Source organism: Oncorhynchus mykiss, chromosome 14 (genome assembly GCF_013265735.2).
Source record: "Oncorhynchus mykiss isolate Arlee chromosome 14, USDA_OmykA_1.1, whole genome shotgun sequence".
NCBI lineage: Eukaryota > Metazoa > Chordata > Actinopteri > Salmoniformes > Salmonidae > Oncorhynchus > Oncorhynchus mykiss.
In genome coordinates, this window is record NC_048578.1 from 10,171,333 (window position 1) to 10,273,833 (window position 102,501).

The following is a 102,501-nucleotide window of genomic DNA, read 5'->3' on the forward strand; positions in this document are numbered from 1 at the left end:
TATGTTTGGCAGCATGAGTGAAGGAGGCTTTGCGAAATAGGAAGCCGATTCTAGATTTAATTTTGGATTGGAGATGCTTAATAAGAGTCTGGAAGGAGAGTTTACAGTCTAACCAGACACCTAGGTATTTATAGTTGTCCACATATTCTAAGTCAGAACCGTCCAGAGTAGTGATGCTAGTCTGGCGGGCAGGTGCTGGCAGCGATCGGTTGAAGAGCATGCATTTAATTTTACTAGCATTTAAGAGCAGTTGGAGGCCACGGAAGGAGTGTTGTATGGCATTGAAGCTCGTTTGGAGGTTTGTTAACACGGTGTCTAAGGAAGGGCCAGATGTATACAGAATTGTGTCGACAGCGTAGAGGTGAATCAAAGAATCACCAGCAGCAAGAGTGACATCATTGATATATACAGAGAAAAGTGTCGGCCCGAGATTTGAACCATGTGGCACCCCCATAGACTGCCAGAGGTCCGGACAACAGGCCCTCCGATTTGACACACTGAACTCTTTCTGAGAAGTAGTTAGTGAACCAGGCGAGGCAGTCATTAGAGAAACCAAGGCTGTTGAGTGTGCCGATAAGAATGCAGTGATTGACCGAGTCGAAAGCCTTGGCCAGGTCGATGAAGACGGCTGCACAGTACTGTCTTTTAATCGATGGCGGTTATGATATCGTTTAGGACCTTGAGCGTGGCTGAGGTGCAGGAAACCAGATTGCATAGGGGAGAAGGTATGGTGGGATTCGAAATGGTCGGTAATCTGTTTGTTCACTTGACTTTCGAAGACTTTAAAAAGGCAGGGCAGGATGGATATAGGTCTGTAACAGTTTGGGTCTGGAGTGTCTCCCCCTTTGAAGAGGGGGATGACCGCGGCCTCTTCCAATCTTTAGGAATCTCAGATGATATGAAAGAGAGGTTGAACAGATTAGTAATAGGGGTTGCAACAATGGCGGCGGATCATTTTCGGAAGAGAGGGTCCAGATTGTCTGGCCCAGCTGATTTGTAGGGGATCCAGATTTTGCAGCTCTATGAGAACATCAGCTGTCTGGATTTGGGTGAAGGAGAAGCGACGGGGGGGCTTGGGCCAGTTGCTGCAGGGGGTGCAGAGATGTTGGCCGGGTTGGGGTAGCCAGGTGGAAAGCATGGCCAGCCGTAGAGAAATGCTTAACCGGTCTCTTAGCCAGTCTCCAATTTCTTATCTTTGCAAGCTTCTTAGCCTCAGTCTGAATCTGTGCCTAGTTTTGGGCTATTCATCTTGAATTTCAAAGTCACCAACAGTTAGTCTAAAAGTTCATATCTGAAGTAGTTTCTTCAAGGAGTAGAAGATTCTGACAGGGTCTGTCTGTATTTAGAGGGTTAAGGCTTGATTATAATGTTGATGCCATCATGTTAGTTTATGACACCACAATCAGTGATACATAGAATCCTCTTACTGATACAAATTCCACTGTTACCCTGCCAATAAGGTCACAATATGACAGAGCCATATAGTTAGACAATAGTATTCTAATTAAGCAATAAGGCCCGAGAGGGTGTGGTATATGGCCAAAATACCACGGCTAAGGGCTGTTCTTATGCACGACGCAATGCCGAGTGCCTGGATACAGCCCTTAGCCGTGGTATTTTGGTCATATACCACAAACCCCTGAGGTGCCTTATTGCTATTATAAACTGGCTGCCAAAGTAATTAGACCAGTAAAAATACATGTTTTTTCATACCCATGGTATACGGGTATGTCAGCCAATCAGCATTCAGGGCTTGAACCACCCAGTTTATAATTCTAGACATAGGCTACAGTTACAAGGCAATATTTAAATATCCCCCATGTAATGTTAAATGGCCGCTAACATGGCTACCATAGAATGTTGTAGTGTCATGTACTGTAAATGCATCATAATCCGGAAACCGAATCGGCGCAACTATCTAAATACACTGAACAGAATTGTCAACACATTCCTGTGAACTGCAGGAATGTCCACCAGAACTGTTGGCAAAGAATTTAATGTTAATGTCTTTACCGTAAGCTGCCTCCAACGCTGTTTTAGAGAATTCCTCCAACTGGCCTCACAACCACAGACCACGTACATGGTGTTGTGTGGGCGAGCGGTTTGCTGATGTTAACGTTGTGAAGAGAGTTTCCCATGGTGGTGGTGGGGTTATGGTTTGGGCAGGCATAAGATACAGAGAACAAAGAACACAATTGCATTTTATTGAGGCAATTTGAATGAACAGAGATCCCTTGACGAGACCCTGAGGCCCATTTTTGTGCCATTAATCCGCCGCCATCACCTCATGTCTCAGCATGATAATGCACAGCCCCATGTCGCAAGGATCTGGACACAATTCCTGGAAGCTGAAAATTGCCCAGTTCTTCCATGGCCTGCGTACTCACCAGACATATCAACCATTAAGCTTGGTTGGGATGTTTTGAATCGAAGTGCCTGTTCCAGTTCCCGCCAATATCCAGCAACTTCACACAGCCATTGAAGAGGAGATATCTGTATTCCCAGTCATGTGAAATCCATAGATTAGGGCCTAATGAATTTATTTCAATTGACTGATTTCCTTATATGAACTGTAACAGTAAAATCTTTGATATTGGTGCATGTTGCGTTTATAATTTTGTTCAGTATCAACTGCATCAATTGTTGAGAAGTCCGAATATTTTTTTTTTTACAGGAACACTTCATTTAACAATGGCTGTAATGAATTCATGAGTATATTCTGTTATCTAACCCAGGAGTTAATTATTACAGAACACTGAGAGCAGGCCTACTGCTGCCCCTGCTGCTGCTTATGTGTCACCAAATCGAATTATGTCAGATCTGACATCTTCTCTTCTTCTGAGGCACAGATGTCAATTTGTGGTGTGCACATTATATAAATAAATATGACATTGTCACACCATTGGAAATATAATTTCTGGTCACAAAACCGTGGGCTGTTCATAATGGTGAGATCCGTCTGCTTGACTATATCGCCCCCGTGTGGATCTGCACTCATCGTCTAATCTCGGTCTATAACCTTGGTTGTGAGTAGGCTAAAATGTTCATTCATGTGTTTGCAAAGGAACATTTCTGTAAAATGACCGAAACTCATCAATAAAGTGTATTGTCAATTAATCAATTGAATAATATGTATGTATTTGCAAAAAATAATTAATTAAATTAACCGTTGTGCCAAATATGTCAATATGTGTCAAATGAATTCAACAATTTCTATATTTTTTGATAAATGTGTCCAATATTGGTCATATTAATCCAAAGGGTCTTGCAATCTCATATTTCCTGCATCTTTGGAGGAAGAAAAATTGGAGAAAAAATACATATATACACTGCTCAAAAAAATAAAGGGAACACTTAAACAACACAATGTAACTCCAAGTCAATCACACTTTTGTGAAATCAAACTGTCCACTTAGGAAGCAACACTGATTGACAATAAATTTCACATGCTGTTGTGCAAATGGAATAGACAACAGGTGGAAATTATAGGCAATTAGCAAGACACCCCCAATAAAGGAGTGGTTCTGCAGGTGGGGACCACAGACCACTTCTCAGTTCCTAGGCTTCCTGGCTGATGTTTTGGTCACTTTTGAATGCTGGCGGTGCTTTCACTCTAGTGGTAGCATGAGACGGAGTCTACAACCCACACAAGTGGCTCAGGTAGTGCAGCTCATCCAGGATGGAACATCAATGCGAGCTGTGGCAAGAAGGTTTGCTGTGTCTGTCAGCGTAGTGTCCAGAGCATGGAGGCGCTACCAGGAGACAGGCCAGTACATCAGGAGACGTGGAGAAGGCCGTAGGAGGGCAACAACCCAGCAGCAGGACCGCTACCTCCGCCTTTGTGCAAGGAGTAGCAGGAGGAGCACTGCCAGAGCACTGCAAAATGACCTCCAGCAGGCCACAAATGTGCATGTGTCTGCTCAAACGGTCAGAAACAGACTCCATGAGGGTGGTATGAGGGCCCGACGTCCACAGGTGGGGGTTGTGCTTACAGCCCAACACCGTGCAGGACGTTTTTCATTTGCCAGAGAACACCAAGATTGGCAAATTCGCCACTGGCGCCCTGTGCTCTTCACAGATGAAAGCAGGTTCACACTAAGCATGTGACAGACGTGACAGAGTCTGGAGACGCCGTGGAGAACATTCTGCTGCCTGCAACATCCTCCAGCATGACCGGTTTGGCGGAGGGTCAGTTATAGTGTGGGGTGGCATTTCTTTGGGGGGCCGCACAGCCCTCCAGGTGCTCGCCAGAGGTAGCCTGACTGCCATTAGGTACCGAGATGAGACCCTCAGACCCCTTGTGAGACCATATGCTGGTGCGGTTGGCCCTGGGTTCCTCCTAATGCAAGACAATGCTAGACCTCATGTGGCTGGAGTGTGTCAGCAGTTCCTGCAAGAGGAAGGCATTGCTGCTATGGACTGGCCCGCCCGTTCCCCAGACCTGAATCCAATTGAGCACATCTGGGACATCATGTCTCGCTCCATCCACAGACTGTCCAGGAGTTGGCGGATGCTTTAGTGCAGGTCTGGGAGGAGATCCCTCAGGAGACCATCCGCCACCTCATGAGGAGCATGCCCAGGCGTTGTAGGGAGGTCATACAGGCACGTGGAGGCCACACACACTACTGAGCCTCATTTTGACTTGTTTTAAGGACATGACATCAAAGTTGGATCAGCCTGTAGTGTGGTTTTCCACTTTAATTTTGAGTATGACTCCAAATCCAGACCTCCATGGGTTGATAAATTTGATTTCCATTGATCATTTTTGTGTGATTTTGTTGTCAGCACATTCAACTATGTAAAGAAAAAAGTATTTAATAAGAATATTTCATTCATTCAGATCTAGGATGTGTTTTTTTTGTGTTCCTTTTATTTTTTTGAGCAGTGTATATTTCTTTGTGGTATCGATGAAGGTATTTGATTGGGGAATGGGGATACATGTTTATGATGGGAAATTATAATACACACCATAATACACACTCCCACACAAACACTTACAAAAATATACACACACTCACTTTGTTTGTACTGTTATAGCCAACTCGACTTGACATTGTATGATTTTTTTTGGGTTTAAATATTTGTGTCTAGTTGTCATGTATTCATTATCTTTAACTAGTTAAGTGTTTGTAGTTTGGATGTTTCAGTAAGGATTAACATGGTTAAATCTCTGCTTGAATCTCTGTTTGATTTAGCTTTTGGTATATTTGCCATTTTCATACACATTCTGTATTTCCACTGAAGAAAGCAATAATTAATCAACACACTACTTTAAATAAATGGACAGTACCTGTTCTAAAATGGAAATTGCACTAGGTAAATAAATGGTGAGAAATGCTCAGTCTGAAGCAATTCGGGTATGGGTTTCACAACCCTATAATAATGATGCAAGTTATAGAACCTTAAAAAATGTGTTTATTTACAACATCTGGGGTATAATATGTTGGGCAAAGTGGTATAGGAGAGTCCGACATATAACCCCTAACTTGAGTTCAGTCTTTGCCAATGAAAACCAACAGGGGCCTCAATTCTAGCCAGTAGAAAATTCTACATCCATGTCATTAGATCAAAACAGGATGGATCAACAGATATTCATGTTACTGGTTTGCATCCTAAAAAAAACGATAGTTGTGTTCTGCTGCATAACACACTTACATGATTTGTCTGCCCATATGATGTGGATCATTGTCAGGTTATTAGACATATGAGCTTCAGTAACAACAGAACACCATGGTTGTAATAAAACAGAAACAGGTAGTTTATAAATGTGTCGAATGTGTTTGTTTTGGTTCCACGCTGGTAAATTAGACAGCCACAGGGGATTTTCTTCTGAAGAACTGGTCAGGGCATGGCACTTTCCATTCAGCTTCAGGCAACTTTGATGTAAGGCTTGATCACACCTGTAGTGACTACTTCTATCTGTCACACCCATTGTTGCGTAACCATTGTTCAATGGATATATCAATGTATTTATACCCAACACAATGTTGAAAAACAGAATGCTTGGCACCACTAGATCACGTGAGCTGGATGTGATCCCAATGCTGCCACCAACGTAGCGGAAGAAAGTGAAAGCTGCAACAGGGACTCTAACTAGGGCTTATATAACCTGTTTAACTGCATTGATATTACTTAATTGGTCATTGTCCAAATACCATGCATTTGCACCAGGGGAATTTACACCTCTTCTGTTTCCCGCATTATTCATTAATTTCCCATCATGAAAATGTAGCATCAGTATCCCAAACTATTAAGCAAAAGCAAGCATAGAAAACAGCATTGGCATTAATACAAATAAATGTATAAAAACAACAACATCGTAAGGCTAGTATTATATATTTCGTTGACAACCTGGTTGATTGTTAACACGATTATTTTACAAAAAAGTCAGCGTACAACATCATTGCCCAAAATGCATTGCTCCAATAACTTTCAAAAGATTTTTCCGAAGTTTGCCTCCAAAAAATGTATTTTCCTGTGATTTTTTTGTTGTCTTTTCCTACGAATTAAGTCGCACAAAAAATACGTGTATTTTCACACGAATTAAGCCATACTTTTTGTACGAATTGAGTATGAGATTGTGTTTCAACACTAGACCAAACACTACAAAATTAGGTACATCTAATGGAGCCATAAACCCAACCGTTTGAGAGCACACCAATCACAATGTTTGGACTGTGTCGACATCATTTTATAATATGCTTGGCGGATATTCGAGGAGCCTGAAAAATGAACGAACTAAAATTGAGTTTCTGTCGTTCAAAAGATTTCCACACGATGGCAGGCCAATGAAGGCAATGGAACGGCTATTGGGTGGAGTAACACTTTTTTTTAAAACCGTAATAGCAATTTTAAAGCAACGTCTGTTTCTCTGCTACCATTTTATCATAACCTGTAGGCTATTTGGTATACGTTGTATGGATCCAAATAACCCTTTTTGTAATGTTGATTAACATTTTGGGAAAGAATCGTATGGGGATGATTTTGCAGTAAGGATATTAGTTATAAAATAGGAGTGTCTGTTATATTTAAAGCACTGCTATACTCCTCATATGTAATCCTGAGAGGGAAGTGTTTACAGTAGTGATTAAAGTGCCCCCCTTCCCTCCACAGTTTAGAGGGCATTCCTCCACTGGCTCGTCCACTGTGTGTGTCAGTCCTACTTGTGAATCCTAACTGACAGTCCCCATGGAGGAGCCTTGGCTTGGTGGAGTTGGGAAACTTCCCCAGCCATCTGTCCTAGAGAAGCCCCCCCCCCCCCCCTCCTTCCACGCATCCCTCATTCCCACACTGGGCCTTTGTCAGCATTTCCTGTCCCTGGACTAGGCGTGGTGTGCACGGAGGCTGGGGTGACCGTGGGTGCTTTCACACGCACCTGCAGATGGGACAAAGGGCCAAGGGTGCTGGGCCTGAAGACAGATTGATGCTTTGTGCGTTGAGGCAAGAGTGGGTGTGTGTTAGTGTGCGTGTGTGTGTGTCTGTGCCTGTGTGTGTGTGTGTGCGTGGTGGTGGGGGGAAGTAGTTTAGTTAGCTAGCTGAGAAGTTTGGGGGAGAGGGTTAGGGGAAGCAGGAGGGGGGGGGGGGGGGGAGGTCTGTCACTCCAGTCTGTGTGAGTCCAAGCTTTGGTGGACCCCGCGAGATTGACAGCTTTTGTGGGCTGCGTCTCCACACAATGGTGGTGCTTTAATGGGCAGTAAAGCTATATTAGAGATTTGGGGAAGGGTTGAGGAGAGGTGGTGGTTGTTTCGGGGTGGTGGTCGTGGTGCGGTGGATTGATGGATGGATGGCGGGGGGTGGTGGGGGGCAGGGTGACTGCTTTGCTTAAAGGGGACCAATTCATAGGCATTCAGTTCAGGCCTCGTTATTCACTGAATGCATCCAGTGCAGGAATGCAGCAGCATCAATTAGAATGTGTTAGCAGATAGCGTAGAAGGAAAACCCTTTCTCTCCCTTTTGGTCCCAGGACAACACAGTCCCACTATAGGAGGTGTCAGAGCCACAAAGCCTTTTTTGTGGCTCTCTCTCCATTACATTACCAGTGCAATATGTAAGGTGGGGACTCTTTTGATTTAAATTAAGTGGAAAAAAACACTCAATCCTATTTTTATTCAGCAGGGATAATGGTGTTATAGTCTATAAAGGTCTTTAACTACTAATCTGTGGCTTAAAATCTCCCCCTGGCTCCCCTTTCTCTCCTCTATGTGTCTTACTCTCACTCTAAGCATTATATTTATTCAGTGGTGAAGGGTCAAAGACAGACTGTTCAACAGAGCTGCTTGTAGCCTTAACTGCCGCATCACTTCTAATTGTGTATCAGTGGGTCAACGGTGTGTTGTGTTGTCCCCCTTTAAGAAAGGGAGAACATATATGAATTAAAACAGTATCTTGTAAGCCATTGTTTGTTGTGGGCACAGGCCGCCACTTCAGACACTGAGGGGATGGTCGATAATGAGTTGTTCTAGAACTTTCCAGGGTAAAGGAAATAAAAGAAAGGAACGAGTGGGAAATAGTTTGACCATGATCAGATGTCAGGGGGATACACCACTTTGTTTTGTTTTACATACAAAGATAATGGGGCCATATTTGAACTAATTAGGCTGCATTTAATTGAATGCTTTTCAAGGTTTAACAACACTAATTGTCCACAAAATTAAATATTTAAAATAGAAGATTTTTTTTATTCATCTTTGAAATAGTTATCTACTAATGTACTATTCAAACGATGTATTCAAAAATATGATTTAAAGCATGAAGTCTTGGTAACTGTAAAGCTATAGGCCTACAGTATAGGGAAAGCAAGTTACGGTGTGTATGGCCCCCAAATAACAGTGTTATCCTACAGTGCCATTACCCAGAATTGAGTGGTTGTTATACAGTCACAGTGTTCAGCATCCATTTCATCATCCATTTCCTTGCTTTTACCACCCAAATGATACAGCTGCCACGTGCGCAAATGGAATTGGAGATTTTTGTTCTCCTAAGATTTAATGTGCGCTAACTGGCAGGAACCTCTTATAGAAAGGTGTGCGCTTCGCTATGAGCAATTATGCTTCATTTGGAGCTGAGTGAGGCAAATTTGCATCGTATGAAAAGGAAACTAGAGGTAAACTGCAGGAACAGTGCAGTAAATTGGGACAAACAGAGTAACATGCAGAAATGCATCTTGGCTGTAATTGTATAATTGTAAAATAGCTGTCTAAATGCATCTCCCAATTAAACTTGCTTCTTCTGAAAGGCAAAGAATTGGCAGGGAATTATGGCAAGAAGTATTGCCATGATTTAAATGCTGCCTCCTTCAGAGTTAAGGGGTAACGGGTGGGGGTGGGATCATTTGCACCAAAATGGAAAATGTGATATAAATATGGACAGATGTCTTCATACAGTACATGTGATGCAGGGGGTTATGGAGAGGGTGTGATGGAGATGGAAGGATAGAGCCCTTCTCTAGGAGATGGTGCTTCCTGAGTGGTGAGAGGGCACAGGAAGGAGATGGTGAGAGAGGAGAGTTGAGAAGAGAAAAGAGGAGAAGAGAAGAAGAGAGGTGGAAGGTTTAGACTGTTAGTGAAGGGACAGCAAAGCAAAACATTTTAGTGGCCCCCCTCTTGATGGGAGAGAGAAACATTAGCGCTTTAAAGATAATTTCCTACAATTCTTCCCATTTTGCCATGGAGTGTAGAGAAATTGGTTCAGTTTTAAAGCAAATTACCTGCAATTCTACACATTTTGCCAAGACTTTTGCCGAGCCGTGTTAATTATATCTGAGTGAGAGTGATCAATGGGGGCCCCCTGAAGGTCAGGGTCCCTGGGCACATGCCCTGCATGCCTGGTCGATATTCAACCATGATGACTATTTTAGATAGCTGGCTAGACTAACTTACCAATCTAAAAAGTGTTATCTTAATTTAGTGACTGTCAGTGACTGACATAGCAAGAGAAAAACTGCTGATGCACAAACCAAATTTCGAAATTGCACCTTGTGTATTCTACTATTCTAACTCGTAACAGTAAGGTTTCCTAAAAACAGGTTTTTTGGGGGGGGGTCGGGGGACACCTAGCGAATGGGGGCCCCAAGCGACCGCTTATGTCACTTATGCCTGGAGCCGGCCATCTCTCTCCCACAGTGGGTGGAGTGGCGCTGTCTGCAGAGCTGCAGAACAGCCTGGTCTCTGTCTGGATTAGACCCTGCCTGGCTGCAGTGCACAAAGGAGAGCTCAAGTAAACGGTTTATGAATGCTGATTAATTGATGCCATTTCTCTGCAGTGTGCCATGGAGATTTAGAGGGATGGGGTGCATGGGGACTGGGGAGGGTGTGTGGGAGGGAGAGAGTTCGGACTTTGGTTCAGGGTGTTTGGTTGTTGTTGTTGTTGTTGTGTTAACAACGGTAAACGTTGAATGCACATGGTTTAAGTAGGACTATCCAAATGTAGTACTACATCTGTGCTAAAAACAACATCAACTTCAAAAATCACATTGCCATACACAACCCATCTCCAAACCCTCTGTGCTTAACTTAATTAACATTTAGCATTGCCACATTTAACCAGTACTGTCTTCCCTTGTATGCTCAGGTGTAACAGGCTGAGAGGGAGGTTCCCATGAGGTGGTTGAGGTGTACAGGTGTTCTGGGAGAACTCGGGCGGCCCGGGACACGGATGGGCAAACCACTGTCCCATAGCCCGCCTCAATGGAGGGATCCCAGGGGCCAACTCAATAGGCCGGGTTCCACTTGATGGAGAGAGAAAGGGCCGTTTCAGCCGCTGCCCAGCAGGAAAGATCTGGTCGTGGAAGACCTCTTTCAGGACTCTCTGTTTGTCTGAAGGCTGTCACAGCAGATGAGTACTCAGCAAACAGCGTGAACAAGGATTTGAACCAGAAAACCAACAGAGCCTTGACAATATTGTGATTGGGCCTTGTCTCTTTAGTGGGGGCTGAAAGGCGAATTGAGAGCAGGAACAAGTGCGCATTCAGAGCTGGACGTTGAAGCCCTTGGGTTGTTTTTATGGATTCTGGCGGATAAATCACAGCCTGTATGTGTTGGATAAAGGTAAATCATGTTCATCTCCTCTATCTTTTAAGGGTAAAATGGGTATAAACCTGATCCACCTCCAATGTCCTCTTCCAAGGTCTCTCAAAGTCATAGGGTAATAATCTTATGTCCACTTTGTTCAGTTGTGAATTAGAGCTGTCCTGTCTGGAAACATTTAGTTTTCCTTGTCAAGTCGTCATGTTGGCACTGACCACTATCCCTCTGAAAATGTATTGAAATAGACATCACTCACTGGATGATTCGATATATAACACAGATGTATTTAAATTATTCTGGTACAGTTCAACATTATTTCAGTTTCTGGGTTTCCTAGATAAGACAGAATATTGTGTGTTCTCACAGTTTGTCCCTGTCCCTGTCTCAGCCCTCCTGGCAGGATAATGCTGCATGGCAACACACAGAGCTGCCACTGTGTGGAGCTCAGAGGAACCTTGGAGTGTGATTAAACCACAGTTTCCTGTGATACATTTAATCTTCTCCCAACACTAACTCCACTGTGTCAGGGTCTGTCTGGGGTTAGGATTCACCTTTCCCTGTTGATTTAGGCGCCATACGCACACATACGTGAGGATGTAAACACACACACAGGCATGCACATACACACACACACACACACACACACACACACACACACAGACATGCACATACATACACATACTCACACAAATATGCTCATGTCCATACACTTACACTCACTCACACACCATGCACACCTGTGTGTTCTCACCTAGGCACTGTACAGAGGGATTAGAGTTTATTACACTGAAGGTGAAGAATGGGCCTAGATTAACCTCCATCCCACACAGGGAGTCTGTCTGACAGCAGCTCAAATGAGACATTACATTTTCAGGTCCAATAGTGTTTTTTATAAAGTTAACCTCATTTGAAGCTATTGCATTGCTTTTAATTAACATCAATGTAATCTGAATACATTTTCCAGGTTAAGTGTGAGAATAACACTTTCCACTCTACCTTGCTCTTGAAAGCCGACAGAAAGAGCAGGCTGAAGCGTTGAGAGTGGATTACACATAAAAACAAAACCGATTTTATGCTTCTATTTTGTTTCCTTTCTGACTTTGTGTACATTAATCAACCTATTTATTCATTTGATGGTGGGGGTAAAGAGGCTAAGAAAGAGCATGAGTAGTGCTAAATTTGACGGTTTGTGAAGAAAGAAGGCTTGTGATGGAATGGGCCGGGAAGGACTGTGACTTCTCCATTGAGAGTGAAGGGGCACGCTGAATTAGCTTGATTTGCCTGTGAATGGGAGCTTTCCATTATTCCTGTTAGGGAGCTGTCAGATCCAATAGAGAAAGTGAAAACTGCCTTTTATCAACCTTTTCCAAGTGAAACTGAACAGGCAATCAATAACTGAATTCAGGCCATGAGGGAAAGTCAAGCAGAATGATTTGGGGGTGTTATAAAAGGGGTATTTGTCAAATTGCTAATGGCAAAAAAAGAGGATGACATTTTGGCACAGTTTGGTGGTGAGAATAACAGCAAATTAAAAATAACACAACAATGAAGTCTTCCCAGCAAATGTAATTAATAGGTCTGGGCTGGAATGACCAAATACTAATGGCAAATATAAAATTATAAACTTACTTCATAAACATTTTAGGTTATTGTGGTGTTATGTTGGTGTTATTAGCTATGTAAACATATTTTCTCACATGATTTATTTTAAATCTGCAAACATTAATTTGCAAACTTCAGGGTACATGTTTTTGAATAAAAATGTGCTGTACACATTACATTAAATTCTTTACTTTTTAAAATCAAACTTGATGAGATTCAATTTAATCTGTTCTAACAAATATGTAGATTAATTGGCAAATACTCTTAATGAATAAAGATGAACAATTCTGCAAACATCGCCTTCACTAATAGCATGTTAGCAAGAGTTACTGTTAATAATTACTTTTTGAAAGACACTCCATATATCACCGCCTCTGAAATAAGACAAGAGAATTGGGAGTGTCTCACTGTTTTATGAAAGGAATGACACCATATTGTTTTTAAGTTTCATTATATTGACCTTATTGTGCTATTGTCCCGTCCCTGACACCATGATAATGCCTGAATACAGATGGAATTATGCTGAGGATAAAAAGATCCTATAGTGGCAGGCCGGTTCAATTATCCCTCTACACACTAACAACATGGAGTGAATAAAACACAAGCCTTAGTCCAAGCTGCTGCTCAAGACTTCTTTTCTACATTGTTCAGAAAATTGTTACAGAACTGAGTAACATGAATGCAGATGAAAATTTGAGCTGCTACTTTTTCAGTTAAATTACAGGCGTGACTATAGTAGGCTAAGGTTGAAGCTCAATGTTAAATTACAATCTTCCTAACATCACATCTAAGTTAATGTAACGGATGTGAAACGGCTAGCTTAGTTAGCGGTGCGCGCTAAATAGCGTTTCAATCGGTGACGTCATTTGCTCTGAGACCTTGAAGCAGTAGTTCCCCTTGCTCTGCAAGGGCCGTGGCTTTTGTGGAGTGATGGGTAACGATGCTTCGTGGGTGACTGTTGTTGATGTGTGCAGAGGGTCCCTGGTTCGCGCCCGGGTATGGGCGAGGGGACGGTCTAAACTTATACTGTTACACTAATATGACGCCAATGTCGATGCAAATCAAATTGATTGTAAGTAACCCCCACGACGAAAGAAACAACGATGTGTAGCATTTCTGATAATGCTAACATATTTTTCAGCCGAATCTCAGGGCAGGGTTCTATCTAAAACCGGGCCCAGCAACTTGGTTGCTCAGCAACTCAATAACACAGCTGGCCACCTGCACCAAGCATAAGAAGTGGTTGAGAACAAACCTAGGCTACTGGAGTCAAACTGAGGTGAATCAATAAATGCATACAGATAATTGTCTTGACATGATAAAAATGGGTTGATTGTTATTAGTGAGCTGTTTCCGATTTGATAAACCAGTGAATGTGTTTTTTTTTTTCATTAGCTAGGTAACCTAGACACTTGTGTGTAACCAGAGAACAAACAAATAAGCGAGCAAACACCCTTGGCTGCTACGATAGCCAGTAAACGTTAGCTAGCTAGGTAAAGTTAGCCAACGTAAGACTGCAAAGTTAGCTTAGGTTAGATAGCTAATGTTAGCTTGCATATTCGAAGGACATCAGCTAGTCTCTATGGCTAGGTAACACCAGTCAGCTGAAAGCTAGCTAGCTAACTGGCAAAGAAAGGTAGCTACATATATTTGGTCATGGAAGGTTTTTACACAAATGACTTCAGCCATTAGGTAGCTAGAGCCAGACAACACCGGCTGACCTTGACACAGAAGATGTGTAAACAACGCCTCGGTTGTGCACTGACTGCAGTGTGCAAATCCATGCTTGCTAGAGTGGGTGGAGGGGGATACTTCCCCCCCAAAATGGTATTATATAAATGTATAGGATGCATAACTCTGCAATGCTTTAGACAAGTAACAAGCTGTAAAAGGCACAAGAAAGACGCAGCTCTACTGTACATGGGGGTATCTTTGTTTAGTCTATACGACCTTCAAAATTGATGTCTTTTTTGTTTTACATTGCTTTCAATGGGAATTTAGTCATATTTGACAATGTAAGACTGTTGCAATCAATTGAGCTATTCACCTTTTGAAAACTACAGACAATGCCTTTTGACTATCCATGATAAATTATTTACATACTTTAAAAGTTAGTTCAAAACTGATTTGAGCTATTAGAGGGCAACAGCCAGCAGACCAGAGTTTAAACCAGCAACCCTTGCAGTTATGCAAGCATACCACCATGTGGTAAGGCCCAGACCTTTTGGTAGAGGCCGAATTAATGGTTACAAAAACACTGCCAATGACAGACTTTTGGTTGCTCCAAAAAAATCTGTCTTTGTATGTGAAAATACTGTATAATGCGCCTTCAACAGATAATCACCTTCCGGTGTAAAAACCATGGAAATTAGAAGCAAAAAAAAATGTTTTAAGTGAGAAGTAGGCATTGGTTTAAAGCCAAAAAAGAAAGGAAATTCACATGAGCATCACAATGCCTACTCCACCCATGCTCTACCAAGGTTTTCCAGCACACAGCTTTGACCTACTACAGTAGCTATGTTGGTCTATTGTACTTCAAACAATGTGTATGCAGGTTGCTTAGGATTCAAACCTTCTCAAACAGCTGTGTGTAGGAACACTTTTGTATAATCTAATGAAGAATAGTTTTTAAAAAATCATAGTGTAATTCAACAAATACCACCTAAAAATGCAACACTTATGGAACTGACTGTGTGTGAGAGCTAGAAAATTATTTGTGAGTTGTTTTTATCAAGAACTAATTTCCTACAGAACTGTGAGCTGAGAAAATCAAAGGAGAGAGAGAGAGCAGTATACATTACCATTCGCTGGGCTCAAAAGATTTCCATATACTTAAATACATTCATCAACTAATTTCCCCATATTGGTGCTTCCAATTTTTACGCTGGATGGATAAAATGAATCGGATCATTTGGCCTCATCAATCAATTTAGTAATTGATGTCTTAATTGATGGCAGTGTTCTACAGTTAATTGAGCACATCTATTGTAGCCTTTCATTGTTCCTGGTGCTCAGATACACTGCCCAGCAACCGGCCCAAGTCTTTGGGTGGGTTTGGACAAAAGATGTGAGTTGTGTTTCCCATTCCCATAAATAACCAAACAAATGTATATTTCTTTGCCAAACATATTAGTCATACTATTGACAATGTCAACAAGGCCATTTTAACTTTTGGAAATAGATTTAGAAATGTGGCTACATGTATAACTCCAAATGATTTTTCCTCAATAATAGCAAATTCAGAAACTCAATCTATATTTGGGTGTTTGAAATTGTTGATGCAATTTTACACTGCGAAACTGTTCTTTTCCTTCCAATGATGAGGGCATATGAGGTTTTCACCAAAGTAATAGTCAGCCATCCATCTTCTGTGCACTGTGAGGCGATAGCACTCTGTGACAAATAAATCATAGGTCTAATGAGTGTCTCCGTCACCTCAGAATAGAAGCCTGGTTCACAGCCCTGCACCAAAGAGCATCCATTCCCATTTATTCCACTTCACTGTCCTCCTCTCCCTCTCTCTCCACCTCAAACCCCTTACACCTTCACATTCAATCCCCAAATTCTCCCTTTCTCAGTCTAACCAGTCCAGTTAAACACTTTAGTCCCTGGTCTAAGAGAGTTCCTGGGAAACTAGAGGTGACAGAGAGGGTTAAAAGCTCTCCCAGGATCGAGTCACTAATGCTGGGGCTAGGTAGGACTGTGACTGGGGTTGAGACTGTGGTGCTGAAGGGCAGGGCCCTTAATTGGGTTACAGAATACTTTAATTACGGCAGTTTCCAACATTCCTGCTCGTGAGCAAGGACGCCTCCAAACACAATACGAGCCTGAGCCTGTGTGAAAAAACCCAGCCGACTCCAGGCCCGGAGTGCAGCTGCGAGGCAATTATCATCAAGCATCCCCGCATCTGTGTACAAACAATCCCACAGCTGCTGGCATTGATACTGTAGATGCAGTGCAGGAGATTGAAAGCCCAGGTCGCCCTCCAGGGCCCCAGTATCGCCTGTGAGATGGGTGCCATGCCTCTATTCATCACAGTGAGGTATCTGTGACACCTCGGAACACTGAAGCTGTTTACAATTTCAAATGAACTGTCATATACTGGCAACAGAGTGTGCTCATTGTTGACATAGAGTGTTGGGTAAAGGTCTGTTTCATTATGCAAAAAGCCCAGGAGACTTTATTACATGGCTAGGTGCCGAGGGCATACAGACCTTTTTTTAGCTGTAGCGGCAGTGTAAGCTCCCACTTGCCCCAAATCTGCTATTCAATGTTGTAACGGGACACTTCCTTAAGAGATGATAGGCCCTGGAGAAGGAAATCTCACATTAACAACAGCAGCATCAGGTAGAGGAGAGGTCCTCTAACAGGAGAGGCCTGGAGGTTTGTTCCCCCAAGATTATAGTATATTGTATTCAGACTATCTCCACTTTTAGGGGTAGCCTTAATAGATGTGAGGTTGGGTATTGTACTGAGTGATTGTTTAATTATTATGTGACTGGCACACTATGAGAATGGGGGAGTGTGAAGCTGTGAGAAAAAAAATCTGTATATGTTTGGGTAGTGGTGTAGCATTGTAGTAGTAATGTGTTTGCGAGGGGGTGATAGATTTTGGGAATGGGCGTATGTGCGTGAAGGGGCTGTGAGTGTCAGTGGGTGGGGTAATGTGAGTGAGTGGGGCTGTTTGTGAGAAAGACTCATCACTACCGTGACAGAGGGGCTAGTGTGGGAGAGGAGAGGGTGGATGTGTGGGGCTCTTTATGACACAGAGGGGTAGAGGGGGGGTAGAGGAGCTGGCATGGTGTGGGAGAGGGGCTGCCCTGACCTGTCAGAGCTGAAGGCTGCTGGAAGACTCAGCGGGAGCCCCGCTTGGCCCCTAGGATGCCCTGTTGCCACGGCAGGGCCCTGGAATGCGACCAGCACACAATGGACTCCCAGGGCTCAGAGGGCACTCTGATTTGATAACCACATTAAAATCCCAGCAACATCTGTTGGGGTGCAGGAGAAAGGGCCTATCACCAGTCTCTAACCCCCCGGAACAACAATCATTAACCCCAAGCCCTGAGAGAGAAGGGGGACAACGGCCCTCTATTTGTCAGCCGCCCCACACCGGGACTGAGGGGGCTAATATTTTACCACCAAACAGCGTGAGAAGTGGAGTTGGCCGGGACTCCATGGAGAGGAGGGATGACGGAGAAGAGGAGAGTAGGGATTTACAATAATTTACTCACATCATTTGCAGGATGGAATCATTGTTAATGGGACCCACACACAAACAGCACCACACCTCCACAAAGACATCCATCTGGAGAAAAGCAGTCTTAAAATGTTAAAAAAGACTCCATTCATAGGCCACTTTTATTTATTTATATAGCTGTACACAATGAGGTAAATGAAACTCTGGAACGTTGATATCACCAACAGTGGTCCACACAAATAAAATGTGATATATTTCCTGTTGGTAATAAGATTTGATCAAGACAACAGGGTAGAGATGGTAAAAGAACAGGTGTCCCATCACAAAAGGGCTTCTCAGGCTCTAGGATGCTTCTGTGTGATTCGTGGGTCAGCAACGAGCCTCATCATCCGCCTCCACAGGTTTCAAACGAAGGCCGTCTCTCTAGGTGAATAATTAGGAAACAAAGGCTCAGGGGGGAGGAGAGGAGAGGCAGACCAAGGCAAACAGGCCAGATGCATAGGAGGAGGTAAGCTTTTAGCCCTGTGATCTATCCATCTACACACACACACACACACACACACACACACACACACACACACACACACACACACACACACACACACACACACACACACACACACACACACACACACACACACACACACACACACACACACACACACACACACACACACACACACACACACACACAGCATCTTCCTCCTCAATGTATACCCTGGAGATTAAGGGCCTGCAGGAGGTGCCCCAATGCACAGGCTCCTCAAGTGCTTCCACACAAGTAATCCCATTCACTGCAGCTCATTACATGGGCAATTAAGTGCTGGGTGGGGGCGGTGGGGTGGTAGAGAGGCGGTGGTGCATTACGTACATTACGGAGACCCTGTGTGGGGGGGATGGAGTGGTATGGGGGACAGCCTGGTGGTCTAAGGACCCCCCCCATCCACGTACACACACACCCCCCACCCACGCCTCCCTCCTCCACAGCCCTCCTTGCTCCTTCACCTGGGCCCGCTTCATGTGGACACCTGCCTCTCCTAATGAAGATCCATGGCTTCATTTCCATTTCTGGAGTCATATCAGAGACAGCGAAGCAGCAAAACGGGCCTGTTTCCTACCCGCCCGACCCTGAAGGGCCGCATAGAATGACATGGCTAACTGGTCTAGGGGAACAGGGGCAGCTGTGGAGCCTGAAAATGGGATTTGGTCCGGGGGCTGAGCTGAAGTGGGGGGCCTGGAGGATGGAGAGGGATTGGATAGGGCCCCGTGTTTGGGTTGGCTACAATGGCAGCCGTGTGCTACCTCAGCAGCTCCTTAAGAGTAATGAGGCTTTCTGCAGCGCAGGAGGATGAGAGGAGGAGTGGAGGGGAGAGGAGTGGGGGGTGCCACTACACACCTACCTCATACACTACTTTCATCTCCTTAGCAGAAAACAGTCACGCTACTCTGACACACACAGTAACACACAGGCACACCAGCGTATAAACCCACACGATGCCTCCAAAATCCAGAAAGAACGTTTTTTTTTTTTTTTTTACCAAACATTTCACATTGCATGAGTGTGGGCCTACTTTAATTTCCTTCTCAATATCGTAACATTTGAAATCTAAGTTGAAAACATATTGCTTTGGACGATGTATTATAATGATGGTGCATAGCAAAGTCAATGGTGTACATTCAACTCTGAAAGTGTAAAATGTACACTATTTTCAGTGAATATATGAGTCCCACTGTACGGGTGTAAAATTAACACTTTTGAAAGTGTTTTAGATGTAACTTTGTTGCAGCGTTCCCCATTTTACTCTTAAAGTGTTCAAAGGAACTTGATTGTGGTGTTTGCATAGCTCTATTGTAGCGTAATACAGTGTAAAACATAACACTTGATTTAGAGTAAACTGGACTCACTTCACTTAGTGCTGATGCTGTTACACTTTCTTAGTGTAAGAAATTAACACCTGTAATGTTACAGTAAATCATTTTTGGTTGTTGTTTTAAAACTGTATGGTATAAAGCCTCATTTGCATATTTCTCAGGGGGCCTTCTTTCTTTTTGAGTAATTTATAGACAGAGATGTGGTTGTTGAATTGTTTCCTTTTAAATACCTGTGGCATTCACCAAATTAGTTCCTGGGTAAAGGTTATCATTAAAATTAAACGCTATTACAATACATTACATATATAATAAGGTCTTACTTATTGACCTAGTTGATGGCGTAGTTTAACCCTAACCCAGTGGTGTTAGGAAACTCTTGGTTTACAGGCCACATCGGGCCTGCAAATAACATTATGCTGGCTTGCAAAGTGATGTGTAATTCCTATTGGAATCCAGTCAGAGTTAGGATATCCAAAAGTTGGATTGTTTTATTTACCCACAACCTGCATTCAGAATGACTGTCAGGGTTGGGAGATGTCATAAAATCCACGACCTAAACCATTTAAACCAGAACAACCATTTCAGTAACGGGTGCAATAAATGTAACTAACTGATTGGATTCGTTGAATTCTTTTTTAAATGTTATTTATCTTTGTGTATTGTGAGATTAATTAATAAATCAATGTACACGCACAGATATTGAAAAACAACCTAAAACAATCTACCTGCAGCTGCGTGCTGTGAAATATGCTAATAATGGGTGTGGTTTTGATGGGACGGTGTAAAACGATAACTCTGTTATTAACACCAAACCGGTGGGTTCTTATACACCACTAAGTGTTAATTGAAATATTACAGAGTGAATGTAACTCCAGAATCAACACAGGAAATTTTACACTGAAAAATATCAACATTGGCCAATTTGCTGTATGTAGTATGTGAAGTACTATGAACAATTCTTTTTTTAAATGTAATAAATAAAGACAGTCGCACACTCCAAATATAAACTCCTTAAGAAGGCACAGTGATGCCGAAACGTTGGTGATTTACCCAATAAATTACTGGGAGTTTATACTGTATATGGAGTGTGCGACTCTGTTTATATTTATAGTTCAGAGTTTATTCGCCGTTAGTCAGCACCTCCACAAAAAAAAATTCTGGGTGTGCGCCAGCTCATGTTCTCTATTCTAGTAAATGAGGTACAACAAGGAAATTAAATGTAGTCAAGTTTAGTCATAGTCAGGTAGAATGGTTTATTATGGGAACCTGAGCTTCCAGTCCTGTCACCAAGCTCTGCAAAAACAAACACCAGGGCGCCACCACTGTGTGGTTTCCATCAACAACAAAGGACAGGTACACAACATTTAATGGACCATTTGATTACCATTCAACTTCTAAAAGGGCAGCCCTATCATTTCTTGCATAATTTCTTGCACCATGCTTTGTCATAGTGGCCCTTTCCTCCTCCCTGCCCTTTCTGTATGACTGTCAGTACATTGGTCTAGGCTTCCCTTGTTAACATGTTCTAGCTCATTGACTCCTCTCAGCACCCTGGGGGGAGGGCCTCAGAGCTGGGCCAGGTGAGGAAGGGGAAGACAGAATCATAACAAACAAACTAAGAGGGACTCCGTACCACAGCTGCCTAATCCTATGACACTCCTGCAGGGTGGAAGAATTCATCATTTATGTCTACGTATTTTATTCAATCGACAGGTCAGACTGTGAATTGTTGAAGCTTTCTCGTGCAGTTTAAAAAGACCAATCCACAATTGAAACAATAACAAAGTGTCCACCCCACCACTGTTTTGGTAAAAGCTGAGGGGCGGGGCTGGAGAAATGTAACCACTCTCAAATTCATAGACAAAGTTATTGATACAAGGACTGACCATCTGTGGTATCAAAATTATAGTTTTAACCATGTTTTAAGACCATACAGTGTTTGTTTACATTTTCTTTGTTTACAAACATTGGAGTAAAACAAGCTTCTATTTTGGGTTCTGATGGGGTACAACAGATGAACTAGCTCATTGGGCCTTAATAAGTTATATTCTTCAAGAATCAATGGGTATACAGTATATAATTCCTTTATGAGTCCAAAATGAATGTAGCAACGGTAGATTTGATCTATAAGCTATCCTACCTTTATTATGCGATACTGTGAATTGTATGGGATATCTTATAAAGATGCAATCCCATTACATTGCCTTTTTACCATTGCTACAGTATGACAAGAGTATAACATGGCTGACTAAACATGAGTGGCCTATGTGTCCGTGAGGGTGTGAATGACTGCGAGAAACCATGCCCGGCATGTGTGTTTAATGTGTCTTGGTGAGTGAGCGAACGTGCCAGAGCGTGAGGTGTGTGTCAGAATGTCGAGGAGTGGCGGGATCTGTGTGTGGGTGTGTGTAGGGGTGGAGTCTGAGAGGTAGGTATAGGTATGGGTTGGGGGTCGATGGTGTTTGGTGTCGTTTTGCAGGACCCTCTGCACTCACCTGGAACGCAGAACTTCCCCTCCGTCGGTCTTATCAGCTCCCAGAGGAAATACCTACCACAGGTAAACACAACCCCGCGACCCCTTGGCCATCCGCCCAGCCCCGGCCCCAACCCCAACCTTACCCTAGCCTGGATGTTGTTCTTCATGCATCACTGAGTGGCCACATCCCCCCATTCTTACCCACCTCCTACACCTCCACCACTCATCCCTCTGTCTTAAATGTAATCTTATCTACATATCGGCAGGTGTAACCGTATATCCTGCTTATCAAGCCGTGGTGTCTTCGGCTCTGTTTGGCACTGTCACCCCAATGAGTTATGGGAGTGGGGTTTCAATACACATCATACGTCTTATGTGACAGAAATGTTCAAAAATTGGAAGTATTTTTAAAAGAAAACTATTCCTACACTTAAGTAATGGAAACAAAATCAATTAAAATGTGAATTTTGTTTTAAAGGATGATGATCATTAAAATGCATAACTGTTCTGTCTATGTTTAATGGCTTTAGAATGTAATTAATTATTCCATCTATCCTGATGTGGATAATACATGTGGGAGCGGTAGGTGATTCATATGTGAAATATTTCCTACAGAGAAGTAAGACAGGAGTTCTCTCTCTCTCTGAAATGAGACACAGTTGATGATCACAGCACATCATTACACAGCCTGATCAGCTTACAAACCTCTTACCCCACCATGTATGCAGACACACACACATGTGAACACACACACACACACACTCAGAAAAACTACCACTCTGCTCCTTTACATAAGACCTGTTGTCCAGCCCGAGGGGGAACTGAGTGATGCCATGTCCGTCTCTCGTCTCTGTGAGGGGAAATCGACACCAGTGGCACAAGAGTGAGACTTCCCCTTTAGAGGAGGAGATGAGTTGGGGTTTCTCACAACAACAATAACAAAATGCATTACGTTCATTGTCTCATCTTTTTGAGTTTCTCATTGGTGGGAACCAGAGATATTTGATCTGAAACAAGAACAAAAACACTCCTGATGAATTTATTGTCATCAACCACAACAGTACTATAGTGAGTGTGTGTATGTGTGTGTACACATGAACACATAAGTTACAAGTCATACCAGCAGACAAATACCTGTAACCCTATCCCATCCTTGTGCTGTAGGGGTCATTCTTTACTTACATTTGTGTCCCTCACCATTGAGACCATGAAAAACACTTTAAAATGACAAATAGTTGTCGTTTAGTTTATACTGAACTGTTTATCAAGTCCTTCTTAATGCAAAACTGTATGTGTATGCATTGTTTAAAGTACTTGATGAGTTGTAATGACATGTTTTGGAGATTTAAAGTTAGCTATCTATTATTTGTATTGCTAGAAAGTAAACAGAGTATATATTAATATATTGTATAGATCAATAAAAACAAAGGCTATTAAAATACCTTTTTTTTAAACATTTTTTACAAATATAATATGTTCTGTATCACTACGTTTTATGTCATTGGTGTTACCACCTTGAAAATCAGTCATTATAAATATATACAAGGACCTTGAGCATTCCCTGCAGTGGCGAACTGTTATCGGGTCTTTAAAGAAAATTATTCGCTTTTTACATGTATGTATGTCATACATTTGAGGAGTCCATTGATAATTTGCTGTCTCTAGGTAAAAAGTGTAATTGGTGTAACCCAATTTAAATGAAGGGAAATTAAATTGTGAGCAAAATGATTAATCACAACTTTTGTAAATTACCTTTAAAGGGTTAATGACCTTAGATTTGAGCATATTTGGCCTCCATTTAAGAAAATCCTCAATTACCAATTTATCATTGGTGTTACTGTCATTGGTGTTACTACACCTACTGGTGGCACTGATATTATCATAATGATAAAGACTATTTAAAGTAATTAAGCTGTCATTAGTTCATTTGGAATGGGAAGAAGTAACCAAATATATATATATGTTTTATTCTAGAAAGATTAAATGCCTCCTCAATTCAAGAATGACCTGTAGTCAATGGTGATTGTGATCTTGATGGTGATTGAACTTGTTCTTCCAGCCCCGTGATTCTGTGTTGAGGTGAGGAGGGTGGGAGAGCTGCTGCTGTCGCTCCTGGAAGGGGAACTGCTCCCCTGGGACCAGCTGGCCCTGTTAGAGAGGAAACATTCCCACAGTCTCAGTCTGCCTCCAGGACAGAGGGACCAGGCGGGGGCCAGGCCATGGGGCCGAGGCCTCCCTCCTCCTCCCTCCGCTGGGCTGGCTAACTCTCTGGTTCCCCCACCACACCACTGCAGGGTCAGGGTTACTCTGGCACCCTTGGGCTTCCACCCCACTACCCCCAACCCCTCTCAGTCCCCTCCCCCACCGTCACCTGAGCCACACAGGCAAATAATTAACTTTATTTGATAGATGTGGAATCCCACAGCGACAGTGATGTATCGCAGGGGTGCAGGCCCCTCTTCCCAACCCACGCACCAGAGTCTGGAGTGGGGTGGGGATTGCAGGCTGATAACCCCCATGGATCACTTCTCTCCTGACCGCCAGGACGGGGCCAGAGAAACACAAGACAAGACATCCTGTGTTATACACCTGAGTTTACGCCTCATCAGCCTGAGACAGGGAGCTCGATCACTACAATCCATTTAAGAGCTCCTGCACACAACAAAATAACACACGCTTACTGCTTGACATAGATGACACTGACAGGAATCATATTTAGTTTGGTTTTCAGATGGATAAATCCTGTGTTTCATTGAAATCTCAGGTTCTCTGCCAAGGCTGGGATATTTGCCAAGTCATGGCTCCATGTTGTTTTTGATGTGTAAAGTAGTGGAACATCTAACGACTGACTGACTCAGCACAATCCTAGCTTAGCTGACCACTGACCCATACCACCGTGTTCACTACTGGCTGCTGCAGTGTATGTCTGTGTGTGTGTGTGTGTCCACACTAAACACAAAAGTGGTGTTTCTTCATTATCAGTGGCCATGCTCCAAAATCTCCCCGCCCCCCCCCCCTCATTCCATCCCCTCCCCAGATAGCAGTAGATGAGATAAGGGGAACAATGGACTAGAGGTGAAGACCTGGATCATGCCTGTGTCTGTCCCCTCCTCACTGTCAGAGGATGTTGTTAAACCAACTCAAACACAACCAACTCAAACATCCTGCAGCCGCCCGGTGTCATGCGCTCCTGCTACAGGGACCCCCCTCCACCTCTCTTTATGTCCCTTCACACTCAGGGACTAGTCTATAAGGCCAGGCTGCTATAGACTCGTCTCAGGCCTAGGGCCCAGGGATGTTTGCTTAGGTGAGGTGGGGAGTATGGAGGTTTCATGCACATTGTTGATGAACATTGTTGAGGAGAGAGAGAGAGAGAGAGAGAGAGAGAGAGAGAGAGAGAGAGAGCAATGTCAACAAACTGACTAAAACATTAACTTCACTATCAAAATCATGGCAAAATCCTTTATTTTATTCAGTATGTATCTTCAGTCCTTGTGACTGTAGATAATCTTTAGTGTGACTTCTGGTGTCCAGCCATACACACACGTTCACGTACATACACACAAAACCTTTCCACAGAGAGACATACACGTCTCCTGCAGCAGGAAGATGATTAATATCAGTAGCACATGACAACAATAGTGTGTTATGCAAAGATTGGGTTGTAATACAGTCTTTGTTGGGACTTTAAAGCCACAGCCACATCACATCACTACTCATCCTGCTAGCCAATTTGCCTGTCGGCATGGCAACCGGCCCAGGCTGAAGCCAGAAGCAAGACCGGAATCTCAATGCCAGCCTGATCGGAGAGAGAGGGAACACACACAGACAGAATGTTCTAGCGGAGAGAAAAGTTCACAAGTGGCCAAAGTGACCCGGCACTGTCCAAGCCAAGATCTCAGAAATAGGGGTTGGAGTTGGTAAAGTCTGATATTTTCCTCAGTCTAAATGAGTCAGTCAGTCATTCATGACAAGAACAAAAACATAAATTCCATATGTTTCGAACATTCAGCAAATTCAAACATTTCCTCACAAGACACCATCTGGATGTGGCCAACCAGTTGCTGCCTGGTGTGACTGAGTATATGTATGCACTGTAGTGGTGGTAGGCAGGCATGCAGGCTGTGACAGTGGAGGTATGCAGTGGTGGTGTGTGCTGGCTGGGAGGGAGTGTGTGTGGAGTTATCCTGCAGGTCGCGGAGTGTGTTGGGTCAGTGCGTAGCGGTCAGCAGCTGCTGCCTAGCCTGCGTTCCACGATTCCCAGGCTAGAGGAGGTACTGGAGGGAGGGATGGATAGAGGGAGGAGGGGATGACAGGGCCCGTAATAAAATCAGGCGCCGTGGTTGGACTGTGTGCGGCCCATTGTTCCTTGGACGGAGCCCGAGGCTGCTGTTTACTTTCTCCCATATGCATTATTCAACAGCACAGGAGCTCCCAGAGAAAGGGGCCCCATTCAGGGATCCTCTTGCCCTTGTTTTGTTTTGCTAATTTTCAATTTAAATAAACCATCTCTCGCCAGGGCCAGGCTGAGCGGGAGAGAGGGACAGGGGATGGGGGACGGCGAGTCCAGACCCTTTAACATTGAGGCGTCTGAGAAGATTAGACTGATGAGGATAAAATGCTACTTACCATCTACTATGGCCGAGGCAGTATATGTTTTTTACAGTGGGGTTTAAGGCAGACAATGAGACAGGACGTTGTGTTCGGTTGAGAGCATACGCTGACCTCTTCTTTTCTGTTGTTGTTGTCCCACAAACATGACCCACTTATCATTGTCCAAATGTTTGTTTATCTGCTTGATCCATGTCAACATATTCAAATATGCTCATAGTTCTGCACTGTAGATCAACATGCACATTTTTGCATTGATCCGCTAGGCTACAGATGTTCTGTTTAAATTGTCCTACTGTGTGAGACACAGGGTTCCCATGTGCCCAGTGAAATTTTGAACAAATCACAAAGACAAAGCCTTGTCAATAATGAGTCCCAGAGGTCATTAAATGAAGCTAGCCAGTGCAGGCTGGACTAATCAATAAGTCCACTGAACTCATTTTTGTTGCCCTGCATTTACACAGCAGGGGGCTGAGCCAAGGGGGACTGAGGAGGGGACAGATGCGGTGACACTGGGGAGTGAGGAGCTGTGAGGAGAGCTAAAGATTCACCACACATCTGTCACTCCAACAGGGAAGGCAGAAGCTACCCAGGGTGGGTTTGCCCTCGCCGACAGCTTGCCTCCCTGACTGCCTGGCTCCATGACTCCATGCCTACCTGTCTCTATCTGTCGCTTAGCCCATCTGCCACCTTGCCTGCCTCCTGTCTCCAATCCTGACCCTCTGTCAGTTAGTCTGTCTGTAGGTCCCTTTCCCTGTCAGACTCCTGATCAACCTGTTACCTAACCATGTTCTCCCTCCAACAAGTGCCTCTTAAAAATACATTCAGAATTGGCACTTTTCACAAGGATCCCACCACTCTCACTCTCCCAGTAACTAGAGTCTCCAGATCATACTGTAATTACAGCTTTTAGCAGCAACCTGTTGCAGCCTGCTCTGCCCTGCACTGTCAACATCCGTGTTAACTGCACTGAACTCTTCACCAGTATAGCTGTGTTCTAGCACTAACAGCTAATAAGGATCCCAGTCCATCCAAAACAAGTAAGGATTCTCCTCTTATTTGACAGTGCCCCTGTTCCCTATTAGTGGTGTTAGTGAGAGGAGGCTGAATGTAGAGGCCCTCTTGGGTTGGCTGGATAGAGGCTGTTCCCTGCTGGGTGCAGGTGAGCTCTCAATGCTTCCCCTCACACCTGCCCTCTTTTATCCCCGACTGGTGGCTTTATGGCGCAAGGTGAAGGGATCCATCCGTCTGTCTCTCGTAAAGCTAGCAGCTCAGCGCTGCTCTGTAGAGGCCCAGTAAAGCCCACACTGCTGCCAGGGCATTGTGTGGGGTCCGGGGGCCCCGAGTGACCCAGTCAACCAGAGAGAGAGAGAAAGAGAGAGAGACCCTGTCAGCATCCACCTCCCCATACACACACACGCATTCACACACACACTCATTCACACACACACGGCATGCATGAAGGCACACACGCTGACACACACACACACACACACACACACACACACACACACACACACACACACACACTATACCCATGATCCTTAGCCACCCAATGGATCTGATACCTCCCGGTGTCTGGTTTCAAAGTGCTAGTCTCTCACCACACTTCTGAAAAACACTGTCACGTAGAACTTTACATTTCAGATTAGAGTCAATGGAATTTAAGAGATATACTTTGTACATGTATCAAATCAACAACTGACACAAACAAATATGGATTTCCATGTAACGTCATGGTAAATAGTAACACTAACTCCATAAGCAGAGAGGGCTGTGTCTGTCGGCTAAAACCTGCACCCTGAGGGGGCTGACTGAGAAACAGCCAGCCCCCTGCCCAATAGAACAGCTCAATGGCCACGGGAGGTCAATGATTGCACAGAAATAAGCAGCACATTAAAGTTCAATTGATAGGATTTTCCTGGATATGAAATGTTACTGATAAGCTCAATCAAATGATGTGTCTGAAAGGAGGTCCACGCAGCTTGCTGTTTGAGATTTACTAAGGCTTTGACTGGGGGCATCTTCAAAACCAATTATCAGACAAGAAATAGATCATTTTTTCTCTGAGGATTGGGTTGGGGAGGTGGGGGGCAAAAGACTGTTGGTAAAAGGAAGGAGGGTTTTTCTCAGATTGGGGGGCACAATAAAGACATAATCATCTCCCCTCAACTTTTCCTATCCAACTTTCAGATTTTAATTTGCCGTCTGTGAAGTGGTACCTAATTTACTTTCGCCTCGTCCCTTCAATGCGCCATTGTTGCTGCCGCTGAGACTCGGAGCTTCCTCTCGTAGCTCACCTCGGCGTGAAATTGGTTTAATGAAGCTGAAAGGTATGGGCTCTCACAACACTGTGGATTCCAGCCGTACTGCTTTATCCTCCCCTCTCTCCCTCCCCTCTCTCCCCACTCACTCACATTACGGTGACAATTTATAACGCTGTGCACAAAAGATCCCTATCTCACTCATTACATCAGTGGATATTACTGTCCCCTTTGAGAGGAGCCAACTCTTAGGCAAACACGATGGGAGGTGGGGGGGGGGGGGGAGAAAAACACCACAAATTAACAGCAGATACGAATATTCAAATGGGTCAGATATGTTGCAGCAGCCCTAACTTTAGAGAGAAAGTGAGAAAGAAAAGGTGGAATAGAGAGAGAGAGAGACACACAGAAGGAGGATAGCAGGTGTGGATAGGTGAAACTAATCTGTGTGCACCTTTCTTCCTTCCTGTTTTTCCCACCTCTTCCAATCTGACCCTGTGAAAGGTGTTCTCCTGTTACCACTACTCCTGGGTGTGGCTTGGAATGGAAGTCCTGTGGGATTACTGTGTGTGTTACATAAATATCATCCCCCGTAGTCATACCGCTTACTTCTTCGAGTCCCCTTTTGGGACAATCAAATGGAAATGCATCGGTAACCGAATCCACTTCTGGTTGGAGGCCCAGGTGGAGTTTGGTATTTGGTGAAGAAAGTAAAAAAAGAGGAAGAGTGGAGTGCAGGGACGCTGCAGCATATAACTCTGTGGGTTTGCTGTAATGGTGCTGTAATGGTGCTGTAATGGTGCTGTAATGGTGCTGTAATGGCTTCCCATGCCAGAGGTATGACTGAGCCTGATCTGTTTGGTAAATGTGTGTGTGTGTGTGTGTGTGTGTGTGTGTGTGTGTGTGTGTATAGCCCTTCAACTGAGAGCCTAACGAAAGCAGGAAGGGGAGTAGAGTGACTTACAAAAGTCTCTTTACTCCGTAATGACATGCACATTATGTTGAACTACTTTCACAACCTCAATGGCCACTGTAACTAAAAAAGAATGACCACTTTCTCTGTCTGTGGCCAAGAGCACGCATTGTTGTTTGTCTTTGGAATACCAACGCGGGTGAGGCTGCTAGCTATATGAAGTGTGCCCCACAACTTTCCTTTCAGGGTGCGATTTTGAAACTCACAAAAGAAATGTCAAATTATCGTCTAACTTTTTTTTTTCAATTGTGAAGCCAAACAATCATCTTTTCTCAGGGGAAAATGAGTTGTAAACACTTTCTTGTTGCTGATTGCCTCATCTCTGAGGCCTGTTTAGTGAATAGCATAAGGACAGTTAAGCATTTTTAAAGCCGCTAACACACACACACACACACACACACACACACACACACGCACACAGACACACACACACACACACATTTAGGGAAGTGTTGAGGTGCTGCTGCTAAACTGCAGTGTTTAACTTCATGAGGTGATGAAACCTGATCTGCAGTGGAACCCGGGCTGGTAAGATTAGCTGTACTGAGCCATGGGAGTGCTATCTTTTACACCTAATTACTCAATTATCAGTAAACACTGTCGTAGAAGACACAATGCCAGAGGAGAAATCACACATATTGCAAACGGACTCAATTCAACACCACTAGTTCATGCCTATAGTTGCTTACACAGCGTGGCTGGCTGTCAGACTACAGAATATCATTAGAAAGGCTTTACAGGGAAAACTTTATGGCTCTTGTTACATGGAATGTTAATGATATGAATGAACTAAAAGAAGATAACAGAACATTTATTTTGGTCGTAGTATCGTGGTATGCACTAATGAATACAATTTTGATGTTCGGGAAGACTATTTTTTGGATAATATTAGCTATTGATAACATTGGCTATTGATAACATTGGCTATTGATAACATTGGCTATTGATAACATTGGCTATTGATAACATTGGCTATTGATAACATTGGCTATTGTAATGCAGTTCAAAGCTGAACTTGAACATGTAGTTCGTCCCCTCCAAAGATGGGAATCAGCCTGCGAGATTGAATAACAAGCAAACATTTGATAATAACAAAAACATCAACGATTGTAAAACAACTACACACATGAAAATGTAGATCCTCTCTCTCCTTCAAAATATCATAACATCCATCCTGCAGTACTTATTCCTTCCACTGATGGGGGCTGGTGAACATGGCTGACAGATTTCCCTCAGGTCCCCTCTGTCTTTTCCTAGGCCTTGTTTGAACAGTGTTGGGAGCAAACTGTGATTTTATGAGTTTGTTTAAAGACAAGGGTTGACTAAGGTGAAGACACAGACAGTCAGGTAGACAAGTAGAGAGGGTAGATTGACGAGGCTGGGCGTTCAGTTACGCTGAGAAAAGCTGAAAGGATGAGCAAAACCCCCGAGTCCCCAGACAAATGCACTAATATCAGATCAACAATCAACAGAGCACACAAGTGTGTCTCCGACTCGCACCTCTTTTGGTCCTCTCTAAACGTTTAACAAAGATTGTTAGTGTGGATAAGATCTGAGACTAACTCATCTGTATCGAACACTGTCATAGGGCTTGATTGGTGAGTAGACTTAAGTCAGTGAGTTTTTTTCTGGATGGAGTCTTTCTATATAGAACAGGACAGAGACACAGTGGACCTACATAAGCCAGTGTAACGAACGGGCTGTGAAAGCACACACAGAGAGACACACACACACACACACACATATTCAGAAGACCCCAGAGAGTGTGTCACCTGCAATGTGCTCAACAGTCACACACCTGGCTGCAGGGCTAGCTGCTTCCCGCAGTGAACCTCTGTGGTCCAACACACTCACCGCATGGGTTAACACACACTCATTAAAACATAGCCAAACACACCACAGCCTTGGGGGCGTTCTAAATCTCCCCTGAGACAGCCTACTGTGAGGTAATGAGGAATTAGATGGGAGGAAGGAGGACTAAGACATATTTACTGGGGTTTACCTCACGTTACTGTCACACAGGAAGGCCCAGAGGCCGTGGAAAAACAACAACCACCTCACAACCACCTCACAACCGCCTTAGCTAGCTCATAACCATTACATAACAACCTCACAAACACAGCTGACAACATAACCTCAGATACTGCACTCGCAACCACGCTCAGAGAGACCCATTCATAGAAATACTATCATAAACATTGTTTGAGTAGTATCAAAACAAGCCGTGTCACTACACCCAGTCCGCTATACCAACACAAACAGACATAGACACACCATAGCTTAGAAGGCTTACCACTTTACGTCTCCTAAAAGCATCCAGCTTAATCAAATCAAATTGTATTGGTCGCATACACAGTTTAGTTGGTGTTATAGCGGGTGCAGCGAAATGCTGATGTTACTAGTCGATCATATTCGTCCGCTGTTGATAAAGTCCCAAAATGTTTTGCATGTCAGCAGTCAGGTTTTCAAGATATTGGACTTTCAAGAACCACAGTGTCCCCGGCCACATCAACATGATGATGCAGCATTTTGGGACCATATCAACAGTGGACTAACGAAAAAAACGACCAAGTGTTGACATTTTTAGGTAGGTTCATTTCCTTAGGAATTGATCATGCAAACACGTGTATTTCCTATTGTGACACAGCATCAGTGAGATTTGAACCTTTGATCTTCTGTTCTCTATCCATGGAATTAGTCCACCGCGCCACCAGGATGGCGCTACCATGCCAAACAGACCCCATTTCAAAGGAAACAAGCACTCATTAAGATCAAGTGTGGTCGATAAGTGGGTGCGGCCACTACATCTTAACACACTTAACCAGATAGAGGATAGAGAGAGTTTTGTTGATGCTGAGAATTAAAGGTATATGTTTTCAATTCTCTAGAGTGTAAAAAATTTTTTTTGGGGGGGGTTATAATCTGACATATGTAATTGTTTTCAGATGTACATACAATGGATCATTTAGCTATTTGATGTTGACTTTTAGGACCCCTTTAGGTATAAAAATAATAATACATAAAAAAATATATATTTGCTAAAATTTTGAATTTGGCCTTTAGTACCAAATCCCATAGAAACGCATTGAATAACACATTCATCAATGGCACAAAAAAAAAACTGCCGAAAATGTATCATTAGAAGGCCCGGGTGGCGCTGTGGTCTAGGGCTAGCTGTGCCACCAGAGACTCTGGGTTCGCGCCCAGGCTCTGTTGCAGCGGGGCGGCGCACAATTGGCCTAGCGTCGTCCGGGTTAGGGAGGGTTTGGCCGGTAGGGATATCCTTGTCTCATCACGCACTAGCGACTCCTGTGGTGGGCCGGGCACAGTGTGTGCCAGCTAGGTGCATGGTGTTTCCTCTGACACATTGGTGTGGCTGGCTTCCGGGTTGGATGCTCGCTGTGTTAAGAAGCAGTGCGGCTTGGTTGGGTTGTGTTTCGGAGGACGCATGGCTTTCGACCTTCGTCTCTCCAGAGCCTGTACGGGAGTTGTAGCGATGAGACAAGATAGTAACTACTAACAATTGGGGCGAAAAGGGAGTAAAATAAAAAAAAAAGAAAAATGTATCATAAGGAATAAGGTTTTGAAGTGTCTTTCCTATATCCAGAAGATATAAGAAAGCTCAGGAAACATACACTACCAGTCAAAAGTTTGGACACACTTTCAATAGTTTTTCTTTATTTTTTACTTTTTTTCTAAATTGTAGAATAATAGTGAAGGTATCAAAACTATGAAATAACACATATGGAATCATGTAGTAACCAAAAAAGTGTTAAACAAATTCTTGGTCACCTCCCTGACCAAGGTCCTACTACCTGATTGCTCAGTTTGGCCAGGTGGCCAGCTTTAGAAAGAGTCTTGGTGGTTCCAAACTTCTTCCATTTAAGAATGATGGAGGCCACTGTGTTCTTGGGGACCTTCAATGCTGCAGAAATATTTTGGTACTCTTCCCCAGCTCTGTGCCTCGACACAATCCTGTCTTGGAGCTCCACTTCCTTCGACCTCATGGCTTGGTTTTTGCTCTGACATGCACTGTCAACTGTGGGACTATATAGACAGGTGTGTGCCTTTCCAAATCATGTCCAGTCAATTGAATTTACCACAGGTGGACTCTGATCAAGTTGTAGAACATCAAGAATGATCCATGGAAACAGGATGCACCTGAGCTCAATTTCGAGTGTCATAGCAATTGTCTGAATACTTATGTAAATAAGGTATTTCTGTTCCTTGTTTTTTTATAAATTGGCCCAAAATTCCCAAAACCTGTTTCGCTTTGTCATTATTGGGTAGGAGAGTCTACGACTAAGGCAGGGCCCCTGTGGGTGTGTTGGAGCATGGAAGAATGTGTGTATAGTGTGTTGGTGTTCAAATATAGGGCCAAGCTATGTGTGAGAGGCTGAGTGCATGCTTAGTGTTTATGTTTGGGTGTGTGGGGGACCGTGTGAATGCAGAAAAATGCAGCATGTCTGTATGTTTGGGCCTGAAAGATGTGGCATGTAACTGTGGGAGATTGACTGTTAAGGAGTGACAGTGTGTTTACATGGGTGTGAATGGGAATTAGTGTCCATGTCTCTCTTGAACGAGAATAACCTGGTTAATTAAAGGGGAATGATGTTGAAAGAGTGTGTGTGTGTGTGTGTGTGTGTGTGTGTGTGTGTGTGTGTTTGCATGCATGCGTACATGGGTGTGATTGTGAAACTGTGTGCGTACGTGTGTCTGTACCCGACCGCTCGGAGGCGTCCGCATGGTCCCAAAGCACACTGTTGCCTTGTTTTATATCACATTCCAATGATAAAACTGGCGGGGACAAAAATGCAATTTCAGAATGTGGGGGGGACATGTCCCCCCCGTCCCCAGCGAACGTTGCGCACCTGGTGTGCGTGTGTGTGGGCTTAATGTGGCCTAGTGGTTCAGAGTGTTGGGCAGTCGACTAGGTGAGAAATCTTTTGATGTGCCATTGAACAAGGCGCTTAACCCTAATTGCTGGCTAAGATCATCTGCTAAATGACAAAAAATGTCAATGTAAAAAATGTGTGTTCTTGCATGTGAACATGGGTGTGATTGTGAAACTGTGTGTGTCTGTACGATGAAGTACGGTGTGTTTGTTGAAAGGTGCGTGTGTGTGTGTGTGTGTGTGTATGATCTGTGTGTTTGAGTTTAGCCATGTCTGCAGGGCGAGGTGGAGGCCAATGTTTGGCAGGTCTGGCACATCTTTCAGGCCCCGACCTGCACACAGACAGAACAGACAGACAGAACAGACAGACAGGACAGACAGACAGAACAGACAGAACAGACAGAACAGACAGACAGACAGGACAGGACAGACAGGACAGACAGGACAGACAGGACAGACAGGCAGGCAGACAGACAGGCAGACAGACAGGCAGACAGGCAGGCAGACAGACAGACAGGCAGACAGGCAGACAGGCAGACAGGCAGACAGGCAGACAGGGAGGGAGGGAGGGAGGGAGGGAGGGAGGGAGGGAGGGAGTTAGGGAGGGGGTGACATTTTGCATTTGAAAAAAGTGACTTTAAATGTATGAACTCTTGAACCTCAAAAAGAAACCCTTTTGAGGGTTCATGGAAGTTTCTCTCCCACTCTCTAATGAGTGTATGGACGGTTCTAGAAATTGAGAGAGAAAACAGAGTGAAAGGTAGAGGAGAGCCCAGGTGAGGTGTTGTGGTAGGAGGTTTGCTTAGCTGTGAAGTATTCTGGGCCCCACCCTGTAACTAAAACTCAGCAGACCTCTTCTTTTCACCCTTTTTCTTTCCATTTCTCTCTCTGTCATTCCCCCTTGTCCTCTCTCTGTCATTCCCCCTTGTTCTCTCTCTGTCATTCCCCCTTGTCCTCTCTCTGTCATTCCCCCTTGTCCTCTCTCTGTCATTCCCCCTTGTCCTCTCTCTGTCATTCCCCCTTGTCCTCTCTCTGTCATTCCCCCTTGTCCTCTCTCTCTCATTCCCCCTTGTCCCCTCTCTCTGTCATTCCCCCTTGTTCTCTCTCTGTCATTCCCCCTTGTCCTCTCTCTGTCATTCCCCCCTGTCCTCTCTCTGTCATTCCCCCTTGTCCCCTCTCTCTGTCATTCCCCCTTGTCCTCTCTCTGTCATTCCCCCTTGTCCTCTCTCTCTCTCATTCCCCCTTGTCCCCTCTCTCTGTCATTCCCCCTTGTTCTCTCTCTCTCACCCCCCCTTGTCCTCTCTCTGTCATTCCCCCTTGTTCTCTCTCTCTAAATTCCCCCTTGTCCCCTCTCTCTGTCATTCCCCATTGTTCTCTCGCTCTCATCCCCCCTTGTCCCCTCTCTGTCATTCCCCCTTGTCCTCTCTCTCATCCCCCCATTCTCTCTCTCTATTTTGTTCAACTTCCACTTTTCTATATATCTCTCTCTCCCTACCTCACTCTGCCTGTCATCCCCCTCTCTTTTCTCTCTCTCTTTCTCTCTCACCCTAACCAGTTCTATTTGCCCAGGTGAGAGGAGACCGGCGCAATATGTATGTGTAAATGTTTGTGGGAGACTTGAAAGTCAGGTTTGCCCGGTGTAGGAGAGTTCACCTGTGGCTTGTGAATGGATGGTGGGGGACACCCTTTGTCTGGAGATCCAGTCAGCCAGATACCTGAGGATCAGTACTGGGAGGGAGGGAAGACCCAGAGACCCAATCAGTCAGACACCTGAGGATCAGTACTGGGAGGGAGGGAAGACCCAGAGACCCAGTCAGTCAGACACCTGAGGATCAGTACTGGGAGGGAGGGAAGACCCAGAGACCCAGTCAGCCAGATACCTGAGGATCAGTACTGGGAGGGAGGGAAGACCCAGAGACCCAGTCAGTCAGACACCTGAGGATCAGTACTGGGAGGGAGGGAAGACCCAGAGACCCAGTCAGTCAGACACCTGAGGATCAGTACTGGGAGGGAGGGAAGACCCAGAGACCCAGTCAGTCAGATACCTGAGGATCAGTAGTGGGAGGGAGGGATGACCCAGAGACCCAGTCAGTCAGATACCTGAGGATCAGTACTGGGAGGAAGGGATGACCCAGAGACCCAGTCAGTCAGATACCTGAGGATCAGTACTGGGAGGGAGAGAAGACCCAGAGACCCAGTCAGCCAGACACCTGAGGATCAGTACTGGGAGGGAGGGATGACCCAGAGACCCAGTCAGCCAGACATCTGAGGATCAGTACTGGGAGGGAGGGATGACCCAGAGACCCAGTCAGCCAGACACCTGAGGATCAGGACTGGGAGGGAAAACCCAGAGACCCAATCAGCCAGACACCTGAGGATCAGTACTGGGAGGGAGGGAAAACCCAGAGACCCAGTCAGCCAGACACCTGAGGATCAGTACTGGGAGGGAGGGATGACCCAGAGACCCAGTCAGCCAGACACCTGAGGATCAGTACTGGGAGGGAGGGATGACCCAGAGACCCAGTCAGCCAGACATCTGAGGATCAGTACTGGGAGGGAGGGATGACCCAGAGACACAGTCAGCCAGACACCTGAGGATCAGTACTGGGAGGAAGAGAAGACCCAGAAACCCAGTCAGCCAGACACCTGAGGATAAGGACTGGGAGGGAGGGAAGACCCAGAGACCCAGTCAGCCAGACACCTGAAAATCAGGACTAGGAGGGAGGGATGACCCAGAGACCCAATCAGCCAGATACCTGAGGATCAGTACTGGGAGGGAGGGATGACCCAGAGACCCAGTCAGCCAGACACCTGAGGATCAGGACTGGAAAACCCAGAGACCCAATCAGCCAGACACCTGAGGATCAGTACTGGGAGGGAGGGAAAACCCAGAGACCCAGTCAGCCAGACACCTGAGGATCAGTACAGGGAGGGAGGGAAGACCCAGAGATCCAGTCAGCCAGACACCTGAGGATCAGTACTGGGAGGGAGGGATGACCCAGAGACCCAGTCAGCCAGACACCTGAGGATCAGTACTGGGAGGGAGGGATGACCCAGAGACCCAGTCAGCCAGACACCTGAGGATAAGTACTGGGAGGGAGGGATGACCCAGAGACCCAGTCAGCCAGACACCTGAGAATCAGTGCTGGGAGGAAGAGAAGATCCAGAGACCCAGTCAGCCAGACACCTGAGGATAAGGACTGGGAGGGAGGGAAGACCCAGAGACCCAGTCAGCCAGACACCTGAGAATCAGGACTGGGAGGGAGGTAAGACCCAGAGACTCAGTCAGCCAGATAAATGCGGATCAGTACTGGAAGGGAGGGATGACCCAGAGACCGAGTCAGCCAGACACCTGAGGATCAGGTCTGGGAGGGAGAGAAGACCCAGAGACCCAGTCAGTCAGACACCTGAGAATCAGGACAGGGAGGGAGGGAAGACCCAGAGACCCAGTCAGCCAGACACCTGAGGATCAGGACTGGGAAGGAGGGAAAACCCAGAGACCCAGTCAGTCAGACATGTGAGGATCAGGACTAGGAGGGAGGGAAGACCCAGAGATCCAGTCAGCCAGACACCTGAGGATCAGGACTGGGAGGGAGGGAAGACCCAGAGACCCAGTCAGTCAGACACCTGAGGATCAGGACTGGGAGGGATGGAAAACCCAGAGACCCAGTCAGTCAGACACCTGCGGATCAGGACTGGGAGGGAGGGAAGACCCATAGACCCAGTCAGCCAGACACCTGAGAATCAGTACTGGGAGGAGGGATGACCCAGAGACCCAGTCAGCCAAACACCTGAGAATCAGTGCTGGGGGGAAGAGAAGACCCAGAGACCCAGTCAGCCAGACACCTGAGGATAAGCACTGGGAGGGAGGGAAGACCCAGAGACCAAGTCAGCCAGACACCTGAGGATCAGTACTGGGAGGAGGGATGACCCAGAGACCCAGTCAGCCAGACAACTGAGAATCAGTGCTGGGGGGAAGAGAAGACCCAGAGAACCAGTCAGCCAGACACCTGAGGATAAGCACTGGGAGGGAGGGAAGACCCAGAGACCCAGTCAGTCAGACACCTGAGGATCAGTACTGGGAGGGAGGGAAGACCCAGAGACCCAGTCAGTCAGACACCTGAGGATCAGTACTGGGAGGGAGGGAAGACCCAGAGACCCAGTCAGCCAGATACCTGAGGATCAGTACTGGGAGGGAGGGAAGACCCAGAGACCCAGTCAGTCAGACACCTGAGGATCAGTACTGGGAGGGAGGGAAGACCCAGAGACCCAGTCAGTCAGACACCTGAGGATCAGTACTGGGAGGGAGGGAAGACCCAGAGACCCAGTCAGTCAGATACCTGAGGATCAGTAGTGGGAGGGAGGGATGACCCAGAGACCCAGTCAGTCAGATACCTGAGGATCAGTACTGGGAGGAAGGGATGACCCAGAGACCCAGTCAGTCAGATACCTGAGGATCAGTACTGGGAGGGAGAGAAGACCCAGAGACCCAGTCAGCCAGACACCTGAGGATCAGTACTGGGAGGGAGGGATGACCCAGAGACCCAGTCAGCCAGACATCTGAGGATCAGTACTGGGAGGGAGGGATGACCCAGAGACCCAGTCAGCCAGACACCTGAGGATCAGGACTGGGAGGGAAAACCCAGAGACCCAATCAGCCAGACACCTGAGGATCAGTACTGGGAGGGAGGGAAAACCCAGAGACCCAGTCAGCCAGACACCTGAGGATCAGTACTGGGAGGGAGGGATGACCCAGAGACCCAGTCAGCCAGACACCTGAGGATCAGTACTGGGAGGGAGGGATGACCCAGAGACCCAGTCAGCCAGACATCTGAGGATCAGTACTGGGAGGGAGGGATGACCCAGAGACACAGTCAGCCAGACACCTGAGGATCAGTACTGGGAGGAAGAGAAGACCCAGAAACCCAGTCAGCCAGACACCTGAGGATAAGGACTGGGAGGGAGGGAAGACCCAGAGACCCAGTCAGCCAGACACCTGAAAATCAGGACTAGGAGGGAGGGATGACCCAGAGACCCAATCAGCCAGATACCTGAGGATCAGTACTGGGAGGGAGGGATGACCCAGAGACCCAGTCAGCCAGACACCTGAGGATCAGGACTGGAAAACCCAGAGACCCAATCAGCCAGACACCTGAGGATCAGTACTGGGAGGGAGGGAAAACCCAGAGACCCAGTCAGCCAGACACCTGAGGATCAGTACAGGGAGGGAGGGAAGACCCAGAGATCCAGTCAGCCAGACACCTGAGGATCAGTACTGGGAGGGAGGGATGACCCAGAGACCCAGTCAGCCAGACACCTGAGGATCAGTACTGGGAGGGAGGGATGACCCAGAGACCCAGTCAGCCAGACACCTGAGGATAAGTACTGGGAGGGAGGGATGACCCAGAGACCCAGTCAGCCAGACACCTGAGAATCAGTGCTGGGAGGAAGAGAAGATCCAGAGACCCAGTCAGCCAGACACCTGAGGATAAGGACTGGGAGGGAGGGAAGACCCAGAGACCCAGTCAGCCAGACACCTGAGAATCAGGACTGGGAGGGAGGTAAGACCCAGAGACTCAGTCAGCCAGATAAATGCGGATCAGTACTGGAAGGGAGGGATGACCCAGAGACCGAGTCAGCCAGACACCTGAGGATCAGGTCTGGGAGGGAGAGAAGACCCAGAGACCCAGTCAGTCAGACACCTGAGAATCAGGACAGGGAGGGAGGGAAGACCCAGAGACCCAGTCAGCCAGACACCTGAGGATCAGGACTGGGAAGGAGGGAAAACCCAGAGACCCAGTCAGTCAGACATGTGAGGATCAGGACTAGGAGGGAGGGAAGACCCAGAGATCCAGTCAGCCAGACACCTGAGGATCAGGACTGGGAGGGAGGGAAGACCCAGAGACCCAGTCAGTCAGACACCTGAGGATCAGGACTGGGAGGGATGGAAAACCCAGAGACCCAGTCAGTCAGACACCTGCGGATCAGGACTGGGAGGGAGGGAAGACCCATAGACCCAGTCAGCCAGACACCTGAGAATCAGTACTGGGAGGAGGGATGACCCAGAGACCCAGTCAGCCAAACACCTGAGAATCAGTGCTGGGGGGAAGAGAAGACCCAGAGACCCAGTCAGCCAGACACCTGAGGATAAGCACTGGGAGGGAGGGAAGACCCAGAGACCAAGTCAGCCAGACACCTGAGGATCAGTACTGGGAGGAGGGATGACCCAGAGACCCAGTCAGCCAGACAACTGAGAATCAGTGCTGGGGGGAAGAGAAGACCCAGAGAACCAGTCAGCCAGACACCTGAGGATAAGCACTGGGAGGGAGGGAAGACCCAGAGACCCAGTCAGCCAGACACCTGAGAATCAGGACTGGGAGGGGGGTAAGACCCAGAGACCCAGTCAGCCAGACACCTGAGGATCAGTACTGGGAGGGAGAGAAGACCCAGAGACCCAGTCAGTCAGACACCTGAGAATAAGGACAGGGAGGGAGGGAAGACCCAGAGACCCAGTCAGCCAGACACCTGAGGATCAGGACTGGGAAGGAGGGAAAACCAAGAGACCCAGTCAGTCAGACACCTGAGGATCAGGACTGGGAGAGAGGGATGACCCAAAGACCCAGTCAGTCAGACACCTGAGGATCAGGACTGGGAGAGAGGGAAGACCAAGTCAGTCAGACACCTGAGGATCAGTACTTGGAGGGAGGGAAGACCCAGAGACCCAGTCAGTCAGATACCTGAGGATCAGTACTGGGAGGGAGGGAAGACCCAGAGACCCAGTGAGTCAGATACCTGAGGATCAGGACTGGGAGGGAAGACCCAGAGTCCCAGTCAGCCAGACACCTGAGGATCAGGACTGGGAGAGAGGGAAAACCCAGAGACCCAGTCAGTCAGACACCTGAGGATCAGTACTGGGAGGGAGGGAAGACCCAGAGATCCAGTCAGCCAGACACTTGAGGATCAGGACTGGGAGGGAGGGAAGACCCAGAGACCAAGTCAGCCAGACACCTGAGGATCAGTACTGGGAGGAGGGATGACCCAGAGACCCAGTCAGCCAGACACCTGAGAATCAGTGCTGGGGGGAAGAGAAGACCCAGAGACCCAGTCAGCCAGACACCTGAGGATAAGCACTGGGAGGGAGGGAAGACCCAGAGACCCAGTCAGCCAGACACCTGCGGATCAGGACTGGGAGGGAGGTAAGACCCAGAGACCCAGTCAGCCAGATACCTGAGGATCAGTACTGGGAGGGAGGGATGACCCAGAGACCGAGTCAGCCAGACACCTGAGGATCAGTACTGGGAGGGAGAGAAGACCCAGAGACCCAGTCAGTCAGACACCTGAGAATCAGGACAGGGAGGGAGGGAAGACCCAGAGACCCAGTCAGCCAGACACCTGAGGATCAGGACTGGGAAGGAGGGAAAACCCAGAGACCCAGTCAGTCAGACACCTGAGGATCAGGACTGGGAGAGAGGGATGACCCAAAGACCCAGTCAGTCAGACACCTGAGGATCAGGACTGGGAGAGAGGGAAGACCCAGTCAGTCAGACACCTGAGGATCAGTACTGGGAGGGAGGGAAGACCCAGAGACCTGAGGATCAGTACTGGGAGGGAGGGAAGACCCAGAGACCCAGTGAGTCAGATACCTGAGGATCAGGACTGGGAGAGAGGGAAAACCCAGAGACCCATTCAGTCAGACACCTGAGGATCAGTACTGGGAGGGAGGGAAGACCCAGAGATCCAGTCAGCCAGACACTTGAGGATCAGGACTGGGAGGGAGGGAAGACCCAGAGACCCAGTCAGCCAGACACCTGAGGATCAGGACTGGGAGGGAGGGAAAACCGAGGGACCCAGTCAGTCAGACACCTGCGGATCAGGACCGGTGAGGGAGGGAAGACCCAGAGTCCCAGTCAGCCAGACATCTGAGAATCAGCACTGGGGGAGAGGGAAGACCCAGAGACCCAGTCAGCCAGACACCTGAGGACCAGGACTGGGAGGGAAGGAAGACCCAGAGACCCAGTCAGCCAGACACGTGAGGATCAATACTGGGAGGGAGGGATGACCCAGAGACCCAGTCAGCCAGACACCTGAGGATAAGGACTGGGAGGGAGGGATGACCCAGAGACCCAGTCAGCCAGACACCTGAGGATAAGGACTGGGAGGGAGGGATGACCCAGAGACCCAGTCAGCCAGACACCTGAGGATAAGGACTGGGGGGAGGGATGACCCAGAGACCCAGTCAGCCAGACACCTGAGGATAAGGACTGGGAGGGAGGGATGACCCAGAGACCCAGTCAGCCAGACACCTGAGGATCAGTACTGGGAGGGAGGGAAGACCCAGAGACCCAGTCAGTCAGATACCTGAGGATCAGTACTGGGAGGGAGGGAAGACCCAGAGACCCAGTCAGTCAGATACCTGAGGATCAGGACTGGGAGGGAAGACCCAGAGTCCCAGTCAGCCAGACACCTGAGGATCAGGACTGGGAGAGAGGGAAAACCCAGAGACCCAGTCAGTCAGACACCTGAGGATCAGTACTGGGAGGGAGGGAAGACCCAGAGATCCAGTCAGCCAGACACTTGAGGATCAGGACTGGGAGGGAGGGAAGACCCAGAGACCCAGTCAGCCAGACACCTGAGGATCAGGACTGGGAGGGAGGGAAAACCGAGGGACCCAGTCAGTCAGACACCTGCGGATCAGGACCGGTGAGGGAGGGAAGACCCAGAGACCCAGTCAGCCAGACATCTGAGAATCAGCACTGGGGGAGAGGGAAGACCCAGAGACCCAGTCAGCCAGACACCTGAGGACCAGGACTGGGAGGGAAGGAAGACCCAGAGACCCAGTCAGCCAGACACGTGAGGATCAGTACTGGGAGGGAGGGATGACCCAGAGACCCAGTCAGCCAGACACCTGAGGATAAGGACTGGGAGGGAGGGATGACCCAGAGACCCAGTCAGCCAGACACCGGAGGATAAGGACTGGGGGGGGAGGGATGACCCAGAGACCCAGTCAGCCAGACACCTGAGGATCAGTATTGGGAGGGAGGGATGATCCAGAGACCAAGTCAGTCAGACAACTGAGGATCAGGACTGGGAGAGAGGGAAGACCCAGAGACCCAGTCAGCCAGACACCTGATGATCAGGACTGGGAGAGAGGGAAGACCCAGAGACCCAGTCAGCCAGATACCAGAGGATTGGGGCTGGGAGAGAGGGAAGACCCAGACACCTAAGGATCAGGACTGGGAGGGAAGACCCAGAGCACAGCACAGTGTATAGGGTGCTGTCAGATCCACTTGCATGGGAGGGAGAGAGAGAGAGAGAGAGAGAGAGAGAGCGAGAGAGAGAGAGAGAGAGAGAGAGAGAGAGAGAGAGAGAGAGAGAGAGAGAGAGAGAGAGAGAGAGAGAGAGAGAGAGAGAGAGAGAGGAAAGAGGAGGGGGAGATATAGGGAAAGAGAGATGACAGGGGAAAGGAAGAGTTGGGGAGATGCGAGGGATGTAATGAAGGAAAGTATGAAAATAGTAAATAAGATAGAGTGGTGCAGCAGGCAGAGTGAGGCTGGACAGGTAGGGAGTACAAGCCACCATGTGCCAGAACCTCACGTTTCTCTCATTGTCTCAGGAGTTGCTGGCTCAGGTTTCTATAGTGCTGAGCTTCCTGGAGCTGGCATCCCACACTTCATGCCCCTTCCATCCCTCCCCTCTCTCCCACCTCTCCCCACCCTCTCTCTCTCTCTCTCTCTCTCTCTTTCATCCCCCTGTCGGCCCCACCCATCTCTCTCTCTCTCTCTCTCTCTCTCTCTCTCACACTCACACACAGCAAAACAGACATACAGATAAATAAGCACACATACAGCAAAACACACACACCCACATTCACACATACAGCAAAACACACACACCCACATTCACACATACAGCAAAACACACACACCCACATTTATACATACAGCAAAACACACACACCCACATTCACACATACAGTACACACACACACACGGTTTCCATGTGTTTGATGCCATTCCACTGGCTCTGTCCGACAATTATTATGAGCCGTCCTTATACAAATATACCAGCAGTCACATAAGCTCACTATAAATTATAACCACACAATTATAAATATTTATAATATATTTCTCAATTTCTTTCTTAGATTTTTGCATTCTTCATCAAACCATTTGTCATTGTTGTTCATTTATTCATTCATCTATCCGTCTCTCTCTATCTGCATCTCTCTCTCTCTTTCACTATCCATCTCTCTCTAGCCGTCTCTCTCTGTAGTTCTCTATCCGTCTCTCTCTAGCCGTCTCTGTTGTTCTCTATCCGTCTCTCTATCCGTCCCTCTCTGTTGTTCTCTATCCGTCTCTCTCTATCCGTCTCTCTCTGTCTTTCACTATCCGTCTCTCTCTAGCCTTCTCTCTCTGTTGTTCTCTATCCGTCTCTCTCTATCCATCTCTCTCTGTCTTTCACTATCCGTCTCTCTCTAGCCGTCTCTCTCTGTTGTTCTCTATCCGTCTATCTCTCTTTCTCTATCCGTCTCTCTCTATCCGTCTCTCTCTCTCTTTCACTATCCGTCTCTCTCTAGCCGTCTCTCTCTGTGGTTCTCTATCCGTCTCTCTCTAGCCGTCTCTGTAGTTCTCTATCCGTCTCTCTCTAGCCATCTCTGTAGTTCTCTATCCGTCTCTCTCTAGCCATCTCTGTTGTTCTCTATCCGTCTCTCTCTATCCGTCTCTCTGTCTTTCACTATCCGTCTCTCTCTAGCCGTCTCTCTATGTTGTTCTCTATCCGTCTCTCTCTATCCGTCTCTCTCTGTTGTTCTCTATCCGTCTCTCTCTAGCCGTCTCTCTCTGTTGTTCTCTATCCGTCTCTCTCTATCCGTCTCTCTCTGTCTTTCACAATCCGTCTCTCTCTAGCCGTCTCTCTCTCTGTTGTTCTCTATCCGTCTCTCTCTGTTGTTCTCTATCCGTCTCTCTCTATCCGTCTCTCTCTGTTGTTCGCTATCCATCTCTCTCTGTTGTTCTCTATCCGTCTCTCTCTAGCCGTCTCTCTCTAGCCGTCTCTCTCTAGCCGTCTCTCTCTGTTGTTCTCTATCCGTCTCTCTCTATCCGTCTCTCTCTGTTGTTCTCTATCCATCTCTCTCTGTTGTTCTCTATCCGTCTCTCTCTGTTGTTCTCTAAACTTCTCTCTCTAGCCGTCTCTCACTATCCGTCTCTCTCTAGCCGTCTCTCACTATCCGTCTCTCTCTAGCCGTCTCGCTCTAGCCGTCTCTCTCTATCCGTCTCTCTTTAGCCGTCTCTCTATCCGTCTCTCTCTAGCCGTCTCTCTCTAGCCGTCTCTCTCTAGCCGTCTCTCTATCCGTCTCTCTCTAGTCGTCTCTCTATCCGTCTCTCTCTAGCCGTCTCTCTCTATCCGTCTCTCTCTAGCCGTCTCTCTTTAGCCGTCTCTCTCTCCGTCTCTCTTTAGCCGTCTCTCTATACGTCTCTCTCTAGCCGTCTCTCTCTATCCGTCTCTCTCTAGCCGTCTCTCTATCCGTCTCTCTTTAGCCATCTCTCTCTATCCGTCTCTCTCTAGCCGTCTCTCTATCCGTCTCTCTCTAGCTGTCTCTGTTGTTCTCTATCCGTCTCTCTCTATCCGTCTCTCTCTGTCTTTCACTATCCGTCTCTCTCTAGCCGTCTCTCTCTGTTGTTCTCTATCCGTCTCTCTCTATGAGTCTCTCTCTGTCTTTCACTATCCGTCTCTCTAGCCGTCTCTATGTTGTTCTCTATCCGTCTCTCTATCCGTCTCTCTCTGTTGTTCTCTATCCGTCTCTCTCTAGCCGTCTCTCTCTGTTGTTCTCTATCCGTCTCTCTCTCTCCGTCTCTCTCTGTCTTTCACTATCCGTCTCTCTCTAGCCGTCTCTCTCTCTGTTGTTCTCTATCCGTCTCTCTCTGTTGTTCTCTATCCGTCTCTCTCTGTTGTTCTCTATCCGTCTCTCTCTAGCCGTCTCTCTCTAGCCGTCTCTCTCTAGCCGTATCTCTCTGTTGTTCTCTATCCATCTCTCTCTGTTGTTCTCTATCCGTCTCTCTCTGTTGTTCTCTAGCCGTCTCTCTCTAGCCGTCTCTCACTATCCGTCTCTCTCTAGCCGTCTCTCACTAGCCGTCTCTCTCTATCCGTCTCTCTCTAGCCGTCTCTCTATCCGTCTCTCTCTAGCCGTCTCTCTATCCGTCTCTCTCTGGCCGTCTCTCTCTATCCGTCTCGCTTTAGCCGTCTCTCTATCCGTCTCTCTCTAGCCGTCTCTCTCTAGCCGTCTCTCTTTAGCCGTCTCTCTATCCGTCTCTCTTTAGCCGTCTCTCTATCCGTCTCTCTCTAGCCGTCTCTCTCTATCCGTCTCTCTCTAGCCGTCTCTCTATCCATCTCTCTTTAGCCATCTCTCTCTATCCGTCTCTCTCTATCCGTCTCTCTATCCGTCTCTCTCTAGCTGTCTCTCTATCCGTCTCTCTCTAGCTGTCTCTCTATCCGTCTCTCTCTAGCCGTCTCTCTCTATCCGTCTCTCTTTAGCCGTCTCTCTATCCGTCTCTCTCTAGCCGTCTCTCTATCCGTCTCTCTCTAGCCGTCTCTCTTTAGCCGTCACTCTATCCGTCTCTCTTTAGCCGTCTCTCTATCCGTCTCTCTCTAGCCGTCTCTCTCTAGCCGTCTCTCTCTATCCGTCTTTCTCTATCCGTCTCTCTTTAGCCGTCTCTCTATCCGTCTCTCTCTAGCTGTCTCTCTCTATCCGTCTCTCGCTATCCGTCTCTCTCTATCCGTCTCTCTTTAGCCGTCTCTCTATCCGTCTCTCTCTATCCGTCTCTCTCTATCCAACTCTCTTTAGCTGTCTCTCTATCCGTCTCTCTCTATCCGTCTCTCTCTGTTGTTCTCTAGCCGTCTCTCTTTAGCTGTCTCTCTCTATCCGTCTCTCTTTAGCCGTCTCTCTCTATCCGTCTCTCTTTAGCCGTCTCTCTATCCGTCTCTCTTTAGCGTCTCTCTATCCGTCTCTCTCTATCCGTCTCTCTTTAACCGTCTCTCTATCCGTCTCTCTCTAGCCGTCTCTCTCTATCCGTCTCTCTCTAGCAGTCTCTCTATCCGTCTCTCTTTAGCCGTCTCTCTATCCGTCTCTCTCTAGCCGTCTCTCTATCCGTCTCTCTCTAGCCGTCTCTCTCTATCCGTCTCGCTTTAGCCGTCTCTCTATCCGTCTCTCTCTAGCCGTCTCTTTTTAGCCGTCTCTCTATCCGTCTCTCTTTAGCCGTCTCTCTCTAGCCGTCTCTCTCTATCCGTCTCTCTCTAGCCGTCTCTCTATCCGTCTCTCTCTAGCCGTCTCTCTATCCGTCTCTCTCTAGCCGTCTCTCTCTATCCGTCTCGCTTTAGCCGTCTCTCTATCCGTCTCTCTCTAGCCGTCTCGCTTTAGCCGTCTCTCTATCCGTCTCTCTCTAGCCGTCTCTTTTTAGCCGTCTCTCTATTCGTCTCTCTCTAGCCGTCTCTCTCTAGCCGTCTCTCTCTATCCGTCTCTCTCTAGCCGTCTCTCTATCCGTCTCTCTCTAGCCGTCTCTCTATCCGTCTCTCTCTAGCCGTCTCTCTCTATCCGTCTCGCTTTAGCCGTCTCTCTATCCGTCTCTCTCTAGCCGTCTCTCTTTAGCCGTCTCTCTATCCGTCTCTCTTTAGCCGTCTCTCTATCCGTCTCTCTCTAGCCGTCTCTCTCTATCCGTCTCTCTCTAGCCTTCTCTCTATCCGTCTCTCTTTAGCCATCTCTCTCTATCCGTCTCTCTCTAGCCGTCTCTCTATCCGTCTCTCTCTAGCTGTCTCTCTCTGTTGTTCTCTATCCGTCTCTCTCTATCCGTCTCTCTCTGTCTTTCACTATCCGTCTCTCTCTAGCCGTCTCTCTCTGTTGTTCTCTATCCGTCTCTCTCTATGAGTCTCTCTCTGTCTTTCACTATCCGTCTCTCTAGCCGTCTCTATGTTGTTCTCTATCCGTCTCTCTATCCGTCTCTGTCTGTTGTTCTCTATCCGTCTCTCTCTAGCCGTCTCTCTCTGTTGTTCTCTATCCGTCTCTCTCTATCCGTCTCTCTCTGTCTTTCACTATCCGTCTCTCTCTAGCCGTCTCTCTCTCTGTTGTTCTCTATCCGTCTCTCTCTGTTGTTCTCTATCCGTCTCTCTCTGTTGTTCTCTATCCATCTCTCTCTGTTGTTCTCTATCCGTCTCTCTCTAGCCGTTTCTCTCTAGCCGTCTCTCTCTAGCCGTCTCTCTCTGTTGTTCTCTATCCATCTCTCTCTGTTGTTCTCTATCCGTCTCTCTCTGTTGTTCTCTAGCCGTCTCTCTCTAGCCGTCTCTCACTATCCGTCTCTCTCTAGCCGTCTCTCACTATCCGTCTCTCTCTATCCGTCTCTCTTTAGCCGTCTCTCTATCCGTCTCTCTCTAGCCGTCTCTCTCTAGCCGTCTCTCTCTATCCGTCTCTCTCTAGCCGTCTCTCTATCTGTCTCTCTCTAGCCGTCTCTCTATCCGTCTCTCTCTGGCCGTCTCTCTCTATCCGTCTCGCTTTAGCCGTCTCTCTATCCGTCTCTCTCTAGCCGTCTCTCTCTAGCCGTCTCTCTTTAGCCGTCTCTCTTTAGCCGTCTCTCTATCCGTCTCTCTTTAGCCGTCTCTCTATCCGTCTCTCTCTAGCCGTCTCTCTCTATCCGTCTCTCTCTAGCCGTCTCTCTATCCGTCTCTCTTTAGCCATCTCTCTCTAGCCGTCTCTCTCTATCCATCTCTCTCTAGCCGTCTCTCTATCCGTCTCTCTCTAGCTGTCTCTCTATCCGTCTCTCTCTAGCTGTCTCTCTATCCGTCTCTCTCTAGCCGTCTCTCTCTATCCGTCTCTCTTTAGCCGTCTCTCTATCCGTCTCTCTCTAGCCGTCTCTCTTTAGCCGTCTCTCTATCCGTCTCTCTCTAGCCGTCTCTCTTTAGCCGTCTCTCTATCCGTCTCTCTTTAGCCGTCTCTCTATCCGTCTCTCTCTAGCCGTCTCTCTCTAGCCGTCTCTCTCTATCCGTCTTTCTCTATCCGTCTCTCTTTAGCCGTCTCTCTATCCGTCTCTCTCTGTTGTTCTCTAGCCGTCTCTCTCTAGCCGTCTCTCTATCCGTCTCTCTCTATCCGTCTCTCGCTATCCGTCTCTCTCTATCCGTCTCTCTTTAGCCGTCTCTCTCAATCCGTCTCTCTCTGTTGTTCTCTAGCCGTCTCTCTCTAGCCGTCTCTCTCTATCCAACTCTCTTTAGCTGTCTCTCTATCCGTCTCTCTCTATCCGTCTCTCTCTGTTGTTCTCTAGCCGTCTCTCTTTAGCTGTCTCTCTCTATCCGTCTCTTTTTAGCCGTCTCTCTATCCGTCTCTCTTTAGCCGTCTCTCTCTAGCCGTCTCTCTCTATCCGTCTCTCTCTAGCCGTCTCTCTATCCGTCTCTCTCTAGCCGTCTCTCTATCCGTCTCTCTCTAGCCGTCTCTCTCTATCCGTCTCGCTTTAGCCGTCTCTCTATCCGTCTCTCTCTAGCCGTCTCGCTTTAGCCGTCTCTCTATCCGTCTCTCTCTAGCCGTCTCTTTTTAGCCGTCTCTCTATTCGTCTCTCTCTAGCCGTCTCTCTCTAGCCGTCTCTCTCTATCCGTCTCTCTCTAGCCGTCTCTCTATCCGTCTCTCTCTAGCCGTCTCTCTATCCGTCTCTCTCTAGCCGTCTCTCTCTATCCGTCTCGCTTTAGCCGTCTCTCTATCCGTCTCTCTCTAGCCGTCTCTCTATCCGTCTCTCTTTAGCCGTCTCTCTATCCGTCTCTCTCTAGCCGTCTCTCTCTATCCGTCTCTCTCTAGCCTTCTCTCTATCCGTCTCTCTTTAGCCATCTCTCTCTATCCGTCTCTCTCTAGCCGTCTCTCTATCCGTCTCTCTCTAGCTGTCTCTCTCTGTTGTTCTCTATCCGTCTCTCTCTATCCGTCTCTCTCTGTCTTTCACTATCCGTCTCTCTCTAGCCGTCTCTCTCTGTTGTTCTCTATCCGTCTCTCTCTATGAGTCTCTCTCTGTCTTTCACTATCCGTCTCTCTAGCCGTCTCTATGTTGTTCTCTATCCGTCTCTCTCTATGAGTCTCTCTCTGTCTTTCACTATCCGTCTCTCTAGCCGTCTCTCTCTGTTGTTCTCTATCCGTCTCTCTCTATCCGTCTCTCTCTGTCTTTCACTATCCGTCTCTCTCTAGCCGTCTCTCTCTCTGTTGTTCTCTATCCGTCTCTCTCTGTTGTTCTCTATCCGTCTCTCTCTGTTGTTCTCTATCCATCTCTCTCTGTTGTTCTCTATCCGTCTCTCTCTAGCCGTTTCTCTCTAGCCGTCTCTCTCTAGCCGTCTCTCTCTGTTGTTCTCTATCCATCTCTCTCTGTTGTTCTCTATCCGTCTCTCTCTGTTGTTCTCTAGCCGTCTCTCTCTAGCCGTCTCTCACTATCCGTCTCTCTCTAGCCGTCTCTCACTATCCGTCTCTCTCTATCCGTCTCTCTTTAGCCGTCTCTCTATCCGTCTCTCTCTAGCCGTCTCTCTCTAGCCGTCTCTCTCTATCCGTCTCTCTCTAGCCGTCTCTCTATCTGTCTCTCTCTAGCCGTCTCTCTATCCGTCTCTCTCTGGCCGTCTCTCTCTATCCGTCTCGCTTTAGCCGTCTCTCTATCCGTCTCTCTCTAGCCGTCTCTCTCTAGCCGTCTCTCTTTAGCCGTCTCTCTTTAGCCGTCTCTCTATCCGTCTCTCTTTAGCCGTCTCTCTATCCGTCTCTCTCTAGCCGTCTCTCTCTATCCGTCTCTCTCTAGCCGTCTCTCTATCCGTCTCTCTTTAGCCATCTCTCTCTAGCCGTCTCTCTCTATCCATCTCTCTCTAGCCGTCTCTCTATCCGTCTCTCTCTAGCTGTCTCTCTATCCGTCTCTCTCTAGCTGTCTCTCTATCCGTCTCTCTCTAGCCGTCTCTCTCTATCCGTCTCTCTTTAGCCGTCTCTCTATCCGTCTCTCTCTAGCCGTCTCTCTTTAGCCGTCTCTCTATCCGTCTCTCTCTAGCCGTCTCTCTTTAGCCGTCTCTCTATCCGTCTCTCTTTAGCCGTCTCTCTATCCGTCTCTCTCTAGCTGTCTCTCTCTAGCCGTCTCTCTCTATCCGTCTTTCTCTATCCGTCTCTCTTTAGCCGTCTCTCTATCCGTCTCTCTCTGTTATTCTCTAGCCGTCTCTCTCTAGCCGTCTCTCTATCCGTCTCTCTCTATCCGTCTCTCGCTATCCGTCTCTCTCTATCCGTCTCTCTTTAGCCGTCTCTCTCTATCCGTCTCTCTCTGTTGTTCTCTAGCCGTCTCTCTCTAGCCGTCTCTCTCTATCCAACTCTCTTTAGCTGTCTCTCTATCCGTCTCTCTCTATCCGTCTCTCTCTGTTGTTCTCTAGCCGTCTCTCTTTAGCTGTCTCTCTCTATCCGTCTCTCTTTAGCCGTCTCTCTCTATCCGTCTCTCTTTAGCCGTCTCTCTATCCGTCTCTCTTTAGCGTCTCACTATCCGTCTCTCTCTATCCGTCTCTCTTTAACCGTCTCTCTATCCGTCTCTCTCTAGCCGTCTCTCTCTATCCGTCTCTCTCTAGCAGTCTCTCTATCCGTCTCTCTTTAGCCGTCTCTCTATCCGTCTCTCTCTAGCCGTCTCTCTATCCGTCTCTCTCTAGCCGTCTCTCTCTATCCGTCTCGCTTTAGCCGTCTCTCTATCCGTCTCTCTCTAGCTGTCTCTCTCTGTTGTTCTCTATCCGTCTCTCTCTATCCGTCTCTCTCTGTCTTTCACTATCCGTCTCTCTCTAGCCGTCTCTCTCTGTTGTTCTCTATCCGTCTCTCTCTATGAGTCTCTCTCTGTCTTTCACTATCCGTCTCTCTAGCCGTCTCTATGTTGTTCTCTATCCGTATCTCTATCCGTCTCTCTCTGTTGTTCTCTATCCGTCTCTCTCTAGCCGTCTCTCTCTGTTGTTCTCTATCCGTCTCTCTCTATCCGTCTCTCTCTGTCTTTCACTATCCGTCTCTCTCTAGCCGTCTCTCTCTCTGTTGTTATCTATCCGTCTCTCTCTGTTGTTCTCTATCCGTCTCTCTCTGTTGTTCTCTATCCATCTCTCTCTTTTGTTCTCTATCCGTCTCTCTCTAGCCGTCTCTCTCTAGCCGTCTCTCTCTAGCCGTCTCTCTCTGTTGTTCTCTATCCGTCTCTCTCTATCCGTCTCTCTCTGTTGTTCTCTATCCATCTCTCTCTGTTGTTCTCTATCCGTCTCTCTCTGTTGTTCTCTAGCCGTCTCTCTCTAGCCGTCTCTCACTATCCGTCTCTCTCTAGCCGTCTCTCACTATCCGTCTCTCTCTATCCGTCTCTCTTTAGCCGTCTCTCTATCCGTCTCTCTCTAGCCGTCTCTCTCTAGCCGTCTCTCTCTATCCGTCTCTCTCTAGCCGTCTCTCTATCCGTCTCTCTCTAGCCGTCTCTCTATCCGTCTCTCTCTGGCCGTCTCTCTCTATCCGTCTCGCTTTAGCCGTCTCTCTATCCGTCTCTCTCTAGCCGTCTCTCTCTAGCCGTCTCTCTTTAGCCGTCTCTCTATCCGACTCTCTTTAGCCATCTCTCTATCCGTCTCTCTCTAGCCGTCTCTCTCTTTCCGTCTCTCTCTAGCCGTCTCTCTATCCGTCTCGCTTTAGCCATCTCTCTCTAGCCGTCTCTCTCTATCCATCTCTCTCTAGCCGTCTCTCTATCCGTCTCTCTCTAGCTGTCTCTCTATCCGTCTCTCTCTAGCTGTCTCTCTATCCGTCTCTCTCTAGCCGTCTCTCTCTATCCGTCTCTCTTTTGCCGTCTCTCTATCCGTCTCTCTCTAGCCGTCTCTCTTTAGCCGTCTCTCTATCCGTCTCTCTCTAGCCGTCTCTCTTTAGCCGTCTCTCTATCCGTCTCTCTTTAGCCGTCTCTCTATCCGTCTCTCTCTAGCCGTCTCTCTCTAGCCGTCTCTCTCTATCCGTCTTTCTCTATCCGTCTCTCTTTAGCCGTCTCTCTATCCGTCTCTCTCTGTTGTTCTCTAGCCGTCTCTCTCTAGCCGTCTCTCTATCCATCTCTCTCTATCCGTCTCTCGCTATCCGTCTCTCTCTATCCGTCTCTCTTTAGCCGTCTCTCTATCCGTCTCTCTCTATCCGTCTCTCTCTGTTGTTCTCTAGCCGTCTCTCTCTAGCCGTCTCTCTCTATCCAACTCTCTTTAGCCATCTCTCTATCCGTCTCTCTCTAGCCGTCTCTCTCTATCCGTCTCTCTCTAGCCGTCTCTCTATCCGTCTCTCTTTAGCCATCTCTCTCTAGCCGTCTCTCTCTATCCATCTCTCTCTAGCCGTCTCTCTATCCGTCTCTCTCTAGCTGTCTCTCTATCCGTCTCTCTCTAGCTGTCTCTCTATCCGTCTCTCTCTAGCCGTCTCTCTCTATCCGTCTCTCTTTTGCCGTCTCTCTATCCGTCTCTCTCTAGCCGTCTCTCTTTAGCCGTCTCTCTATCCGTCTCTCTCTAGCCATCTCTCTCTATCCGTCTCTCGCTATCCGTCTCTCTCTATCCGTCTCTCTTTAGCCGTCTCTCTATCCGTCTCTCTCTATCCGTCTCTCTCTGTTGTTCTCTAGCCGTCTCTCTCTAGCCGTCTCTCTCTATCCAACTCTCTTTAGCTGTCTCTCTATCCGTCTCTCTCTATCCGTCTCTCTCTGTTGTTCTCTAGCCGTCTCTCTTTAGCTGTCTCTCTCTATCCGTCTCTCTTTAGCCGTCTCTCTCTATCCGTCTCTCTTTAGCCGTCTCTCTATCCGTCTCTCTTTAGCGTCTCTCTATCCGTCTCTCTCTATCCGTCTCTCTTTAACCGTCTCTCTATCCGTCTCTCTCTAGCCGTCTCTCTCTATCCGTCTCTCTCTAGCAGTCTCTCTATCCGTCTCTCTTTAGCCGTCTCTCTATCCGTCTCTCTCTAGCCGTCTCTCTATCCGTCTCTCTCTAGCTGTCTCTCTCTATCCGTCTCGCTTTAGCCGTCTCTCTATCCGTCTCTCTCTAGCCGTCTCTTTTTAGCCGTCTCTCTATCCGTCTCTCTTTAGCCGTCTCTCTATCCGTCTCTCTCTAGCCGTCTCTCTCTATCGGTCTCTCTCTAGCCGTCTCTCTATCCGTCTCTCTTTAGCCATCTCTCTCTATCCGTCTCTCTCTAGCCGTCTCTCTCTATCCGTCTCTCTCTAGCCGTCTCTCTATCCGTCTCTCTCTAGCCGTCTCTCTTTAGCCGTCTCTCTATCCGTCTCTCTTTAGCCGTCTCTCTATCCGTCTCTCTCTAGCCGTCTCTCTCTAGCCGTCTTTCTCTATCCGTCTCTCTTTAGCCGTCTCTCTATCCGTCTCTCTCTAGCTGTCTCTCTCTATCCGTCTCTCGCTATCCGTCTCTCTCTATCCGTCTCTCTTTAGCCGTCTCTCTATCCGTCTCTCTCTATCCGTCTCTCTCTGTTGTTCTCTAGCCGTCTCTCTCTAGCCGTCTCTCTCTATCCATCTCTCTTTAGCTGTCTCTCTATCCGTCTCTCTCTATCCGTCTCTCTCTGTTGTTCTCTAGCCGTCTCTCTTTAGCTGTCTCTCTCTATCCGTCTCTCTTTAGCCGTCTCTCTCTATCCGTCTCTCTTTAGCCGTCTCTCTCTATCCGTCTCTCTTTAGCCGTCTCTCTATCCGTCTCTCTCTAACCGTCTCTCTCTATCCGTCTCTCTTTAACCGTCTCTCTATCTGTCTCTCTCTAGCCGTCTCTCTCTATCCGTCTCTCTCTAGCCGTCTCTCTATCCGTCTCTTTTTAGCCGTCTCTCTATCCGTCTCTCTCTAGCCGTCTCTTTTTAGCCGTCTCTCTTTAGCCGTCTCTCTATCTGTGTCTCTCTAGCCGTCTCTCTATCCGTCTCTCTCTAGCCGTCTCTCTCTATCCGTCTCTCTCTGTTGTTCTCTAGCCGTCTCTCTCTGTTGTTCTCTAGCCGTCTCTCTCTGTTGTTCTCTAGCCTTCTCTCTCTGTTGTTCTCTATCCATCTCTCTCTAGCCGTCTCTCTCTAGCTGTCTCTCTCTAGCCGTCTCTCTATCTGTCTCTCTTTAGCCGTCTCTCTATCCGTCTCTCTCTATCCGTCTCTCTCTGTTGTTCTCTATCCGTCTCTCTCTAGCCGTCTCTCTCTAGCCGTCTCTCTCTAGCCGTCTCTCTCTGTTGTTCTCTATCCGTCTCTCTCTAGCCGTCTCTCTCTAGCCGTCTCTCTCTGTTGTTCTCTATCCGTCTCTCTCTAGCCGTCTCTCTCTAGACGTCTCTCTCTGTTGTTCTCTATCCGTCTCTCTCTATCCGTCTCTCTCTGTTGTTCTCTATCCGTCTCTCTCTATCCGTCTCTCTCTAGCCGTCTCTGACTATCCGTCTCTCTCTAGCCGTCTCTCACTATCCGTCTCTCTCTAGCCGTCTCTCTCTAGCCGTCTCTCTCTATCCGTCTCTCTTTAGCCGTCTCTCTATCCGTCTCTCTCTAGCCGTCTCTCTCTAGCTGTCTCTCTCTAGCCGTCTCTCTATCTGTCTCTCTTTAGCCGTCTCTCTAGCCGTCTCTCTCTAGCCGTCTCTCTCTGTTGTTCTCTATCCGTCTCTCTCTAGCCGTCTCTCTCTAGCCGTCTCTCTCTGTTGTTCTCTATCCGTCTCTCTCTATCCGTCTCTCTCTGTTGTTCTCTATCCATCTCTCTCTGTTGTTCTCTATCCGTCTCTCTCTATCCGTCTCTCTCTGGGCCGTCTCTCTAGCCGTCTCTCTCTGTTGTTCTCTATCCATCTCTCTCTGTTGTTCTCTAGCCGTCTCTCTCTAGCCGTCTCTCACTATCCGTCTCTCTCTAGCCGTCTCTCACTATCCGTCTCTCTCTAGCCGTCTCTCTCTAGCCGTCTCTCTCTATCCGTCTCTCTTTAGCCGTCTCTCTATCCGTCTCTCTCTAGCCGTCTCTCTATCCGTCTCTCTCTAGCCGTCTCTCTCTATCCGTCTCTCTTTAGCCGTCTCTCTATCCGTCTCTCTCTAGCCGTCTCTCTTTAGCCGTCTCTCTATCCGTCTCTCTCTAGCCGTCTCTCTTTAGCCGTCTATCTATCCGTCTCTCTTTAGCCGTCTCTCTATCCGTCTTTCTCTAGCCGTCTCTCTCTAGCCGTCTCTCTCTATCCGTCTTTCTCTATCCGTCTCTCTTTAGCCGTCTCTCTATCCGTCTCTCTCTAGCTGTCTCTCTCTATCCGTCTCTCTCTATCCGTCTCTCTCTATCCGTCTCTCTTTAGCCGTCTCTATCCGTCTCTCTCTGTTGTTCTCTAGCCGTCTCTCTCTAGCCGTCTCTCTCTATCCATCTCTCTTTAGCCGTCTCTCTATCCGTCTCTCTCTATCCGTCTCTCTCTGTTGTTCTCTAGCCGTCTCTCTCTAGCTGTTTCTCTCTATCCGTCTCTCTTTAGCCGTCTCTCTCTATTCGTCTCTCTTTAGCCGTCTCTCTATCCGTCTCTCTTTAGCCGTCTCTCTATCCGTCTCTCTCTAGCCGTCTCTCTCTGTTGTTCTCTAGCCGTCTCTCTCTATCCGTCTCTCTCTATCCGTCTCTCTCTGTTGTTCTCTATCCGTCTCTCTCTGTTGTTCTCTAGCCGTGTCTCTCTAGCTGTCTCTCTCTATCCGTCTCTCTCTGTTGTTATCTAGCCGTCTCGCTATAGCCGTCTCTCTCTGTCCGTCTCTCTCTAGTCGTCTCTCTCTAGCCGTCTCTCTCTGTCCGTCTCTCTCTGTCCGTCTCTCTCTGTCCGTCTCTCTCTGTCCGTCTCTCTCTGTCCGTCTTTCTCTGTTGTTCTCTAGCCGTGTCTCTCTAGCCGTCTCTCTCTATCCATCTCCCTCTGTAGTTCTCTACCCGTCTCTCTCTGTCCGTCTCTCTCTGTTGCTCTCTAGCCGTGTCTCTCTAGCCGTCTCTCTCTATCAATCTCTCTCTGTTGTTCTCTAGCCGTCTCTCTATAGCCGTCTCTCTCTAGCCGTCTCTCTCTAGCCGTCTCTCTCAAGCCGTCTCTCTCTATCCGTCTCTCTCTATCCGTCTCTCTCTATCCGTCTCTCTCTGTTGTTCTCTATCCGTCTCTCTCTGTTGTTCTCTAGCCGTGTCTCTCTAGCTGTCTCTCTCTATCCGTCTCTCTCTGTTGTTCTCTAGCCGTCTCTCTATAGCCGTCTCTCTCTATCCGTCTCTCTCTAGCCGTCTCTCTCTAGCCGTCCCTCTCAAGCCGTCTCACTCTATCCGTCTCTCTCTGTTGTTCTCGATCCGTCTCTCTCTAGCCGTCTCTCTCTAGCCGTCTCTCTCTAGCCGTCTCTCTCTAGCCGTCTCTCTCTATCCATCTCTCTCTGTTGTTCTCTAGCCGTCTCTCTATAGCCGTCTCTCTCTATCCGTCTCTCTCTAGCCGTCTCGCTCTAGCCGTCCCTCTCAAGCCGTCTCTTTCTATCCGCCTCTCTCTATCCGTCTCTCTCTATCCGTCTCTCTCTGTTGTTCTCTATCCGTCTCTCTCTGTTGTTCTCTAGCCGTGTCTCTCTAGCTGTCTCTCTCTATCCGTCTCTCTCTGTTGTTCTCTAGCCGTCTCTCTATAGCCGTCTCTCTCTATCCGTCTCTCTCTAGCCGTCTCTCTCTAGCCGTCCCTCTCAAGCCGTCTCTCTCTATCCGTCTCTCTCTATCCGTCTCTCTCTATCCGTCTCTCTCTGTTGTTCTCTATCCGTCTCTCTCTGTTGTTCTCTAGCCGTGTCTCTCTAGCTGTCTCTCTCTATCCGTCTCTCTCTGTTGTCTCTAGCTGTCTCTCTCTATCCGTCTCTCTCTAGCCGTCTCTCTCTATCCGTCTGTCTCTAACCGTCTCTCTCTAGCCGTCTTTCTCTATCCGTCTGTCTTTGTTGTTCTCTAGCCGACTCTCTCTATCCGTCTCTCTCTGTTGCTCTCTATCCGTCTCTCTCTGTTGCTCTCTAGCCGTCTCTCTCTGTTGCTTTCCAGCCGTCTCTCTCTATCCGTCTCTGTCTAGCCGTCTCTCTCTAGCCATCTCTTTCTATCCGTCTCTCTCTAGCCGTCATTGTCTAGCCGTCTCTCTCTAGCCGTCTTCTCTGTTGTCCTCTAGCCGTCTCTCTCTAGCCGTCTCTCTCTGTTGTTCTCTATCCGTCTCTCTCTAGCCGTCTCTCTGTAGCCGTCTCTCTATAGCCGTCTCTTTCTAGCCATCTCTCTCTATCCATCTCTCTCTAGCCGTCTCGCTCTGTTGTTCTCTATCCGTCTCTCTCTAGCCGTCTCTCTGTAGCCGTCTCTCTAGCCATCTCTCTCTAGCCGTCTCTCTCTAGCCGTCTCTCTCTGTTGTTCTCTAGCCGTCTCTCTCTAGCCGTCTCTCTCTGTTGTTCTCTATCCGTCTCTCTCTAGCCGTCTCTATGTTGTTCTCTATCCGTCTCTCTTAAGCCATCTCTCTCTATCCGTCTCTCTATATCTGTCTCTCTCTATCCGTCTCTCTCTAGCCGTCTCTCTCTGTTGTTCTCTAGCCGTCTCTCTCTATCCGTCTCTCGCTATCCGTCTCTCCCTAGCCGTCTCTCTCTAGCCGTCTCTCTCTATTGTTCTCTAGCCGTCTCTCTCTATTGTTCTCTAGCCGTCTCTCTCTATCCGTCTCTCTTTTTTGTTCTCTAGCCGTCTCTCTCTATCTGTCTCTCTCTAGCCGTCTCTCTCTGTTGTTCTCTAGCCGTCTCTCTCTATCCGTCTCTCTCTAGCCGTCTCTCTCTATCCGTCTCTCTGTTGTTCTCTAGCCGTCTCTCTCTGTTGTTCTCTAGCCGTCTCTCTCTATCCGTCTCTCTCTATCCGTCTCTCTCTGTTGTTCTCTAGCCGTCTCTCCCTAGCCGTCGCTCTCTATCCGTCTCTCTCTGTTGTTCTCTAGCCGTCTCTCTATCCGTCTCTCTCTATCCGTCTCTTTCTGTTGTTCTCTAGCCGTCTCTCTCTATCCGTCTCTCTCTATCCGTCTCTCTCTGTTGTTCTCTAGCCGTCTCTCTCTAGCCGTCTCTCTCTGTTGTTCTCTAGCCGTCTCTCTCTTGCCGTCTCTCTCACACGCAAACACACATGCACGCACGCAGCAATTCCTAGAGAGGATCTGTGTGTGATTCATATCTCTGAAAGTAAATGATATTATTTGAGTATCTCCTCTCTTTCTACGGTCAGGTAGAAAATGAGACCAGCTTCCCTCCTGGTTTCCCGTCATTGATTAACCAGATATGTCTGATAGCGGCAGATAAAAAAAGTGGTTTATTCAATTTCTAAAGTGCTAGTCTTTTTTCTGATGAGAATGAGAATGGAAGAGTAAGTGACATAACTTTTACCAGATGGATACGGTGATTTGGTTTTAAATACAGAAAGTTTGTTTTTCCCATTTTGCCCTACATGTTGTTTTGGTGTCTTCCACGTGGGAGACAAATCTGCTGGATGTTTGTACATTGTGGAATGATTTTGCTGACTATGAGAACCCTAACTCCCTCCATACAGCACATACCATACAAAAATACACCCCCCATCAGCTCTCTCTCTCTCTCTCTCTCTCTCTCTCTCTCTCTCTCTCTCTCTCTCTCTCTCTCTCTCTCTCTCTCTCTCTCTCTCTCTCTCTCTCTCTCTCTCTCTCTCTCTCTCTCTCTCTCTCTCTCTCTCTCTCTCTCTCTCTCTCTCTCTCTCTCTCTCTCTCTCTCTCTCTCTCTCTCTCTCTCTCTCTCTCAAATTCAAATTCAAATTCAAGCTGCTTTATTGGCATGAAAAACATTGTGTCAATATTGCCAAAGCAACAATGTATACAATATACATTGTAACAAAAGTGTAAATGATAGCAAATAATAATATAAAATGGTAGTAAATAATAATACAAAAATAAATACAATAAAATGGTAACAGTCTACAGTAAACATTAATAATTATAGTAATAACAATAATAGTAATAATAAGTAAGTTACTGTTTACTATGCAGATGTTATTATTCAGTGTCCCTCAGGCTATGGCAGGAAAATACATATTTGGCTGCAAGAGGAGCCATTGCTCCTTCGCCCATGAGTATTCTTAGTTTTTCCTCTGGGTTCAATTTGTAAAAATGTGGAATATATGTAGTCATTTCTGTGAATAATGAATCTCTTTGTGAGGAATATTTATCACAGTAAAGGAGAAAGTGCATCTCTGTCTCTACCTCCCCTGTCATGCAGTGACCACATACACGCTCCTCTTTGGGTAGCCATGTCTTTTTATGTCTGCCGGTTTCTATTGCCAATCGGTGGTCACTCAGCCTGTACTTGGTAAGGATCTGTCTCTGCTTCGTATCTCTGACAGAGTAGAGATAATCAGCCAATTCATATTCTCTGTTTAGGGTCAGATAGCAATTTAGTCGGCTTTGGGATTTTGTTTCGTTTTTCCAGTATTGTAAGTATGATTCCCTAGTATATATTCCCTGAGTATGACTCTCTCTCTCTCTCTCTCTCTCTCTCTCTCTCTCTCTCCTCTCTCTCTCTCTCTCTCTCCTCTCTCTCTCTCTCTCTCTCTCTCTCTCTCTCTCTCTCTCTCTCTCTCTCTCTCTCTCTCTCTCTCTCTCCAGACATGAGGCCTGTCCAGAGCTGAGTGGTCACTAAGCGCAGTAGAGCCTGGGCAACTGTGATGACATCAGGATTCCACGAGGCTCTAGACAATGGCTGTCCCCAGGCATAATTTATCCAGGGAGAGGGGGGTTGGTGTGTGTCAAATCAAATCATATCAAATATTATTTGTCACGAATACAACAGGTGTAGACCTTACAGTGAAATGCTTACTTACAGCCCTTAACCAACAATGCAGTTTTAAGAAAATACCTCAAAAAAAGTAATAGATAATAGATAATAACTGCATAGATAATAACTGAGAGTAGCAGCAGCGTAGAAGTGTGTGTGGGGGGGTTCATGGGTAGCCATTTGATTAGCTGTTCAGGAGCCTTATGGTTTGGGGTTAGAAGCTGTTTAGAAGCCTATTGGACCTGTGTGGAGGGCTACTAATCACAAGCCAAACAGACTCACTCAACCACTCACTCACTGATTCTTTCTCTGTCTCACAGATTCACACTCTCACGAACAGAAACCAACTCAATGGAGAGGCTCTGACTGCAGTGCTGGAGGTGAGGGAGGGCCAAGACAGCCTGAATGAAAGCTAGATGATGTTCTCCCTCACTTTATCATCCCTACCTATCTAATGCCACAGTCACAGAGTCTATCCGGTCTTCTCCTTGGGCATGACAGTAAGACATGCCATGGGTCAGTTTCTGATTGCTGCCGAGTACCTATGGGGCCCTCATGGATGTGACACAGGGTTGGGGAGTGAACTATATACTTACCATAGTAGGGTTGCAGTCACACCTGCTTTGATAAGACAGAATTGTAAATACAAATGACAGAAATGTCTCCCTTGTATCAGTCTCAGGGGCTGAGCGGTGGCGGAGGTGAGGTGTGAATGCTAACGCAGCTCCATCTGTGTGCCATCCAGAAAACAATCCATGCTAATGCCTCCACAGACAGGAGTCCAGTTAGCCCAATCAGCCAGGGGAATCATCTGGAGTGGCGAGGTGAGGGCTCCGGGAGCCAAGAGGCCCTGATTGCAGGCTGATTTACAGGCTGCATGGGGATAATGGCTGGGGAGGTCATGGCTCTGATGGAGAGGGCTCTGACTGCAGTGCTGGAGGTGAGGGAGGGCCAAGACAACCTGTATGTACTAGCTCTGGGCACAACACACACCTGTAGGAGTGGTGGTAGGGAAAGGATATGTGCTGTGGCGTTCCAGGGTTGACCCGACCAGTTCACTACTGCTATATGACCTATGCATGCCCCTGGGTTTGACCCTCTAGTTACATCACAAAAGACAAAGCAAAACAACCCAGCAAGCTACTTCCTAACCCGGCCGCAAACAACCAGTAAAAAGGGAATCTACTATTGGGCCCTACAGTGGGGTTTGTAAATAGACAGAAAAGAGTGAGGCTCGCAGCAATAAAGAAGGTTTTCAAATGGTAAGGAGGGAGGGGGGTTTCTATAGAGCATCCCTTTGATGTTCCTGAGTCCACCTTGCATCTGAGAGGGGAGAGGAAGGGCCCGACAAGGAAGAGTGGCCTCTTCAAAGTGGCCCTGTGGCCCTTTGTGGGTTTGGTGACCAGCCAAGGGGTGGGACAAGGGATATCCATGACTGGAGGCCATCTGAGGTTATCTCCATGGTAACACAAAGACGTGGATCTAACGCAGACATCTCACTGGCTGGCTGTCCCCACCGTCACTTTTGGAGAGACGGAGAGAGATCTAGTTGATTCCAAATAAGCCCATTGACGTAGGCCAGAGGGAGGTTACTAATAGAACTCTGGTTGGGGTGGATGATGGTATTAGGGTAGGGGTTTGGTGTTGTGTGTTTTAGAGTGGTCTCTTCTCTCAGGTATCTCTATGAAGGGTTGGTGAGGGTTACTGGTTGGTTTAGACAGATTCACAGACCCCTCTCTCTCTCTCCATCTCTCTCAAACACCACAGGGCCCTCAGCAATCAATCACATCCACATGGCTGTGTTGGGGGGAAGTTTTAAAAGGAAGATATAGAACAAGTTCCTCAATCTAACCTAGGGTCAGATGTCAGATTGGATCTCAGATGATGTTGAATGATCAATTTATCAGTTACCTTTTTACTCCAGACTTACAGTATATGTTGAACGTGGGTGAACTGAGCAGCAAGTCATTGAGTCTATTTTAGGATGCCAGCAACACCTGCTAGCGAGACAAAATGCTCACTGGACAGTTTGATAAGGATTTAGGTCAATGGTGACTACTACGTGTTGTCTACGTATTTTAGCCCGTTTGAAGACATGATTCACGAATGTAAAAACAACAAAAAAAGAGTTTGCCGTTTCAGGTGTTGTATTTCCCCCTTCCACTCTCTTTCGGAACAAGTGGGCAACCTACCCAGGCAACACACAGCCTAGGAGGAGAGAGAGGGGTATAGAGGGGGTTGAGAGGGGTAGTAGGGAGTTTTGGGGGGGTGCATGGAGTTTCTGGGACTGAGTGGGTCTATTTAGCCCCCAGCATTACGCCCCTCACACCTCCTCCTTCTCCTCTACTAACCCTCTCCTCTCCTCCCCCTGGCTTTGTGCGCCCTGAGCCCACTCCTCCCCCTTTTGTCACCCTGCCATTCCGCTTTGGTTAGCACACACAATGGCCGCTCAGTGCTCAGCCTCCTGACACTGCATTCTGCCTGTGCACCGGGGTGCGGGCAAGGGGGGGGGGGTCCTACGGGGGTGGAGGGGGGGGGGGGGTTACAGCAACAGCACACCCCATGTGACTAAATGCCATCAATTACGCCGCCATAACCATCCAACTTCAGCCCTCATGCCCCATCACATTTCCACACAGATGGGCCATAAAACAAGTGCCATTAGGCCAGAGCATGGCACGGGGCACAACAAAAAGCTCAACTCAGCTAGCCAAACTAACAGGTGTCTCCTATGGCTAGCTATCTGCATGGGTTTGTGTTGTTGTTGTTGTTATAGTCAGCTAGCTTCTCAGACAGAACATGTGCCCATTGCCTAGCTACCTGTGTGTTCCCCTCATCTTACATCTTGGGCACAGATCCCAAATGGAATTTTAAGACCTGGCGAAAAAACATTTCTGTCTGAAAATTAATCCCCAACTTTCTCCCACTGAGTGTAAAATTGGGACAATTAAAATGGACTTTCGACATATTTATGAAATATGTCCCTTAATACATATTTATGAAATATGTCCCTTGTATAATGTTCCTGTGGTTTACCTCAATGATGTCATGTCAAGTTACACCACTGTTTCCGTATCACAAGCATTTGTTACATTGTGATTCAAATAAGTGTTTTTGGCATAATGTACCCCTTACCAACTATTCCCCTGTGTGATTATTTATATTGAATGTTGAATGTTGTAAATGATCATTTGAATAAAAGTTTGTGTGTGTGTGTGTGCGTGCGTGCGTGCGTGTGTGTGTGTGTGTGTAAAAAGGTCTAAGAGGGGTCCGTTTGAGTTTCAAAGCCCCTGCTTGTTCACCCATATTTCACACCATGGTGACGTCTTAAAGCCTAGCCAGGCCTGGTTGCTTCGCCATCTCTTTCACTTTCTGGGGTGAAAAGGGGAATAGGGAAGTGGGGGGGTGTTGAAATATATGCAAATAGACCCCAGAGGGGATACGAATTTTATGGGTCGAGAATTTAATTCAGCCAACCTGAATAATCAAATGTGGGAACAAAAAAAAATACCCGCCTTCCCACCCTCCAACTTCCAAACCCTCTACCTCCAGCTCCCACCCTCACCTCAGGCCCCATCTCCCTTCCCTCCTGCCAAGTTCCTCACATATGAGGAGCTCAGTACATCCAAACTCTCATTAGGATCTCCTTACTAGCCAGAAAGAGGGAAGGAAAGGGAGGCACGGGCGGCGAGGAGAGAGAGAGGGGTGGGGGCTGGTGTACAGGATCAGGCAGAACATGCGGCTCCTGATTACGACACCATTTTCTCAGCAGGCCGCCCAGCTTCATCCTGGGCCTGTGAATATGGAGTGCAGGCCCAGCCAATCGCCTCAGCGCTGCCTCTCGTTGCTGCTCGCCTAATGGCAGAATTAGGGCCGTTTAAAGTGATTTCGTCAGCCTTCGTGGTTTTTCTTTCGAAAAGAATTTTTTTTCCCTCCTTCTTCCAAATAGCTGTATTGTAGTGTGGGGGGTCTGGCGTGCATGGGGAGGGAGTGAAAAGTTCTCCATGACGGAACATTACAACAGTTGGGGAATAGACAGAGAGCAACGCTGCATATGATGATCAACGGGAATTTTATGACTTGATATGATTTACATGTGTTTAAGTTGTGAGGCTGAAATCCAAACACAGGGTTCAAGGTAATAAAACACAATGTACCGTAAATGAATAATGTGATTAATTAAACAACTGTGTTACCCTGTGAAAATCTGCTCAAAAATAAGGAATGTTTCAGTACTGTAAGGACCACGTCATACAAACCTGTCCTACCTACCTGTCCTGCCTACAGTACATACAGTGGGGCAAAAAAGTATTTAGTCAGCCACCAATTGTGCAAGTTTTCCCACTTAAAAAGATGAGAGAGGCCTGTAATTTTCATCATAGGTACACTTCAACTATGACAGGCAAAATGAGAAAAGAAATTCCAGAATATCACATTGTAGGATTTTTTATGAATTTATTTGCAAATGATGGTGGAAAATAAGTATTTGGTCAATAACAAAAGTTTATCTCAATACTTTGTTATATACCCTTTGTTGGCAATGACAGAGGTCAAACGTTTTCTGTAAGTCTTCACAAGGTTTTCACACACTGTTTCTGGTATTTTGGCCCATTCCTCCATGCAGATCTCCTCTGAGCAGTGATGTTTTGGGGCTGTTGCTGGGCAACACAGACTTTCAACTCCCTCCAAAGATTTTCTATGGGGTTGAGATCTGGAGACTGGCTAGGCCACTCCAGGACCTTGAAATGCTTCTTACGAAGCCACTCCTTCGTTGCCCGGGCGGTGTGTTTGGGATCATTGTCATGCTGAAAGACCCAGCCACGTTTCATCTTCAATGCCCTTGCTGATGGTAGGCTTTGTTACTTTGGTCCCAGCTCTCTGCAGGTCATTCACTAGGTCCCCCCGTGTGGTTCTGGGATTTTTGCTCACCGTTCTTGTGATCATTTTGACCCCACGGGGTGAGATCTTGTGTGGAGCCCCAGATCGAGGGAGATTATCAGTGGTCTTGTATGTCTTCCATTTCCTAATAATTGCTCCCACAGTTGATTTCTTCAAACCAAGCTGCTTACCTATTGCAGATTCAGTCTTCCCAGCCTGGTGCAGGTCTACAATTTTGTTTCTGGTGTCCTTTAACAGCTCTTTGGTCTTGGCCATGGTGGAGTTTGGAGTGTGAATGTTTGAGGTTGTGGACAGGTGTCTTTTATACTGATAACAGGTTCAAACAGGTGCCATTAATACAGGTAACGAGTGGAGGACAGAGGAGCCTCTTAAAGAAGAAGTTACAGGTCTGTGAGAGCCAGAAATCTTGTTTTTTTTGTAGGAGACCAAATACTTATTTTTCACCATAATTTGCAAATAAATTCATTAAAAATCCTACATTAAAATCCTGGATTTTTTTTCTCATTTTGTCTGTTATAGTTGAAGTGTACCTATGATGACAATTACAGGCCTCTATCATCTTTTTAAGTGGGAGAACTTGCACAATTGGTGGCTGACTAAATACTTTTTTGCCCAACAGTATCTGATTAAGTTACTGTATTATTAGCTATAAGCTAAACAGACCTGAGCTGCAACACCAGATTGTATAGAGGACAGGCATGTTTAGGTTTAATCCATTGTTAGCAAGTCACTTCTTATAGATGAGTTAGAAAGACCTGCCATAAAAATACTGTAAACTCCTTCCCTCTCTGTCTAACTACATTACAGATAGTCTAAACAATGTGATATTACACTGTCCCATATCAAAAAGCAGCAGTTAGAAATGTCTTCCCCATGCTGTTTGACGGTGTCCCCCTCCAACCCTCAGAACACCCCAATCCTTCAGCTCTACGGCCTGGACACAAGTGCTGCAGGTGCATGGGAGAGAATGGAGAGGAGAGGGTTGAGGGAAGAGGAGAAAGGAGAAAGAGAGGGGTGAAGGGTGGGAAACAGAATGGTCAGAGGGGAGATGAGAGGAGAGGGAGCCCACCCCTACACCTCTTCCCTTCTCCTTTACCCTCTCCCTTTAACTCCTCCCCCCTCCTCCATACCTCCCTGCTGCCACACGTGACAGTGTGTGAGTGGTGCCGCCTGGCGCTACCAACCCTTCCTGGGCGTAGGGCGGGCAGGCATGGACAGGGGGAGGGCAGCCTATGTGGCAAGGAGCCCCTTTCTTCCCAGCCACCAGAGGATCAGTAATGACAGTGTGGCTGCAGCTGTGCACCTCACCACACTTCCAACACGAACTCCCCTACCCCTGGTCCCGCCTCACACACACCACTCAACAACCGTGAGCCCCCCTGGTCCTGCCTCACTCACACCACTCAACAACCGTGAGCCCCCCTGGTCCTGCCTCACACACACCACTCAACAACCGTCAGCCCTCCTGGTCCTGCCTCACACCCACCACTCAACAACCGTGAGCCCCCCCTAGTCCTGCCTCACACACACCACTCAACAACCGTGAGCCCTCCTGGTCCTGCCTCACACACACCACTCAACAACCGTGAGCCCCCCTGACCCCAGACCACCATGATAGGATCATTGTGTCATCAGAGTTAATTTCATCATAGGAGAGTAACTCCGTTTCTGAATTGTCAGGAATTTAGATGGCCTTGACCCTAGCTATGGTTTGGGAGAAGTCCATCAAAGCCCATGTCAGAGCCTGAGTGGGCCTGTACAACCCACCTGTCAGGTAGTAGGGTACTCCAGGGTTGCTGCTGACCAGGAAAGGGTTTCTCTGGGTTGGGTGGAGGATTTCCTACGATTATCTTCAAACATACATCTCCAATGGGGTTGGCACGGCTACCTGTAAACAGATTACACGATATCCTGTTAATGTAGCAATAAACACAATGTTTCATGAAGAAGAAGAAAGGATGTATGCACAAAGGCTAGACGCCGTTGCCAAGTCCACAACCTCAAAAGAGTACTAGGTCGAGGTAGACAGAAACGCCACAGTTCATATGTGACAGAAGTCTTTCAGGACAGCATCTATCCTCTGCTAGATTCCCTCACATCCACTCACCATCAAAGCCTCATCTGCAGCACTACGTATAAGCTGATATGGTGATAATGAAGGAAGGCCTTTTGCCTCTGGGGGAAGGAAAGTTGTATGAGTCACAAACACTTAGACAGTATGGAGCCACAGAGGAGGGAGGAGTAACTGGAAAGGGTACAAACAAGATATTTTGTTTTGGTAAAGGATAACAGAGGTGGCTTACATGCTGACGACACCGCCCGCGTTGCAAGCGCGAGCCTTGCAAAATAAATGTACATGTAAATGTTACTCAATCATTTCATCCAAACTGCTCGTGCGCGTCTGCGTGCCAGGCGCTAAAATAGAACTTGGTTCTATTTTTGATGTTTTGATGCGCTGCAAGTCCCGTCTCTCCCATCTCCTCATTGGTTTTCAGGAGCATATACCCACGTGGGTGATTGAAAGATGAACTGAGGTCCACACTCCGGTCCAGTTGGTGGTAATGCAACTTAAAGTTAGTTGGAAACCACCATATAAAGTCCACAGAAGAAGAAGACTGCGAGAGATTACTAGAAACTAACTAGGTTTCCCCTTTTATCTGTGGATTAATTGTCGGAGTAGAGAACACATGATTTTGTTCTAGAACGATCCATAAAAAAAAAGACAATGCATGCATTCCATGTAGAAAACAACCCAATGTTTATATCCCAGGACAAATGAGCTGGCAACAACAAGCTAGCTAGCTAAATGTCCATGAATGTTTCATGTGTTTCAACCTGTCCCCAAATGAATATAGTTGGTTCAGAGTTTGTTTTGATATTTCAACCTGCGTGTCTTGATCGCGTCTGGCGTGGATGGACAAAATCAACATGCTCGCGTGCCCGGTGTAGTCAGCATGTTAATTACATCTGCAAGTCAGGAACTCTGCCAGAAAAATGGTATTAGTCACCTGTATTCCCCGTCACAACACACACACACACACACACACACACACCTGTCCTATGTCACTGGAGCCTCTCCCAGTGCAGAGGAGAACACACCCAGAGGGACCGGAATAACAGGCCACTACAGCTGCAGTACATCGGAAACTTGAGACGAGGTGGCACCACACAGAGCAGATGTGTTAAAAAGCCCTCGCTAACATCTCTTTATCTCCGTCTATAATCTTCGTCCATTTCACTATCATCAACTTTTCCTCCTCCACAGCTACTGTTTACAGGTCTGACAAGTCGGGCGGGAATGGCGTCTAGACTGGCAAAAGTGGACTTTTTTTCAAAGGAAAGTCCTCGGCTGAACACAGAGGAGTTATGCAAGCTAGGAGGAAAGCGAGGATAGAGGGATTCCAATTTACATGACAACTTAGGAAAAATGCCTTTTTTAATACTCATTCAGCCCCTAAATCACTCCACTCCCCCGCTCTTTCTCTTCTTTAGCCTGGGCTATTAAATCACCATCTTAACCCCTGATCTAGGGCCTAGGCCATAAAGAGCCCTCCGCGGGTCATAGGCCTGGAGTGTAGCGTTTGAATATGAAATGTTTGGCCTCCGTTGGGTATGGTAACAGCCCCATGCTCTGAGACTACTGAGACACGGGCTGGTCCCCAGGAGAGAGGGTTTCCCGCAGATCAGATCAGCTCAGTAGCCCTGGGGCACAGGCACTCTCCCTCTGTCATCCCTTATCTATCTCTTTCTCCCCCCCCCCCTCGCTCAGTAGTGGATTTACTTGGACTTGAGAGAGAGGAAGGGAGAGAAGGGTGGGGAGCGGGAAGAGAGCGAGGGAGAGGAGAAAGGGAGGGGGCATTTGAATAAGAAACTAGAGGCGATTGGTGTTAGCATGACAAAGGAGCCCGCCATCTCCCCTGATTGGTGTCACAGCTCAGGCACTAAAGCCATGCAGGCCCCCTGGGAGGCCCCCTGGGTGGGGTGAGATGGGGAGCACTGGCATGTTTATGCGTCTGAGGTGTGATATTGGGGAGGACAAGCTTCAGGTTAAACTTGATGAACTGTGCACAGCTCCTAAATAGAGAGAAGAGTGAGCATTTCTTGAAGAACCAAAAAGTTAAATACAGGCTGCCAAAACTTTTATAAGGAAGAAAAAACAGCCTCCTACTTAACAGATTTTTTCCCCATTACTTTTTTCCTAAAATGGAAATAAAGCAGACTACACTTCACCGCTTTGACAGGTGAGGCCTCCAGGCCAAGCCCACATTAACACACTCATGGCAGCTTTGAAGAAAGAGGAACCAAGGAAGGTGATAGGAAGATCTAATGCACTATAAACACTCCAGAGTGGCTGAGCTGCGCTTTGGCTTTCCTTATCTTCTGTCTTGTACTCTCCATCTTCCTTCATGTTTCTTGTCTCCTGCTCCCCACCTGTGGGCCCTCGGCCCTGGATGTCCATAGCAGGCCTCCCTTCAAGTCCCTGCTGCATGCTAATGCCCCCTGAGGTGTGAAGTGCAGATTGGCCCTTGGTGGGTGACGGCCTCTGGGCTCCAACCGGGCTGTCAGCTACTGTGTAGGTTTTACCTACTGCAGGTGGAACCCTGACACCACAGGGACCCTGTCCTCCAATGGGTCTACCATACCTTTGTCTCAGAACTAATGACCAGGGACAGGAGTTTTTCCTGATCTCAAATGACCTTGCCTGGGGAAAAAACTCTGGACCCTAGTCATTGCCTAAAGCTATGGCCCAGAGTTTTTCTGGTTACATCGTATAGTCAAGAAAAACTCATGGCCCCACTTATGACCATGACAAGGACAGTACATAGATAAGTGAAGAGGGATCATACAAGATAGCAACCCTGTGGTGCAGGGGGATTTCACAGCTCAATAACTTGAGCCTATTTACTTACAATCTATATTATTATCCGCCCTCATGAGACTGGCTGTATGCATATTGTAACCAAGATGGAGGAGATGGACAGGGCTCTAGTGCAGATGAGCTGAACCAGCATCGGGAGAGACACTCGCCTAATGACACGGTCCTAGAAACAAGTGAGAGAAGACAAAAGGGAGTAGGTGGAGAGAAGGAGAGAGGTCACAGCTCCCTCCAGACAAAGCCTGGGCCGAATGAGGCTCATCTGGGTAGCACTGCCTGACTCTCCAGGACACATCTTCGTTCGGGAAAGAGAGAGCACTGACTAACTCACCATGGCAACTAATCAATAGGTGACAGAGTCAGTCAGAACTGAGCCGCGGCTGAGCTTGTCCCACCTCCCCCCACGTTCCCAGGGTAACCAACGCTCCCCTCCTCCGTAGGACAGGGCAGGAGGGGACCCCCATAAACCCCTCACAGATCAGGGAGGGAACTTTATCCCCCACTGCACAGGAGTTAGTGTGGTGGTGGGGTGTTTGTGGAGGGGGTCTATGTGTGATGTATGTGTGTATATATATATGTGTGTGGGTTGTGTGTGGGGGGGGCTTTGTATGTGTATGGGTTGTATGGGGGGGATTTGAGTGTGTGTGTGTGTGTGTGTGTGTGGGAGGGTGTTGAATGGAGGGGCGGCATGGGTATTGAGTTTGAGACAGGTTACAGCCAGGAGCTTAATGAACACAGATCGTGACAATATGAATACGATCAGGAGCCATCTGAGGCACCATCTAAGGCACCGCGCGCCAATTGTGTCTGTCAATCTGTGTTCCTTCTCACTGTCCCCCAACCACCACTAATCAATATCTGTGGCCTAGATGAGAGGCCTAATCTGCCCCTTGCGTCGCCCCCTACCTCCATCAACCCCGGCGCCCCAATGGCTGCATTGTAACTGTATCGTCCCTATAGAATCCCGTAATCAGATCGCTGTCACTGGACATATCGCATATGTACCTCGGGCCTAGCTCACACGCACACACACACACACACACACACACACACACACACACACACACACGGCCCCGTTTTCTAGGCTCTCAAGACGGGGTCAACTAGGGTCCGAGTAAATACTACTGCTCTTTGCGAATTAGGTGAAATCATGGTACATGCTCCAGTGTTCGTAGACAGTGTGAAATAGGACATAGTAGGTCACGCACAATAGGTCTGGTCAAAAAGAGTATGACATTGTTGCCGCCCATAGCATTGAATAAAAGGGAAGCCAACAAGCATTTGGCATCCCTTGATAAAAAATATTAAATAATAGCCAATCAGTGTTTAACTTAACTGAGCTTAACTGAGTGAGCTCAACTGTGAATGGTCCTGGCGCACCAACAAAAAAGTGTCAAGAGATGCCAGTTTGGATATGGATTCACACAATCACATCACAAGCCAAACGTCATTGACAGAAACAACTTCAATTCTTGTATCTTGTTGTGTTGTTATCCTCCGGTTGGCGGGCTAACTAGCTAAAATTGGCTCTTTCCTGGATGAGAGATAGGGATTTGCACTTGTGGTTTTACTTAATTCTCTGTACCGGCCAATGACTATAATGGCGATTCTGATCCAACCATTAAATTCATACATTGTGCCCCTGACCTGAGAGGACCGAAGTTCAATATGTAGCTAGTTGTAATCGGCCAACGTTAACAAGCTGACTATTTGTTGCCCAAGAAAGGAAGCTAGGCTAGCGAGCAAGCATTTTAGCCAGGTAGCCTAAGACCACAACTAAAAGTGTGTACTGTATGACAGAGTGATAGACCGTTTTGGCAACATGAAAGAGAGGAGGATGGCATTGGGGTTTTTCTACAAGTAGGGTGAGTCAACATGTATTTTTCAACTTAACCCCCCCCCCCCCCCACACACACACACACACACACACACATAGAAATCAGTACCTTGGACAGCCACATGATATTTAGTTTAGGTCTATTGGACTCTATTTGGTATCTTTTAGTTGTCACTGTATTAGACTAAGCAGAGGTGATTTGATGACGTTGAAATGTTGACGTTGAAATGGTGCTGGAATAGTGGAGGCAGCTCCTGTTTCAAGGCAACTTGCGGTTCTAAATCAATAGCTGTTTAGTGGTCCGAAAATGTCAGAAACATTAACGCGATTGACCATGTCGTAGGTCATGTAACGGTTTGTTACATGCAATGTGCTTCCTGGAATCCACCGGACAGATGTTGCTTTCCGGTTTTGTGGTGAAACAAAGGTGTGGTTAAATTTATTCTGCCACTGTGTTCTTATTTTCTCTGCCTTATGCCTATATATCAGAGTGGCAAGGCATATGAACTAACCGGCTATAGAGCAAACATCGCAATTATTATTATTACACATGGGTTGTAATATGGCATTTTTTTCCTGACTTCCTCAGTGATTTTACCAACTCATCACTACTGTATGTTATTTGATTTCCTTAAACAGGTTATGATGGAGGTACACTACATGGTCAGAAGTATGTGAGCACCAGGGGGCCTCCCAAGTGGCACAGTGGTCTAAGGCAAGAGATAATGGTTCGAGTCCAGGCTCAGTCCAGGCTCTGTCGCAGCCGGCCACGACTGGAAGACCCATGGGGCTTGGCATTGCGCATGGTGATCAAGGCTTGTGAGCAGCTGCTCGGCTATGGAAACCCATTTCACAAAGCTCCCGACGAACAGTTCTTGTGCTGACGGTTGCTTCCAGAAGTATTTTTTTAACTCAGTAGTGATTGTTGCAACCGAGGACAGACGTTTTTTACGCGCTACATGCTTCATCACTCGGCGGTCTCATTCTGTGAGCTTGTGCGGCCTCCCACTTTGCAGCTGAGCCTTTGTTGCTCCTAGAAGTTTCCACTTCACAATAACAGCACTTGCAGTTGACAGGGGAAGCTCTAGTAGGGCAGACATTTTACAAACTGACTTGTTGGAAAGGTGGCATCCTATGAGGGTGCCACATTGAAAGCCACTGAGCACTTCAGTAAGTCCTTTCTACTACCAATATTTGTCTATGGTGATAGCATGGCTGTGTGCTCGATATTATACACATGTGAGAAACAGGTGTGGCTGAAATTGCCGAATCCATTCATTTGAATGGGTGTCCACATACTTTTGTATATATAGTGTATCTATGCTAACGTACAGTGCCTTGCGAAAGTATTCAGCCCCCTTGAACTTTGCGACCTTGTGCCACATTTCAGGCTTCAAACATAAAGATATAAAACTGTATTTTTTTGTGAAGAATCAACAACAAGTGGGACACAATCATGAAGTGGAACGACATTTATTGGATATTTCAAACTTTTTTAACAAATCAAAAACTGAAAAATTGGGCGTGCAAAATTATTCAGCCCCTTTACTTTCAGTGCAGCAAACTCTCTCCAGAAGTTCAGTGAGGATCTCTGAATGATCCAATGTAGACCTAAATGACTAATGATGATAAATACAATCCACCTGTGTGTAATCAAGTCTCCGTAGAAATGCACCTGCACTGTGATAGTCTCAGAGGTCCGTTAAAAGCGCAGAGAGCATCATGAAGAACAAGGAACACACCAGGCAGGTCCGAGATACTGTTGTGAAGAAGTTTAAAGCCGGATTTGGATACAAAAAGATTTCCCAAGCTTTAAACATCCCAAGGAGCACTGTGCAAGCGATAATATTGAAATGGAAGGAGTATCAGACCACTGCAAATCTACCAAGACCTGGCCGTCCCTCTAAACTTTCAGCTCATACAAGGAGAAGACTGATCAGAGATGCAGCCAAGAGGCCCATGATCACTCTGGATGAACTGCAGAGATCTACAGCTGAGGTGTGAGACTCTGTCCATAGGACAACAATCAGTCGTATATTGCACAAATCTGGCCTTTATGGAAGAGTGGCAAGAAGAAAGCCATTTCTTAAAGATATCCATAAAAAGTGTTGTTTAAAGTTTGCCACAAGCCGCCTGGGAGACACACCAAACATGTGGAAGAAGGTGCTCTGGTCAGATGAAACCAAAATTGAACTTTTTGGCAACAATGCAAAACGTTATGTTTGGCGTGAAAGCAACACAGCTCATCCCTCTGAACACACCATCCCCACTGTCAAACATGGTGGTGGCAGCATCATGGTTTGGGCCTGCTTTTCTTCAGCAGGGACAGGGAAGATGATTAAAATTGATGGGAAGATGGATGGAGCCAAATACAGGACCATTCTGGAAGAAAACCTGATGGAGTCTGCAAAAGACCTGAGACTGGGACGGAGATTTGTCTTCCAACAAGACAATGATCCAAAACATAAAGCAAAATCTACAATGGAATGGTTCAAAAATAAACATATCCAGGTGTTAGAATGGCCAAGTCAAAGTCCAGACCTGAATCCAATCGAGAATCTGTGGAAAGAACTGAAAACTGCTGTTCACAAATGCTCTCCATCCAACCTCACTGAGCTTGAGCTGTTTTGCAAGGAGGAATGGGAAAAAATGTCAGTCTCTCGATGTGCAAAACTGATAGAGACATACCCCAAGCGACTTACAGCTGTAATCGCAGCAAAAGGTGGCGCTACAAAGTATTAACTTAAGGGGGCTGAATAATTTTGCACGCCCAATTTTTCAGTTTTTGATTTGTTAAAAAAGTTTGAAATATCCAATAAATGTCGTTCCACTTCATGATTGTGTCCCACTTGTTGTTGATTCTTCACAAAAAAATACAGTTTTATATCTTTAGGTTTGAAGCCTGAAATGTGGCAAAAGGTCGCAAAGTTCAAGGGGGCCGAATACTTTCGCAAGGCACTGTAGCTCCCTAACCCTGTTTCCCAATCGGCTGTGTATGTGTGTCATCCACCAATTACATACAATCATCCTCCCAAACAAGTTCAAGTGAACGTCAACAACAGGGCTTTCTGTGACACAAACCAAAGAATCCCTGTAGGGAGAACCCTATAAAAATATCACCTCGCTATACCAACAACCACCACCCCCAGCGAATTGTACCTTCCCAGCCCTGGGTGTGATTTGTGTTTGTTATCATTGTGGACAAAGGGACTGTAAAGCCTGTCTCATGTTTGATGAGTCTCATATTCACACACACCTGCCGTGCAAAAACAAACAGGGCTGGGGATTCAGGAGAATGTCATTATTTAGGAATCTAATCTGTATTTTTTATATAAATGGAATCTTATTGAAGGATCCAGACATTTTTCACTTGGTTTGGAGAAACTTACCTCACCAGCGAATTCACTTCCTGAGCCTCACTCTGGAGTTCCCGGGTATCAAAAAACATTAACAAAGACTCCAAAAACATCCAAATGCATCCTTTTACAAACAGCAAAGCTCTCAGTATAGTGATGCAGGTCTTCAGATGTTGTACATGTGAAGTTGTGTCATTCTCACTTCTTCCTGGATGTTTTTGGAGTCTTTGTTCATGTTTTTTGAACGCCCTGGATCCCTAGAATAAGGTTCAGGAAGTTCATCGGAATTGAAATGGCAAAAAAAAAAGTGTTTGGACAGATTAGGTTCCTAAATAATGAAATATTGAAATTGGGAGCTGGGTGTTGTTGAGGAAAGGTAGCTCTAGTGACATCTGAGGTAATCTGGCTGGTAGCATGGCACGCCCCCACACTGGTGAGTCATGGGAGAGGCACGCATAAAGTCAGGAGTGAAAAGGAGATACTCCTAAATAATGAAATATTGAAATTGGGAGCTGGGTGTTGTTGAGGAAAGGTAGCTCTAGTGACATCTAAGGTAATCTGGCTGGTAGCATGGCACGCCCCCACACTGGTGAGTCATGGGAGAGGCACGCATAAAGTCAGGAGTGAAAAGGAGATACTCTGGCCTGCCTTCCAACTATGTCTGAGTGGGCAGGTGGTATAGGACTATGCTGAGTATAGCATGCCAATTGAAGTTATGAATTTAAATTAAATTCATAAATAAAGTTTGCACTTGTTGTCTATCGGAATTTCGATTTTCCTGTTTTTATTTTCGTTCATATTTTTCCTGAATAGAATTTACATTTACCCCAACCCTGAATGACTGGATATTATTAGTCACTCTAAGCCAGAGACAGTATGTCTTCATTCTGAGATTCCACAGGCCTTATCAGGAGTCTCAATCGAAGCTGTTAGGCAACAATCCTAGATTAACACGCTCAAAGACTGCCAACTGTTTTCGCCCTGTTAACAGAATATCACAGTAAGAAAATGGTACAGGCCTAGAAATAATATACACAGTGTGTATGTTTGATTGAAAAAAAAATAAAACCATTATTTTAAATTGGATTAATTCAAAGAACCATTCTCTAACACACACGTCTTCACATTTACACCTGATTGCTGTCCAATGTCTATAAACCTTTCATTCTAATCATTTTACCGACTGACATCAATGGAAGTAATTTGGTCCTAAGGCTCTACTCTGATTCTGGAGTGGCGGTGGCTTTGCCCTTTCAAGCGTCTCCCAATCTGCATTCTTTGTGTTTGTGTAACGCACGGCAATGCAACCATAAGCTATAATTAACAAGAGACATCTGCATTACGGAACACGTCTGTTGGAGGCTTGGTGCTTACAGTGAATTCAGAAACTATTCAGTTAATTTCCCTTTTTCCACATTTTGTCACGTTACAGCCTATTTCTCTAATGGATTAAGGACATCAATCTACACACAATACCGCATAATGACAAAGCGAAAAAAGAGAAATACCTTATTTACATAAGAATTCAGACCCTTTGCTATAAGACTCAAAATTGAGCTCAGGTGCATCCTGTTTCCATTGATCATCCTTGAGATGTTTCTACAACTTGAGTGGAGTCCACCTGTAGTAAATTAAATTGATTGGACATGATTTGGAAAGGCACTCTGCCTATATAAGGTCCCACAGTTGACAGTGTATGCCAGAGCAAATACCAAGCCATAGGGTCGAAGGAATTGTCCGTAAAGCTCAGAGACAAGATTGTGTCGAGGCACAGATCTGGGGAAGGGTACCAAACATTTCTGCAGCGTTGAAGGTCCCCAAGAACACAGTGGCCTCCATCATTCTTAAGTGGAAGAAGTTAGGAACCTCCAAGACTCTTCCTAGGGCTGGATGCCCGGGCCAAACTGAGCAATCGGGGGAGAAGGGCCTTGGTCAGGGAGGTGAACAAGAACCCAGTGGTCACTCTGAAAGAGCTCCAGAGTTCCTCTGTGGAGATGGAAGAACCTTTCAGAAGGACAACCATCTCTGCAGCACTCCACCAATCAGGCCTTTCTGATAGTGGCCAAATGGAAGCCACTCCTCAGTAAAAGGCACTTGGAGTTTGCCAAAAGACACCTAAAGGACTCTCAGACCATGATAAACTATTTTCTCTGGTCTGATGAAACCATCCCTACAGTGAAGCATGTTGGTCGAAGCATCATGCTGTTGGGATGTTTTTCAGCGGCAGAGACTGGAAGACTTGTCAGGATTGAGGGAAGATGAATGGAGCAAAGTACAGAGAGATCCTTGATGAAACTCTGCTCCAGAGCGCTCAGGACCTCAGACCTCAGGTTCACCTTCCAACAGGACAACGACCCTAAGCACACAGCAAAGACAATGCAGGAGAGTATTCAGGACAAGTCTCTGAATGTCCTTGAGTGGCCAAGCCAGAGCTCGGACTTGAACCCGATCGAACATCTCTGGAGAGACCTGAAAATAGCTGTGCAGCGACGCTCCCCATCCAACCTGACAGAGCTTGAGAGGATCTGCAGAAAAGAATGGGAGAAACTCCCCAAATACAGGTGTGTCAACCTTGTAGTGACATACCCAAGAAGACTCGAGGCTGTAATTGCTGCCAAAGGTGCTTTAACAAAGTACTGAGTAAAGGGTCTGAATACTTATATAAATGTGATCTTTCAGTTTTTTATTGTTTTATACATTTGCAAACATTTCTAAAACCTGTTTTTGCTTTGTCATTATGGGGTATTGTGTGTAGCTTGATGAGGGGGAAAAAGCTATTTAGAATAGGGATGTAACGTAACAAAATGTGGCAAAAGTCAAGGGGTCTGAATACTTTGCGAACGCATTGAATATCCACCCAGGAAGGGTAGGACTAGAGAGAGAACAGAGAAAATGTCAAATTAAATGTTTGGTTTATTGACTGAGGGCTGTCTATCAGTCAGTTTGGGCCATTGTGAGTGTGAGTGGCTGGACAGGAGAGGAGAGAGGGTTGGTTGGATGGATGGCTCTCAGAGGGTCAGCCCCAAAGCCCTGACCCCAGGAGGATTTGATGCCATTTTCCCACGCAGGGAGCCGACCTGAGAGGAGCTTGTTAACAACATCTGCCCCAGTTCAGAAAGATTAACCCCCACCACATTGCCCCAACCCCCACACCTCCGTACACATACACACACAGACTGACACACACAAACACACTCCTCTGCTGGCTGTCAGTCTTGCCGGACCCACACGAGTGTCACCACTCCAGACAGGCCTGCCCCAAGCTGGACATACAGGGCGCTCCAGGCCAGGCCAGCTGAGATCAGAGGGAAGGGCCTCCTGGAGATCCCAGCCATAGCAGATCAATGCCAATACATCCTAAGTCTGCTTCTGAACTGGAATGGAGCCTGATAGACAGACTAAGTCTAACATCTCATTTGAGTTTCTGTCTCACTGCAACTGTCACCTACACTATATGGCACAAATCAGTCTTAACCCATTTTCCATGTTGGATGACGCACGTAGTGACTGTTTGAAGAGTAAGAGCTTGATTTAAGTATGTAAAAGTGTGTTCATTTTTGGAACGAGGTGTGTCCTGATATAGACTTGCTGAGCAGGTTCAGGCCACATAGTAGGCGTGTGATGTCACCAACATCAGTCAGTGGGCCTGTCACAGACTTTAAGAATTACTTTTCCATTTATGACATTGATGTAGATGGAACCCTCTAAAACACCTACTCATATTCCCTCACAACACCTAGTTAACATACTAGGACGCCCATATAAGTGTGTCATGACTTGTCACAACTGAATGAAAAGACAACAGGAAAAACTGATAGAAATTCAAATTTGACACTGAAGCTCTGTAATACAAAAATGTAATACATGTACGTAAGTGGAAGAGAATAAAAAAATGCCCAGAAAAAAAATGATATCAAGCATGACGACACACACACAAACAGTTAAACACGCATTAACAAAACCGGCACAAGCACCACACAGCAGCAAATAGAATCCTCTGGGAATCCGCTGAATCCGTGTTCTACAGGGTATAATTAGGTTCGTTTTGGAGAGGGGGGTTAAACAAACAGGCCCAGTGAGGTCATAGGCAGATGGAAGTGGGGATATGCCCGCACTTGCTGAGTGTGCAGAGTGCTCCACATGACAGGCCCTGAGAGAGGCCCTGTGGGCGATCAGCGGGCAGGGGGGTGTGGGGGGGCTGACGGTGGCCAACAGCACACCAACAATGTTCTCACTGCCAGGACATTCACACCCAATCAATAGATCAGGGTTTGGCTACTTACTGTACTGTTTACGGTTTTCCAAGATCTCATTTCAGAACTAAATCAGGATTAGCCATGTTATAAGTGTCCTTGGGGGAAACAATACGGATAAAAGTTTGGCTACTTGGCTACATGTACTGTATACGGTTTTCAAAGAACTCAGATGGGAAAACAATGCATTACACCCAAATGCACCAGAAAAACTTTGATAACTCTTACATCAAATGCAGCAGTAGAACTTTGATAACTCTTGCATCATGTTTCCTGTAGGGCCTTGCTATCCAAATGGAAAAGTACCATAGAACTGAACCCTCCCCGGTTATCAAACAAACTATGAGGGCTGGAAGCCGCTCCGCTTGGGGATCACATACCAACTGACTGATCTAGCACATTTTGACAGATGGCACAGAACCACCATTCTCTCTGACTCCGGCTCAGTGCAAACACCTCTGACATGGCCGACCGGGGAGGGAAAAGCTGCTTAATTGCAAAAAAATTACTTGGAGAGGGTGATTAGCTGACGGGCGGCCGCTGGCGCACTAGAGTGATTTAAGACCCTTTCAGTGAATGCAGGGAGGTCTGGATAATCTTTCCCTCCACAAAGGTGTGTGGGGCTAATCCAGGCCGCTTTGCTGAGCTGTGGATCAAATCCCACAGGGAGTGTGGGAAGGCCAGCGGGACAGCCAACGCTCCAGCCATCTTGGTGTCCAGGGTGGCCTATCCCAGGGTGCTTTGCACCAGTATAGACCTGCCTGCTTGCTCCATACCTCTGCTGTAAGGGTGTTGGACAGAAGGAGTGTACTGGAATCTCAAGAAACATGGTCTCAGATTGTTGTGTGTGTGTGTGTGTGTGTGTGTGTGTGTGTGTGTGTGTGTGTGTGTGTGTGTGTGTGTGTGTGTGTGTGTGTGTGTGTGTGTGTGTGTTATAAAGAGTAAGGAATTACATCGAAATGGACTCAATCCCTTCTTTAAGTATCTTACTTCCTAACAGCAGCAATAACTAAGCAGAAACCTGAAAGAAACCTTTTCTGTGTATGAGTCGGTTTCATATTCAAGCGTTTCATTCAGTTTGTCAAGTCACATTCAAAACAAGGATGACTAATTAAATTACATAATATTTAAATGATTTAATCTAATACTTTTCAGCTTTTTAATATTCTGACAAAAAAAGATTATAAAAATAATTGTGTCTGGAAATTCATTATTTCAAAAAGCTTAATGAAGATTATACTTTGTCAATAAAATGTGTAGACCTATGAATTCCTACATGAATGGTATGTTTGCTTGTTAAGTCATTTATTCTAAACTTATTGACTAATATATGCATATTCACACTCCTTATCCAACCAATTGAACATGTTGGTGATAAACCGTGTGCAACAAAGGAATGGGTTTACAGGTATAGGCCTATATCCACATTTGTATCTGCTACTATTGTAGGGGAGAGTGGGGTAAGTTGAGCCAAAGGGGTAAATTGAGCCCCCCTTGTTTCTTGGAAACCATACAGGAAGTTAATCATGTGACCAAATATTTAGGAAGAAGTCATCATTTTATGAAGTCTGAAGGAAGAAACCACATGGAAAAAGTTGGTAAGAAACTAAAGTTAAACTATTGATTAAAGCGGTCCAATAGGCCTAGAAGTAAGAAGTCAAATCTGGGAGAGAGTAAATTAAACAATTTCCCTAAGTATGGAAAAATGTCAGTAATAACTTGGAATGGTTAGGCATACTTTTTATAGGCCCATTATCTTTTACATTGAGATATTTAAAAGGTGCAGCGTTGTTTTCCTACGTCCCAACAAAATTGTACAAGTCAGTAGGCTAGGCATTGATACCCCTGATTTAGGAATAGGCCTACATATTCATGGAGTCAAAAATGTACTCCGCAACCAAAATTCATTAAAATAGGCCTGTATTTAGATAATTGGAAGAGATTAAGTCATTAAATTTAACAGAATTGTCCAAAATATTGGGCTACACGCTACTTTAGACCTAGATTTCACATTGAGTACAGTAGGCCTATTTGAGGAAAACTTGAGTCATAGACTGCATTCATCCAGCATGTTTGAGTTTATTAGTCACACTTCGTTACACCCATCTTCTAAGATAAATCACTCGCTGTTCAATGTTATGCTCATTTCATTCTGTGAGGCGGCATCTCCGAGGACACCTGACAGATTTCACCCATCAAACTCACGTCATATCCCCTATAGACAAGTACAACACAGGTGGCTCATTCCCCCACACAATCACCAAAAAAACATAGGAGTCTGTAATCTTGTTTCATACAAATTTATTCATCATTTAAAGAATAGAGGATGGTCTTAAAGTAGAAACGTCAGTTTTAAATAAAACCTCTTGGCCCATGATATGGGTTAACCTGACACTGTCAAAACATCACAGAAAGGGAAATTGTCACAAAACAAAAAAAATGGAACATGACGTAGGCCTACAGAGGGTTCACAAGCTTAAAAAACAACGTACTATAAATAAACTTGCGCTTGCGACCCGCACAGTCTTACATTTCATTAAAACCTAGGTCATAAAGAAAAAGACTACAAAGATTGACACAGCCGACACAAACGGACATTCTACAAATTAAGTGTAAACATTTATGATCCAACTCTCCATCCAGCTTTTCTGAAATACAATGGCGTCTTCATGAGGCCATATGCCTTTTTCATAGAGAAAAAAAATGGCATTAAAATATAGAAGTCCATTTCTCCTACAGAATTTGATTGCGTATACTCATGATAAAAGACTCTTTGCAATGCAATTTACTCTGGTGGGCTCAACATTCAACTTCAGTCCAGGATATGTAAGTTTTAAAAATGCTTTTAACATGGACAACTCATTGAGATAAAAAATACAATTTCATTGTTTTAAACAAAACTACTGAACGTCGACTCTTTTTAGCAATCAAAATGTTCAAGTATCCGAAGTACTTAAGTTTAGTCATTTTTTCAAATGTGGGTTAGGGGTAGCGTTCCGTTCACGCCAGTCCCCGCGGTCTGATAGTGCGGATGTACACTGTGTAACCGACTGGTCTGAAGGGAAGAGTGATCCGCGCCGTCTCCCCCCGGAGGCAGGTACATGCTGATCATATCCCTCAGATCCCCCAAACACGCTCGCTGGGAGTGGGAGGTAATTGCCGGTGGAGGTGAGCTCGGCTCGGTCTTGCACACGGATGCCATGGAGCCCAAGCCCATGGCGTTGGAGGTCTGCTGCGTGTATGCTGGGGACATGCTGTACGTGGACGCTGCGTTCATGTAGGTCTGCGCCGAGGACATCATGGGGTACTGGAGCCCTGCCATCTCATACCGGTGCATCTGCTGGATCTGAGGGCTGTTCATGCTGTGATGCGGAGGGTAGGCCAACTGGTCCTGCATGAGGGAGTACGCACTGTTTGTCCAGCCATTCATGTGTGCATAACTGTCCATCCGCTGTCCCACCGAGACGCCGTTGTTAACAGCGTTGGCACCTGGCGCTAGAAGTCCTCCTGGCAAAGAATACTTGTCTTTCTTGAGCAGGGTTTTGGTCTTCCTGCGGGGACGGTATTTGTAATCCGGATGCTCCTTCATGTGCATGGCGCGCAGACGCTTGGCCTCGTCGATGAAGGGTCTCTTCTCTGCGTCGGTCAAAAGTTTCCAGTCTGCACCGAGCCGCTTGCTGATCTCAGAGTTGTGCATTTTAGGGTTCTCTTGTGCCATCTTTCTCCGCTGTCCACGGGACCACACCATGAAAGCGTTCATAGGCCTTTTCACCCGGTCCTGGTCGTTGGCACTGTTGTTCTTGTTGCCCGCAGCGGAGCCCGAATTGGACTGCGGGAGCGGGCTCTTGATCTCGGTTTCCATCATGTTATACATTCAAACGGCTTTTAAATGTAAACTCTCAGGCGCGGAAAATGTATAACAAAATGCCCTCAGACTAAAAGAGAGGTAGAAATAGTACTGACCACCAGTCTCATGTGAGGAAAAAAAGTTGTCAAAAGAAGCTTAGGTATTGCTAGTTTGCCAGGTGTCTCACTTCTCGTCAGCAAGCTCTGTTCACCACGGCTCTAAAACAGAACTCTGCAAACTTGTCCGCCAACCTCAGCTGTTATTAGTGCCTGGGCCATGTGATTTGGATTGACAGTGTAACAATGAGTGGCTCTCGACCAATCACAGCGCTCTGTTTTGGGCTGAGTTGGAGAGAGATATATTCAACTTTATACATAAAGAACACGTTATAAGGCAGTTAAATTATATTTTAGTTCATCTAAGTAATTAAAGCGTACTCTAAATGTATATCTGTATTTTGACATGTTAAAATGTAGGTTACATGCATGAAACGTTGTAGAATATGTCTGAATCCGGAGTGAAACAAAAGGAATCTTAGCCTGTAACGTTTTAAAATAAAACGAATAGATTTGATGGAACGGATCTCCTCGACAATTTAAATTGATCATCAAATATATTAGCCTAATAGTTCAATATATAGGTTGGAGTTTGTAAATGGTATAGACTTGTAAGTGCTTTACAATTTTACACGTAACACTTGCGTATAAAACTATTATAAATGAATTCTGGCAAACCCTGTCTATATATAGAGCAAGTGCGCCAGGCGTAATTTCTTAATTTGTAAACGGTCTTGGTAAAGAAAAAGGTGGAAATCAAATAATCCCATTCAAGTGGCGACATGGAGGCGGGGTTCCAAAAGGCCTAAATGAGTGCAAGGCAAATATCGAGGCAGAAAAGTGGTATTCTCTCCCTTCATTCATGAATTCTCTCACGTCCTTTAAATATCAAGATAATACTATTGTCCTGGACTGGCATCTATAGGATTTGAGGTTATCGTGCTCCCTCATACGGAAGGGTTTGTGTCAATACCATTTCAATTACAGCCAATTCCAGACGCCAATCTGTTATAAAAAAGGCCTATTGAAAATTTGTCTGATTATCATTTTCAAAGTGGAGATTTGTCATGAATTTAATTAGAATTAATTGATTAAATTGTTAATATGTTGACAAATTCTGATTAATCAAAAAAGCATCAACTTGAACATTTTGGAAATATAAATGTGGGTTAATTGGAATACTGCAAATGTGCGTAATTGCCACAAAAAAACTGGATTAAAATGTCAGTTTACCGTGTCCGTTTATATTTGCAAGTGCTACTTCACTTGCTATTTCTCCACTAGTTTTGGTTTATCTCAGTAGCCAGTTCTAAAAACAGCCAAAATTGGGACTGGCACACCGGTGAAAGACAAAACCATGATACATCAACGACCTCTTGTGGAGAGAGGACTGCCTACAGCTCGAACAAAGTACCTCCTCGAAAAGTTTATTTTGAATGGTTGATGGTGCTCTGAGAAAATTAATATTCCGATTTTCCTTGTCGTAAAATTCGACAGCTCGAGTGCGTAAAACGTTTTCGCTCTGTAGTGCTAATAGTTATTAAAATGGTCACCGCGTATAGTCACTGATTTACATGTGTTGCTTTACAAACGACCCGAAACACCGCTCCTGTTGAGCAGTTTAAACCGATATGACATTCTCTTGCAGCCCTCAGGCAAACTTTACACCTGCTAATGACTACAAGCCTTCGCCAGTCGAAAACGTCCTCAATTAACACCTCCGCCACTCAATATTGAGTACCACAGATCTGTGAGCAATCTAGGGTTTCAAATATTCATGAAAATGAATTCTCCACACTAAAGACTTCACGATTTCACCTAAAGAAGTTCAAAATCTCAATTTGCATCTAACATATTGGAGTTGTGTAAGCATATGTATGCTTATGAATTGGATTTCAAAATCGAAAACATTAAATATTGTAACCTTTTTTCAACAATTATTATCAAGGCTTGAAAATACACAGGCCTGACATTAAATAATATATCCATAGGCCTACCACATAATAACAACTTGATCTAATACCTTTGACGATGGCGAACATTGAAAATGTGTCTATAGGGGATATTGAATGGAATCCACATTTAAATCAAGTCCGTCAGAGAAAGAGTACATTTAATTTAGTTGAAGACAAAATAAATGAATAGCCATAGAAACGCAGTTCTACACTTGCTATCCAGCTCATAGATCAAAATATTGATTTGCCTCGACGTTAAATCAATTGAGAGCAGACATCACCCCGCGCATTTCAGTGAAAAGCTGTGTTGATTGGTCCGCCATTAACAGAGCACAGGACATGTCGCTGAACCTCTGTGCTTGAGTTAACCGATCTAATTCTCAGAAACCAATCATTTGTTTATCTGGGAAGATTCAAAAACGGATCCGCTTGTAATCGTTTTATGGAAATCGACCAGACAGCGGGAAAAGAAAATCTCGGGGCTCAGTAAGGAGGACCTATGATGTGTACCTAATTTCCTAATTAAGGACAGTGGATGGCGAGGAGAACCACCAGCAAAGCCTGGCAGTGTTCGGCCTCAGCGAGTTCCATGACCCTCAGGCCCCAGAGCGTCACGGCTTTCAGAATCACACTGTTGAACATTCACAAATGTATTCCAAATACTTTCAAGTATATAGAGTAATGTGCAACGAGCATGCAAACAATAGTAGCCATATCTGATAGTTTATTTCTGAACAGGACCTTCATTTTAATTTGATTAACTTGTCATGCATCACCAATAGATGCAGCAATTGAGTGGCAAATAAAAAAAGCCTATTTTATAAAAGTGTCTTCAATATAGTATATCATCCAAGACACACACAGGTATTTTCTGTGAAATATCCAACTAAAGCCTCGTTCGATAACCTGCCCCAGCACCAACAGAAGCCCTGTTATCAACAATTGGCCAATAGCTCCCATTCATTGACAAGAACAGGCCAACCAAGCCTGTTTTTTTTTATAGTCCAATGTATACAAAAATATATTTTTAAATTAAATGTATTGGGTAAAAGCATATTCTCCAGATGGTGAATTCAGGATAAAACACTATAGCCTACACTAATACATTTGCAACCCTTCATGTTGTATAATCTCTATTCCAGTGATTATCTGAATCTGGTTAATGAGCAGTAAATAAACAATATCAAAATGGCAGAAAGCCCCGCTATCGCATATCCGCACAATATGATAAGGGGGTAGATATACTAAATAGTATATAATGAACAACGCTATTTGCGCAGGGCTTTAGGCTAATTCAAATTCATTCTACTTCGGTCTAATTGACACAAAAGCTGCATTAATTCCAAAATTGAAAGGAGACGCAGTTCCCTATGCAAGCTTAGCGTAACTGACTGAATAAAGCTTTTGGTCAGAGAAATTGAGTTCAGGACGGACAATGTGCTGGCGCGGAGCTGCAAGGCGCATGAAAAACATAATATCCCCACTGAAATAAATATATTAGACGTGGCCGTTTATGCGTTTATCATTTTTAAATAAAGACTTTTGGCTGATTTAAACCCCCCAAATTGAATAGAGAGGTGTATCTGTGGTATTTAACTAGCCTTATTAATATCACTGTAAATAAATCATTGTGGTGGTTTTAGGTGCTGGCTGTAAGGGTTTGTTGCTTGGCATACAATGAAAGAGAAAATAACTGTGTTCTAAATGTGAAACTGATTCGCCAGTTCTCTATTTAATCCATAAGGGAAAACTCTACATTTGGCCTGGGAAAATATGGATATCCCCTCAAACGGACTATAAACCATTGCATTAGATGTCCATTTAAACCCCACGGCCTCTGGAATCAATAACTTTTTTTTGTTTCAGCTCAGTGACTGCGGACAAGGCCTTTGAGAAACAGTAATTAATAAAGAATGGGTTTTCAATTACAACCACAATAGAGACTGTCTCATTAAGATTTGCATGATTTTTGGACCAGGAATGCAAATGAAGATGCAATTTACGTGCGGTCTGCTGTTCCCATTGTGCCAGTGTGAACGGCTGCGTCCTAAAATAATATGGATGGGTCACTTCAAGGAAGGGCAGTACAGTGGATTATTACCCTCGTTTATTGTAAAAGTCATAACATTAGAACGAAGTCATTCTCCTGTAGATGTTTAATGTTATTAACCGCATGCGTTGCTGCATATAGGCTATATTTTCATGTGTTTGATGTCTGGATGTAATGCAGGGTCATTTTAGCTTCTAATCACATTTCACCAGACATTACATATCGTGCCTATTGCATTGACAAAATGACCACAACTTTGAATCCCCCAAATTAAAGATTTCTGCAAAGTTAAATAACCAGGATACACACTCCGTATGTCTATGAATAAAACTAAAGGGCGTACATTATTGTTCATTAATTTATAACTGAATGTTAATTTACATTTAGCCGGCTCAGTATTCCAATTTCTATATTTTTGTACAGTATGTTTTCAGTCTGCTGTCTGTAGACCCTTTTAAAAATGGCATAATGTGCCATACATAATGTGCCATGCATAATAGTCGATGGAACACCAAAGGTTATCACAAACTGTGTGCAGACAATATTCTTCAATTGTGCGTATAATTTTTTTTTTTTTTTTTTACTAACGAGCAACAGCATCACTGCAGCAGACGAGAATTACTGTCTGTTTATTAATCCTAATGATATCACATCAGTTTGCATAATGTGCGCGGCAACTCCTACGTCACTGTTGTAGCCAAGCATATCAAGCAGTAGCCGACAGTGAGCAGCCGTGATTAATTTGTGCACGGTTCATTTAGCTGGCATCTATAAGCATTTATCTGTCACATTAGCAACATTTCGAAAAACAGTCTATGTCAAGGATTGTATGCCATCTATAAATACATATTTGGGAAATATGTGAGGGTCAATTTCCAAAAGAAAACAAAAGACTGTTCTCTCTCTCTAAAACAATATAATGCCCAAATTTTGTTAACACATTGCAGAGAACAGACAGATCGAACAACTCCTCAACATTTGGTCATTCCATAGGCTAAAGATACAAGAGATGCCTGTATGTAAAGTATCACTGCTCCCAATGCATCACATAGTGTGTGTAAATGAGGGCTGGGGGAAGTGGGTTTCATGACTAAACAAGCTGTGTGATTGTGAACCAGAGGATGAGAGGCAGTGTCTGACTGTTAGAGCATCATGTCATTGAAAGCCATGTCCATGACCCAGTCAGTCATTAGATGGAGGGACTGTCCGTGACACCTTCAAAAATAAACAAAACCAACACTCAGAACATTACTAACTTCCCCTTTTCACAGAGGGCCAATGACCTTTAGTGGCGTTTCATATGTCTGTTGGAGCTAATGGAGAGAGGTGCATTTTTTTCCACTGCTGCAGAAGAGTCACTTGTTGTGTTTTCATTGCACCGGTGAGGCTCAGCTCTGAGGCATTATATTATGTCCAAATTGCACCTTGGGTAGTGGGTACGGCCCAGTACATCACTGGGTCCAAGCTTCCTGCCATCCAGGACCTCTAGAGGAAAGGAAGACTCCAGCCACCCTAGACTGTTCTCTGCTACTGCACGGCAAGTGGTACCGGAGCATCAAATCTAGGTACAAGAGGCTTCTTCTACCCCCGAGCCATAAGCCTGCTGAACAGCTAATCAAATGGCTACCTGGACTATTTGCATTGACCCCCCCCCCCCCCCCCCTTTTTTTTACACTGCTGCTATTCGCTGTTTATTATCTATGCATAGTCACTTTACCCCTACCTACATGAACATATTACCCAAATTACCTCAACTAACCTGTACCCCCTGTATATAGCCTCGTTATTATTTTATTGTTGCCCTTTTATTTTTTTTAATTTTAGTTTATTTAGTAAATCGTTTTCTTAACTGCATTGTTGGTTAAGGGCTTGGAAGTAAGCGTTTCACGGTAAGCTCTACACCTGTTGTATTCGGCGCATGTGACAAATAAAATGTGATTTGATTTTGTTGGGGCCCCTGGAATGTAACCCTCTCAATTGAGCTGGGACGCAAAGACAACATGCAACATGTTATGTCCCTCCTGTAGCGGTCTGTGAGGAATGCCTGAAATGGAGGCTTGTTTTTTTCCCCAGCAGCCCAAGCATGTCTTTGCTCATTGTGTTCCAATGTGAGCAGGGCCGGGCCACGGCTGCTGACACACACAGTCCCTGGTGTAATCTCTTTAACCCACCACTGTCATCAGCAGACAAGGCGTGACCACCCAGCACTCTCTCTGCTCCATCTCAATTAGCCAATAGAGTGTCCTGAGGCTAGCCACTTCTGGGTTTATGTGTCTTATTCGTGGCTGCATACATAAATACATTTTCTCAGGCACACCCACAGACTCACTTACTCACCTATACATGTGTGACACGCACGCACACCTGCACTGAGGAGCTACAACTCACTTCACCTTTGAGCTTCAACTCTCAGGTCTAAATGGACTGTAGCAATAGCTTCTTCCTCTCCGGAAAAGGTTATTTCAAATGAATATCCTGAACACTAAAGTGTAATGGGTTGTTTACTTGTGTTTTAGAATAAATAACACACTTAATGTGTGACTAAGTTGAATAGACTGAGTTTAGGAAATCATTTAGTAATTCCTGAAGGACTCCTTAAAGGTCCAATGCAGCTGTTTTTACCTCAATATCATTTCCGGGTAACAATTAAGTACCTTACTGTTAAATGTTTAAAAAGGGTCCAAAACTAAAATGGCCTCTTAGCAAAGGGACATTTCTCAAGCAATAATTTTGCTAGAACTGCCTGGGAGTGGTTTGTGTGGGGAGGGGGTAACTGAAAATGAGCTTTTATTGGGAAAGAGGTTTGGAACTCTCCTTCTTATTGGTCTGTTAACTAATTTACCGCATGGTGATGTCACCATAGAAGGCAAAACACCATCCCACCAAAACAGGCTAAAATTTCAGGCAGTCTTTTCACACATATCTTAAACTAAAAGGGCATTATTATAATTTTCACAATTTCACAGCCTTATTCCAACCTCATAGTGTGGAAATATATATAAAACATAGGTAATCACGTTTTTGACTGCACTGGGCCTTTAAGTAAAATATGCATTTCATATAAGGGTTATTAACCAATGAAACTCAAAGTTATAATTAACATATGTCACACAAAAAGGGCATTAGAGAAGAAGCATTTAAAATGAACATACCATTTCTTTTTTCTCCCTGGAGGTCATTTTAAAACAATAATCCCTTACTTTTAGTATGGATGATTTAAAAAACAGCCATAAGAACACATTTGGTATATGGTGCATTAAATGAAGAATTACCCTGCATTATAAGATCACGACCATTGAAAGCTAATTTCGATTAAGTTTTAATTAAGCAGAACTTTTCTATAAATATGCTCATTGCTTCTGAGCTAGTGAGTCAAGCCAGGGGTTCTAACAACCCATTGTTTTAGAATGAGGACCTAACATGACTACTTCCATGTTTGTTCAGAGCAGATTCTGTAGTTGACAATTTCCTCAATTGAAAAAAAAACCTTTAGATTATAATCTGTTGTAATCTCTGTCATCTCAATTGACCCTATGGGCAAATCATATCCAGTCATCTCTTCTCTGGACGAACTGTAGCCCTGTATCTGTTGTGGTCTATTAGTCTTGTGGAGGCCTTCACTATATGTGTAATGTGGCGAATACTATGCAGTCAGCACAAAAGATGTGTGCTGAGACGGAGGGGTAAGTATAGTCAGAGCCATAGAGAGTGTATATGACTCTGGGTAAGGTATGCTTAATGTCATTGTTCTAACCTAGGCTGCTGGCTTTATAACACAATACCCTGTCTGTCTGCAGCCTGATGATGCCTCCTTGTTTAGTGATGTTGCCACCTGTAAAACACATTTTATGAACCACCTCTGTCTACTCTGCATTATCGTTTTAAAGACTCTTATTGCCTGCTTCATGGTTAATTACAGCACTCATTATTTCCCATGTATCTTTTGAATCATTGGCATGTTCTACAGTTCTCCCAAAACAATAGAAACTTTCTCCTTTATTGTTTCGGAGAAAGTGCTGAATCGTCACTTTCTTGCTTCGCATCATGCCCCAGCACGTGGCTGCTTTTTGTTTTAGCCATAATTGAGATACCACTAATCTAGACCATTTAAAAAAAAAAAGAAACAGTCTCTTTGTCAAGCCTTCATTAGTTTAAGATAATATTGTGAGAATGCAAAATTAATTTGCAGAGTGTATCTTTAATTAATTAAATAACCCCAATGTTGTAATATGATTAATACCATGAAGTTGTTATCTGTATTTTCCCCCAAAATAAATGTGGAATAGGAATACCTTGTGCATTAATTGCAGAAATGGATGCTTTTACAGTAGCCAAAGGTGGCTGGGGTAATTACAAAATGTAATTTAACAAATCTTTAAGAGAGAAACAAACAAGAATAAATTGATATATTAATCATTAGCGTCATTTTGCCTAATCTATGCATAATTTGGGTGAAAATGACAAATCTCTGTTGCACGCCAAGCATTTGATAATGGAGATAGTGACCATACATTTAGTCTCAGTCATGGTCTCATTAAAAAAGGGCACAATTTAATTAAGAGTTAGCCATCGCCCTCCAAATACATTAATTACCTTGAGCGTGACGAGATGATTTTGGGGGATTACTGATGATTTCATTACAGCCATTGTTCTGTGCGGAGCCCAAAGTAAGGTGTGGAAGTGGGCGTGTTGACAAGATAATGGATGGGCTGGCCTCAGAAGAGGGTGCTGCTGGTGGTCACCTTGTCTGTGGTAAGGAGGCATGAGCTTAGCTCAATTTGAGAGGTGAAACAGAGGATTGTGCTCCCTGCTGGACCTCCAGAGGTAGCAACATATCAACTCACGACTTAACCAGGGTCTATTTAAGCAATAAAGCCAGAGGCATTGTGCTACATGGCCAATATACCACGGCTAAGGGCTGTTCTTATGCACGATGCAACGCAGAGTGACTGGATGGAGCCCTTAGCTGTGCTATATTGGCCATATACCACAAACCCCCAAGGTGCCTTATTGCTGTTATAACTAGTTACCAACACAATTAGAACAGTAAACAAATAATTTTGCGTCATACCGTGATATATTTAAACAATAATGCTCGAGGGCTTGTGGTATATGGCCAATATACCCGGGCTAAGGGCTGTTCTTAAGCACGACACAATGTGGAGTGCCTGGATACAGCCCTTAGCCATGGTATATTGGCCATACAGTGCATTCGGGGACTATTCAGATTTAGGTTACAGTCTTATTTTAAAATTGATTAAAATGTTTGCTTTTCCCTCATCAATGTATGCACAATACCCCATAATCACAAAGCAAAAACTGTTTTTTTCGAATTTTTGCAAATGTATTAAAAATAAAAAACTGAAATGTGACATTTACATAAGTATTCAGACCCTTTACGCAGTACTTTGTTGAAGCACCTTTGACAGCGATTTACAGCCTCAAGCTATTTTCAGGTCTCTCCAGAGATGTTCGATCGTGGTTCAAGTCCCGGGCTCTGGCTGGGCCACTCAAGGACATTCAGAGACTTGTCCCAAAGCCACTCCTGCTTTGTCTTGGCTGTGTGCTTAGGGTCGTTGTCCTGTTGGAAGGTGAACCTGAGGTCTGAGGTCCTGAGCGCTCTGGAGCAGTTTCATCAAGGATCTCTCTGTACTTTGCTCATTTCATCTTTGCCATCAACCTGACTAGTCTCCCAGTCCTTGCCGCTGAAAAACATCCCCACAGCATGATGCTGCCACCACCATGCTTCACCATAGGGATGGTGATCGGTTTCCTCCAAACGTGACGCTTGTCATTCAGGCCAAATCGTTCAATCGTGGTTTTATCAGACCAGATAATCTTGTTTCTCATGGTCTGAGAGTCTTTAGGTGCCTTTTGGCAAACTCCAAGCAGGCTGTCATGTGCCTTTTACAGCGGAGTGGCTTCCATCTGGCCACTCTACCATAAAGGCTGCAGAGATGGTTGTCCTTCTGGAAGGTTCTACCATCTCCACAGAGGAACTCTAGAGCTATGTCAGTGTGACCATTGGGTTCTTGGTCATCTCCCCTGATTGCTCAGTTAGGCCAGGCGGCCAGCTCTATGAAGAGACTTGGTGGTTCCAAATTTCTTCAATTTAAGAATGATGGAGGCCACTGTGTTCTTGGGGACCTTCAATGCTGCAGAAATGTTTTAGTACCCTTCCCCAGATCTGTGCCTCGACACAATCCTTTCTTTGAGCTCTACGGACAATTCCTTCGACCTCATGGCTTGGTTTTTGCTTTGACATACACTGTCAACTATGGAACCTTATATAGACAGGTGTGTGCCTTTCCAAATCATGTCCAATCAATTGAATTTACCATAGGTGGACTCCAATCAAGTTGTAGAAACATCAAGGATGATCAACTTAACAGGATGCACCTGATGGCAACTTCTAATCTCATAGCAAAGGGTCTGAATACTTAAGTAAATCAGGTAATCATTTTTACAAATTTTCATACATTTGCAAAATTGTCTGAACACCTGTTTTCACTTTGTCATAATGGTATATTGTGTGTAGATTAGTGAGGATTTTCATTTATTTAATCCATTTTAGAATAATAATGTAGTGTAACAAAATGTGGAAAAAGTCAAGGGGTCTGAATACTTTCCTAAGGTGCTGTATATAACAAACCCCAAGGTGCCTTATTGCTATTATAAACTGGTTACCAATGTAATTAGAACGGTAAAAATAAATGTTTTGTCATACCCGTGGTATATGGTCTACTATACAATGGCTGTCAGCCAGTCAGCATTCAGGGCTCGAACCACCCAGTTTATCATGTCTGATATACCACAGCTTTAAGCCAATCAGCATCCAGGACCCAAACTACAGAGTTTATAAAAACATTTGGTAACATGTACAACACAAGCAATAGCACATGAACGTGTGCATAGTCTACACCACAGGAGGTTGGTGGCACCTTAATTGGGGAGCGCAGGCTCGTGGTAATGGCTGGAGTGGAATAGGTGGACTAGTATCAAATACATCAAACATGGGTTCATCAAACATGGTTTCAACAACATGGTTTCCATGTGTATGATGAGATTCCATTCGCGCCGTTCCAGATATTATTATGAGCTGTCCTCCCCTCAGCAGCCTCCTGTGGTCTACATATGCAGAAAACATCATCTGGAATGAGGACAAATGTTTTGAGGTGGTTTCAACATGGAACCTATATTAGAAAATACAGCTACCTCCTCAAAAAGACACTTCCCACCACACAAGCATTAAATCAGAACTGACACCATTCTGGAAAATAAACAGACAGTATGGCATCACACTTACAGGACATTAGGTTGTGAACATTACTGACCGAGGGTAATATGCTTTTAGCAGTACTAACAATATAGGAATAGACTTAATAATGTATCTATGGTCCAGTCATGGAAGCTTTAATACTGATGGTTTGTCATGGTGCAGGTTGTGGCCTGTGTATACACTACGTTCAGAGAGCCGGTGCCTTTCACTTGTACAGGGGATAATTTTTTTAAACATTTATTTAATTTTTTCTTTAACCTTTATTTAACGAGGCAAGTCAGTTAAGAAGAAATTCTTATTTACAATGACGGCCTCCACCGGCCAAACCCCAACCCAGACGATGCTGGGAAAATTGTGCGCCGCCCTATGGGACTCCCAATCACGGCCGGTTGTGATACAGCCTGGAATCAAACCAGGGTCTGTAGTGACGCTTCTAGCACTGAGATGCAGTGCCTTAGACAACTGCACCACCCGGGAGCCCCAAAATTAAATGAAGGGGATCTCAGTCAGAATGACACACACAGTTGAAGTCAGAAGTTTACATACACTTAGGTTGGAGTCATTAAAACTTGTTTTTCAACCACTCCAAACCTTTCTTGTTAACGAACTATAGTTTTGGCAAGTCGGTTAGGACATCTACTTTGTTCATGACAAGACATTTTTCCAACAATTGTTTACAGACAGATTATTTCACTTATAATTCACTGTATCACAATTCCGGTGGGTCAGAAGTTTACATACACTAAGTTGACTGTGCCTTTTAAACAGCTTGGAAAATTCCAGAAAATGGCTGTCATGGCTTTAGAAGCTTCTGATAGGCTAATGGACATCATTTGAGTCAATTGGAGGTGTACCTGTGGATGCATTTCAAGGCCTACCTACACACTCAGTGCCTCTGCTTGACATCATGGGAAAATCAAAAGAAATCAGCCAACGCCTCAGAATTTATTTTTTTAGACCTCCACAAGTCTGGTTCATCCTTGGTAGCAATTTCCAAATGCCTGAAGGTACCACGTTCATCAGTACAAACAACAGGAAGCAAGTATAAACACCATGGGACCACGCAGCCGTCATACCGCTCAGGAAGGAGACACATTCTGTCTCCAAGAGATGAACGTACTTTGGTGCAAAAAGTGCAAATCAATCCCAGAACAACAGCAAAGGACCTTGTGAAGATGCTGGAGGAAACAAGTACAAAAGTATCTATATCCACAGTAAAACGAGTCCTATATCGACATAACATGAAAGGCCGCTCAGCAAGGAAGAAGCCACTGCTCCAAAACCGGCATAAAAAAGCCAGACTACGGTTTGGGGACAAAGATGGTACTTTTTGGAGAAATGTCCTCTGGTCTGATGAAACAAAAATAGAACTGGTTGGCCATAATGACCATCGTTATGTTTGGAGGAAAAAGGGTGAGGCTTGCAAGCGAAAGAACACCACCCCAACCGTGAAGCACAGGGTGGCAGCATCATGTTGTGGATAGAGGGAGGAAAATTATGTGGAGGAAATTCCTCCCATCATGAGGGAGGAAAATTACGTGGATATATTGAAGTAACATCTCAAGACATCAGTCAGGAAGTTAAAGCTTGGTCGCAAATGGGTCTTCCAAATGGACAATGACCCCAAGTATACTTCAAAAGTTGTGGCAAAATGGCTTAAGGACAACAAAGTCAAGGTATTGGAGTGGGCCGAAATTCACCCAACTTATTGTGGGAAGCTTGTGGAAGGCTACCTGAAACGTTTGGCCCAAGTTAAACAATTTAAAGGCAATGCTACCAAATACTAACTGAGTGTATGTAAACTTCTGACCCACTGGGAATGTGATGAATGAAATAGAAGCTGAAATAAATCATTCTCTACTATTATTCTGACATTTCACTTTCTTAAAATAAAGTAGTGATCGATCCTAACTGACCTAAAACAGGGAATTTGTACTAGGATTAAAGGAATTGTGAAAAACTGAGTTTAAATGTATTTGGCTAAGGTGTATGCAAACCTCCGACTTCAACTGTACTTTGCGCATACGACAGTGCTGACTTGAATCATAGTGCCCGCACGCAAGTGTCCCACAACAGGGGTGAGATGAGGACAGCTCAATGCCCCGGAGACTGACATGTTAATGGCAGATACACGCTGCTGCTCCAGTGGAGAGGAGATGTCTCACCGACTCACTGCACTCCTCACTGACAGCAACGCAATGACACTTAGCTACCGCCAACTGGAGCGCTCTCACTTTTATATTTTATTTCTTTCACTCACTCACTCACTCACTCACTCAAAACACGGACGCACGTGCTTGTACAAACACACGATCAGCAGCATAAACGCACAAAGGTATTCAGGCGTATGAAGGGAATAGTAAATCATGCCATGCATTACATAAACTGTTACGAGGGTTGTCTTTGAGGTGGTTTTGAAGTTCCATTTAGAGTCCTCTAAAAGTGGTACCGATTGAATCCATGTGAGCTAGGCTAACGGAATTTGTGTATGAATACAATTCAGTACATTGCAGTCAGCAAGCTGTATTGTGTCTGTATTTGTATTTACATATCACCAACTTGCCATTAGTTTGAGCTCTGATCTAAAGCAACACACCTGCTCTGAAAGCCATACTTTTCACATTACCTCTTCTGTTGGCCGTGTCCACCATGTGGCTTGAATTTTTGCCCTACAATTTTTACCAACTTTGTCACTCAATAGACACACAATACACAATGATGGCATCAGGACCAACAGATAATACCTTTACAGAGAATTAGATATCTGTAGTCATCTGATATTTTTTGCCAGACAGGACGTGACAATGTTTCCATGATTTATCGTACAGTAAATGCATTCCTACTCGATGAGTAGGAATGTGAGGATTTGCAAATAAAAACATTGTGAAACATGAAGGCCAAAAACGTGTTGCCCTTAGCTTTTCTGCCACCTCGGAACTACATAGAGCTATAGAGAACCGAACTCAGAGAACAGAACGGAGCGACACACACCAGCTCTCTCTACACCACCCTCCCACTTCCCTCCCTCACAACTCCCAACCACCACTAGCTCACGCACAGACACTCACCCAGCTCTGACTGGCCCCCGGGGCTCCTGCTCGCCGATCCCTGTGTGAGGTGTCACACCTTCAGGGGCTCCCAGACGACAGGGCCAGAGGCAGGGGGAGGGGAACCTGGGATGAGGATGGGTTCGCAGAGAGGACTGACGAGGGGGTGGCTTTCCCAGCTCCACGCAGACCCCAGCGGCTGGGCTGAGACAGGGACTAGAGGGACGGCTGCTCCTGCCTCCCTGATCCTGCCTGCAGCAGAGAGAGAGAGAGAGAGAGAGACAGGCAGGCGCCAGTGGTGTTGCGGTGCATGCCGCAGCCAAGCCCTCCCTGCTCTGGGACCCATCTCATTCAGCCAAGATTGCTTCATACAAAAGTTGACAATACACCAGTGAAAGCCATTGTTGATATTCAACATTTTTTAAATAGCTGAGCAGAATGGACAACATGGCAGGCCGTAAAACTTGGAAAGGGAAACTGACCTGGAGCTTCCCGGTTTGAAAAGGGCTGCCTTGGAGTGGGAGAAAGGAGAGGGTTTCTGTGGGAAAAGGGAGCGCTGGTGTGAAAAGAGCACAAAAACAAAATGTCTCCGATCCCAGGAGAATGGACTACAATGCTCGTTGTGTGGCCGTGAATGGACAATACCCTTACTGGGTCAAAAGCATATTAGTATTCAACAGATTGTATTAAGAGAAACAATGCAATCCAGTGCTATTAGATCCACTGTAATACTGGATAATGCATTTCTGGATTTCTAAGACATACTCATGTCATCTGAGCAGGTTAACTAAGTACAAATACATTAGTGATCATCTGAGTTCAAACTATAAAAACCATTTGGGGACAGAAACGGAATTTACAGCAATGCCATTAGAGGCTGATCTAGCCCTAATGTCCATTGAGATAGTGACAGTCAGGGCCATCCATCCACTTCTAGGATGTTGTTCTGATGATCCTGTGTGACACGTGCTGACAGCTAATGATGTTCTGTTTCCAGTCTTTGTCACTGTGACAACCCTGCAGATTGATATAGACATTTAAGAAGCCTTTAACCTCCCATCTCTCAGAGCATGAGCGCCCAATGGGGCTTTGGACTAATATGCTAGCAATCGATAAGGCAGTCAGTGTAATGTTTGATTGTGTGTTTCTGTGTGTATGTCTGTGTTGGTGTGTGTGGGTCCGTCTGTGTGTGCGTGCGTGTGTTGGTGTATGTGTGTCTGTGTTTGTGTGTATGTCTGTGTTGGTGTGTGTGTGTCCGTCTGTGTGTGCGTGCATGTGTTGGTGTATGTGTGTCTGTGTTTGTGTGTATGACTGTGTGTGTGTGTGTGTGTGTGTGTGTGCGTGAGTTGGTGTGTGTGTGTGTGTGTTTGGGTGTGTGTGTGTGTGTGTGTCTGACTGTGTGTGTGTGTGTGTGTGTGTAGAGAGGTAGGCTGTGTGTGTGTGTTGGGGGTGAGGGGAGGCTCATAGCCTTGAGCCTTGTCCCAGTGTTAAGTTTCATCTTCCCCGTATCTCTAGGTTGGAGTGAAGTGTGAGAGGAGGACACTCAAAGCTCCCAGTCTACCTGGGATTAATGAAGATTACAATGACCTTAAAGGAAACCACTTTACTTCCTGTGACCCCTCCCTTTCCCTGTGTGCTTTATATAGCCAATACAACACAAACCTACAACATGGCCACAAGTATGTGGACACCCCTTCAAATGAGTGGATTTGGCTATTTCAGCCACACCCGTTGCTGACAGGTGTATACAATCAAGCACACAACCATGCAACCTCTATAGAGAAACATTGGCAGTAGAATGGCCTTACTGAAGAGCTGTCAACGTGGCACCGTCATAGGATGCCAGCTTTCCAACAAGTCAGTTCGTCAAATTTCTGCCCTGCTAGAGCTGCCTTGGTCAACTGTAAGTGCTGTTATTGTGAAGTGGAAATGTCTAGGAGCAACAACAGCTTAGCCACAAAGTGGTAGGCCACACAAGCTCAGAGAATGGGACCGCTGAGTGCTGAAGCGCGTAGCATCTGTCCTCCGTTACAACACTCACTATCGAGTTCCATACTGACTCTGGAAACTTCCGCACAAGAACTGTTCGTCGGGAGCTTCATGAAATGGTTTTCCATGGCCGAGCAGCCTCACACAAGCCTAATATCAACATGCACAATGCACAATGCCAAGTGTCGGCTATAGTGGTGTAAAGCTCACCGCCATTGGACTCTGGAGCAGTGGAAATGCGTTCTCTAGAGTGATGAATCACACTTCACTATCTGGCAGTCCGACAGCGAATCTGGGTTTGGCGAATGACAGGAGAACGCTACCTGCCCCAATGGTTGGTGCCAACTGTAAAGTTTGGTGGATGATAAATAATGGTCTAGGGCTGTCTTTCATGGTTCGGGCTAGGCCTTAGTTCCAGTGGAGTGAAATCTTAGCATACAATGACATTCGAGTATTCTGTACTTCCAACTTTGTGGCAACAGTTTGGGGAAGGCCCTTTCCTGTTTCAGCATGACAATGCTCCCGTGCACAAAGCGATGTCTATACAAAAATGGTCTGTCAAGATCGGTGTGGAAGACCTTGACTGGCCTGCACAGAGCCCTGACCTCAACCACATTGAACACCTTTGAGATGATAGGAACGCTGACTGTGAGCCAGGCTTAATCACCCAACATCAGTGCCCAACCTCACTAATGCTCTTGTGGCTGAATGAAAGAAAGTCCCTGCAGCAATGTTTCAACATCTAGTGAAAGCCTTCCCATCTAGTGGAAAGCCCCGCCTCCAACACTCTACTCAACAAACTGGATGCAGTCTATCACAGTGCCATCCGTTTTGTCACCAAAGCCCCATACATTACCCACCATTGCGACCTGTACGCTCTCGTTGGTTGGCCCTCGCTTCATACTCGTCGCCAAATCCACTGGCTACAGGTTATCTACAAGTCTCTGCAAGGTAAAGCCCCGCCTTATCTCAGCTCACTGGTCACCATAGCAGAACCCACTCGTAGCACGCGCTCCAGCAGGTATATCTCACTGGTCACCCTCAAAGCCAATTCCTCCTTTGGTCGTCTTTCCTTCCAGTTCTCTGCTGCCCATGACTGGAACGAATTGCAAAAATCTCTGAAGCTGGAGACTCACATCTTCCTCACTAGCTTTAAGCACCAGCTGTCAGAGCAGCTTACAGATCCCTGCACCTGTACATAGCCCATCTGTAAACAGCCCATCTATCTACCTACCTCATCCCCATACTGGTATTTATTTATTTATTTTGCTCCTTTGCACCCCAGTATCTCTACCTGCACATTCATCATCTGCCAATCTACCATTCCAGTGTTTAATTGCTATATTGTAATTACTTCGCCACCATGACCTATTTATTTCCTTAACTTACCTCATTTTCACTCACTGTATATAGACTTT

The 102,501-nt window shown here is 45.9% G+C and overlaps 1 protein-coding gene and 1 long non-coding RNA gene across 3 annotated transcripts; both read right to left on the bottom strand.

Moving 5' to 3' along the window:
* Positions 1-21,579: 21,579 nt before the first annotated feature.
* Positions 21,580-99,605, bottom strand: LOC110488761. 2 transcript variants are annotated; one of them, XR_002468483.2, is made up of 4 exons: positions 99,116-99,605; positions 68,306-68,426; positions 24,179-24,319; positions 21,580-23,178 (listed from the first exon to the last, which is right to left on the bottom strand). It is a non-coding gene; the product is annotated as an uncharacterized LOC110488761 (long non-coding RNA). The 2 variants fall into 2 exon arrangements; XR_002468482.2 differs by having other exon boundaries at positions 21,580-24,319.
* Positions 83,145-84,928, bottom strand: LOC110488760 (transcription factor Sox-3). The gene has a single exon (XM_021561106.2). The coding sequence runs from the start codon at positions 84,732-84,734 to the stop codon at positions 83,832-83,834; it is 903 nt and encodes a 300-aa protein (XP_021416781.1). The 5' UTR covers positions 84,735-84,928; the 3' UTR covers positions 83,145-83,831.
* Positions 99,606-102,501: the final 2,896 nt, after the last annotated feature.

What these genes read in the sequence shown, in the direction of transcription:
- LOC110488760 (XM_021561106.2), bottom strand. Translation starts at nt 84,734, where the DNA reads ATGTATAACATGATGGAAACCGAGATCAAGAGCCCGCTCCCGCAGTCC.